At 40.7% G+C, this 144,179-nt stretch overlaps 6 protein-coding genes and 1 pseudogene across 9 annotated transcripts in view; 5 read left to right on the top strand and 2 right to left on the bottom strand.

Annotated features, from left to right (window-relative positions):
• Nucleotides 1-2,347: 2,347 nt before the first annotated feature.
• LOC117475960 lies at nucleotides 2,348-7,691 on the top strand. 2 transcript variants are annotated; one of them, XM_034122305.1, is made up of 8 exons: nucleotides 2,348-2,714; nucleotides 3,700-3,823; nucleotides 3,949-4,192; nucleotides 6,118-6,391; nucleotides 6,542-6,719; nucleotides 6,824-6,900; nucleotides 7,018-7,093; nucleotides 7,189-7,691. In XM_034122305.1, exons 1-8 carry the CDS (start codon nucleotides 2,439-2,441, stop codon nucleotides 7,365-7,367), a joined length of 1,428 nt encoding a protein of 475 aa, XP_033978196.1. In that variant the 5' UTR covers nucleotides 2,348-2,438; the 3' UTR covers nucleotides 7,368-7,691. The 2 variants fall into 2 exon arrangements, with proteins under 2 accessions (XP_033978196.1, XP_033978197.1); XM_034122306.1 differs by lacking the exon at nucleotides 3,700-3,823.
• A 12,136-nt stretch (nucleotides 7,692-19,827) lies between these two features.
• LOC117476062 (phosphatidylinositol 4-phosphate 5-kinase type-1 beta-like) lies at nucleotides 19,828-55,600 on the top strand. The gene is given in 16 exon segments (XM_034122422.1): nucleotides 19,828-20,009; nucleotides 30,583-30,680; nucleotides 30,782-30,850; nucleotides 32,340-32,470; nucleotides 35,533-35,650; nucleotides 38,521-38,673; nucleotides 40,660-40,959; nucleotides 47,265-47,347; nucleotides 47,349-47,468; nucleotides 47,829-47,912; nucleotides 48,700-48,748; nucleotides 48,860-48,944; nucleotides 49,915-50,073; nucleotides 51,342-51,465; nucleotides 53,539-53,662; nucleotides 54,377-55,600. Coding segments are annotated over 14 exon segments (1,602 nt in total). The 5' UTR covers nucleotides 19,828-20,009; nucleotides 30,583-30,680; the 3' UTR covers nucleotides 54,380-55,600.
• Nucleotides 55,601-56,157: 557 nt separating this feature from the next.
• On the bottom strand, nucleotides 56,158-79,272 carry LOC117476022 (annotated as a pseudogene).
• A 1,967-nt stretch (nucleotides 79,273-81,239) lies between these two features.
• On the top strand, nucleotides 81,240-88,859 carry polk (polymerase (DNA directed) kappa). Of its 2 annotated transcripts, XM_034122455.1 has the most exons (15): nucleotides 81,240-81,333; nucleotides 81,489-81,632; nucleotides 82,268-82,387; nucleotides 82,527-82,679; nucleotides 83,335-83,466; nucleotides 83,604-83,754; nucleotides 83,933-84,148; nucleotides 84,486-84,610; nucleotides 84,838-85,004; nucleotides 85,085-85,117; nucleotides 85,229-85,325; nucleotides 86,076-86,247; nucleotides 86,392-87,261; nucleotides 88,142-88,190; nucleotides 88,290-88,368. In XM_034122455.1, exons 2-15 carry the CDS (start codon nucleotides 81,504-81,506, stop codon nucleotides 88,366-88,368), a joined length of 2,493 nt encoding a protein of 830 aa, XP_033978346.1. In that variant the 5' UTR covers nucleotides 81,240-81,333; nucleotides 81,489-81,503. The 2 variants fall into 2 exon arrangements, with proteins under 2 accessions (XP_033978346.1, XP_033978345.1); XM_034122454.1 differs by lacking the exon at nucleotides 81,240-81,333 and having other exon boundaries at nucleotides 81,504-81,632; nucleotides 88,290-88,859.
• Nucleotides 88,860-89,259: 400 nt separating this feature from the next.
• On the top strand, nucleotides 89,260-95,104 carry ankdd1b (ankyrin repeat and death domain containing 1B). Of its 2 annotated transcripts, XM_034122460.1 has the most exons (16): nucleotides 89,260-89,450; nucleotides 89,581-89,777; nucleotides 90,144-90,244; nucleotides 90,353-90,451; nucleotides 90,555-90,653; nucleotides 90,915-91,019; nucleotides 91,129-91,230; nucleotides 91,363-91,461; nucleotides 91,928-92,026; nucleotides 92,534-92,632; nucleotides 92,819-92,917; nucleotides 93,003-93,101; nucleotides 93,327-93,422; nucleotides 93,831-94,032; nucleotides 94,796-94,927; nucleotides 95,010-95,104. In XM_034122460.1, exons 2-16 carry the CDS (start codon nucleotides 89,603-89,605, stop codon nucleotides 95,063-95,065), a joined length of 1,662 nt encoding a protein of 553 aa, XP_033978351.1. In that variant the 5' UTR covers nucleotides 89,260-89,450; nucleotides 89,581-89,602; the 3' UTR covers nucleotides 95,066-95,104. The 2 variants fall into 2 exon arrangements, with proteins under 2 accessions (XP_033978351.1, XP_033978350.1); XM_034122459.1 differs by lacking the exon at nucleotides 89,260-89,450 and having other exon boundaries at nucleotides 89,520-89,777.
• A 29-nt stretch (nucleotides 95,105-95,133) lies between these two features.
• On the bottom strand, nucleotides 95,134-106,262 carry poc5 (POC5 centriolar protein homolog (Chlamydomonas)). The gene is made up of 13 exons (XM_034122458.1): nucleotides 106,184-106,262; nucleotides 105,122-105,205; nucleotides 104,736-104,889; nucleotides 103,963-104,070; nucleotides 103,615-103,814; nucleotides 102,294-102,470; nucleotides 101,768-101,872; nucleotides 100,909-101,088; nucleotides 99,089-99,269; nucleotides 96,592-96,725; nucleotides 96,218-96,319; nucleotides 95,837-96,007; nucleotides 95,134-95,748 (listed from the first exon to the last, which is right to left on the bottom strand). The coding sequence occupies exons 2-13, from the start codon at nucleotides 105,203-105,205 to the stop codon at nucleotides 95,614-95,616; spliced, it is 1,731 nt and encodes a 576-aa protein (XP_033978349.1). The 5' UTR covers nucleotides 106,184-106,262; the 3' UTR covers nucleotides 95,134-95,613.
• A 6,145-nt stretch (nucleotides 106,263-112,407) lies between these two features.
• Nucleotides 112,408-144,179, top strand: part of sv2ca (synaptic vesicle glycoprotein 2Ca) — a 32,266-nt gene continuing 494 nt past the window's right edge. The window contains exons 1-12 of the mRNA XM_034122343.1: nucleotides 112,408-112,546; nucleotides 119,151-119,956; nucleotides 131,641-131,821; nucleotides 132,856-133,007; nucleotides 141,117-141,250; nucleotides 141,737-141,826; nucleotides 142,246-142,356; nucleotides 142,435-142,523; nucleotides 143,109-143,273; nucleotides 143,361-143,494; nucleotides 143,687-143,893; nucleotides 144,130-144,179. The exon at nucleotides 144,130-144,179 is cut by the window's right edge and continues 110 nt beyond it. Coding sequence (XP_033978234.1) covers nucleotides 119,365-119,956; nucleotides 131,641-131,821; nucleotides 132,856-133,007; nucleotides 141,117-141,250; nucleotides 141,737-141,826; nucleotides 142,246-142,356; nucleotides 142,435-142,523; nucleotides 143,109-143,273; nucleotides 143,361-143,494; nucleotides 143,687-143,893; nucleotides 144,130-144,179 — 1,905 coding nt within the window. The 5' untranslated portion in view covers nucleotides 112,408-112,546; nucleotides 119,151-119,364. The remainder of the gene's footprint in view (nucleotides 112,547-119,150; nucleotides 119,957-131,640; nucleotides 131,822-132,855; nucleotides 133,008-141,116; nucleotides 141,251-141,736; nucleotides 141,827-142,245; nucleotides 142,357-142,434; nucleotides 142,524-143,108; nucleotides 143,274-143,360; nucleotides 143,495-143,686; nucleotides 143,894-144,129) is intronic.

The raw sequence follows: 144,179 nt of genomic DNA on the forward strand, positions 1-144,179 counted from the left end.
CTCTATGTGGAGGGATGGGTTACTGATCAAATTGAGTAGAATGGGTATTGGAGGGAGAATGTACAATTGGGTAAGGGCCTTTTTAACAGACAGGACATTTAGAGTAAAGGTTGGAGCAGATATTTCCAACTATTTTGAAATAGAAAATGGTATTCCCCAAGGGAGTGCAGTCAGTCCAATATTATTTAACATCATGATCAATGATATATTTACATGCTTAGACACATGCATCCAATCGGCTCTATACACAGATGATGGGGCTATTTGGATGAGGGGAAGAAATGCCCCATACGTAATGGAGAATATAGCTAGAGCGATTAAAAAAGTGGGGAGGTGATCATATAACTGGGGATTCAAAATGTCAGAAAGCAAGTCATGCTACATGGTATTTACAAACAAACGCAAGATTGATGGCCAACAGCTAACACTATATGATCGTCCAATGACAAAGGTGAATGAGTTCAAATACCTAGGACTGTGGTCTGATAGCAAATATACATGGAAAATGCATATTAATCAAGTGGAAACAAAATGCAAAAAAGTATTAAATTTATAGCGAGCTGTAGCTGGATGCAACTGGGGCGCAGACAAACAAGCATTAATAGACATTTACAGATCAATTATGAGGTCCACAATAGACTATGGTTGTATAGTGTATGGAGCAGCAGCAAAAACATCGCTTTTAAAAATGAATAGAATACAATATAAAGCATTGCGGCTGCGTATTGGAGCGATAAAGTCATCCCCTATCAATGCAGTTCTGATAGAAGCAGGAGAGACACCTCTGGAGATCAGAAGAGAGAAACTTGCTCTGTCATACTGGGTCAGGGTACAAGGAAGTGGAGAAGAAAATATTACAAACAGAATATTACAGGATTGCTGGGAATATGCAAAATTCCAGGGACGTGGGTTTGGCTGGACGAGTAAGGAAAGAACGAGGGCATATGGAGTGGAGACTATCACGTTTGCCAAAGCAACCCCATTTAGTAGTGTTCCCCCATGGCTTTTCCCAGAAGCTAAAATAGATATGAGTATTGTAGAAAGGAAAAAAGAGTGGCAAATAAATGAAGTGGGAATTAAAACAAGTATGTATCTGAACGAAAAGTGCTACAATTACCTAAAAATGTACACAGATGGTTCTAAGAACAAGGAAGAGTGTGTTGGAGTTGGTATATACATCCCAGACTTTAAAATATCTATTTCAAAAAGAGCGTCTGATCAATTATCAGTGTACACAGCAGAAATGCTTGCTGTAATAATAGGACTACAGTGGGTTGAAGAGGTCAGACCAGATAGGGTGGTGATATGCACATTCATTGTCCATATTACAAAGCATACAAAAAAAAATGTATATATGCTGACAGTTATTTTACTCTTATTTTTACTCATCTCCTATTTCATAGTCTTTTACTATTATTATCATTATTATTTAATTTTTTCTTTTCTTGATTTTCTTTTTGATTTTATTAATCTGTGTGAATCTTTGCTGTCCTGTTTTTTCACGCTTACACGGTTGCTGCTTTGTACAACTGAATTTCCCCACGGGGATTAATAAAGGTCCATCTTATCTTATCTTATCTTTCTGCTGGGTGCCTGCACATGAGGGGGTGAAAGGGAACGAGTGTGCTGATAAATTAGCAAAAAGTGCACGACAAAAGGAAATAACATTACCAGTTCAACTTGGTAAAGGAGAAGGAAAAGCAGTAATTAAGAAAAAAGGGATGGAGATCTGGCAGAAAAGGTGGGAGAAAGACCAGAAAGGCAAAGAGTATCACAAAGTACAAAAGACAATTACAATTAATATTTATAAAGAAAGAAACAGAAGGGAGGAAATCACGATAGCTAGACTCAGAATAAATCACACGGCTTTGAATGGTACGCTGTATATCATGGGGAAAAGTGACAGTGACAAGTGTGGGAACTGTGGAGTAAAAGAAGATGTAGAACATATCTTGTTACATTGTGACATCTATAAAGCTGAAAGAGAAAAACTAAAGGCTAAAGTTTTAGAGGCAGAGAGGGAATGGAGTGTGGTTGGTGTTTTGGGAACAAAAGGAGAGGGAGTAAGAGCTACCAGAAAGGCACTTTTACATTCTTGAGTGAAACTGGGGTAGGAAAAAGAATTTAACATTAGGTCAGGAAAGAACATAGATTTTTATTTTAGTTTTATTTATTTCATGTTTTTGTTGATTTATTTATTTATTTAGATTAGATCATAGGTTAAAGAGTTGGAATGATATGATGATTCATACTCATGTACAGTAGGTGGCGGTATGCACCTTTTAAGTTGTTTGCAATCCGCCAAAAACGAGAGAAGAAGAAGTCTCTTTTCCTAACTGTTCCTTAACCCCGTGACGTTTCACACACAGGTCAAGGAATAGTAGATAGGAATAGACGATAGAAGCAGATTTTTGGACAATTCGACTGCAACCCCAGTCATGCCAACTAGAAAAGGCTGTGTCCTGAAATGTGAGGGGAAATCTTGTATGTTTGCCTTACCGAAGGCAGAACCACGAAGAAGTCAGTGGTTGAAATTTATTTTTAACAATGTTCCTTCAACGGTTCGAAATACTGTACTGTGTGCCCGGCATTTCTCGGACGACAGCTTCACAAACCTTGCACAGGTTGAAGCCAGATATGCAATGCGTCTAGTACTAAAGGGCGATGCTGTTCCTACTTTGTCTGGACCAGCGGGAGATTCGGTGACACAACCTGTAAGTATGCATTGTTATTTGTGTATTTGTGATGTTTAAAACAAACAAAGTATCTACCACGACTGTTTAAACGTGTAAACGTTTTTCGGGCTGCTAAGCCATTGACACAGTGCTAACTGGGCTAACTAAGTTGCTAGCGTTGTGTTAGGGTTAGGAAGGATGGCCAAAAGATGGGACTTTAAGACAATAGTGTGCTGGATATGTATAACGTTGTGTTCATGTTGCTTTTGTGAAACGTAATGTTGTTTGGCATGTGTTAGAAGCTTCAGAGCCAGCAGATGTAAGTTGCCTTCACAAGATACATGGAGGGCAGCTTCAGTAAAGTTACTGGATGTAATAATACTGTTGATGTGGCACGCCCGCGAGAAAGATACGATGTTCATGCTATACTTTATTTCAGAATCAACGCTGGATATATGCATATTTGGATATGACTTGGCACAGTGTGGCTTTTGTTTACGCATCGCTAACACTCAGACCATATGTTCTATGGGAGGGACTTTGAGTTTAGTTTGTATACATTATGGCATTGTTTTTGTTGTAAACACTGAAGAGACAAGTTATGTGCTGTATCAGAAACAATGCGCCACCTGTTTTGGCTGTAGTATGGCGTTTATTTACATTAGCAAGTATCCCTTACACTCAGAGCTAACACTACACTGTACTGGAGAGAATATGCTTAAAGTAGCCGGATACATTGTAGTATTGCTACCTTTACATAGATAATAAGTTGTAGATCATTTGAGTACTTCCACCTCTGCTCAGACATAACACTGTACAGGCGATCCAATACAATAGTTATGATTCAGTGACAACGTTATAACTCTCCTATGTAATAACCAACAACACAGATTTTCAGATAAATATCAGTTTTTGCATCTATCTTGTGAAACATTTTGGGACGTCAGAATATAAGTGATTTTCACATTGCAGTTACTAATCATGAATACAAAATTAAGATGATGTTGTTGTTTCCTTGTAACAGGTCAGCCAATTTCAAAAGTTACCTAGAAGGAGGGATGCTGCTTGTCAGACCGACATTCTACACAAACGTACAGTTCGCACACAGTTGTCTTTGCGTACCTTTAGTAATCCATATCGAAGTTCTGGTTAGTAGCTGTCTTATATGCATGTTTTGGTTAAGTTTGGTGTTGCTGCCTTGAGTTGTTGTGCTTGCAATTACAATGATTGTTTTATTATTATTTATTAATTGTAAAATGCAATTATCTTACAGCTGTCCAGACTATAGATTCCAGCAACTTTGATGTATGGACATCAAATCTTCTCGAGGCAGCACCCTCTTTTATATCCACCCCTACAGAGAGACCATCAAAGAGACGTCGTGTGGACCCTGAGGAAGAAGAAGAAGAAGAGGAGGAGGAGGATGGCAGCTTCTCCGTGGTGGCTTCAGACGGGCTGGATGATACCTATGACCCAGCAGAGTCTGTCACAAATGATACAGAAAAAACAGACATGTTGTGAGTTTAAAAAATATCATCTTATCTTTAGCGATGTCTTTGACAAACACTAAAAAAATGTCTTTCTTTGTTCAGTAATTACAACCATATTTTAAGAATGTAATGTTTAGTACTTTTAAAAGCTTTTTTAAAGATAGTTTGTGGTATTGATCATAGGTATTTGTAGGAATGTGTTGGTGGCATGCACAGGCTGCACTGCTGCATGATTCAGCTTTACACTGGCAGTTAATTCTGCGTGTAGTCCATGGCAATGCTGTCGCAGAGGGTAGGGAAACTAACATAAACACCTCGTTGTGTGATGACATGGGCCCTTTCTCATTTCTCTAAGGGATCAGGATACAGCCGTTCTGTATTTTATTATGTGAAGCACTAAATGGTTTTAGACAAATATCGACTCTTTGTAGATATCTACTAAACTAAAGCATACAAATAAAGAGAGTAATGTAGGCCTGTTATACTGAGTGATATATATTTTACACACTGCTCTGCTTTCTGCACGGACCTCACAGCTGTTCTCACTGTAAACATCGCGTCGCGATGAAAGCAGTTAATAAAATAATATCCCGAGCTGCAGAGCATGCATGCAGAGCTGTCATTGGCTGAGATAAGTCCGGCCGTGCGTCACGTCTCTTTTAAACATCTCTGTTGCCGGAAATACATCCGCGGACTGGCGCGGAGGACCCATCAGTGTATCCTCGATTATAGCTCCTCCAGAGAGCCTCCTCGATCCTCGGTCCTCGAAGTGCATTTAGAGAAATGAGATGTCCTTCAACATGGCGCGCTGAAATCCATTTCCAGGTCACTACCGGAGGACCGAGGATTCGAGGAGGGGAAATTAGTGAAATGAGAAAGGGCCATGCAGTTTTAACAACACCACAAACCAGTGAAGAAGGAAATGTATTACCTTAATGAATATGAAGTATCATTTGAAGTATCATCACATACTTTTAGACTAGATAAAGACACACACACAGCATCGTAGATCCGTCTACATACTCAGCCGCTCTCTCAGGATACTTCGTCAGTAAAAAGAAGGAGAGGCGTTTGTGTTTGTTTGCTTTCACAGAAAACAACAAAAGCATTTGCATAAGGTAAAGAAAAATAGAGGCAATCTTGATATTAGATCACACCACCCACACTACTTCTGGCACCTTTGCTCACACCACACCCATCTTCGAACTCTGCCTTTACTTTGATCATGCAACCTCTTTAAAGTCAACTTTCATTTTGACACAATTTAAACCTAAGGTTTTGTGACTGCATCTTTCACGGTTGGGGCGTTATAACAGTGACTGCTCACAGCCAATCAGATATAGAGACATGTGGTTAATTCCTGAAAACCTCTTCTGTGGTAGTTCCCGCTACAGGAGGTGTCTCATTTGCAATTATGACACACACACACACACACACACACACACACACACACACACACACACACACACACACACACACACACACACACACACACTAGGGCTGCTCGATTATGGCAAAAATCATAATCTCGATTATTTGGGTCAATAATTGATATCACGATTATTAAAAACGATTATCCATTTACTTTGAAAACATCCATTTATTGAAAAGAAAAATGTGAACAGTATGTTTTTAACAGTTGATTACCCTGAACTTTAAGTATAATTCAACTGAAAAAACAATAAAAATAAAAAGTAAAATAAAATAAATAATCGTTTTATTTCGATTATGTTGTTTTCATAATCGTTGCAAGCCAAACTCGTAATTGCAATTAAAATACGAATAATTGAGCAGCCCTAACACACACACACACACACACACACACACACACACACACACACACACACACACACACACACACACACACACACACACACACACACACATGCAAGAGGAAGTAAGGTGCATTGCTGTGTGATGGGGCATAACATCTCTCTTTTTTTTTTTTACAGTGGTAAAGAACACATTCCCTATAACATCAAGACATACATAGTGTATGAGACCTGCATCATGGAGCTTTTCGAAATGTGTCCTGTGTGCCAGCGAGTGTGTGATGTTCAAACCCGAAGGATGGGTACATTTCTATCAGTGGAGCAGCTGTGCCCTCATTGTCAGTTTTCCAGACTGTGGAATAGCCAGCCTATTGTACGGAGTACTCCAGCTGGGAACCTACAGCTTTCCACTTCAGTGTACGTCAATGGAGAGTCTTTCTTCAAACTTGAAAAGGTAAATAAACAACAGGTATACGGTTTTTATAAATTGTTAAATATGTCAAATAATGTTGTTGAATTATGTAAAGACTTGTTTCTATGAAAATCCATGGACTGCTTTTGCAGAAACATTTATTTCCATCAATTTTTTTTTAACCTCCTTTAGGTCTTGAAAGCAATAAACCTACAGCTTTTCGAGTACGACACCTTCCTAAGGCATGCCAAAATGTTCATCGAGCCAGCTATCGTGTCAAACTTTAAGACATCACAGGAAATGATGCTTCGGCAGCTCAGTGAAGAGGACAAGATTATACCTGGTGGTGACTTGAGGGCAGACTCTCCTGGTAATTATATTCTAAACATTGGAAAGGTCAAATGCCCCACACTTCAATCAGAAATAGTATTCATCATACAGAGTAATGTAAAGATTGTACAATTATTTTCACAGGCCACTCTGAAAGGTCAGGCAGCCACACCACGATGGACCTCAAGACCAACAATGTTGTTGACATCCCGTTGTTTAAGGTGAGTGGAAAATTAAATATAAACCTTTTTTTAAGTTTAGTTTCACACGGTTTGCACATGTCATGCATTTCAATAAAATGTCTTTTATTTATGTATATTGCATATGTTTTCTGACAGAGCGATGAGGTTGGTGGAAGCTGTCGGATGGAAAAAGAAGGTCTGGAAAGGGGTCTGGCGTTGTTGCAGGAGCATGGTGTGACTCTGGTTTGCATTATCAATCACCGTTGACCCTTAATACAGAAATTCAATGTGTAAACGAAACATTCCTTTTTTTTAACGTTTGCACAGGTTGCCTTGATGACTTGATGGCCCTCATCTTTGATGAAAACTTTGTGGACCCGGCACCATTCAAAGAGGAGATTTTGAAGGTCACCATCACAGAGGACCTGTGTGCTCAGGACGAACGGCCTGTCAAGGAGGAGGTCATTGAAAGCTTTGTCACCCAAGTCAAGACAGAGGCTTTCTGAATCCTGCATAAAGGTTTTGGGGCAGGCACATACTACACGGGCAGGAATGATGACTCTGATCCTGCGTCTCAGGAAGCCCTATAGCACCAGCTCACAAAACCCTTTAAGGCTGGATACTGGTTACGCCTGCAAGAATTGCTCGGTCAAAAGATCACTAAAACATCTATCTTTGATGTGTTTAAAGCTACATGTATTCTTTTATGGGTTAAGTGAACCTTTTTTTGTAGATGACCGAGACAAGTTGAAAGTGGGACAAAAAAGGTAAAACACTTTGCAGTTTTAACTTCCATTTGGAGTTATGACAATAAAGGCTTTACAGTTTCTATAAAATGTGTCATGATTATTTATGTTTCATAGATTCAGCAGCTGCAGATTAAATGATGCGATGTGAAATATAATCAACATTTAAAAAGACTTTAGTCACACCTGGAGTAAACTCACAAGCTGCCCTGCAGCATGCAAAGTCATTAAAACTACCTGCACCTTTACCAGCTTTGAAAAACACAATAATTATAATCAAAACATATAATATATTATTCTGAAATGGGCCAGTTTGCATATATGAGTACTTTTACTTTTGGTACTTTAAGTATATTTAGATGCTTATACTTTTACTTGAGTAACATTTTTAATGCAGTAGCCTATTTTACACTCTGGATCCTTTACTGTTACTTACTACAACAGGGGTGTCCAAACTACGGCCCGGGGGTAAAATGCGGCCCGACGAGCCATTTATAATTGGCCCTCATCAAATTCAAAAAGTATAATGAAATATGGCCCACAAATGAAACTTGTGCTCGTCATATATTGTACTTCTTAAATGTAATATATATAAACATATATTACTCCGTAGTAGGCTACTCATGTGTTAATAAGCCAATTTTTCTAATAAATTCAGTCAATTAAAGTTTAAAACAATTTCTAACAAATCTAAGTTGATAAGAAAAAAGCCCAATAACTTATTTGTATAACAAACTTGAAATAGACCCTTCATATTTCCTCTTATTAAGCAATCTGAGGCTCCTGTTTTAAGGAATGAGCTGCCAACTAAACAAATGAAACCCTATTGAGAGCTGTGATGGAGGCTGTTTTCTTAAAGCATATTCAAGTAACAAGCATCATTTACCTACATTTGATTGATTTAACTTACTTATAACAATGACTGTAAATTCCACATTGTTGGTAAAATAATATTTTACATCTTTGTAGTGTGTGTGTGCTCGCGCTTTTGTGCGTGCTCTATAATGCGTGTGTGTGTGTGTGTGTGTGTGTGTGTGTGTGTGTGTGTGTGTGTGTGTGTGTGTGTGTGTGTGTGTGTGTGTGTGTGTGTGTGTGTGTGTGTGTGTGTGTGTGTGTGTGTGTGTGTGTGTGTGTGTGTGTGTGTGTGTGTGTGTGTGTGCGTGTGCGTGTGCGTGTGCGTGTGCGTGTGCGTGTGCGTGCGTGCTCGGTGCCCCCCCCCCGTGCGTAATTAGCACATCGGACAGCACCTCAGCACCCCCACTCAAAATACCTTCCCGCGCCTCTGTATAACTTCATTTATGAGGCAAGTATTGAGTGGGAGTATCTGCGCCTTCAAAGTTGGCATACCCCTTGCACGACCTGCCGGCTGCGCGCTTCCTGTGTCAACACCCCTCAGCCCGATGCTGTCACCATCTCGTAGTGATGGGAATTCCGGCTCTTCTTGGTGAGCCGGATCATTTGGCTCGGCTCACCAAGAAGAGCCGGCTCTTTCGGCTCCCAAACGGCTCTTCAGTTTACCACATATTATACCTTTTATAATTCAATCAAATGTAGCCTTGTTTTGACTAATGATTTATATGTGTACACATATCACTTAAATTATTCAATACATCCTTTGTACTGAAGTATTCAAAAGTAAAAATTACATGTTTAATATCAATTATTTGCTGTGGCCAATTGTTTTCATTGCATTTACAGACCCTTGTATCTCTCTGATACCACCCAATGAATGCACTGACTTGTTTGTAGAACCACGCTACACAAAGCAGATAGCAACACCTATAACAAAACCCGAGGTGACAGGGCTTTCAGTGTTGCAGCTCCTAGACTGTGGAACAGCCTCCCAGTACATATCCGGACTGCTGAGTCTATTGAACTTTTTAAATCTCAGCTAAAAACTCACCTCTTTGCACTGGCTTTTAATACTAGTTGAACATTACATTTTTACATTTGTATGTGTTTTTTTTTAAATATTTTTCTAGTTATTGTGCTTTTTATCATGTTTTTAATTATTGTTTTATTATTGTACTCCCATTGTGTTATTTAATATGTATTGCCTGTACAGCACTTTGGTCAACTGAAGGTTGTTTTAAATGTGCTATATAAATAAATAAAGATTGAGATTGAGATAAAAACTTAAGCATAGACATTTTAAAAAAAGGGCTACTGTATCGACATTTTAAAATTATATTTAAAGAAAAGGCCCTGACAAAACAGCAGGGCTCTATTTCAGTAGTAACTATAGAAAAAGAGACAGCAACAGCTGACATCAAATCTTTGCTGAGCCCAAGGATAATCATAAATAAATAACATAGTGAAAATAAATATATTGCAATGCTCAGTACAGCAGCATCCAACAGTCTCTAATCATAAAAAAACATAATAAAAATAAATGTATTGCAATGCTCAAAACAGCAGCATCCGGCAGTCTCTAATCCTTGGATATTACATGTCACTGCATGCATGCACGGAGCAGCTCTAGCGCGGAGATCATCATATCATTCTGTCTTGTATTACTTAACAACAAAATAACAAAAAAAAAACGGCTCGTTCGCGGGCGCGAGCCGGCTCCCGTCGTTCACTTAAAAGAGCCGGCTCTTTCGCGACCGACACATCACTACCATCTCGTGCTCGGACACGGCAGGAGTAGGAGACGGTAACACCACGACTGTGAGAAAATAAGTATGTATGGTGCTGATGTTTGAAAACTTGGTTCGGTTTTCCTTAACGGTGTGGGGGGCCATATACGTGTTTGGTGTGTGTATTTGTGTATTTGAGTGTGTGTTTGTGAAACGGGGATGAGAGGTGTCACGTCGCCTCCCGCTTAACGTGGGAGTCTTTTTTTTAATATCATGGCTGAGGTTAGTGAGGTGGTGGAGAAAGGTGTCGTTGCCTTTATTTAACGAACGTAATAACATTGTCGTTGTTTTGTTTCCGTATTTACGAATACCTAAGTACGGCAGCAGCAACATGGGATCGTGCGTTCGAGTTTTGGGCTTGATGAGTGTAGCTGTCCAGTAAAGTTTGTTCAAAGATCATTATGGATATATTAAATCGTAATACATCTCATAACCTGTGACTTCAACGTTTAACCTTCAGGTTATAGAGATGTCCATTCAGATGTAGCGTGATTCAATGAAGGTATAGGGCTACTAGGCTACATTCCATTCATTCTAGCTAGGCGCGCACATGCCGACTAGACTGGAAACATTAGAGCAGAAGTGCACCATTTTTATACATTCAGATACATCGATATTCATTTACTACAGTAGGCTATCATTAATAACTAACTCTTTCCCTTCTGATAGAAATGCAATTCTTCCCTTATGTTTTTAAATGTCTCAAAGAAGTAATTTCACAAGCCTTTGTGGAAGAAACAAGAGTTACTTCCACAAATGCCACTGTTACAGGGGTGTATCAAGGGAGACTGCAATGTTGTGTTCAAGTGCAAGTGAATCACTGCTGGGGAGTAAGGAGAAAACATAAGTAGCATGGATAATAATAGTTAGGAATGCTGTATGAATCATGTCTCTGATGGGAAACTACTGTATATCTCCAACAGGAAGTGAACTGAACATTAAATTGATGATCAACATTGAACCAGGTTTTAGTTATTATCTCAGCACTGATCTCCAACATGAAAGGTAGGTCTCTGACAATGTACCAACTTTAAACTGTGTCCAACTTCAACCTTTTTTGTCAGTTATTTCGTATTTAATTCTTGACAGAGCTCATCCTTATGCTGTTTTGGGCTGGACTCATGCAGTGCTTTCCAGCCACAGCAAGTCAAGGTATTCTTCTATTGTGCACCTTCTTATATGATAAAAGGAAAGTGTATGTGACATAATTCATACTTTATGATGTTACAGGTGGAATCAGTTTGGCACAGCTGTTTTTCTGCATGGACCCAGGATGTGCCAAAAACGTGATTACCATTTTTTGTGACGAGAAGTCGGTGTCATTTCCCCACATCGCAGATTGTAGGCCTGCAGGACCTCCACCGCCCCAAACTGTCTGCCAGCATGACGGTCGGGCATTCGTTTTCACCAATACAAGCCGTCGATGTGAATTTGAAGAGGAAAGCAGAGATCTTAAGACTGGAAATTGCAACGGTATTACACTTACTCTCTAAAGCCCATAATATAGGCTTATATTATGATTATCTTGAAATCATTTAGTCATGCAAAAGTCAATGCTGCCGACTTTTATTAACATGTATTCTTATTTAAATTTGACCAATCAATAAGTGGGATTATATGCTGCTGTACTCTCAGTTGATATATATGTCAGGACTCATCACTTCAGCTGAGGAGGCAGTTGTTTGACAGCCCTTGATTCCCCCACTTACATTTTAGCTTTTGAATCTTTCTCCTCTCTTCTTTTTACTGACCTTTGATCATTGCACTCTTTACAAAAATCTGCACAAAATGGCCAAACAAGATTCTTTATTTATATGTATTCTCATTAAAATGTTTCCGTTCGAATCAAATTGTACAATTATGGAATGACCATGTTTGCACACAATACATTTTCTGAAGTCCTGATCTAAGAACACTTGGTAATACTTTTCTGTTTTCTCAACTAGACCACAGCGACATTTGCACTTTTTTCAATGGTAAGTTATTTCCTTCAGATTGTCTTTATACCATGTTACTCACATTATTGATTGACCATTGACTGGAGTTTTTCCTTTTTCCTCTACTAGGAAAGAGTGATGGTGTAGCTACTACACCCTCACCAGTCCCCACAGAGGTTCCGCGAAACGATCCTGCAAAACGTGGACACATTGGAGTTGGTAAATTCTGAACACTAGTTCATCTGAATAATGTATTTGTTAACAACTTGTTATGTCTGCTTCTGCACAAGAAACTTCTAACAGCAGCTAGTCGTTAAAATATTGTTCACTTTTCACATTTCCCATGTACGCCATGATTTGTAATTAAGAACAAATAATGCAACTAATCTTACTTGCTTCCGCTCTCCTTTTTTCTGTCTTTGTTCTTTTGCTCACGGCTTAAATGTTTCTCTTTGAAAAGCTGAGAATCAGGTGAGATCAAAGTGTTAAGATGTGTTGCATTCATTGTTTATTGATACAATATCCCTGAATATCCATCTTTTGATTCCACAGTTTGTTCAGTACTACTACTAGGAGTTTCATGTCTGTTGCATATGTGCATTTGTGTGCAACAAAGAAAGAGAGAGAGGAATCAACAAACAAGGTAACTGAAATATATTTGTGTTATTCACAAAATCCCCATATTCAAATGCAAAGCTTTTATGATGCCTGTTGCCTCACACACTGTGTTGTATGCTGACTTTTTATTATAATGTTCACTAACCTAATTTGTAGGGTCCCTGTGATAAACACATGTGTTTATCTCAGGGACCCTACAAATTAGGTTAGTGAACATTATAATAAAAAGTCAGCATACAACACAGTGTGTGCAAATGTAGATTAAATATACTCATTCTGACTTTTGACCCCTTCAGGGATACTCGTGGTGACCCTTAATTGGAGGATGTCAGCTCTCTACCTCAACATCACCTTGGCACTTAAACTTCTGCAGCCTCATTAGGGACCGAGTATGAAGGCGCCAGTGGCGTCGTTCTCTCTCACCTAAGCACTTTGAATTGCCCTGTGTTTTTTTTTAATTTATTTAAAGGGCCCATGTCATGGCCATTTCCACTGATCATAATTACATTGTTGGGGTATACTAAAATAGATTTATACTGTGCAATTTTCCAAACTCACATTGGTTTCGCATACAGCATCTCTGTCAAGCATGTGTATTCAGCAGTATTCACTCTCTCCACTAAACGACTCGTTGGAGCTCTTGCCCCCCCCCTCCCTGTGAGCCTAGTGTGCTCCGATTGGTCAGCTCGGCCACTCTGTTCTGATTAGTCAACCACCAGAGAGGCTCCGTCCGCTTTTTTCGGGGAACATCAGTGTTATAATGGCGTCGGTACAGCCGTATATTTTATACGCTAACTAACCGAACTGTACCTACAACTGTTGTTATAGAAGAGTGTGACGGCCCCAGGGCCTTTGTGCAGGTGTGTTGCAGGTCCTACGGTGGGGTGGAGCAGAAGAGGCTAATCAGCGCGATCACGGACACCTCCGTAGCCGAGGTGCTATTAATCCCAGCGGCCCAGCGGCTCTCTCCCCTCGACCACCTATCTCTGCATTTACCACAATAAATGTGCCGTGGTTTTGTAAACTCGTGTATGTCTCCTTGTCTTTCCGTTGTGGCCTACGAGCCGGTCATAACAAAGAGTAAGTTATTTTTACCTGTAATAAACTACTACTGTTTGATGAGAAATCAAATCATGGTTTGCTATATATGAATGATATGTTATAGGAGCAAATAATTCAGGGAAGAAAGGATAGGCCTACTAAGTATTTCCATTAAACTTTATTTTTAGAAATGTACAAAATGAACATAAATATACATATATACACACGGTATATCATCCATTCCTCCCCGCATCTTGCCTGGGCGCAGCCGGTGCCTTTTAGCACGAGGCCTCAGTAGTAGTAGTCCCGTCCCCGTCATGTATTGTCCGCCAGGATCTGGCTGGACGAAATCAAATGCAAATCACAAAATATTAGAGAAACTTAGTTGTTTTAGATTCGTTAGTAGCAGTGGCGAGTCGTGAGCTTTATACCTAGGCCCTCTGACCCCCACCAATTCCCTCGAAAAAAAGAAAAAAAAAGAGTTATTACGTCACAGCGTATACTTCAGCGGAATATCAAAACAACGGCCCAGGGTGCAAAACGCATCAATGACAGCGACCCTCTACCACACAAAACAACACCTGTGAACCCAATTTGTGTTCTTTGACATTGAAAATGATATTGCATTGTGTTTGTTACTTTCGTTGCAGTTGTATGTCTTCAGTGTAATTTGGCATGCTTTTATTTTGAAGACGAGTTCACGCTGTTGACAGGAAGTTGTTGTTGCTATGGAAACAAGAAAAGTTTCACAGCGGGCGGAACTTGTCATAAAGTCCGCGATAATAAAACCCACCCATTTAGAGGGAAGATATGATTGGTCAATTGTACTGTCATTTGACATTACTCTCTCGTTCAGTTACTATAGAGTGGTGAAGTCCCTCCCCTTCCGGTGGACCTCCATGGGACCTTATTTCGGAAAAATTATGTATTGAAGTCAATGGAGAGAGAAAGATTATCTTTCGATCCCGTTTGAATTGTGCCACGAATTACACATGATGTTTGTCAATTTAAAAGATAATTTTGCAAGTCAAAAAAAAAAAAATGTGTCGTAAAACTGAAGTAACACATTTGTTTGTGTGAAACGCTAAATGAACTACATCTCTGGTCAACAACACACGTCACCAAGATGGCCGTCACTACTGTCAACAAAACGATTTACTACCCTCACTATCACCACAATGAAACACGTCCTGAAGAATGTCATGCAAAGCTGCCTGCCTGCCTTCCTTTGATTCTCTCTGAACTGCCTGGTCGTTTTAATGTTTAATGTCAACCATTTGTGCAGATAGCATGAAGTAGAGAAGATCGCTAGCGTTAGCGTTAGCATTTCTCCCCCGGGCTTAAATTGTGTATTATAGAATGATCACACCGGTGACAGTACTATTCAAAGGGTTCACGAAATATGACTACTACTCTTACTGTTTAACATGTTGGGTTACTTCATGTTAAGGCTAATAAAAATGACACGGCTGTAATGCTAACTAACGTGCTAGCTACTAGCTAGCTTGATCCAGACACTCCTAGTCCTTTCATCAGACGGGAAGCGAAAGAATGAGCAAGACCCATTGCTGGTATGATAACAACCTGGTACTAAGCACACAGGCATCTTGTTAAAGTTATCTTATCTTAGCCAGCGCCATATAGATAGATTATATCTATATGGCGCTGATCTTAGCTAAAACAATTGTGACATCACTTACGCGACTCTGGGATTTGTAGTCTTTCTAGTTGCGTATTTTTCATAGTCTTATATTTCAACAGTTTTACGACAAACTGTGACTTTTTTTACATGGAAATTATTTTTTAAGATTGACAAACATCATATGTGTAATTCATGGCACAATTCAAACGGGATCGAAAGATAAGTTTTCTCTCTCCATTGACTTCAATACATTATTTTTCCGAAATAAGGTCCCATGGGGCGGAAGTAGATGGGCGTGACTTCGCCACTCTATAGCGGGCCCTCTGAATCGCAGAGAGGGCCAGACGAGCTTTTTTCATGTAACCCTTCACATTCAACAGAGACTGAACAGGCAGATTCGAAGGATTTATTTATTTGGAAATGTTATTTTAAATACAATTAAATCAAGTTTTTTTTCCGGTAAAACTAATGAACAATATAACAAAAATAATATTAAAAAAATATATATTTAAAAAAAATATATATTTTTTAAATGTTTTTAAATATTATTTTTTAGAATATCTTAGGCCCTCACAGAGGGCCTAGAGGGCCCTGACGGCTCGCCACTGGTTAGTAGTAGTTGTGGTAGGAGTGTGGATCTATCTAATGAATAGCTTGCCAGCTAATATGCTAACCTAGCTTTATTGTTTACTTTGGTAGCTAACACGATATGTACGCTAGCTCGGAGGAACGGCAACTATAATGTAGTGTAATAAAACTACTATGAACAAAAGCTAGTGGTTCATATTAGGCTAGCAATAACGTGTTTATAATTGCAATCTTATACGGGTATTCTGCTACGTTCGGTCATACATTGTAACTTGCATGAATACATTGTTTTGCGCTAGCATACAGCTAGCCTCGTTAGCTATACATGCAGTATCATACCTGCCAACCCTACCGATTTGGGCGGTAGTCTACCGCTTTTGACATGTTTCTACCGCCTTCCGACTTAGCTGACTCTCCCTACCGATTTTCAATCTTCCCAAACTATAACAAATAAAAATGACACTACATAGACACTGGACTCGACTTTTGGCGGACACCGTTTGCAGCGTGTCTGTGATCCCATCATACAAACAGTCCTCTGTGTTTCAGTCGATCGCGAGATGTGTCTAAAAATAGAACGACAATATTCTGTTTTATCGTTAATGTCCTATAACATAATCTTCCTGTGCCAGAATAATGCACTTGAACGCATCAAAGCTTTGTGATTTATCGGGGCGTAGGCAGTGGGCACTAGTTTGCTGTGCAGTCCGCACACACAAGACCACAATTATGGCAGAAGCAAAAGAGCCCAAAATATATAATTTTCACTCCGAGTGGGGAGGATGATTATTTTTGTATCTATTCCAATTCAAAGTCCATCTGTCTCATCTGCAATGCGAGCGTGGCTTTATCGAAGAAGGGTAATTTAGGAGCGGCATTTCAAAACAGTGCACAAACGCTACGAGACGGAATTCCCTCCTAATTCTGTCCTACGCTCCCAAAAGGTGAGGGACCTGAAAGGACAGCTAAATGCACAGCAGTCAATTTTCACCAGGCCCAACAACAAGAGCAAGGCTGCTACCATAGCATCTTATCGTGTCAGTCACGTTCTTGCAAAACACATGAAGTCTTTCAAAGACGGCGAAGTTGTGAAAGAAGCATTCCTGGAGGCTGCCGACGCGCTTTTTGGGGACAGTAAAAATAACAGTAGCATTTCAACAGGTTTTTGATATAATAAAAACTCAAGTTAGATACCGTTATTAATCAGCTGTAAGTTTTAGTTTGTTTGAACTTATTCATTATAATGATTGTACAAAATGGTATAAGAATGCAAACTTTAAGATCTGTTCTGTTTAAATTGATTATAGTCTATTATCAATTCAGGTTAAGAAACTAGTGTTGCTTGCATCCTATTTTAAAGGCATTTATTTTTATACTCTACTAAAATGCAAAAAAAAGAAAAGGGTTTGATTCTATTAATTTTGTCTTTTTTATTGCACTCTGGCAGCAGCTTCCTGTGTAGCTTCAGATCTGAGTTGTCTTATTAGTAAAACTAATTTATACTTTTGTAGCAACACTATTTTTATATAATGACAAAGAAAGGGTTCAGTCTTTTCTTTTTTTCCTGTGTCATATGTGGCAGCACTGTTCAATGTTTCTTGAAAACATTACCCACTGTAGTTTGTGACGTGTGAATAAACTCCCAACTCTGTATCAACAACACTGTTGTGTAACTTCAGTTAAATACTTGTGTGTGTGTAGATTAGAAAGAGGTAAGATAAAGGATCTGCAGTATTTTATGAAGTATTAATCGTACAAAGTCAGTTTTATACAAGTAGAAGTGTGTATTTACCTGGTAGTCGGCTGTCAGTAATGGCTGTGCCTCTCTATTTGGACTGTAGATCTCGGCAGACTGGCCACTTTAAAAGTAGCTCTCGGTTCAAAAAAGGTTGGGCACCCCTGATCTACACTGTCTGTCAAGGTTCAAGGTTCAAGGTTCTTTATTGTCAAACTAACATAGCTACAGAGTAATTATGTCGTTGAAAATCTTATGTCACAGGCTTCTCCAACAATGCAACTGAAAGAGGACCAGAAACACATTCAAAATATAATAAAATGTGGAGACTTTGGGATATTTATCTCCCATTCTTTTACTTTTCGGGTATTTTACAGACCAAACATGTCGTTGATGTCACTGTTTACCAAACTACCACTTTTTCTGAAAAATGCATAAAATGATGCAATATATGTTAAATACATGGTTTATACATGTAATTACTGGGGTTCCATTTTCTTCTGATTACCTAATTTGGGTGTGCACATTTGCCGCGCGCAAACCTACCTCTTTTGGATTTGGAAAGGTTGGCATGTATGCAGTATGTACATGTACTGTCACAATGTACGGTAAATCACCCGGAGTATACTGTCAATAGGTATTTTGTGTGTGAATGCAGACATTCTCCTGCTATGAGATACATGTATGCAAGGCCATCTGCTGATATTAGAGTTGATATATGGAAACGCTAGCAACTTAGTTAGCACAGTTAGCACTGTGCCAATGGCTTAGCAGTCCAACACAGTTTACACATTTAAACAGTCTTGTTTGATAAATACACAAATAACAATGCAAACTTACAGGTTGTGTACCCGAATCTTCCCCTGCTCCAAACGGTCCAAACAAACTAGGAATAGCATCGTTCTTCAGTTTCAAATGCTGTGCATATCCGGCTTCAAACTGGGCAATGTTTTGGAAGCTTTCTTCTGTGAAATGCAGGTTCTTCGAACCTCTGAAGGAACAGTGTTAAAAATAAATTTCAACCACTGACTTCGTCGTGGTTCTTCCGTCGGTAGGACAAACAGCTCAGATTTCTCCTCACATTTCAGGAAACAGGTCCTTGGCAGTGGCATGACTGGATCGATTGTGAACTGAACCAGAGCTTCCAACAGTAAATGTTAGGCTGGCAGAGGGTGCGGCCAGCGCCGCTGGGTGTGGCCATAGCTCTTCGGGATTGGTCCATTTCGTTCCGGGTACCGCATGACATCATGGCGTACCCGGAACTAAATGGAAGACTCAAATGGGCAGTGACGTATCTCCAACGAGGCGTTTTGGGGAGGTATTTTCTGTGTTAGTTTTACTCGCTACAGGGTGTACTTTGAGGGTTTTGACTCTGCACACCGTTTACATGCATAAAAACCTTCATAACACACAAGGGGACGGGTAATAACCGGAAAAGCATGACATGGGAGCTTTAACTATTATTTAAATACAATCAGGAAAAGGCGCATAAAATATAACATTTTACATTAATTGAGAAACTGAGGGCATTATGAATATAAAACAGAAAAGAACAAAACACAAGTGTTCACGAATTAAATAGTTTAGAAATGTGTAAAATTGTTGGGCTTTTTTACTTTTGCACAATTTATTAAATGTTTTGTATAATTTCATGTCATCAGCAAAAGCAATAAATACTGGGGGAATTTTGACAAAGCGACATTTGTGTATGAAATATTTTTGCTAAAAAGAATTGCCTTGGTTGCATTTGTTATATGCCCTATTTATATTGAATTGTTGGACTAGCCTGGGGCTCAAGTTTTTCAATGCCATATCTACACTGTTGCTACTGTGCATTTGACAATACAATCTGGAATCTTGATCTTGTGTTGAAAGGTTCTATATAAATAAACGTGCCTTGGTCCTGCAGAGGGCATCCTCGAGTCGCTTTTCATCCAGTGGTGCACTGAATGGCACCGTGCATGTACAGAGGCAGCGATAAAGACACGCAGGGCTTATTGCTGCTCAGTGGAGGACTGACTTCAGTTGTGCACAGTCAGCTGGTGGGGAAAACACACCACTAACAGCGGAGATTTCCCTTATCCGCAGTTATTTATCTGCTGGGGATCGACTGCTTGAGGAAAGGTCTTTCTGTGAGGACTGCAGCACCCTGTGAGGGAAATATTATTTCTACAGGCATACGCAGAGGATCACGATTGGCTGGTAAGGTTTCTGTGAGTTTCATATCATGACCGAAATACAATTTTAACAACAGAGCATATTCTTATTACGTTTGGTGTTTGTGAATGTCTGCAGGTGTTGCGACAGGTGAAAAACTGCAGGTGCGCTTTAACACTTTCTGGTGCGATATCATTTTCTTAAATAAACATTGTAGGCTATTCATTTTAAATGGTGTATTTCGCCTAACAACTTATTTCCCCCTACTAGAAGATGTTTTGTGTTATTGGGTAGAGGTCAGGGAGTTATATTTTGTCATTTTACCAAGATTTCACGACACTATTTAATTGAAAGCATGGAATTAAATGAGGTCGTTGATGAGGGGGGTTGCTCATATGACTTTCATACTGAAACTCTGAATAAATGAAATGTTCTTGCTGTTATTGTTGGGGTTAGCCCTGTCGCACCACCAGTGTAGCTGGTTAGCTCCTCGACAGTCATTAGTGTTTGCTGTATCAACATTTACTTTTGCTGCCGTTTCTTAAAACAGGAGGAAGTCAGTTTTAATGTGTCTGCAACTCTATCTTGCACTTTTACTAAGAAACTGGAAGTCTGTCCTGTTTGGTAGGAAATGAGGCAAGCATTGTGAAGGTTGTGTAACAAATTAGGGGGCAGAGGAAGAAAGACACATTTGACATCTTCACCACAGAAAAATGGAAACCTGGAAAAACTGACCTCCGGGTGTGTATGAGTGTTGAACAAAGTTAATGTTAAGATCCCCTCATGCCTCAGTTTAACATTTTGAGAGGCAAGTTACTGAGAAACTACTACATGTGTGCAGAAATACAGCTGCTACATCTCTCAGGCACAATATGTGCAGTAAAGGCCAGTTGACAGATTTTCTGTATTTCTGATATATTATCTGTGTACGTCATTAGATTGCACTGGAGCAGCTTTTCATTTACTGCCCTGAGCCTTAGTACCTATCACATTATCACTGCTCTTTACACTGAAGTGCTACATCTCTCCCTCTGGTAGTTGGCAGCCAGGGTGAAACTGTGAAATAGCTTTCGGCAGTCGAAAGAAAAAAAGTTATATCTGGTTATCTTGTATGCTATCCTGGAGAACAAGAGATGTGAGCAAGACAGCTGTTTTAGAAAACTTAACAAATGCAGGGTCCAGTAAAACAAACTGGTCTTTCTGGGCATCATTCAACTGTTGAGCTTGTACTGAAATACAGATTTGTATAGACAAAACTGTATGTCTGATGGAGAGTTTTGCTTTGTCATAATGAAGAATTAAAATGTTCTCACCTTTATGATGTGGGTTACTTTTTTATAGCAGTCTTCTTTGTAATGGGTCAGATTTTGCCCTTTGACCCTTTTCACATTGTAGTCATGTGTCTTTGTATCGCAGAGTGGCGTATAAAGAATGATATGTTACATCACTTTGACAAGTTCCTAGGAATATTAGCCATCAACCAATATGTAATTTGGATCAAAATGTGACATCATGATGATTGTAGAAAATGAATAATCATGCAAATCTGAGCCAAGCTTTCAGACAAAGTTACACAAGATTATGAATGTGTGGTTAATGAACCTCCTGTTTCTTCCTCATTTGACTGGGAGGCAAAGGAATATGGTGAAGCTCATGCCAGGTTGGTCTGCTCGCCGCAGAGGATGTTTGAAAGGGAAAACAGCTCATGCAAATCCGCTGCTCTCTCCTTGGGACTCACACCTGCGCTCCTGGGCTGCCTGCTGCCCTGGCCCTGATATGTCACTTGTCAGAGCGAGCAGCATCTGTACATTATGTAATAATTTCCATCTGAGTAGCAGCAGAAGTGACACAGCACGGTAGAGCCAAAACTGAATGAACCCAAATCATGTTTATTCTGTGAATCTCAGCTCTTCTTGGGCTTTTACTTGAGGGGTCAGATTCTCTTTAACATTAATGATGAAATTGTAACACTGTCCGTAACATTAAGCACTAATAGCATCTTCCTCTGCAGACTTAAACCCACCTGTTACAATTGTTGAGTTTATTTTAAACTTATGCAGGATTTTTGCAGTTCGGAATATGTATCCTCATGGTTGATTGCACTTAACCTAAGTTGCTTTGGATAAAAGCGCCCGCTAAATGTAATGTTATTCATCAATAGCACTGATTGAAAGCAGGAGGGCCACATTTTTAAGCCAATATTAGTTTATCTTTTCCCTGCTGGATGAGCTTCCTGTCTAGGGGTTAATACGGTATAATTAACAGCTGTAAAGTTAAGTCTTGTGATTTTGGGTCTAAGAGCCATGGGATCCAAGTATAGGACCAAAACATCAGGCACATGAGACTCATTAACACACACACACACACACACACACACACACATACACACACACACACACACACATACACACACACACACACACACACACACCAAGATACTCTGATAAATAAATGCCTCACTATGTTGTGATAATGAAATCCGGCACCTCGTAATATTTCTGTGTGTTTAGTGTGACCTCTCTTCCCACTACACCCACTCTGATTCTCCTCTCAGAGGATCCTCTCTCGCTCCTGTCTGCAGTATTATATTCTGGGTCAAAGGAGTGCTAATGCGCTACGTCCTAGTTGCAATCTGATGAAAGCAGGACAAGAGTGTTTGTTTTCTTTGCAGAGCGCTTCATATCAGGTCATTCAGCACCATACCTCTCTTTTTTTGTGGTGCTTTTCTCTGCATTGTTGTAGCAAACTTTAATCGGGTCACTTCATAGAGAATGAATTGTGCATTTCCTTATATAGGGTTAGGTTGAGATTTGAGATAATTTCCATACAGTTTGAAGAAGGTAAAGGAAAAAAAGCGGCATCCTTCTTAGAAACACATTTGTATTAATTCCTGAAGTGGACATTAGTTGGAGCTTTTTTTTAATTCTTTAAAACATGTGGTTTGTTTTGCACTTGCTGATGGGTTAATGAGTGTTATGTGTTATGTGGCTTTGCCATTTCACCAGTAAGTCAGTGCTAGGCCTTAAGGGCTTACCACTGTTTTCCTTTCTTATTAGTTAATCTTGTACTATTTGGATTAATCAGTAACTAAACATTTTTAGTAAAAACACTGTTTTTGTCATAATTACAGCAATACATGTGTTCCTGTACTGCAAAGTCTTGTTACTTTATGGCAGACATGTACATTGATTCTGATGATAAGCTCATATCGGCCAACATATTTGCCATCTCAGACTGTTGACCAAGATCTACATTAGGAAAGCATTAAAGCGGCAATAGAGAAGTTGCTTGCTTTAACTTCATGAATCATTATGAATGTAATTGATTGCACAATGTAATGGCTAAAGTAGAGTGTCACCACTGGTATTTACATTGGTTTTGTATTAGCCTCACTTTCTCTGTGCAATCCTGTCTGCCAGGGTATGATCACCCGGACAAATGAGAGCTCAATTCAAGGCACAAAGTAAGTTTGTCTATCAATGCGTAACCAGAACAGTAAGAGCATGGCACTTTTATTTTCCTCTGGAGCAATCGGTAGCTATCCCCAGTTACCAAAGAGTATCAGTGCAAGTTATTTGCAGTTACTGTTCCTGTTCCTAAGAGTTGGTAACTTTAAGGAAAAGGGAAATCAATCAAGCTGTATTTGAGACCGTGGCGCCAACAATTTGGAATCGCTGGGATGGGGAAAATTAAAATACTGTCTCTTTCCACTTTATTGACCAGATTTGACATTTTTCGAGATAAAGGGATTCATTTCTCACAGAAACATTTGTTTACAAAAGACTAACAGAATATATGACTACAGTAATTGAGTCAGTGTTACAAGCCTCCTAAAATATTCATATCAGTATGAATCGGAGCAGTGCTGAATAAGAAGGTGTCCGGGGCAGCACAACCATACTCCATTGACCGGAAGAAGTTTAACCTCCACACCTGTTTATTTGTGTTGCACCTCTACCTAAGCACAGCGTGGGCTGCTTTCTCTCTCTGTTATCTGTTTTATTGTTCTCTTTCATAGCCCAGGGTGAACTCATGTCAGCAAAATTGCCACCAGTTCACAGTCAGGACTTCATAATTAACTGTCTTTTATTACAGGGCTGTGATCAATGTTCACCCCAGACAACATAACATCTACCCCCCCCCCCCCCGCCCATTATTTTCCACAGCAGTGTAAAGAACCTAAACTGAACGGCAATCATAACTTCAACACCTTGAAATAATCTATAGTTCATGTTCAGAGGCGTAGTATATGAAACAAAGTATCATGAGTTTCATGATTGAGTGTTGAACCCATCTTGGGGACTGGAAGCCAGGAAATATCAGCGCTTTGTGGCAGATTTAGACAACTCTATGTTTTTTTTAATTTGCAATACATAAGCTGCGTTGCTCCACTGGCTTTCCTAAATTCATGTTTCACAGAGATGTGATAATCCTGCGAAGATTTTCACAAATGCCAGTGTCAGAGTTTGTTAAGAAAGCCCCTGATTTGCAGCAGGTGAATGTGGATGAAGAATTTCCCAGTATTATCGCTTTGATCTTAATGAGCTCTGAAGGGGAGTTTCCCCCTCCCTGGCCCAGCGTTTGAGAGGATGCAGAAATCTCCCAAAGGAGGCCTGCAGCAGTAATTGGCTGATAATTGAGCTCTCCTGTTTAACGATTGGTTGGTTGGAAGGTTGCTGGCAGGACAACTTGGCAGCCCTGATGGAATTCAGATTATTCGGAGGTTGTGGTGTTTGTTGTTGTTGTTGTTTTGGCCCTGCTGAGCCCCCTATAGTACCCCTCCTACTTCCCTGCCATGGTAATAACAAGGCTTGCAGAGGCCCATTCAGGGGACCCGAGGGTACTGGAGTGAACGAGTGGGAAGGAGCGTTGACAAATGAAAGGGTTGGACTACGACATAGAAATTCCTCGTCTTTTCTTCAGCAGCCGGTGACCTTCGATCAATTAAGGCAGGGTGATGTAATCCCCTCTTACCCCCACGATTGATCACTTCTGAGAGTAATACATATAGTCACTTGTTCCCACAGCGTTATGCTTAGCTAATAAACCTGTCTGTCAACTTTGTGGCATAAAGAAGAGCAAGGGGACCTTTGGACTTCAGGGCAGGGCTGAGTTCAGCTGGGCTTGGCTATCATGCACACGTCTCTAAACATCTCCCCGTGTCATGTGATCTTGCTGAGGCTATCTCGGAGATATTACTGGTTGTGTGCGAATCAAAACACTGCTCTATATGTCCTTTTCTCAGAAATTCTCCAGCTGTAGTGTGTCGCTCCATCAGGGCTGCCTCTCCCCGCTTATGTGTCTTTAGAGAACATAGTCTCTGTTTCACTGCATATACTCATCTCTATGTTTCTCTCACCCCCCCCTCCGCTGCATTCCCTCGGTTGAATCATGTGACTCTCTGGACACAGTGGGTGACCTCCTCCTCACTGCTTTTCATGCAGAGTGGAACCATAGTGAGACGCTCTCTGAATTACAAATACAGGCCAAGAGCTCTCCTGGGTTTTTTGCATTCATGTTCTCTTAGAAAACAACATGTGTTCATTCTTTTTGCCCTATATGTTGTCCTTGTGTTTGCATCTATATAGTGGTGTTTTTCCTTTTCTGTCCTGCTGGGAAACTTGCATTGCTTTGAATAACACTTGGTGTAGTCTTGTTGAAGCACCCACCAAAATGTTTACTATCCTACTTATTGTTCACTGTTTCTGTTTCCCTCTCCCATTGTCATCCTCCTCGGTCTCTTTCACCCCCTTCTTCTGTTTCGCTCATTTTTTCTTTTCATCTCGTGTCATCGGAAAGGTCAAAGCGCTCGTCGTGCAGTCCCTCTCTCTCTCTCCCTCCCACCTAGTGTTTCGCTTTGTTTGCTGTTTACAAAAGGTCAAGCACTGTCCATAGTTAAAGTGTACATTTTGTTGGTGCTAGTTGCCTGGCAAGTGATATATCTCACATGTGCTCACTTTGTTTGATTATGATTGCCATTTATCCGACTGATCATTTCTACTTGGCGATTGGAGGGGAGCCCACACTTTAGGGACAGCAGCCATTTTCATTGTTTACAGTTTCACATTTCTGCATCATATTGTAAGATGTAGAGAATTTAATGTACACTCTTTTGGCCGGTTCATCAGTCCATTTGTACAAAACTCTCCAACTACTGGGTTGTTGTCAGTCTCATGAAAAGATGCATTTAAAACTTTGGACCACACATTCCCATTAGTCCCAGATGTACTCTGAAATCAATGCAAAATACGGGATAATGTGGATATTCTAACATGCATAACAGCAATTATTCCCCAACAAGGAACAATAGGAAAAACATTTTGACCTATTCATAGTCTTTTCATTTAGCGCTGCCCTTGGCTCAAACATTGTTTCCTTACTAATGTTGGTAATAGAAGATGTCTGCACATTGTAGATCCAACCAATCAAACGGTGCGATGGGCTGCCAGTGTGGCTACAGATTGGTTTTCTTGTTTATATATATACAGTACATATACTCACCACACACATACACACACTTCTTTGCAAGCGCTGCAGTGCTGCATAGTGCCTGATGTACGCAGGCAGATCTCTGCAGCACAGCTTGTCCCTCAGAGCGATGATAAAAAAAAACACACCTCCAGAGGATACAGAAAAATATGGAACAGAGTGCCCCAAAAACCATCCAAAATAATACCTGCCTGCTGTTTTACTGCTTCATTTAATGTGGGGACTCACCAGGGAGAAAACAACAGTGTGTGTGTGTGTGTGTGTGTGTGTGTGTGTGTGTGTGTGTGTGTGTGTGTGTGTGTGTATGTGTGTGTGTGTGTGTGTGTGTGTGTGTGTGTGTGTGTGTGTGTGTGTGTGTGTGTGTGTACAGTATAAGATGTGCAGCTTTTTATATTCAGTTTGCCTTGAGGTTATTTGCTTTTTTCTTTGGGCGGTTTGTTTGAATTGGATGGTACTAGCAGAGCAGAGCTCCTGAATGATGTGTGTATCTCTTTGACAATAACAAGCAGATATTTATTTTTTACTGAACGTTTCACAAAGACAGTGTTTGTGAGACTCTATCCCCCTCACTGTCTGTCCCACTGCCCAGCATTTTCTTCTCCTCCGCCTGTCTCACTTTTTGTCTGCTAGCAAAACACTGTAAACACAGTCATCGAAACGTTAGCCAAGGAATGAATCTGAATGTTTTTGAGGTGATGAGGACGACATATTGTTTGTTTGTGATTGCCATTTAGACGTCTGATCAATTCTGCTTGGTTTGTGGAGGGGAGCCCACACATCAGATTGGTTTCCCAGTATATGATTCATAACAGAGCATGACACATTTCACAGAAGGATCTATTTTACACGGTTGGGGTAACTAAGCCAATTATGTAATCGCACTGACACACCAAACAGTGAACAAGTGTTTACACAAGGCTTCGGAAAGATAATGAATACTGCTCTACGCCATTTAGCCATGGGAAATGTCATTTTTTTCCTATTGTTCTTTGTCTATTTCCTTATATTTTACAACAATGCAACTGAACAAGTTTTTGTGAGTGAAATGTTGCTTGGGTGGAGTTTCTTTGAGCCTTAATGAAGGATCAGAGCAGTTAAGTTAATGAAGCCGATCCCCTGCAAGCCGAGCTAAGCTGACTTCCCACATGCATCTTCTTGATTGTATCCATGCAAATCCAGATATCTGTGCTTATCCAACATCTCGCAGGCGGCAGGCGGGATTTGTGAAGGTCATGAAAGCCCAGCAGTCTGGTCCTCAGCGCTCTGCATTGATGGTCTGCTATTGATTCTCCATTATGTCTCCAATCTGCTGCAGTAATCCAATAGTATCTTGGGACTGAGGCAAAGCAGAGCAAAAATAAACCGCTATGAAGTGTCTGTGTCCTTGCGATTAAAGCTGTTGGAGCCTCCTTGTCATGATCAGATGGTTTGGAAAATGGTTGTGCTCTACTGTGGAAATTACAGTTTCACTCTTGTCAAATAAACAGGTCTCGCTATAGGAAGACATACAGGATTTTTCAGATATCTTTCTAAAGCAAGTATGGTTGGGTAAACTGCCTGGTTTCTGTCTTGATTACTATTATTATGACATTTCCTACTGAGACCAGTGAGGCGATATTTCCACAGCTTTGACGCGTTGACACTTCAGATGCATTAGATCTGCATTTGTATCATACCAGACGACCCATGTCTGCTCTCATTAACGTGTTTTCCTCGCCAGAGCAGCTTGGCTACAGAGAGACGATTTGACTTCCACAGGGCTGACTGGCGCCCTTGGCAATATCCCTGAAACCATGGAGGAGATATGGCATGAGAGCCAGTGTTTGATCTGAACTCAAGTGTGTTTGTTTGAAGGGTGGTAGAGTTTCTGACAAGGGTGTGTGGACGAGCGGGCAGAGCGTTGTTTACGTTCAGAGAGACCGAAGGAGGAAAGAGCTAACATTACTTACGGAGAATCTCCTTAAGAGCAGAAGTCACAAATTGCTTCACAAGACTGAAAGATAAAGTGGATTAAAGAAGTACTTTCTTTAAGTGTTGACCAAGTGTGGCTTTTGACAAAGGAAGAGCTGTGGTGAGTTGTCAAGGAAGTTTTGCAGTTACAACAGATTCTGTTTTACGTTTAAGTTGATTTGTCTGTTTACTGTGTATGTGTGTCATGTACAAGCTTGACAACTGTGTGAAATAGGAACTGACCCAAAGTGTAATTCTTCTCATTCCACTGAAATTATTTTCTGGTCTACATTTAGCCTTTCGATTGCAAAGTGTGTATAACCTTGCCCATTTGGTCCTCAGTCCATCCATAATCCAATAAAGGTATTGATTTGACTCAATTATGCATTTTTGTATTTGTAGCTCTCGGTAATATAATTGTGACTTGCAAAAACGTATAGTTTTACATCAACAGCATGCTCTCTTGTTTCCCTGTTATACTGCTGTTTGCTGATTATATTTGCAATGGGAGTGTGTGACAGTGGTAAAATATGGCTGATTAGGATGATCCATTTTCATTCACGTGTCAAACAATCTGTCTGCCTCTCTTTTGTTGAGAGGGGAACAACAGACCTGCTGCAGCTGCAGGCCTCTCACAGATTGTTCTAGAAACAGTCTGTTAGAGCACCGGCTGGGTTGTGGGGTCAGGTGAGAGACAGGGAGGGAGTGAAAGAGAGAGGGGGAGAGAGGTCCAAACATTCTCTTTTAACACTGACAGGCCAGGACTGAGCAGAGAGCCGGATAGGCCTGCAGGCTCATTAAAATTCCTCAGGTTCAGAGCACACAGACAGTCATACAGTGTGATGGCTCAAGTGGATCAAATCCTCATTGCACAGTAGTGAGGAGAAATATTCTGATGTATTTCTATAATAGCAGGATATTTAGGTGTTAAAAGCAACCTTTGCCTCAGTTGCACTCACACAAAGTCATTTGACAAACGTGATCCTTTTACTAAGGATGAGGTAACACGTTTTCTGTGACTATAATGTGCTTGAGCTCCTTCCAAATAGGTGAAAACAACAGACTGAGTGTTTTTTAGATGGAGAAGGATTGAATGATGCAAAAACAAATATATGGGAGGTGCGCCTCAAGCTAAAATGCATCCGTGTTGTCCCTTTGTTTATAGCAACAGAAGAGCCGGTGCGCAGATAATGACCCGGCCTGTAGATAAGGGTTTGGTGTCTACTACATTCTTTTAATATCTGCGTCTGTTTGTGTGTCAACATGTTATTGCGTAAAAACACACTGCTGCTTTTTGAAGACTATTTTTAAACATGGTTACAACATATTCTGATAAGCAATATACCCTGCACTGCAGCATTTTTTAAAGGTAGTTATAGACTTTCAAAGTGTGTATATTCTCTGTGCGACCACAGCAAAAAGACAGTGTACTCTGAGAGCTGCAGGTGCATTTATATGCAGGTGGGGCTGCGACTGCAGGCTTGACTGAGCTTATCAGACAAAGTCCAAAATTTGCCGGTGTTTCTATTACGCCTCTACTCCTTGTCTGTGTCCCTGTTTTTCCTCCCTCACTAGAGGACACAATCTTGTCACAGTTTCATTGATTTGTGTCACTCTGCCTTATTTCTCTGGAATGTAAGGGAGTGAAACAGGAGAACACTAGAAAATAGTTAGGAGGGCAGAATAGAAAGGGTACATTACAATCATTCACATATGAGGATATGAGACTGAGGCAGATGAGGCAGATGAGGCAGATTGTTGGGTCTCAGTTAGGTTTTGATTGTGCTGTAAACTGTAAAGTGCCCCGGGCTACAGCTCATTCATACACCCTTCTTTATGAGGTGTTATTTATCACACACACACACACACACACACACACACACACACACACACACACACACACACACACACACACACACACACACACACAGGACGATCAGGATTGTTGTTTTTTGACTGTCAAACGCAGAGATATCTTGCTGGAGGTCAGTTCAACAGTGAGAGTTTTGCTAAACTGCCTCTCCAATCAGGCAGAGATTAACAGGAGAGTGGTGGCATGAAAGTGGTCTCAAACGCATTGCTGTTAATCAAGGACTCTTTGCTGATTGACATCCCGCCCTCGGTCACATCTTTTTCAACCCTGCATTTTTTTATACTTTGTGTGTCTGTTACCTTGCAGAGGGTCCTCTCACGGATCCAGACATCCTGATGTTCGCTGACAATCAGGAGATGTCGCCCTGATTGCTGTTTGTCTGTAACAGCTTCTCATTAGGCAAGGTACGTTGACTTTTTTCAGTCACCACATTCATCATGGAACAATTTTAAGTTGTAAAAGTAGTCCAAGTCATTTCCTTAACACTGTTTTATGTCTCTTTCAGATGTCAACTACAACAGAGAATGGGATGGGAGGGCCTTGGAACACAAGCAGAGAGAAAACCTACAAAAAGGTAAAAACTATTCACACAAAGCTCAACTGTGTTTGGTTTTATTTGCCTCTTAAAACTAATGTCATCCTGCTTCCACAACATTTATTTTGAAATGCCACTGTATAGAGCCAACAAGTCCACAAGGTCTGAGTCTGAGTCACATGAGTCCTTATAAATGTCCTTCTACAGCACATTGCGTCCTGACCCCTGCCAAGGCCAGCTGCCAGAGATCAGTCAAGTGCCGGTCACACTTGTTTTCTTTCCTCTTTTTTGTTTTACTCGAGACGTCAGTGGTTCTTAGGATGTCACCATTACAAGGCTCTCCACAGTGGCCCCCACTGTTCAGGTTGGGACTAAAAAGGTCTTTCTGTGGTGGCCACGCAACCAAAGAACTAGGGTGTTTATGTCCCAGTCTTTTTGGGTTTTAATGTTAGTGCAATTTATACTACAACATTGTACTTAACAAAATATGAGTTGACTTTATTGCCTTGATGTATGGTCAATTGCCAATTTATTGGAATTGTAACCATGCACTGCTTTCACCATCACAGTTTTCCATTACACCTACAGATCATTTGTTAGCATCGCATTGAAAAAAAGAACATTTCAGGAGTTTTAATAAATGTATTTATTGTAAACATCTTTCTCTAACTTGTTCACTTAAAGGTGGGGTAGGTAAGTTTGAGAAACCGGCTCGAGATACACTTTTTGTTATATTCCATGGAATGCTCTTAACATCCCGATAGCAATGAATATCTTAAGTGCTTTGACAAAGAATCCATAAAAAAATGTCATCTGTCTCTGTGGAAGCCGTAGTACTGTAAAAAGCACCACCAATCATTTTAGCCGGCCCGGCTAAAATAACTGGATGGCCTACCTGCCTGTCAGCCTTCCATCTGTGCACAAACTTATATCGTGCCCTCATTGGTCATGTGCGCGTTCGTGTGTGTTGGAGGAGGGGCTCTGTAAGGAAGTGGCAGATTTTTTCCGGCTGTGTATTTTCAAATTCCAGCGCACTCGAGCTGGTTTCTCCAAAATCACCTACCCCACCTTTAAACCCTGAGTTTGCACACAGCCAGTATTATTGACCGACAGATTTTTAAGTACCTCCCATTTGCTAGCTATCTAATTCAACGCATGGCACGTTACACTGCATGTATGAAACCAATTAATGGATTTATTTGGTACATTCATTTTTGTATCTGCTTATCATATGGTAAAAAGTGTGTTTCTATCTGCATATGACATGGTAAACAGCCTAAGCAGATGATGTTTTTATTTCCCATGAATTCACATATTCTCCATAAATTCCTTTTAAATACCCTGTAAAGTTTTCACCTTAGTACTTTCTAGATTTTTCTAGATCTCTTTTTTATCACTTTTGGGCTTTTTTTTTCTAGTTTCCCTTGTTTACATTAACAACATATTTAGTATGTGATTGGTTTAGCAGTGACAGGGTGATGTAACAGCCTGACTAATGGGATGTTTTCTCTTCTATGTTCCCGTCTAGACCACGTCATCGGCCTTGAAGGGGGCCATTCAGCTCGGAATCGGCTATACAGTGGGCAACCTCACCTCCAAGCCTGACAGAGACGTGCTTATGCAAGACTTCTATGTGGTGGAGAGTGTGTTTCTGCCCAGGTCAGTGTTAAGTAGCGTCAACCCACACATGCATACGTCCATAGCTGCGCACACAGCCTCCGTACACAGGAAGACAGCTTTTATACATTTTCTGAAGAAATCGTTCGATGTGTGAGTTCATTGTGTAGCAATAGTTTGCTCAATGTCATGAAAAAAAACAGCCAGACTTTTGCATAAGCTCAAGGTTATAAGTCTACAGGAGGCAATTATTTAGAGAAGTGTTTCATAAAAACAGATTGTGTGTGGGTAGAAACAGGCGGTTCTTTGGCTGCGACTGTTTCCTGACTGCAAGGTGAATGAATGGACTACAGAGTGAGCTTTGCCAGTCAGCCTGCTCAAATATTATATGTCTGGGTCTTGTAAAAAAAGACAGTCAAAATGACAACTAATCATGCTCAGTGGAAACTGCAGGCGCTGGACCTCTTGTCCGAGGAAATTGTGCTGCTACCACAATCTCCCACAATCGCTGCTTATTTCATTTTGCTAGTCTAAATCATGATGCAGGGATAAAACTATTTTGGTGCATTATCCTGCCAAGAACTGTGAAATCGGCTTATAATGTGTCTCTTGCTGACACGGTGTAAAACATATGTCAGAGTGTGGCTGGTCATGTCCGGCTGTCCTCACAATCACATCATCAGATTAAAGAGACATTTGATATAATCCACAACAGACCCCGGAATAATTTTAAAGTGAGATATAAACATACAATACTGGTAATCAGTATATGACAATGTCGTTTACACATTCACAATGGACAATAGTGTCCAATAGTGTTTTATAGGATTTGGGTGTTGTACATTTTTTTTCCTTTTCTATTTACAAACTGCCCTTCTAAATCCTATCCTAAAAAACAAGAGCATTCAAGCTAAAATAATAAAATAGATGAAAACAAGCATGTGTTCACAAGTTGGTTTTCTATCTGTGGCCAAATGCATGAATCATCCAAGATCTTTATCTCTGAAGCTTCAGGAAGAGAACTGGATTCCTGCTAGGAAATACTTTGTTGTTTATCTTTGAGATGCTGCACCATATGCAAATCCATTCTGGTTCATGCAAACCTGGTTTTGGCACGCTGTCTGCCCTACAGTGATGAGTGTTCAAAAACCTGCTGTTGCTTTGCTCAAATAATGAATTGCATTATATCAATAGTTTAAAGCATGATCGTTATATCATCCTCAGCCAATGTCAAGCCTTTTCACATAATCGGTAAAATAAATAGAAGCTAAGTTATCTTCAAGGCCAGTTTTTCAATGAGTATGTGAACTGAAGTAAAACATCAACGTTACAGAGTTAGGGGAAAAGAAAATGACCCGAAACACAATTAGGAGGAGAGAAAACTGATGCCCTACATCTGGCATCTTACATAACCGTTTCCCTCTTTATTACTAACAGCAAGGCTGGTTACTGCTTTCACCTTGTGAGTGTGTGTGTGTGTGTGTGTGTGTGTGTGTGTGTGTGTGTGTGTGTGTGTGTGTGTGTGTGTGTGTGTGTGTGTGTGTGTGTGTGTGTGTGTGTGTGTGTGTGTGTGTGTGTGTGTGTGTGTGTGTGTGTGTGTGTGTGTGTGTGTGTGTGTGTGTGTGTGTGTGTGTGTGTGTGTGTGTGTGTGTGTGTGTGTCATAATTGCAAATGAGACACCTCCTGTAGCGGGAACTACCACAGAAGAGGTTTTCAGGAATTAACCACATGTCTCTATATCTGATTGGCTGTGAGCAGTCACTGTTATGACGCCCCAACCGTGAAATATGCAGTCACAAAACCTTATGTTTGAATAGTGTCAAAATGAAAGTTGACTTTAAAGAGGTTGCATGATCAAAGTAAAGGCAGAGTTCGAAGATGGGTGTGGTGTGAGCAAAGGTGCCAGAAGTAGTGTGGGTGGTGGGATCTAATATCAAGATTGCCTCTATTTTTCTTTACCTTATCCAAATGCTTTTGTTGTTTTCTGTGAAAGCAAACAAACACAAACGCCTCCTGAGAGAGCGGCTGAGTATGTAGACGGCTCTACGATGCTGCTCCTTCTCACTCTCTTCTTCCTCTTGGCAGTGTTGGCTGGCTGGAGGGGTCAGCGATCACTTTGACACATAAACACACACTCTGCTCTCTGATTAGGTTGAATGAAAAACGTTCAGGTGTGTTGTTGAATGGTTTCCATGCAGGCGTATGTTACGGACATGGACTGTCAGTCATTGATGATAGATCATTGTTGTTGCCCTCACCACAGAGCAGTCAGATTTCACTGCAGAGTAATCACAGGTATTGTTTTACACGACTGTGCTTGCTTGTTGCCTGTATCCTATTACTGGATATAGCACTACCAAATAACAACACAGTAGCCTTTTTACCCAGAAAACCATCTAAGTCCTCAGAATAGTAAACGGATTTAGAGGTGCTCTGGAAAGCAAAACCCTTTAGTAAACCGAATCCTTGTAGATTTCGGGTCAGTGTAATTTATTTTATGATGAAAGACTCAATGTCTGACTCATGCTAACCTTATTAGACGTGCCTGTGTTGTGGTCTTCCCCTTGGACACAGGTTATAAAACAGGGTCATTGTCAAAGGTTCCACAGTTTAATCAGATCAACAACATGTCGTTTATTTTGTCCCTTTTGTTGTTTTTCATTTTCACCTTTCCCTTTCTCCCGCTCAGAGTCAAGGCTCATCTGTTGTGTGGTATTGTTTAGACCCAGTAATCAGAGCCATCCTTAGTCTCCAGGTGAGGAACTCTATACTGGCCCGTTTGTTAGCACAATACTGGAGAATCTGGGTTCCCAGAGATGACTTACTAAAGCCTGTTCATGCATGGGTGGAGCACATTACAAGGGCCCACCGGTACACTCGCTGGGAGTCAATAGCCACACAGATTACGTATTAGGGTTCAAATTCCCCCTTGGTGCTTCCTACAGGTGATCCTTGGTGGGATGACTGTGTTAACAACACTTATATAATGTTAAAGGTTTTCTTTATTGCCCCCTTATTTGAGTTGAGTGTTGGATTAATGTATCTCATGTACCATTATTTGTTTTTGTTTCCTGCTGGTCTTTGTTATTCATCACACATCGCAGTGAGGGAAGCAACTTGACCCCCGCACATCACTATCCGGACTTTCGCTTCAAGACCTACGCTCCGCTGGCTTTCCGCTACTTCAGGGATCTGTTCGGCATCAAACCAGACGACTACCTGGTAAGACTTAAAACTGTCTGAGACATAACTGGTTATTATTTGTTCCACCTTTCTATGATAATCCATTAAAAGCTCATAATCCACTCTTCAGTTTCAGTCTTTTCTGCTTTGTTTACAATTATGCAGGTCAAATCAAATTAAGCATATACATTATAAAAAGCATTATTTACCTAATATATGTTAGTTTCCCAAAAGAAAAAGGCAGAAAAAAATTAAATAAATGTTTGCCATTATTTGAAATATGCATATTCACAGTGACATCTCACTTGATGCCATGACAGTCATTGCCAAGATGAAGTCCTGCACACAAACCCACCAAAACCACATTTCTTTTTATACTGTTTCTGCATGGGTTTCGCAAACAAAAATGTAAAAGTAGGTGACCTTTAGAGGAGCTAGTAATTATGTTGTGTTGCCTTCAGACCTGTTCCCATTTTTTATGCTAACTAAGCTAAGTAACTGCCAGCTGGCTCAAGCTTTATATTTAGTCGACAGGCATGGGAGTGATATCTTATCTTTTAACATGAAAGTGAGGAAGCGAAAATGCTTTGAGGAGTTCTATCTAACAGTATGTGTTAATAAACATATTTCCCATTGTGGAACACCTCTCTGATACAAGTATACTCTATGTTAAACAACACTCTGTTTCTGCTCAGTAGTTATTCGTCCTCATTTAAAGGGAAATCTGATTTCGTTCCATGTTTTCTGTCTGCGCCATGTCAAAAATACAATTAGGAAACCAACCATGAGACCTGCTGGTTATCTTTCTCATGAATTACTTAGCATTGATTGAACTCTAATCTTCTACGTCAGTGCGTACTTAAGTGTGACGAAATTCAACACGTATTTGATTGATAAGTGGACTTGTATTGCCACACACCACTGGCCAAGGGGAAAACTAGGAGTGGGAGGGTGACGACGAGGCAAAACACTGGGGCGGTGGAGATATTAGGGGTAATGAATGAGCTAACACAGTGCGCCCTCATTACGACAGCTTGAGCTCCCAGTGCTGAATTCAATCAGCAGATGATTCTGTGATTTCCCAGAAGACACAAACAGACTGAGAAATAGATAGAGAGAAAAAGAGAGTAATTTTGTAGGACTTTTAAACAGAATCTCTTTGGTGATTCATGTTTTTTTTGTGCTTGTTTGGCTATTGTGTGTTTCCTGGGAAAAAAGCCTCAGCCTGAAGCCTTGGATGTCTGATTACACTCACTCACCCGTGACAAAGCCTTTTATTAATGTGCAGTACATGCCATCCTGTATGTTATTCAATGTGCTGCTCATCTTGATGCCAAATTCGTGACTGCTTCATGCTCGGAACAACATTTGATTTTATCTAATGTTGTTGGGATTTGGCATGTTATGATGAAAAGACCCCACCAGCTACATTCTTGTTTTTATATGGTAAGTTTGTCTCTGCATAAGTGAAAGACAAAAGAGAGATGGAGAGGATATGTAACATCAAGGCAGTAGAGGCAGGATGGCATAAGGCGCACCAGCTTAAAGGATGTGTTCATGATTGATGTCTTTGAGGTAAAGATGAATTCATTCAGACAGAGAGAGGCCACACAGCAGAGTCTAATTAAAAGAGAAACCACACACACACACACACTGCATCCTGAATGAAAATGCACTACACTGCAGATGTGTTTGTTCTTGTAAATCAGTGTGACTGCAGACGGCCACCGGTGAAGAGTCTCCAGTGTTGCTCTTCTACTCTGAACATGTCACTCTCATGATGCACGGATAACATCCAACATTGCTCTTCAGCTGGATGCTCTCACCGTGTCTCTGGTGATTGCCACGTTAGGATGAATGCTCTCGATTTGGTCCTGCACAAGCAGTACTTGCTCCTAATAATACCAGCTTGTATTTCTCTGCATTCCTGTTAGTGCGCAGTTTAACTGTTTGTCAACAGAGAAGTTTGGCATATAGATTTGGGCTTATGTGATCAAGATGGGATTTAAACAATGAAAATAATGTAGACAGAGACCCCCTGTCATTGTCATTCTTGAAATATCCAGTATATGGCGAACAGTATGTTGACTATCAAATACGTTTGTGTACTTGTGGAGTTATTTCAACTTAAGGAAATCTCAATTCTACATCATATAAGGATAGTTTGGAGAATTGTATACTTCCAACTTTGTGGAAACAGCTTGGTATAGCTTGCACTGCATCAAATGTGCAATAACTTGACCGGCCTGCACAGATCCTTGACTTAAAACCTAAATCTCACACGGCTAGGCCTTATGTCTCTTACGCCATTGATCTAAATTGTGTGGGAAGCCTTCCCTGATGTTAAGCTATCACATTTCATTTCATTGTGATGTCCGAGTATACTCTTACTTTTTTTTTGGTTGGCTACATACTTTTTTTATCCACATGAATAAAGCCACTAAAACAAAAACATGTATTTAATAGTTTGTATCACAAGAGTTACTGTAAGTGATGATGTGCAAGGCTTTTCTCTGCACTTAATAAAAAACTGCCTGGGGTGTAGCATCTTTATTACCTCCGACAAGGGGGTTATGTTTTTGGATGGTTTGTTTGTTTGTCACCAGGAAAACCGAAAATAACTAGTGGCTCAGGGTGAAGCAATAATCCAGGAAGAACTCATAAAGTTCTGGAGCGGATCTGTATCACGGGATGGTTACACCCATTATATTTCGCTTTTATAAACATTGCAAATAGCGCACAGCTTGGCGGAGGTCTGAACTCTCCCAGTGCCCTTCTAGTTTAATACTTTTTCCATGTAAACTTCAGTCTGTTCTGTATAAGAGCTGTTTCGTGTCTGGATATGTTCCAAGTGTGACCTCTGTTTCACTTGAAATGTTAAACTGGTTTGTTTATGTTTCCTTCCTCAGTACTCCCTCGTAAATGAGCCTCTGATCGAGCTGACCAACCCGGGAGCTAGCGGCTCTCTCTTCTACCTGACCAGCGATGACGAGTTCATCATTAAAACCGTCCAGCACAAAGAGGCCAAATTTCTCCAGAGATTACTACCTGGATACTACATGGTGAGACACTATAAGTTGCTCTATGGGTTCTCAAGTACCTGGTTACAGTAGGTGGCAAAACTCCACTCTGAGTTTTAGGCCCCGGCTCCACGAGGACAAATACGGCAAAACGCATTGGAGTAACGCAAATGCAACCGCAAAAAACCTTCCGTCCCCACGCAATATACACCGGATTGTGTCAAGCTCCACGAGACGGCTCCGTTTACATCCAAACGCTGGAAAAGCTGCAGTACATATGCCGAACCTGTACGTGGCGCTGTAACTTCCTCCACAAAAGCAGCAACTTCCTCCACAAAAGCAGCGAAGAAGAATGGTTGTCATGGCTGCACTTCTGTGTATTCTCCGCGGTGGGGGCCGACAGAACCGGGCAGAGTTTTTCGCCGGTCAGCGTGTGTTAAAGTTTAAATCTTCCGGACAAAATTATAAAAGTGCCGGTCAAAGGTCTTCATTGTTATTTATTGAGCTTTAAAACAAATGAATAACGACGATATAATGATATATAATCATCAAATACACGGAGCCTGTCTCTTTTTCCTCTCTTCTGACAGCGTCAGTGTCTGTCTCATGCAGCAGCTGATCCTGTAATGAGTGACCCGACAGTAAAAATGAACATATTTATAACTAGTTTAGGTAGTTTGAGAGGTAATTAAAATAGCTAAGGGTGATGATCTGACTTGAAGTGTGTGTTTTGCTCCCGCTGCATCACAGCGGCAGGAGCTGCGTGTCTCCGTCCTGTCAGATTAGACTTCACTCGCGTTTATGTCCATATCGAGATAAAGATAAATAATCTGAATTCAAGGAGGAGCTCCTGTAGATGTTGCACAAAGAACTGTAGCATGGTCAGTAGCGACTGGAGCACGATAGCAACCCTGCGGGGGAGAGGCGGGGCTATGAAAACGAATGACCGTATAGGCGACTCCACGGCCCCGTTGGACCCCCCAGAGCGCTCCGTTCCCAGATCTATCCACCTTTGGACCCGTTGTCGTTTGCGGGGTCTGTTTCTACGTTTCCCTTACGGCGTCGTCGAGCTTAGAGGGCTATACGCATGAGAATATGCGGATTCAACCCGTTTTCGTCCTCGTGGAGCCGGGGCCTTAAATGGGTGTCAGAAACCCTCCTAGTGTTGAGTATTAACAGATCACTCATCAGATGCTTAAGTGGCACAAATGAGATGCAGCGAGCGTCCTCATTAGCTCCAGCTGTAGGGCACCATCACACACTATTACATCTCTGTCAGGGAGAGGGAGACACACTGGATGTATGCACATGATTAAAAAACGTGATAATTGTGTCCACTTAATTTATATTTGTAATCTAAAAATATTTTTGAAAAGTGAGTAAAGGAAAATAACAAAAACAGCTACAATAGGCATGTAAGTTCAGAAAATGACATCCATGCACTGTGATGCAGCATTAAAGGTCCCATGACATGGCCATTTCTACTGATCATAATTTCATTGTTGAGGTCTACTAGAATAGATTTACAATTTTCCATAATCACATTGGTTTCTCATACAGCATCTCTGTATAGCATGTGTATTCACTCTCTGTCCTACACACCTTGTTGGAGCTCCTGCCCCCCCTCCCTATGAGCCCACTCCATTTGGTCGGCGTTACGTCACTATGACCCGGAAGAAAAAAATGGAAAAATAAAAATCTCCAACGAGGCGTTCTGGGGCAGCATAGACAGGACTTTTCTGTGTTAGTGTTTTACCCGCTACAGGGTGTACTTTGAGGGTTTGTGACTTTGCAGACTGTTTACATGCATAAAAAACTACATAACACACAAGGGGACGGGTAATCATGGGACCTTTAAAAAAGACACTGAGACATATTGTGATCCAAAATGTAAGACGTTACTTGTCTCATATCCCGATATCTAAATAATTATGATGCATCTAATATTGGCTTTACCTTCACAGTTATGTAATGAGTAAAACAAATGCAGTTAAACATGATTGTAATACAAACTTATTTCCTTTGCAGAACTTGAACCAGAATCCGCGCACGCTGCTGCCCAAGTTCTACGGACTGTACTGCATCCAGTCTGGAGGCATAAACATCCGGCTGGTGGTGATGAATAACATGCTGCCGCGCTCCGTCAAAATGCACTATAAATACGACCTGAAGGGCTCCACCTACAAGAGGCGAGCGTCCAGGAAAGAGAGAGAGAAGTCCTGTCCGACCTACAAAGACCTGGACTTCCAGGACATGCACGAAGAAGGGCTTTACTTTGACCCAGAGACCTACAACAACCTGATGAAGACCCTGCAGAGAGACTGTCGGGTAGGAGAGTTTCTGCTCATTACTGTCTCTCTGTGTTTATTAGACCTGCTTTAAAATAGCAAAGTCATACCAAAACAGGAAGGTCCCTATTTTTCCATAAAAGACAAAACAAGAAAGTCCAAGATCAGATCATTTAATTATCTGAATACTTTCATTCAAAAGGTCTTTCCTGTTAGGCAAGGCAAGGCAAGGCAAGTTTATTTATATAGCACCTTTCAGCACGCGACAATTCAAAGTGCTTTACAAAATAAATTAAAAGACATTTTAAGAATAAATACAGTAAAAACACATTATATAATGGCATAACACATTATATAATGGCATTTTAGGGTTGTATATTTTCATTACTTTACTAAAACACTTTGACCTGTGTGGACATTGAGTCTGATATGAGTCATATCAGATGTAGTTTAGAGAGGCTAAGTTGTAATTTGGGTATTTAATTGACTTTATTACATGGCTTAGTTGAATACTCGATTCTGATTGGTCAATTCAGAACACGTGACACGTTGTTAATCCAGAACAGACAGACCGATGTCAAGGATTTATGACCGTTGTTAAGGACGCTCAAATCTGCAGAAAGAAGTCCGGTCGATTGAACTGTATACAGTTTGGCCGAAAAGCAAACTGCATGCAGATCTAGATCCCTCCGCTTCGCGTCGGGCTCCTGATCAGCCTGTCGGTGTTCTTTTCCCATAATGACCGCGTCGCTGCACATTATCCCTTACGTAGTGGAGCCACATAGCTGTTAAAGGGATGTTATTGACCTCTCATTCTTGGAACAGATTATGGAAGCTTAAACACGAGCAGCTCTTTAAATGTATTACATTGTATACTAGTTGAGGACAGTGTGTGTGTGGCTTGGATGGGACAAAATGTTTTGAAAATAAGAATTTTCCATGTGTTTTTCAGAGGGACTGCAGTGTGTTTCCACTGTGTGTTCAGTCTAAGCTCTCTTTGCCCTGGGCTCTGTTCTGCCGTCTCTGCTCTGCGATGTTTCACTACATGACAGCTCTCCAAACACTGAATGTGATTAAGACATGATCCTGGTAGCGTGAGAGACTCGGAGCTCTATCCAAAGATAGTCCTCCAATCTAAAGGCTTGCATTTTTGCCAGATTTTAACGCAGAGGCCAGGAACATGTATGCTGGTGAAGAATAGCTGGAGTTTAACAGGAGACGTGGTGTGTGTGATTTGCATTCAGAAGCCTGAAAATAGAGAGCATACAAAATGTGTTGCCAAGACTTCATTTTTTGTCCATTGCATCAGTGTAAGATTAATTGCATGTGAAAACAACCTAGTAGTGAAGACTATAGGACCATGTTTAATGTATTTCATATTTTTGCTGATTGTTTGCAACCACAATTGTAGGCAAAAGAAAAAAGAACCACAACAGAAGAGCTGAATTGCTGATTTGATTGTCCTCTGCCTCTTGAATAACAACAATGATACGCTTTTGCTCCTAAACCAATGTTGTGCTATCATTTAAAAGAAATCCACACATGGATTGATTAACATACGGCCTTGGCTTGTCAAACTGTCATTTTTTAGGATGGCTTCCTCAGAGAACTAAATTACTTAAGGTGGCTGGTCTCTTGGGATAGCTTTATTGGTGATGACAGTGTGACTTCCAGACACTGATTTAATGTTTTTTTACCATCATAGTGATGGGTTAATGATGGGGTTTAAGGCCCCCCTTGTTGTAATCCCATTTGTTCTGCTTGACATACAGTAACTGCAATTACTTCCATTATAACAGCCTCATCTCAAAAGTTAAAATGTTAAGTGTATAGGACAGGCATATGGTTTTATCGCTGAACAGTGATTGATGTCACATGGAACAAAGTTAGCGGTAATGAACAGTGAGATGCAGCGGGTATATTTAGTTTAGCTTGTTAGTCAACAGAGCACTCTTCTCTTCTCTTTCCTCTTCTGTGTGTAACCGAGAAGAGAATGTATCACTGCTCATGTAAAGACATGACTTTCATTAGAAGGACATTTTCTGGTTCTGCGTGTGGTTTGTGGTTTAGAGTTTCTCTTTCGGGAAAAGAAAGTATCCTTCCAGGAAAGGTGTGTGAACAGGTGCATACAACTGTTGCTTTCCCACCCTTTAAGTCAAACAGTATCTCGGTCACAAGCAGGTCTTGTGATTTCGGGTGCCCTCCTCAGGTTATGGTCCTTCCCATCATCATTAACCAACATGCTGACTTTGTGGATGTCCTCTATTTTCTTTTAAATGTTTTCTTTAGGACATTGCAGCCAGAATGACATCCTCCCTTATTGCTAAGTCAGTGCTTCCTTAACCTTACAGCACACTCACATTCAAACTTAGTCCAATCCTACCCCGGGGGTGCACCGTCTACCACTATGTTTGCATGTACAGGCCATATTGCTTGTGTATTTGTAAGTATATGTTGAGCTGTGTATGTCTGTATGTATGTAAGCGAGACTGTGAAGCAGCAGCTGTACAGTTTATTATTGTCATGGCTTCCTGCGCTCGCCTCCTAAGCGGGAAGCAAAGTGCCCTCTAAGCAGAATCGCTTTTTCCATTTCCATGAGTAAGCAGCTGACCCCGTCACCCCAGGAGAGGCTGCGGACCTCAACGCAGGAGGGGGGGGCAGAGGCTGAGAACAGGGGGGGGGGGGGGGGGGAATGAGGAAGTGATAGGGGATTGTTGTCCGATAAAAGTTAATGTGGTGAAGCCTCCGAAAAACACATTTTAGCTATTTTCCCAGCGCTCAGGGTTGGGATTTCTCTTCCATAGGAACGTGGGAGGTCAGAGTTGAGTTGAAGCAGAAAGCGATGTGACAAAGAGGAGGATGAGCATGTTGTGTTTGAAGGAATATAATATTTCTGCAATATGGTACACTGCTACGGAAACACAGGGTACATTTTTTTTCCTTTTAAAATCTACTCTCTCCATTACCCTGCAGCTCCCCTGATACTCTCCAAATGCCAAAACAATTGTGTGTGTGTGTGTGTGTGTGTGTGTGTGTGTGTGTGTGTGTGTGTGTGTGTGTGTGTGTGTGTGTGTGTGTGTGTGTGTGTGTACACTGTTGTCGTGCAGGCTGTGCGTGTGTGATTTGCCGAGACAGACATAAGGATGAAAGTGATGCTATGAAAATGTCAAGCTGTTGAGACCTCGTCATGTTGGGGACAACGCAAAAAAGAGATCCATGTACCTTTTAAATTCTGTTTGATCATTTGTGAAATAAGAGCTATAGATACATGCATGAACAAGTGCAGAACTAATGATCAGACAATGAAAGCATGCATTCTTGGACAATAATGAGTTGCATAGCAGCAAGTGCAGCCAATCATAAACAACCGTTTACTGTATGGCTCGCCCTCTGCTCCCCCATGGGATCCTGTGACAACAATAGCTTCTTTCACTCTCAGCTGCGGAGAAACCAAGGCCATGACCTTGCACTCAGAAGTCAGGGAGGCTTCAACAGGATCCTTAACCACATTTATACACATGGAAAACTCCTGGTAAATACACAGGTCTTCAACTAGTAGTTATTGTCATTATGGATGAATGTTACTGATTGTTTTGCCTGTTGGTGAAACTATTTATTGGGCTATAAAATCTGCCAATAGTGAAAAACTGCATAGATGAATTCCCAGTGACCATGGTTATGTGTTCACATTTCTTGTTTTTTTTCACGGATAGTTAAAAGTTGATTATTTTCATTTTGCTGTCAGAGAAGAGTAAGAAAAACCTAAAGATATTTACAAGTCAAAACCAGGGGAATATCATGTTTACTGAGAGCACAATATGGAGATGTTATCATCGATTGTTATCATTCCAGTAAATACAACATGTCCGTAATCTAATATGATGTGTCACTGGTAGCAGGTTGTTTTAATTAATAGTAGATGCATACAGTATAATGGCAGGAACATTCGTGTGATTGTAACTGGATTCACAAAAGGAGTAATAACGGCTCTGTGTTTTGTCTTTCCAGCAGTCACACTCAGATTTGGGAGAGCTTGCTGTGAATTAGTGTCGTTGCAAAGTGGGGCACATGAGTAAGCTCTACTACCACAGAGATATATGGGTGGAGAAGTGCTTCGGGGTGGAATATACTGAGAAAACATCCGAGATATGTTGAAGATCAGGGGATGCTTTGACAAAGTGAGGATTAGCCTTTCCAATTAACTGTGAGAAGCTGTGGAGGAGAGCAGAGGGCAGACTTGGCCTCTAAGAAGCAGAAGTGTTACTCCACCAACTTACTGCTGACGTTTTCCCCGTGCCTGTAGATATAAGCAGAATATCCGTAGAAAATCTTTTGCACAAACAACCACAGAAATGCAGCTGTTTTCTTTCAGCTGTGACGATTTGATTGTTTGCCTGGGAAAGCCGGGGCCAGGACGCAGCGATGGCCTTCTGTAGGCAGCATGGTGTGTGTGGCTCTATTCAAAATGGATGCAGTTTGAATAGGCCGGGGGAGTTTGAGTGAAAGGATGCAAATTGTTGATATGGTAAATGCAAAGCTCAGACAAAAGCCCCAGTGTTTGTTTGACTCGGTCATTAAGTCTATTTTGTGTCTGTGTATTTGAGTATGAATGTCCGTGACTATGACTTTTATACAGCAGCATGTGTGACAGATAAAAACTGGGTTAAAAACTACAACTAATAATATCTACCAGGCATTGGAGATGGATTATCTAGGGGAGGACAAGAGGCAGTTGTAGGTCAACTTCAAAACACTATTGATCTCATGCTCATCAAAAGAAATGGGCCAGTTTTCTCCAACTTCTGGGTCACAGCTTCCTTGATATATCACAAGTTTTATAGCTTCTAATCTTATTAGGCTTAAGAATGTGCTATTATGGATAGGCATGATTTGTTTCACAATTAATTGATTAGTTGTTTGGTCTATAAAATATCAGAAAATAGCGAAACTGTCTTGAATCAGTTTCATCCTCACAAGTCTTGTTTTGTCCACAAGTCATTGGTATTCAGTTTACACATAGAGGACATTTAAGGAGCTGGAATCTGACAATTCAGACTTTGTCTCTTGAAAAACACACAGACCAATTATCAAAATAGTTGGCAATGATACTTCCTTAGTCACTATACTGTAATGTTGGCAGATTCTTAACAAGCCTAGCCTTCCCTAACCCCTCTACTCTCTGTGGCTTTGCATCACATAAACAAACCCACATTAAGCTGTTGAGACAGACTGATTTCTGATAATGAATTCTATTGATTAGAAAGTGTATTCTCTAAAGTAAATACCTTTCACGTCTCTCTCTCTGATAACTCATTTTCTCTTTCGCCACATAAACCAGTAGAATAACTTTTTCTAACATAAGCCTGGCTACTTGGCAGTCTCTTATCCTTTTCCCAGATCAAACTCTTGCTTCTCTCTCTCTCTCCTTGACTGCTTCCCTCGAGCTCTAGGAGACATGAAGTCACAGACTCTCTGGGAAACTGGGGGAAAGGCTCCTGAAGGTCAATGTGTAACACTTGGCTCGCTGTGGAGAAACACCTTGTTTATTCAGCTCAAAACTGGTTCAAACTGAGATTTCCTTCTGCTAGCTCACAGCCTTTGAGGCACTGAAGTGTGTGGGGGTTATAAAAGTGTTTTGGTAGTTGATAGAAAGTGTCAAATATCTCGTTATTACAATCCGGCTTGTGCCATTCATTATCCAAGGACACTTTTTGTAACAACTCCATGTCTTGTTACGTGCTCTAGGTCAGGGGTGTCAAACAGGGATGAGTTTGTAAAGTGTACAAATGACAGAGAAGACATAAACTGCAATTTTCACAACTTGTATGTATTTTGTATACATTTTATACATTTACAAGGCAGGGGGATAACTTAACTTTCCTTAATAGTTCCCACTTTAGTTTGTTGGTGGTGTGTCAGTTCAGGTGGTCAGGATTACTTCACATAATGTGGAAATGAATGTAAAATAATTTCTAAATCTTGACCGTTGGTTTTGATCATAAAGTAAAATAATATATTGTTCAGTTCCAGATACCGGTGACTACATTTTTTGTGTCTTTGTAGATACACTGTGATTTGTAAGATGTGTAAATGATAAACTGAGGCATAATATTGTTCAAATTGCACTTCAAAATATCAGGTTGTTCATAATGTTTTGCAAAAAGATAGTTCATTAAATGTGAACATTCTAGAATGTACTTTTTGCACTAAAACAAAGAGAACAATCTGGAGTTGTCGTTATTTATAGGGTTTTTATGCTATGATTTTACTGGTCCGGCCCACTTTTTGCCCATTTGGCTTTATGTGGCCCCTGAACTAAAAATGAGTTTGACGCCCCTGCTGTAGGTACTGGAGAGCTTTAAGATCATGGACTACAGTCTGCTGCTGGGGGTGCACGTCCTGGACCAGAGCCAGAGGGAGGGGGGGGAGCCGGGCCAGGCGGGGGGGAGACGGGAGGAGGCCTGTGGGTCAGAGGGTGCTCTACTCCACCGCCATGGAGTCCATCCAGGGAGACGGCAAGGCTGCTGAAGCCCTCACCACAGACGACACGTGAGTGGACTCAGCTGGGGAAAACACACACACACATTTTACACACATATCTGGGCGTACACACTCTGTCTCTCTTTTAATCTCCACCTTTTTTCTCATAGAGTGAGTTATACAACCGTGCTCATACCTTGCAAAGGGCACTCAGACAGTGAACACACAGTCAGCCTCTCATATAACCATAGCTACACAAATACAAACACAGCCACTGTTCTGCGTATTTACAGCGATACACACAAATGTAAATACTGTAAAGTGTCTCTCTTCTACAAACATTTGTGCAGTAGTTCAAGCACTGACGAAGAAGAGGAAGAAGAGCAGTAGCTGTTATCTGACTGCGGGTGTGTTTGTTCTCTGTTTTAGGATGGGTGGCATCCCTGCCAAAACACACAAAGAAGAAAAATTGTTCATCTTCCTGGGCATCATAGATATTCTGCAGTCATACAGGTAATGATCGTTATGAGGTTAGGTTGTCTTTGGTTCCCAATACTAGTGCTTTTAATGATTTTGACATTTAATCCATTTAGATCTGACTAATCTGCAGACATATTTGTCTTATGTTAAGACAAATGTCTTAACAATAGCCAATACAGATGGGACAATTAATGGGAATGGGCATGAATAGTTAAAGACTGACTAAGGAGTATGTCAGCATGGCATCACCCTCAGAGTAACTGCTTCGATTGCCCTACTACCAGACCTCTTAATAGTGAATTATTACCCTGCATTGATGGATAGCCACTTTACCGCACTCCTAAAAGGACCTTTTCTCTATCCGACACGATTGAAATGGACACAGCGGTCTATAAGTCTTCTTTATTTACACATTGATTTTCTTTTTCCTTCCTGAGAGCAAAAGCCTCGAGTGACCCAGGAGGAAGCTTTATGGCTCATCGGCTTCTCAAACTTGCGGGCATTTGAAAGCATCAAATAAATCTACGACTGCCTGGTTGGTCGAGGCATTAAATGCACACTGAGTGGGCGGGGTGACGCCGGGTCAGGGAGGAAAGATGAATAGACCCAATTTGTCTCCTCTGGAAGCCTGTTTCAGAGACAACGTTACATAAGTTCAAACTTTGATGTATTTTCTGCTTTAACGCTAAATAAAATGACCTGAGTTTGCATTGTGCCAAGGGGGAATAGACTCAGGTTTGATCAAGCATAAAGAGGAAGTTGTTGGGTAAGCGGATACATTTTTTGTGACAAGGCTTGTTCTTGTTTTGTTTCTCCCCAGGTTCATTAAAAAGTTGGAGCACTCGTGGAAAGCCCTGGTGTACGATGGCGTAAGTCGATATGCTCAAATCTGACTCCAGTGCTTTCATGAATGAGCCTTTTATTTGGTCACATACTACTCCCGGCCTTCTGATGAAAGCTTTTTCTCTGCCTGTCCTCAGGACTCCGTCTCGGTGCACCGGCCCGGGTTTTATGCCAGCCGCTTCCTCAAGTTCATGAGCACACGGGTCTTCAGGAAGACTCAGCGTAAGTCTGCAGGTTCATCGTCGTCACACATGGGAGGGAAAGCAGCCCGCATGTAAAAACAAACAAACAAGGAGAAGGGGCAGCAGTGGGAAGTAGGACATCCTGGCCTGATAAGAAGAGTCAATATGAAGCCAGTTTTTATTGTCTATTGCTGAGCAGTTGTGTTACTATTACATCATTAGATTAGTGGAAATTCACTTCAGGTAATTAGTGAGTAGTGTTTCCTTGTATTGTCCGCCTGATCAGACAGAGGATTTTCTTTTCTTTCCTGTTATTGTGTTTCTATAGTTAGCTTTTGTACAAGCATTTGAGGCCTAATATGTGTAGAAATGTCAGCTTTGATTTCATTAGAGAATAACTTCATTTTATTAGGAACATCATGTTGGTTCTGTGTTGGCAAACATGCCACTAGGAGATTAAAAACAGATTGAGTTTGTTGTCTGGCATTTACAAAGGTTACAAAACCCAATGAGGTGGATACAAAAAGGTCAATTATCTTCTTGAGTCCATGAAGTTAATTCCCTGAGTACTGGGCATGGCTGTAGGTAGAGCCAGGATGTAGTTGTGGAACTTCACATCAACAGCTAATATAATATCAATGTTATGCAACCCTGCGAGACCCCCCTGTGTGAATGAACATGGCTGAGGCAAAGATTTGGGGATTTAGCCGTGCTATTAAGCGCCGCCAAGTCCCGTCAGAGGGAGATGACAGGAAAGGATTTAATTTCATGCTCTTCTTGTTGAATAAGGATGGCTAAGGGGGACACATCACTCATTTTTTGCATTTAATAACTGGACTGCTTATTTAGGAGGCATGGCATTGGAGTTTCATTGTGTTTGAACATTGCTTCAATCGGTATAATCGTCCTAGTCTCCTCCAATTAATCCTCTCCTTTTTCTGCTTCTCTGAACCTTCATCGCTCTCTTTTTTCTTCTCTTTCCACTCACTTACTACGTTTGTGCTCTGCAGCGCTTCGATTCTCCCCATCAAAGAGGACTCGTACGTCCATCCCGGCTCTGAAGTCGTCCTCGCAGGAGATCCTTTCATCGCAGGCAGATGAGAGGAACGAGGAGGACAGGAGGGAGCGGCTGGGGGGGGCCTGCAGCCTGGCCAGTCTGGACGGACAAGGTACACAAAACACAACAAGGACCACCTCACTCTGGCTGTGACAACTTATACTAGTATACTGTATCTGAGAACATTTAGGGATGATAAAAAGAAAGCCTGAATTATCAAGGAGCTCGTTTGAAACTCAGAACGATTGAAGGCCTGTGCAATTTGATCGTTATCTTCAACATGTCCCTCTCTTATCTGCCTCCTGATCTGCCATTTAAACGTGAGTCATTTTCTAGTTTTTATGGCTTATTAGAGCACCTCACATGAGGCCATAAACAGCCACTTGAATTCGGCCATAAAAATGTTGTCCTCTCAGCGCTGTCCCAGTGGGCAGCCATCACTGTTTGATATAGTGTGTGGCATTAATGGAAAGGAAACAGAGGCAGGCCAAATGCAGCCAATCAGATACAGAATTGTGTGTGTCTTTAGAAATGAAAAGAGTTCCTTACCCCCCAGTTAGAAAATATATAGAAATCAGATGTTGGAGAAAAAGTGTGGCAGCGACATCGTCTGACCTTTGTGTTTGTTATGATGTGGGAGTGTTATCATACACAACAAGGGTGTGGAGCGGAAAGTGGAGCCACCGGGTCACGAGCCGTTCCTCTTTACAACCGAGCGCTCCCCCTCCAATGACTCCACCTGTGACGCAACATACTATAAAAGTTATATATTTTACACTTCCTGACTCTCTCTTTTTACGGTTACCAAATCAGTCTCAAAAGAGGGCAGAGATAATCTGTTTTACTGGAGCATGAGGTTGTTTTTAGCAATATATGTCAGTTTTATTGGAACCATTTAATCAATTAACTTAAATCAGATCCTCATGTGCTGCGTTGTCTCCGTCATTAGGCTAAACTCTCTACAATGGAAAGCACAAAGGACATACAAGAATTGCCTCTGGTAGATGTCAACAACTATAAAACGCTGTATTGATCATACTGATTGTTTAATGGGGCGTTTTTGGAAACATGTAAAAATCTATGGCAGTGGATGTCGGTTGGTCTATGTGTGTATACTCAAAATAAGGAGAAGTAGACATATTTACAAAGAAAAGTTCAGTTTACTCGTCATCATGGATAGAGAGCTTTCAAAAGTCAGTCTTAGTCTCTTTTCAGCTGAGTTTGGAGACCAAAAGAAGCTTAAGGAAATCTAAAATGGAGGGATGGAGTATAAAAGATGTTGACGAGGCATTAGGGGTCAAACTCAAATACAGGGATGTAAAATGTAGGTATGTGTGCACTTTTGTTACCCTAATGAAATCAATGTGTTTTTCTTCTCAGCTGTGTTTGGCTCGTACCTGCGCCCCGATCTGGTCCCCGCCAACCCGTCCTTCTACGAGGGCTCCTCCATGGGAACCATCTCCACCTCCTCCATCTTTGTCAGCGTGGACAACAAGACAGAGAGGTACAGTGTCCACTTTGCTTTCATGAAGACACTCTGTGTTGATTTATGGGTGGAGCGTGTCGTTTATCACCCTTAAAACATTGATGCAAGGTTACCTTAAAGGCCAGAAGCAAGGCAAGTACATCTGCCACGCCTTACACACACACACATTCACACACTCCTACGTTATTGCCACCTTTGCACTTACATCACATGTGCGTCATGGAGTAGGTGACTCAGCTGGCCTGGTGACATGCATCCACACACACACACACACACACACCACACACACACACACACACACACACACACCACACACACACACACACACACACACACACACACACACACACACACACACCACACACACACACACACACACACATACACATACACATACACATACACACACACAGCCTACATACTCAGTCAAAGGATATTAGGTGTGATGGTGGGTACTGTTACATTTACAAGACAGAAAAAAGGGAATATTCATAAAGCACAACATTCCTTTTTCCATTGAACGGCTTATCTGTTTTTTTCTTCAAGGCCTGAAAGCCTTCACTGGCTTATTTATCAGCCAGAAGTTCTCACAGCAATTTCTAGTAGTATTCATTCAATGTATCATACTATATTACAATCTAATAAAAGATTAGATTGTAATACAACTACACCACATTTATTTTGTTACACTCTATCATCAGGGTGGCTAGGATTCATTCAAATGTCGTCCTCCACCCTTTATGTGTTTCCCGTCTTTCCCCTGTCCTTTTGTCCTTCTGTCCAGCAGTGTCAGGTTCAGCTCGCTCTCTGAGGCTTCATCAGTCACCTGCTGCTGCGCTGACATTGTTCTGCCAACTGTTTTCATAAATATGTAAACGGGGGCTTTGACGTGGCCTTACTTTGTGCCATTATGCTGCAGAAACACTGGGACAAAGGAGGACAATGTTGTGGCGTGGCGAATGTATATATGCACCAACAATCATCCCTGTCTTACAGCCGGTGTCCCAGTTACAGGGCTAACACCTCGGGGTGTGATGTGTCAGGGTGGGATTGAACTCCTCTCCACCTGGCTTTCATTTTGAATTTCTCACAAGTCATAAAAGTGTACAAATTCTTTATCAGGGAGTCACCTGATGTAAATACCTGGGAAACCGCTCTCAAGTGGCTGACATGTAGAAAAAGAACAATGCTCTCTCCTAAAGGTCAAGCTACACCTAGTCACGTGACTCATGTGTTGATGCAGTCTCTTGTGCTCTCATTGTTGAAGTCCTTGTATTTGCTGGTGGCAAGTTTTAAGTTAAGAGGTTTTGTGTCTTTTACATTTCTTTGAGCTCTTACAGAAGGTGATGCCTCTGTAGGTTTTACTCTCTGATACATTTGTGAATTATTTTGTAAAGCCATTTTCTATTTCCAAATGTATTTTTCATGTTCTAGTTTTTGTTAATATCGAGTGGTGGGAAAAGTATTCAGATTCTTTGAGATAAAAGTACTAATACCACTCTGTAAATATAGTTAAAAGCACTGTATCAAGAATGGTACTTAAGTAAAAGTATTAAAGTAGGATTAAAAAAATGAACTTAATTGGTGCCAATTAATGATCTGTTAACCCACTCAGGGTTTTAGTTACTTAAATATGTCGGATGGTTTCATAGGTCATTCAAATCCTCATATATTTTAAGTTTTTCCTAAGTATTAAAATCAGAATTTCAAATCAAAGTAAAGGTTGTGCAATTTTCTACAACTATTACATTCTTAGGTTTGTACCATCACAGCAAGGCTTGCATTATGTCACTGTGTTCAAATCTGGCCAATCTTAAGGAGATTTTGTTCATTTCCTGTGAGACATTTCTGAGACTGTAAGCCTCTCACTGAGGCCGGCAGCAGACAGGTTTCCCGTCATGCTCGCAGTCGGTACATCTCTCTGTCTCTTTGATGTCAGACTCTCTGCAATAGTATGTGATTTGTTTGTGGAGGCTGTGTTTTCTCATCACTTTCTAAGCGCTGTTTGGACAGCTGCCTCTGACCCAGACTATAAACACCAAGTGGTGTCTCCTACGTAGGTTAATATGAAGAATTATTGCTCCTTTTCAGAGATGACGCTGCCTCCAGCTCCACGTTCACCCTGGAGGACAGCGCTATCTGCCTCACTTCGGAGCAGAGCACCATGGATGTGGACCTAGACCGCGATGACGGCTCGGTTCTGGATGTGTACTTGGTGAGTGTTCCTCCATTCAGGTCCCTGTGGGGTCAATTAGGTTTTGTCTTTATAAAAGGTGTTGGTTCTAGATCAGGGGTACGGCCCGGGGGCCAAATGCGACCGACGAGCCATTTTTAATCGGCCCTCAGCAGATTGTAAAAGTATAATGGAATATGGCCCACAAATGAAACTTGTGCTTGTCTTGGATTGTACTTCTGAAATATATATGTAAACATATATTACTCAGTAGTGTATTCATGTGTTAATAAGTCCACTTTTCAAATAAATTAAGTCAATTCAAGTTTAAAACTATTTCTAACAAATCTAAGTTGATAAGAAAAAAGCCCAATAACCTATTTGTATAACAAGCTTGAAATAGACCCTTCATATTTCCCCTTATTATAAGCAATCAGACGCTTCTGTTTTAAGGGATGAGCTGTTAACAAAATAAATGAAACCCTATGGAGATCTGTGATGTAGGCGGGTTTTTTCTTAAAGCACATTCAAGTACCAAGCATAATTTAACTACATTTGATTGATTTTGCTAACTTATAACTTAATTTATGAGGCAATATACCTCACCTCTAGTGAGTGGCCCAGCCCTTCGTATATTTTTCTGTATGTGGCCCTCAGTGAAAAAAGTTTGAGCACCCCTGTTCTAGATGTTCAGCTTGGTTACCTTCAGGCCTTTTCCACATTGATGATCGCCCTTTTCTCTCTTGTCCCTGACAGTGAAAAGAGCAGCGTTAAAACCTCCATTTCCTCCTGCCAATCATCAGACAATCACCGCACTCCATTTAACCAACCAGGCTGGCCTTTGACTTCCTGTGCTGCTAGATCCATGTTGCCACTCGTATTGCCAACACATAAAAAGACAGAGATCCTCCCACCGGTTGATGGACTAAAAGAAGACACGACGGACATGCGATGGACATCTGCAGGAACAATGTGACAAATGTAATGTGATGAACACCAGGCTGTGTCGCTTTTTAGAGCATGCATCAACGCAGTGCCATTAAGTTTTATACATGTATTCTGTTTCCATGGCCTACACAAAGATCGAGATATTTACTATATCTTAATACATATGAGGAGAGGGTAGATACATTTCTTTGACCGTGTTTCTCTGCTGACCAGACCTTTTTAAAGTTTGCAATGTTGCTGATCAGAAGAGAAATGTTTACAGTGAATTTATGACGTCGTCTTTGTCCCTGATGAACGAGGATGTGACACAAGCCAGCAAGGAGGAGAAAAGACTCTCATGAACAAACATGATGGATTCTGTAAGCTCCGGAGGCCAAACAAAGACTGTGACGTGGTTAAAGCAGCAACCTTTTTCCCTTACTGGGCTGTTGTTCACGCTGCCTTGACGATAACCTGAAGAGAGGAAGGACAGTACTGGATCTTTGATGAAGCACAGAGCCGAGGGACGGTGCACTCGCTCGTGATCAAAAAGGCACTTTGGACATCGTTATGATTACTGTAAGAAATATTTTTCTCTGAAGAAGTTGCTTTAGTGGGTGGGCTACCTGACATAAGCACACATTGGATATGTGAATATGCACTTTTATTTCCTCTTTTACAAATGCACACCTCTGTAAGTCCTTGATACTACATGTACAGAGACAGTGAAGGAACATCGTAGATCATTTTGATGTGGAGCTAATAGTTTGTGAGGTGACTTTAACTCAGGATATCCTTTGATACTGAAAAAGTGGGTCCTCTTCAAGAAGTTATGGAACATGCAGCCTACAATTAGAAGCTGTCCGATGCCATCATCAAGACCATATCCGACTATAAATGTTGAATTCCACGATCACACGTCGGTTGAGACCATAATTTATTATGTAAATCTCAATATTTTACCATTTGCTGAAAAATACTATAAATCGCTGAATGTAAAGACAATGCATATTTATATTTAGAGACTCGTATAAATAAATGGCTAAAATGTCAGGGTCTTCTGTTGAGCTTATGATGCTTCTGAAAAAGTCTTTGTTTTGGGATTTTAAAGGGGCCTTATTATGCAGAATTTCAGATTCAATTTATATGCTGTGCCTCTACTGTGACATGTTTCCATGCTTTAACGTTCAAAAAGCTCTTTATTTTTCGCATACTGCCTGTACTGCAGCACCTCTTTTCACCCTCTGTCTGAAACCAGAGCACAGTCTGCTCTGATTGGTTAGCTGGCCACCTCTGTTGTGATTTGTCAACTACTAAGAGATGTCCCACCCCTTGCCTATGAGTATCGCATGTAATGTGTTGGGAGTGCTAGCCAATATAACCACGAGTGTTACATAGTAAAGTCACTATGTTACGGAAGTAAACAAAGAATTACAATCGAGGCATTTCAGTGTGTGGGAGAGAAAATCCCTCTGGAATGAATTTGGGGATTTTAGCCTTTGCAGACCATTTACATGCACAAAAACCTATAACATACTACAGGAAAGGGATAAACACAAAAAGCACAATAGGCCCACTTTAAGAAATGACCCTCACTTTCACAGCAGTACTACTAAACTTAAACAGTGCTATTGCTTCTGTTGTGTAACAATTTTAATTTACAGAACATTGTCAAATTGCATTACATTTAGTGCAAATAATAACACTTCTGATGTACAACTTAGAAATATACAAAGTGTGTAGATTACTGACAAAATATCAAAATTAAAAACGCTAAACGCATTCTTCGGCTGACATTGCTCGTGGATCTAGCTCTTGTAATCATCAGCAAAACAATAATCCAGATCCTTCCTTAATTCTGACCCCTTAGACCGAAAATCTGATTTCTTTGTGATTGCAAAACTCCCAACTTCGATGTCATCAAATACAATCTAAAGTCAATTTAAATCTTGAGGTAAGATGATGTGAAATGCTGACCCTCCCCCCCCCCCCCCCCCACCCCGCTTCATTTCAGTGTTGATAAATGCACATCTGGTGGCTGTACAGTAAATATAACCTGGATTTCCATCCTGGTGTCCAAGGCATTCTGCGGGTAGTTTATCAGTCAAAGGGCAAGAGGCCACTGCACTGTAGTGTGGCGTGTGAAATGTAATGTGAGAGTATGACTAAGAGTCTGGGGGGTGTAGATGATATCCTACTCAACATATTACAAAGTTACCTTATCTTGCTCAATAGCAGCGGGACTAATTTACAAACCTGACACTCATGAATGACATTTTCTTTGCTAAAAATCCACCTGGGGGTTTATAAAACGTATCCACTCATCTCTCAATAAAAGAGAGGAAACTTTACATGAGACACTTTGGCTGGCCTTTTGCAAAACAACTGTCAAAACCTGTGTTATGTGGGGCTTAACGACAAATACACACTGACAGTAGGCCGCAAATAAGCATCTATAGACCACAGTCAACTACACTTATATCCAATTATTGATTATCACTTCAACCGTGTCAAAAATATTGTCCAACATGACTTAATCTGCTGCTTCAAGTGTCCTTGGCCCATGCATGTAATCAAATTCAAGCATTTAACAGTCAATTCACATTTCTCACATTGGTAAACTAACTGAAAACATATTTTCTCTGTACAATACATTGTGTCCCTGGTGCTTTCTGACAGCTAGTTTCATTACAATCTAGAAATATAAAGATTTCAAAGCTTTCGGCTCTGCCCCCCCCCCCCCCCTATCAAACCGCGAAGAGAGTCATCACCAGAGGGACAGGAGAAGGCAGGAGGAAGAGACGCTGCACCACACCTCATCAATGCTTTCTTATCAAAATCTACTCCCCTCTCTCATGGTAGTTACTTTAGCAGCAGCAAAACAAGTAGCTGTAATACTAGTGATTAAAGCAAACCCAAAAAAAAAGTCAAGAAATAGGTAATCATAAGAAAATGTACAAAACAATTTACAAAAAAAAAGCAAATAATTGGTAACAACAATTCAAAAACCACTTAGGCAATTCTTGAATTGACATACAAGTGTACCCATGACCAACAACATGGTGGCCGGGACGACAACTACTGATGGGTTAAAGCCGTAAAACCAGTCTCTTCTACAAGCAGGAGTCCAGCAGGACGTCCTCGGTGATAAAGGGTCCTGCGAGTAGTAGTTTAACACATTCTTATTCACATGGAGAATGGGTCAAGTAGTCTTTGAGCGCCGGTTCAACACTGAACAATGTAGTCTTTCCACTGGGCGAACGTGGCCCTCCGCAAGCCTGAAACAAAAGATTTAAAAAATCAATATCCAAGAAAAGCTGAACTATTTTGTATGGCAAGTTTATTTATAGAGCACCTTTTCAACACAAGGCGATTCAAAGTGCTTTATAAAAATGAAAGACATTAAGAAACATATTATAAAAAGGCATTTCAAAACACTCATTTAAAAGCAAAGATAATAAAACAAAAAGGTACATTGAATTAAAGTTACAGTGGCAGTGTGAGATACACACATCTGAAATGTTTAGGTCTGCATTGCTAACGTTTTTGGCAGAAATAGTTTTCTATGACCTCACTTTCTTTTTTAACTTATCCTTTAGTTATTTCAAGTGTTTCATGCTAAACGAACCCCCCTTACATTTAAATACAGATAAAGCACCATGTCTTGAGTGTAATGAGTGTTCGACTGCCCCTGGTTACCTCATTGCGTTCAGAAGAGGATGGGCTTCCCAGCAGTTTTCTCCTGGACGTAGGAGGTGAAGCGTTTGAGGAACTTGGGATACTCTCTCTTGGCCACGGCTCTGAGGACGGAGGCCGGCGCCCCAGCCTCCTGGGTTTACTGCAGACACACAGAGGAAATCATCAGGAAACTGTGTGTGCTTACTGACAAGAACACCATTAATCTAACTTAAACCCACAGTGTGCGTAAACTGTACACAAACAGGTCTAGGCTGCCCTCTAGTGGCATTGTCTTATTCAACTCCCCTGACCTGTCCTGCTTCACAAACAATAAACTGGCTCTGGATACTTTCTCCAGCGCCGCTTCATGTCACAATAAACCCGCCTACAGGAAGTCAGGGGAAGTAAAAGTCTGGAATAATACTTGAAAGACGGAAGCACGCACACTCTTGGTAGAGTGAAACACTGGCTCGTATGAGGTTGTTCTGAATCTTTTGAGGAAAGGGTGTCAAACACAAACTAATAGCAACTCAGTAACATCATTAATAATAATAATAATAATAGGATTGAACATAAAACAAAAAAATAGTAAGAAGCAAGCTACAGGCACTTGTTTTCTTTGAGGCACTTCTGTGACTGGCAGCTACTTCTCAGTAGTCAACAAAACAAACATCCCCCCAGATAACCTCTCATGTGCTCACTCAAGCTGTATTTATTTAGGCTGATGTGATATTTGAGCTCCTACTGGCCTGAGGCTATTATTCACGAAAATGGTTTTTACCGGCTTGCCAGTGAATTAGCATAAATGTCAGATAGTCTCTGACATTATTCATGCTTCCCTCCATCTCTCCTTTGTAGTTTAGATAACTTGTGGGATTTTAGTTGAATCAATCAATCACATTTCAATCTTAAAGCCCAATTTGATAAATAACTAATTTGCCTCAGGGGGTTTTTCTAATCTATATGACATACAACATCATCTGTCCTAAAAACTCCCACAAATGAAACCCATCGAACGGGCAGACGTGCAATAGATGTCGTGTGTACAGTTTAAACGACATACTACAGTAACATCAATCTTCACCCAAGACATGTAATTTTGACCCAAATGTATTGGGAGTCAGGCCTCAGCTAAAACCCTTCCTTCTGGTACTCACAGTAGTTTGTAGTTAATCTTGAGGCGCTTGTAGGTACATTATTAGATTGATGATGATGATGGAGGGTGCTTTGTTCTGTAGGCTGCAGATCTATAAACACAGATCTATACCTTAATGGGCTGGAGAGACACTCACCATTGGCAACGTAGGTGATCTTACAAAGGATGTTGTCTCTGCTGATCTCTTTATCCCCCTCTGGTGGGCTGACCAGCGTTTGGCAGATCATAGCAACATTGATTTTGGCACGAACGCACCGGTTTGTGGGCTGGAAGTAAAACAAAAATGTAAATGAAAACAAACTCCAAGCTGCCACAAGTCTCACTCTAGCTATCTGACAGAGGGCCTGGGGGTTAAGAGATCTCAAATATTCGTTACACAATTATCTGTTTGACTAAAGGTTATTGTAATGATATGCTTAAATGAACCAAACGTATAATTATTCTCTATTCAAAGCACTTGGAAGCCTGACACATCGCCCTCGCTCCACTGCATGATATTGACTGGTGTTGATGAGGTAATCTGACCTGGGCATCGTTGTGGTCCACAGAGAAGTTGCACACCAGCCACGTGTCGGGGTCGTTCTCATTGGTTGACAGGATCTTCCTGATGGCTGACAGATAGAGCACGTCTCTCTGAGAGGCCGGCCACACTCTCTGAAACACAACATAGGCATTCAGTCAGAGCTACAGAACATCACTGATGGCAACATGTTTCAAAACCACCAGGAATTTACCTTGTGCGTCTGGTAACAATGACAGGCGTTATCAGAGAGCGTTCCACAACGTTGAAGTTTTCAATAGTGGCTGAAGGAAGTAGAGATCGTCAGTTGTTGTTGATTAAAAACAGAGAAAGTCAAACGGTTGTGATATGAAGGTGACTTCTGAGTGAACTTACTCTGCCCAGTCCATTCGGACCGCCGTGTCCCCAGAAGTAGTGGCAGACCTCGTGTCCCGTCACGCCCTTCACTGAATGCGTGGCTTTGAGAGGATCCAGCACGATACCGTTCTCCTCCACTTCCTCCTGTACACCTGTGACAGAAAACAATACAATTATTATATTAATTAAGACAAATAAATTCATCCATATGACCCTTTTTTTTGCAACCTCACTGCTAAAAGTTTTACCATTGAGGGATAACTGAATTTATATATATTAGGTTCTTGTAGTGATTTAAGGAAACACATTTTGACTTAAAGTGTGACACTAGATGCCAATATAACAACACTGAGCAATATTAGAAAGAAATACCTCTTTGTGAATTGTTTCATGGCTCCTACAGTACTTAGTTCTTATTGTATGGATTTATTGGATTATCTGTTGTGGCATGTATATTTTATTTTAGAGCTCATTTTGAGATTCATATTTGTATTTTGTGGCCTCTACTCTGACATGTTTATATGCTTTATACGTTCAAAAAGCTCTTTATTTTCCTCATACTGCCTGTAAACCTATGCAACACACTACAGGAAAGGAAAAACCCCAAAAGCCCATTTAAATATTTGAGTATATCTTCTTCCTCTCCTAGCTTCTACGGGTGTTCTCGGTTTCCCCTTGCAACCACAGTGACTAGTCTAAAAAGTGACTAGTCTCAATATTCACAGCGAGAAATAAAAGGGAAATGATTGATGAGCAGCTTCTGTGTTATGGACTCACCTTCATCTCTCCTTCTTCTATTACCAGCTGCCAGTTGGCATCTCCACCCATATCCTGAAGAGAGTAGGTCATGTGATTCTGCACATTCTCCTCCACCTAAGAGACAGAAACAGGCATTGATTAAAGGATTATGTGAGTAAGTGTTTTATCTTTCTTTACCTGCCTGTTTGAGGACATGCTGTGAATACATTGCATTAGGGATGCTAAGATCAGTTGATTCTATTCTACATGAATGATTGATAGGTTTGAGCAATGAACACTCACAGCGACTGTGCTGGTATTTTATCACAGAGGTTTCATAACATCACAGTATTGTCAAACTAGTATTTTCCTATTCAGAATCTTAGGAATAACCTTAGCAAATAGATTAACCACTGAGCTGTAAGCGAATAAATATACAACACTTGATTCCTGCTAGGGGTTTTTTTATTGAAGGATTAATGCGTGCTCATGCTGTGAAGGACAGAGCGTTGTGAGAGAGGAGGAGGCAGGAATGAAGAGTGTGAATAGATTCCAGTCATGCAGCGTTAACATAACAGTTTTTCTTATCAACCTGTCAGTCACTCCAGGAACTTTGTCTGGTCAGGCTTCTTGTTTTACGTAATAAATGCGTTAGGGCTGCACCATATTGGAAAAAAACTAATATTGCGATATTTTTTCCCCCCTGCGATATATATTGCGATATGAAAAAATACAGGAATTGAAGAAAAGACAGTTTTTTTTTGTCCACAAACCATCCTTTCTTGAACTTTAATGCTATAACAATTGGTATTTTTTTTAACTATATTTAACCGGATGAAGGATTTTAGTCACGCACTTCTGGATCTTAAGTTATCAGAGCAACAAGCTGAGCTAGCTCAGTTATCCTGCTGTGATCTGATCAAGAATGATTGTGATTGTGGTTTGCTGTGCATGCAGAGCCTGCACGTCACTCACTCAAGTACCCCTGACATGAGAGCCACGCGAGTTTTCTTTTGTAGCAAGCAGCAAAAGAATTGTAACATGACGTGTTTGAGTTCATTTGCCTACTTAATATCGCACGTCCTAAAAAATAAATACAAATGTGAATATCGCGCATGCGCATAACGCGGGTTATCGTCACGACACGATATATCGTGCAGCCCTAACATGCGTCACATGACGGATACAAGTTTGAGTGTAAAAACCTCCTATAACATGCAACTTAAAGCACAGGATACGTTAGTTAAATCCTGGAGTGACTGTGTTAGTAGGCATTCTCATACTATCTGTTTATGCTCTGACAGCAGATAGGGGTGCTCTCTGTTGACCAAATACAGTACCTGAGCGCTGAATCTGTGAATGTCATCGGAGGCACTGACTAGCTCAACGGAGGAGAGGGAAGAGGAGTGGCTATGGGGCTGTCCAGCAGAGAGGGAAATGGAAACAGGAAAGAATAAGAAACAAAAAAGAAAGCGGCGCCAGTGCAGAGATCAAAATCACAACCTGTTCAAGAAGCTCTTCATATGAACAGCTTATGATTAGCAGCTCAAATGATTACAATAAGCACAAACTGATTCTCAGTGAGGATACATTACGGTGAAGCATGGACACATTATGAGAAGCACAGAGCTTTAAAGACTTCAGACAGGAGTGATGAGACCCGAGTAGCATCAGGTAGCCCAAGCAGAACGGAAACAAGATGTACAATGATAAGACCAATAAGAAATGTGATGAGCACCTTGATGGCGTATCGATGTGTACCGATGGTGGAGTAGGGCGTCACCCGGAGGAACGGGGCTTAGTCGAGGTATCCTGACCTTCTCTGAGTGGCACTGAGGGACAAAGAGAGAGAAGATTAGGAAGATACAACAGAAAAAGGCAACACGCCCTCTCAGCACCATGTGTCATTTTTCATTGTTTAAATGTGTTGATAGGGAAGAGAGGAGCAGGAGATTCAGGCCCCGGCTCCACGGGAACGCATACGGCAAAACGCATCGGAGTAACGCAAACGCAAACGCAAACGCCAAAAAGCTTCCGCCCACACGCAATATACAACCGGATTGTGTCAAGCTACACGAGACGGCTCCGTTAACATCCAACCGCTGGAAAAGCTGCAGTACATATGCCGAGCCTGTACGTGGCGCTGTAACTTCCTCACAAAAGCAGCGAAGAAGAATGGTTGTCATGGCTGCACTTCTGTTTATTCTCCTTGGTGGGGGGCCGAGGGATCCGGGCAGAGTTTTTCGGCCGGTCAGCGTGTGTTAAAGTTAAATCTTCCGGACAAAATTATAAAAGTGCCGGTCAAAGGTCTTCATTGTTATTTATTGAGCTTTTAAAACAAATGAATAACGACGATATAATCATATATAATCATAAAATACACGGAGCCTGTCTCTTTTTCCTCTCTTCTGACAGCGTCAGTGTCTGTCTCATGCAGCAGCTGATCCAGTAATGATGACCCGACAGTAAAAATAAACATATTTATAACTAGTTTAGGTAGTTTGAGAGGTAATTAAAATAGCTAAGGGTGATGATCTGACTTGAAGTGTGTGTTTTGCTGCCGCTGCATCACAGCGGCAGGAGCTGCGTGTCTCCGTCCTGTCAGATTAGACTTCACTCGCGTTTATGTCCATATCGAGATAAAGATAAATAATCTGAATTCAGTGTGCAGTGTACTTTTGCGGGGTGAGCAGCAGAGGTGGGGAGAGGCGGGGCTATTGCGTCGTCATTATCAGAAACGGATTGACCGTATAGGCGACCACACAGCCCCGTTGGACCCCCCAGAGCGCTCCGTTCCCAGATCTATCCACCTTTGGACCCGTTGTCGTTTGCAGGGTCTGTTTCTACCGTTCCGTTACGGCGTCGTCTAGCTTAAAGGGCTATACGCAAGAGAAATATGCGGATTCAACCCGTTTTCGTTCCCGTGGAGCCTAGGTATCAATGTGCCTTCTAGACTAAAAGGTGTTATTGTCACATGCATCAAAACAGGACAGGACATTGAGTTTAAATCTTCATCACACCTGCTCCTCTATCTTGTCCTGTCTGTCCAGAGCAGCTTTCCAGTCACCGCATCGAAGAACTCTTCCTCATTGATCAGACTGTTGGGGCCCCTCCTGTGGAAAGCAAACGTTGTCAGCAACCGAGCAGGAAGATGAGAGTGCACACGTGATGTTGTTTATCTAGTCGTTTCTAATTCATTTATGGTTTCTTATTTCATCTTGCCTCGTAGTCGGGTCCTCCGTAGTGGGACTTTTTCTTCAAGCTCATTCACCGCAGACTTGTAGGCATCTTCTACCCTCTTCCTCTTCTCCAGCTCCTGAACCACACCGAGAGTGTTGTTATTGCAACTATATTAAACAATAAACAACAGAATGTGAAATAGAAAAATGTTCATTTAAACATCTGTGCTGCATTGAAATGGAGAGCTGTTTAACCTTTGACAACAATCAACAGGAATTCATGTCGCAGAGTCAGATAACATGTTCACTCGGGGACAAAGCCTCTTTTATCAGATCACAGGAGATAAAGAGTAACAAAAAGAAAAAGTGGAAGGATAGATAGGGCAGCATGTCGCCAACAATTGGTTGAACCCACTACGTGCATCATTCAGCTGTGTGCGCTGAAAACAGGTTTTACTTAATGTGTCATTACCTGCCAGAGGCTCACACAATCAACCAAGTGAAGTAAAAACAACAGGCTATCGCTTTAAAATCAAGAACTAGAGATATCATATTACTATTAACACCTTCTAATACTTTAAAGCACTGAAACATTACAAACCAGTGTATGAATTTGGTTTCTCTGCCAGTGGAAATTATTCAAAACAAGCGTATTTAATGTGTAACTGAAACCATTGAGGAAACCAGACATAATGCAAAAAGAGAAAGATAGCTAATTGTGGCTTAACATAGCAAAAAACAATAGCGGATATTAAACCAAACACAGTAAGCAGAAGGGTGTGGACGTATACCACATAAAGAACAAGAGGTGAACCTGTTGTCAGCTGTGTCACCACGAGACTGACTGAGAGACCTACTTTAAAGAAAAGGCTGCAGGTCTGTAGAGGTATCCATCCCTGTGTCTGGTACTTCAGCTGCTCTGCCCTCTTTTGTAGCGAAGGTTTCCACAAACTGCCCCATGAAGTCTTGGCAGTCATTTTTTTTTTTTTTAAATCCCCTCTTGGTGTGAGTCTTGTTTCTTCGAGAGCTTGTTCTGAACTGTTTCTATTTCCCTACTGCGGCGGCTCAGCGTCACACACATAACCAAACACAGATAAGATTGAGGTAGTTTCACTCGAGCAGTCAAACCAACTGAAAGCACTTTCCGGCTTTTGTAGGTTTTAGGGTTGGGCCAAACGCATTAACACATTGGAAGAAAAAAAACTGGTTTGACAACATAAGCTGAGCTGAGAAGGATGTAAGCATGAGGAGCGCCTTTAAAGACACAGACCGCTCTCTAGATAAAGCTGAAGAGATGAAAACAAAGGCACAACTCCAAATAACAATAGAGTTAAAGCTCATTGTAAGAACAGGTGTATTTATGCTTCTGGTGGGCTATTTTGAAACTGATCTAACGGGACCTAAATGATGTCAGATATAGTTGTTTTTCAGTAACAACCTGTAAAGAAGCTTTATAAAAAAAATTGTTTCGGTGATCTACAGTAGAATTTGACGACACCTTGCCAAACCTTTTTTAAACACTAATTAAGCAAATGCTTATTTAACACTATCTTGCTTTACAATTGCAAACTTGGCAGCTGAACAGGGAACTGTATTGCACAATATCTTGCTAAATTACCACCCTTTAGAGCAGCTTAACATGTTCCACAAATTAGCCTCATCATCAAACCACAACTTCATCTAAAAGGGCAACAGTACTAAACTCTTGGTCATAATAACCAACTCCCTAAAGATGATGGAAGGCAGCGATTAGCTTTCTTTAAACCTCCCTCACAGCACAGACTGCTGCCACGCCCACTGAGGAAACATGACATTTAGCACACCGAGTGATCTTAATCTCTGTGTGTGTGTGTGTGTGTGTGTGTGTGTGTGTGTGTGTGTGTGTGTGTGTGTGTGTGTGTGTGTGTGTGTGTGTGTGTGTGTGTGTGTTGTGTGTGTGTGTGTGTGTGTGTGTGTGTGTGTGTGTGTGTGGTGGTGTGTGTAGTGTGTGTGTTGTGTGTGTGTGTGTGTGTGTGTGGGTGTGTGTGTGTGTGGTGTGTGTGTGGTGTGTGTGTGTGTGTGTGTGTGTGTGTGTGTGTGTGTAGAGTGTGTAGAGTGCGAGGCCGTACCCTGTCCACCTCTCTTCTGCCAGCTGTCCTCTCTTCTTCATCATCAGCTCGATGCAGTGGGACAGAGTGGAGAGGATGCCTGCCGTGGTGGCCTTGAAGGTGATGGCCTCCCCCCTTGAAGTCTATTCCATTCATACCTTTGGGACTGGCAGGTGGAAACACTAGCACGGAGAGAAACTAATAAATAACCGAGCGCGACAGCTTCCTCGTGACTTGATCTGACACACAGACTGTCTAGCATTTCACAATCAAATGATTTAGTTTTTTATAAATATATATTTTTTCCCCCACAGAGATTATGAAATGAACTGCAGTTCAACTCACATTTCTCTTTGCTGCCATTGTTGTTGTGATTACATTCACCATCAGTTCTTGTAGTGTTGGGAAATTCCTCTTCATCCTCTTCTTCTTCTTCTTCTACAGGTAAGAGAGAAACAGCGATCTTAGATACATCTATCTGTCCAGTTAAGCACATTTTAAGATGGCAGAAATACCTCAACCTGGCCATATTCAACAGGTGTCTTTACATCTCCACAGTTGCTAATTGCTTTCGTAATAGAGTGCCACAGTGACGCGTCCTAAAACCCGGAAGTAAGTTAGCATTTTACCACTTCCGGTTCCTTCGACAAAAACCCTACTTTTATAATTTATAAAGGGTAGACATGTGGGTATTATCCGGCTGAACAAAACGTGATCCGTCTCTTCAATGTGTGTCAACCACAGACCTTATTTCGAGCTATTTTCCAAAATCCTATGGAGAAATTGCATTGGTTTTTGTCGAAGGAACCGGAAGGAGTTTACTTCCGGGTTTTAGGACGCGTCACTGTGGCACTCTATTGGTCAATTGTTGAAGACAAAACGGTTCATTTCTAGCAAAAGCATCTTTCAGATTGAAATAGATATTTGTTAAACTGACATATGAGAGTTGTTTCAATATGAAAGTGATTTTGAAGTATACAGAAATCCTTTGCCTCAGGGATTAAACAACCCACAAAGTGCCCTTAAAGTGGATATCGATTTTTATTTCCGTATCAAGCACTCTCCTTTAACTCTCAAACTGCATGAAGCCTGCAAAGCTACCTCTATAAAGTCTTTCCTTGGCTAGTAAACATCAACACTGATTCCTCTTTGCCATGTCCACACTGCTCTAAATATGTGTATATATGTATAATATAATATATCTTACCCTACTTATAACTCATTTAAAACCTATTTTTAAATACATATCTCAAACTATACAGGCTTTATGCCACAGGTTACCTCTATCTCTCTGAAATTCATCTTTGGAGACAACGTCAGCACAGGAGTCAAAGTATTTCTGCAGCGTGTCCACTTGTCTGCACAGAATGTCCCGGAAGGTTTCCATTTCAGCGAGCTTCTCACGCAACCTGTGCCCCTTCTGAGCGGAGACAAACAGAAGTAAGAAGTGTGAGCTGTCAGGGGAAAGATTCATTTCCGTTCTATTGTTTAAACACAAGGCAAGGTCAGCATAAAAAAAGTCCAAATTCTTTCAGCTGACAAAGGAAGTAACAACAGATCTAGCCTTTAGCTGGTAGTTTCAGAAGAGGACTTTGTACATGTGGCCACAGTTAAAATCTCTATTGATGGAACTACTTCAGAGGGACTCAAAACATTTACTGTAGCATCTACAGTCTGGTGATCATTGTGACACCTTAAGCAAATATTTATATTTGAGAAAAGTCGTTTGTTTTGGCATGACAGATGGCATATTATTTGAATATCATTTAAACTTGTACCACTGTTTTTGTAAACGTTTGTATATTGGACTATGTTATGGTTATATTTCATTCTCTTTGGGAGTTTGTCCTTGACCGATGAGAGGGTCTAAAGGACAGAGGGTGTTGTATTCTCTACAAACTGTTAAGGTCCCTAAGACAAATTGGATTTATTGATTGATAGTGCAGCATTCAGTATGGTTTGTCCAAAAGAGTTTAACTACTTAACACCAGTAAGATGCTCGAAGTGTTGATCAAAACAAGTTTGTGTTAAAGTGTACTCAAATGCAGTTTTATAGCATATGGCATACTTTTCAATCATCAAGTTGGTAGGGTTGTGTCGCTGTAACTTACTTTCAATTAATGTTCTTTTAGGTTAAAGAGTACATCGGGTCTTCACAAAATGTTTGGTATTTCATGGAACTTGATTCAGGACTAAGATATGCTCGCAGACTAAGTGGCCTAGAAACCTGGTGCATTGGATAAACAGCCACTATAGTCGTGTTTTTACCTTGAAGGAGGATGTGGACGTGGCGGACAGGGCACTGGCTGCTGAGGTGAGAGACAACATGGACCCATGACGCCTGAGACTGGTTTCTGAACCGTAACCTGACTCGGCCTGGATTGAGGGAGATAACAGACAGAATGAGGAAGGGAGAGAGAAGGATGTGAATAATAAGAATAGAGGAAAACAAAGTGAACAAAAGATCAGTATGTGCACAAAACATATTTAACAACCTGCAATATAGAAGGAAAGTTAAAGACAGACATAGAGAGGGGGAGATCAATTCTAGCCGTCTGCGGCAGCACTGAGTAATGCTGATCCAGACCAGAGCAGGGCCTCCACCTACACACACCTACACACACCTACACACACACCTACACACACCTACACACACACCTACACACACCCCGTCTGCTGACAAATGCCCACTTGCATCAAGACAGCCAGTATAGCTGATACTAAGTGCTTAAGAAACACTGAGTGGACAGATCTAGCATTGATTGAAGGAAATAATGTTGTTTCTATCAGCACACACATTGTACTGTCTCACATAGCGTTATTATACAGATCCACATTATGGCCTGGCTTTAGAGAGGGAGGGAGGGAGTGGCAGTGATTTCATCTGTTCCATTAAACAGAAAACTTATGACGGGGCGATGCCTGGGACTGCCAACTCTGCAGCTTTTTATAATACACAGAGCAAAGCCAATATATTCTTGTGTCTCCATCATGCAGCTGTTAGCAGTTATCTACTCATTTAGAGAGGGAGACAGCAAATTAATGACCCAACATTATGATCCTAAAGTTAAATTCACACATTTCTCCAACCAGTAGACACAGTAATGTGGAGCTAAGGCGACAGGCTAAGGTCGGAAATGGTTCTACGTATAAATCAGGATACTAACATCAGTGTTAGTATACATCGATTCAATTAAATATCGACCGCCGGTCCGCCACAAATAGATTTTTTTGTTTTTGTAAATTGTACATTATATTTTTGGGAGAATAAACCCCACAGATCCTCAACTCCAGTGTGTCTCACTCATTGACAACGCAACACAGAGCAACAAGGGGCCTTTGGCTTTTCTTGAAGAAGTGCTGCTCAACCAGATAAAGTGTTACATCACCTGGCTTAAGCAAACACTAAACTGTTGACACCTGCAGTGCAATATGGATTTCATTTCGTAATGCAATTGCACAATGATTCCTTTGCTAAACTATACCATCCTCATTGGTACATAACCATGCTACAACATGTCAAGTACTTAAAAAAGACAACCTACATTTCAACAGCAGAGAATCACAGTTGGGGCGGTTACACGGGTAAAATAACATTTGACAGAAAGTTCAAACGAGCAAAACTTTGTCTAACAGCACTGTCTCTACATTAACCTAATTCCTTCAGTTTTTTTATCTACTACATTTACATAATGCATGGATTACTGAAATATAACAACAGCATATCCTGGTTTGGGCGTGTACCAAGAGCTAAAGCAATAGACTAATGAAACATTATTATCTTTTATCCGACACAAGGTTTGTGGTAACACATCCAAACAAAACTACTTGGTAAGGTTTAGGCGACAATTTGACTTGGATACGTTTAGTTCAATATAATGGTTTGGCTTTGAATAAGTACAATTATATTATTAAAGTTACAGACTTCAATTAAAACAAGGGAACTTTGACTTTTGGTTCCACACAGGACATAAACAGCGACCTCCTGGGTGAAAGTATTTTTGCTTTTTTGAACCATCCATCTAACCCAGGCGTAGGCAATGATTTTGTGATAGGTGAAAACCAAATGTAGTGGGGGGGGGGGGGGGGGGGGGGGGGGGGGGGAAATAAGTCTTCCTCTAAACATAACATACAGTAAAGTAGAGTTTTGTTATGAGAATGCAATTTAAGATATCCAGCATTAACATGAAGAATATTGTGTGATAACACCAGAGAGTGACATCTCTCAGCACCTGCTCAGCTGCGTGACACAGCCGTGCAAATCAACACCCACTCGACACAACACATGAGATGGCATCCTACGCCCACAGCTTTGTGATGGTAATGAGAGGAGAGTACAGTAAGTGACCATAGCAACCACTGGGCACTTCTTCACATCTGAACACATTGCTGTTTGATAAATCACCTGTCGGAAAAATGCTAGCACACAACCATGCAAGACAAAAAAGTGATTTATTTCAATGACTCTCATGAAGTTTAATTCTCACGCTAGCCCATTAAAGCTACTTTTGTGAAAAGCAGCATGCATGCAAATAATAAGTTGTACGGAGGAATCCATGGATCGTTCATGTTTACCATTCATATCACAACACTTGCATACCACTAAAAGACTTCAGTGATGAGTGATAGCAGCATGCCAACATGCTATAAGCCCACCATTCGGCCATTGAAACAGCCAAGGCAGAGCAGGACACTGCTGCAGTCCCCACGGTGTGCCGACCCCCACATGGCTCAGACGCTCCCTCAACACTCCCACAATTCAGAGGCTTAAATCCAGTATTCCCCTGTCTCTGGACACACCTCACTGAGGAACAAAAGGGAAGAGGAAGAGGAGGAGGAGAGGAAAAGCCACAGCTAATAGCTCATCAAGTAAAAGAAGAAAGCAGCTACAAGAGAGGGTAAGGAGGAAGAGCAAAAGTCATTTTCTCCATAGCAGTCGAGGGCGTGGCAGACACTCGCTGCTCCGTGAAGCAGAAGAGACGGGAAGAGGACGAGTCTTGAGATTCCCCCGCAGAGTGAAGCAGGTCTGCTCTCAGTAAGCTCTCCTCAGGCACACACATGGACCCAAAGACGCACACGTACATGCACTCCACTCCTGCTGCGAAACTAAATCAACGGACCACGCACCCGGATATGTGAAACCTTTTTATGTTGTCCATCTTTTTGTCTGGCATCCATCTCTGAGCTAGCAAGCATGACTGTGTGTTTGCATGTAAGAGATGGAGTGAGAGAGGGAGAAAAATGAACGGTGCGTGCATATATGTATGAGAGAGAGAGAGAGAGAGAGAGAAGGGATAAAGGATAAACCACTAAACTATCAAATAGGTTTGTGAGTGAAGCAGCTTGAGAGAGAGGAGAAAACAACATTTATCTGCTTTATTTCAATCTACCTGACCCCCCCTTTATCTTTTTTCTACTAACTAATATTCCATTGTAAAGCTTGATCTGGGTCAATAGTGTTCAGACTGTGCCAACAACCGGCCTGAAGAAGTGGTGGAAACACTATGAATAAATACAGGGTTTTTTCCCCATTGCCTCCCATATCACCCCTCTGAATCCGACAGAATGGAACAGTCTTCTCGGTATGATCGAGTGTTTTATATGTCCCTCTTGATTTTAGTTGCTGTGAGAACAGGCGATAAAATGAATTATTCATCAAGAGCTGCACTTAAGTCCCTACACTTACCACCAACACAAACACACCCACGCATTAAAACACAAATGGACATGAACAAAAACTGTTTTTCCCCTTGTACAATAACAGCCTAATTGTGCCTTTGTGAAATGGCTTTATGAGGGTATTAAAAAGCTGTAATCATGTTACAACAGTTTGACTCATATTCAAGCACAATTATTGTTAGATATTCACATAATTGGTAGATACAAAAGTAACCCTCAATAAGTAGCTTTAGAAAGTGTTATACAATATGCATTTTAAGTCACTTCCCAGAGCTCCACGACAATATGCTGACATTAAGGTGAATGCTAGAGGCAGATATAGATTAAAAGGAAGAAACAGGGATTACAATTGAAAATATAATATTGTGTAACAGATGTGTCAAATTTGTCTCAGTGTGTGTTTGTATGTGTTCTACTTTTACAGTATTTGTGATAATTTAATTATTGTCAGTTCTATGAAAATGAAAACTACAAATATAATGTCATTTTCCGAACAAAATGTGATTATGTCACAGTAAAAGAGGGCGTATTCTAACGGTAGGCTGAATGATTTCATGCCACAAATAAAACCAGAATACAATTGGTGCAGGTCCCTCTCTCTCCAGCTGGGAGCAGTGCAGACACACTCACCTATACTAATGCTGCAGGTAGTGCTGCATTAAGCTCACTGAGGTTACTGTAGGTCACAACCCGTGAATACTCTCACACTGTCACTAATGGACCAGAGACCTGCAGTTACTCACACTCTATTGCCACACCCAGGTCGCACTTAAAAACATCCACAGGGCTCGTGGAGAAGCTGGCCTGAGTGGGTGCTACATTTACACTAGTACCTCAACTTTAGTTGTTTAATGCTGCCAACACAAGCAAGAACAACAACATGATTACATAAAGTATTTTAAATTCATACTGGTAATATAAATGTGTCTCCTATTCACAAATGTTTTACAAAAAGACATGAAAACACACAAAGAATTGAAATGTCCCAGTACAAACACATTAATATTAATCAAGTGTAAGTACCAGAGGTTGCGCTAGACTTTTTCGCTGCCCGTCATTTTGACGGACAGGATCGTAACATTTCCAAAATCCAGTATAACCCGTCGGCCTTTACACAACTCTGGGGGGGGGGGGGGGCACGCTCGTTAACTGTCAACGGGGGAGCTCGTGAACTGTTAGCGCCGTGTTATGCATGCCCACTGCACCTTGCGGGAGCGCGCACAGCGTAAAGTAAAAACTCGCAGACATTTCAATGATTTGTACGGCAAAGTTAGGTTTGGAAACAGTATCATTTCCTTTTTAGCGGGCATGCATAACGGCATAACACCGGAGCCTCGCTGCGGGGAAGCTTTGGCGCTGTTCCGAGTTTGATCTAATCTGTCAAAATGACGGACTGCTTTCAGATTTTTCCGTCATTGTTAAAAAACAATCCGTCTATTCTATAACCGAAAATATTCGGTTAACGCGACCTCTGGTAAGTACTGTGTGTAGAGAAGAAAACCTCAATAGCAAATCAATCAAGAAAAACCCTAGTTTTGGACAGATCCCGGCCCTATACTGTATGTTGCACAGCACTTCTTAAATAAGCATTGACTGCATGTATTATGTGCTCAACGCACTTTGTTTACAGTAACTTGATGTTTTGCTGAGTGAGCAGCTGCCTGGTATCTGATAACAGGAGAGACCCCCACCTCAACACCTCACTATAGATTCTTCACATTCCCAGGGTGAAGGGCTGTTTTGTGTGTGTGTGTTTGTGGGGGTGTGTGTGTCCGAACCCCTGTCCTGCCACACCCAGGTCACCAAACAAAATAGATAACTTCCCGTCAGTTCTGAATAACAACCCGACCCAGAGTTTAACCTAAATACCGGGAAAAAGTAGATAACGCGGCAAGCAATATTTCCGGTGGGTTATAAGGAAAACCAAAAAATTATACAGTTTTTATTGTAGCCTGAGGAACTGACAAAGTTTTGCATATAAACATTTTAGGGCTGTCAGTCATTTCAAATATTCAATCGTGATTAATCGCATGATGTCCATAATTAATCGCGATTAATCGCAAATTAATCGCACATTTTTTATCTGTTCTAAGTGTACCTTAGAGGAATATTTTTCAAGTTTTTAATACTCTTATCAACATATGAGTGGACAAATATGCTTTATGCAAATGTTTGTTTATTATCATTGGAACAATGACAAATATTCTCAATTCAACATTCTGGAACCTCTCCCTCTCTTCTCTCTCTCTCTCTCTCACACTCTCTCCCAACCCTGTCTACTTATTTGCACTGAGCCAGTTGCTCAAACAGACAAGCCTGTTTACAGTTGTCTGCGAAATGCCGCTCCTCTGTCTTCATAGCAGTCAAAGCATGAGACTGAAGTTCCCACTGTGGGTCAAAATAATGCGCTGTGATGTGCAGTCGACACGTTGGATGCGATCCGAATTATCTCACACAGTCCCTCGTCCTCCACAATGTTAATTGTCCTGCAAGCTGTAGCCACCGCCACCCATTTAGCTATCGCTGTTGAAAGATTGCTGCTCGTAGACGCCGTGTCCAGGCGTCTCCCCGGCAAACTTTCAAGCGTGTTCTGCCGCAAGCGAGCGGCAAGAGCGGGGCTGTCAGCATCAGCTGTGTGCTTGGCTTGATGTTTAAAACACCTTTTTTTGTATCCATATCTCTCGCTAGAATCTGCCACCATCCAACTAACAACAACAACAACAACAACGACGTCAAGCCTTTGGGCTCTGAAACTCCGGGGTGGGCCGAGGACAAATACACATGCGTTAATCGCACGTTAAAATAATTAGTGGCGTTAAAAAACAAATTGCGTTAACTTGACAGCCATAAAACATTTGTTTTGTTTGTTGAAGCAAAGTGGACATTTGTTTAAATCCCTACAACACAACAAGGACTGGATTCAGGTAGCGTGCCATCTGTAGCATTAATCTATCATGCATCTCAAAGCAAAACTCCCATAACAACTCTATCACAAGACGGACTGAATGACATACAAACCAGGGTGTAAAGAAAAGCCAGAGATACGGTCAAGAAACTCTATGGAAAAAGAGGAACCTGCTCCACTCACCTTGTGCAGCTCTATGGACTCGATCCACTGCAGTCTGTGCTCGGGATCCTCAGCCCGGAGGTACCACACACTGTCGTTCACGCTCATGTCAAAACGACACTCGTCAAACTCATGAGGCTGCAAAGAGAGAGGAGAGGGCTCTTAAATAGTTATTATTAAATCATCACATCATGCAAACAATATCTTTTAATATTGTAAATCCTGCATGTCCCTTTGCACATTTCTGCTCTACCTCTTTTTAAATCTACACAGCTCTCCACTTTGAATGTATGTATTTGCAATATTTTACTGTACTCACTTTCTCACATATTTATATTTTGTGTAAACATTTTCTTCATTTTGTTACAATAGTCTTATAATGATCCCTATTTTTTGCCTCGATTCTTCTTTCTGTGTCTTTGTATGCCATCATTTATTCCAAAGCAAATTCCTCGTATGTGTAAACCTCACTTGGCAATACAACACCGATTCTGATTAGGCAGAGCACATGTGTCATGTGACCAACACCAGATGCCTGTGTTTGAATAAAAACTCAAAGTATCATTTTCCTGTAGTTCAATAAAATCAATCAGAGCAGAAATCCCACTTTGTGTCTGTGTACGACACTGACTGAGTGCGATGAGACATTCTGGACACACATGGATTCCATCACAGAAAGCCCCTGCCTCACAATAAAAAGGAATTTTAATGAGAAACTGATGTCTCATGTCGGCAGACGCAACCCTAAACGACCGCAGCAGAGCAGAGCAGGAAAACAGATATTCTTTCAGCACGTCTTCCCCCTGAACCTGGGTCATCATAACTTTTCCATTCCACTATTAGGGCCAAATCTTTCAACTATTTCCCTCCCCCGTTCTACAATGCACCCCACCCTGCCTTAGGCGCCCAAAACACGTGAACTAAAGAATTCCCGTTTCCTCTGAGATTGGAATGTGACCGCTGCACTCAACTGAGGAGAGATCTGTTTTGCAAAGGTTCCTTGTGATAAATTAGACAAAGTTCACTTGAATCGTTCCCTTTTTCCCCTCCTTGGTAGGAGCCTGACTACAGCTGCTCTGTCAGCTGACAAGAACCTCACGTCGCCCAAAATGTAATTAGATTTGCTGAATGATGCTCATGTGCTGGTTTATTTGCTTCTACCGACAACAGCAACTCCAACTCTGAACGGGGCTTGGATAACTTTGTCTTTAACACTAATATTACATTTCACAAGTTGCGTGTCTGGGATGTTGACAGGGGTGTGTGGTTTTCTCTGACCTTTTGATGCTTTCTATTACTGTCACATTCAACCTAAAGGCTCAAATGTTCCCTCAGGGTCAGGTGTAACGTCAAAAATCCCCATAGTTTTCTAAGTTTCTCAATAAGGATGGGAAAGCAATGGTAAGCCCAAGTGCATCCAGCCGTGATGCCATTACTGGTCAGAGAAATCCAGTTTATCTTACTGTGCTGTATCAGACACGGCCCATAAACCTCTGCTTTACAGCCCGGTTTATACCTCTCTCATTCCGCCTGGGACAATCTCTGCTGCATTGGCTCTTTTCTGCATTGCATCTTCAGTGTTGGGAAAGAGAAGGTTATCAGTCGAACCCTTCTAACCTTTTCCCAGGAGAGAAACCTAAGCTTTTTCTCATATGAACTGCCTTTACACTAGTGTTTGTGCAAACATGCTTGAAATGTAATCCAAACAAAATGTAACACTATACATACAAATATATATATTGGTTTATACGAGTTTGTCTGCACAAACATGTATAACTGGAAGGCAAACACCAATGAACTGACAAGAGCTTGAACTGGTTTGAGCTTCTTGGCTGACAATAGGAATTTAGATTTCATTTTCACTGTGACATTTCCAGCACATTTTGCTTCCCTATGAAGACAATCTGGCGTGTCTGCGCGCACGCACACACTGCGTGTAACAAACTGATATTAGGCAAGAAGAGAGGCAGAGGCTTGTTCCTGCATTCCTGAGTCCTCATACCACCGTCTCCGTAGACAGCACAGGCTTTATACCGGAGGAAGGGAGAGGCAGTGAGAAGTGACTGTGTGTGTCATACTACTCCAATAATAAGTGAGCATGTGTAATCAAACTGTGTACACTCTTGGTTAGCCTACTATAACACAATTACAAAGCACAAACATGCCTTGTTGAGCTCCATTCAGGTCTGCACAAACACAGGAATTGGTATTTTGCTCCCACTTACTGGAGAAGGAAACTAACTGTATAATTTCAAGTTGTAGTCCTATTGCAGAGAAAAACTATTTGTTTGGCCTCTGTACACGGTGGCGGTATGCTCAGAGAACCCACCCAGTGAATATTTAACCACGGTGTGGGATTTAAACTTATCTCACCAACACAGGGGCCTCATTGGGAGAATACCGGTCTGATCTGTGCAGTATGTGGTCAAAGCTTACATTTTAACCCATAAAAAACATCAATTTTAAGTAGTTTGTGCCAAAACTGCCATGGAGGAAGACGCCTGAGTGTGTTCTGAAATGACTGTTTGAGCAGGAATGCATCTCTTGGGTAAAATACAGGTCTTTACCCTATCTTTGTAATCTTAAAAACAGCCTCATTACTTGTTAATGTTTACCCTTTCTATCTTTCAGGAGCGTTGATTTAAGGAATTAAAGTTCAACTCTATCCATGCTAATGACAGGGAGCATGAGCGTCAAACAATGAGACCTGCGGGAGAGGTAACCCTACTCCGAAAGCACTGGAGCAGAAAATCCGGCCTTTCATGGTCGCCCTGGTTATGAGCTCTTATTCCCTGGAAAGTCGGACAGGTGCTAAGATCATTCTGCTTTCTGTTGTTGCAGAGACAGCAGCAGTGTTGTTCCTTTCTCATACCGAGGTACATACTTACTGCGATAAAAGCCTTGCTGAGGCACAGAGACCCCCTGCAGCCGTACTCCCGCTCGTCCTCTGACTTGTAGTAGCTCAGGGTGTTGTTCTTCAACACAACCCATCGGTCCTGCCATCCGTGTATGTAATTTGTCCACTGTAAACACACAAGAGGCACGACACAAACAGTTAGCTGAACCAACAGTCAACACATCCTCTATGCAGGATTCTAGAGACGGGTACTCAGATATTGTACTTGAGTAAAAGTAAAAGAGTGTAGGAATACTCTGTTACAAATAAAAGTCCTGTATTCAAAATGTCACTCAGGTAAAAGTACAAAAGTAAAAGCACCAAAACATAACATTGTACCAACGTTTTAAGTACTTATTATGCATATTGGCCCATTTCAGAATAATATATGATGTGTTTTTATTATAGTTATTGATGCATTAATGTGTTATCAAAGCGGGGGAAAGTGCAGCTAGTTTTAATGACTTTGTATACTGCAGGGTAGCTTGTGAATTTAACTCACAGTAATCACATCATTAATCCAAATGTGCAAAGTAACCAAAGACACTAAATATATGTAGTGGAGTAAAAGTACACTTTTTACTTCTGAATTGTAGTGGGGTAGAAGTACAAAGTAGCAACACATTTGACTACTCAAGTAAAGTACAAGTCTCACAAAAATTTATTTTAGTACAGTACTTGAGTAAATCTACTTAGTTACTTAACACCACTGCAGCTGAATTATACGATATAACATTTAAAGTGGTTCACCTTGCTTAAGACACCTCCGACGTCCACATGCTGGGCGGCCTCCGGGTCCACATCCTCATCCGAACCGGACGATGAACTCTTTTCGGACATTTAAATCCAAGTTTTAAGGAAATCTGATGTATATCGAGAGAACCGCGTAGCTGCTGGATGAGATCAAACTCGCTACAACCAAAAACCTGCTGACAGTTTCTCTAACGAAGTAGCCTTAATTAAACATTAACTGAGTGTATTAAACATGATCTGAAAAGCGTCATGTATCTTTATCGGTTTACAAACTTAGACTCAGTTTAGTCTCCAGCTTCTCTGCAGGTGACAGCTGACTCTCAACTTCTCCGTTTTGCGGGCTTTGTTTTGAAACTGACGTTGAATACCAAACAGACTAGCTAGTTAGCGTTAGCTGTCAAACGACGTTAACTTAACTAGCCACTTGTGACTCGTTAGCTATTTTAGCTGCGGTGGATAATCTGCTGCAAAGAGTGATCGATGAAGAAGGCCTTCGTGTTCAAGCTGTACCTTAAACTTCAGGCTACAAATGACGGTGTGTGTCGCTGCTGTAGTTCCGCAGTTTGGTTAGCAGTAGCGGAGGAGCTTGTCTTCATTCAGGTCGGGGGGGAGGAGCTGCAGCCACGCTTTACTGTGTACTGAAGAGAGCGGGTGTTAAAACGGTTAAAACACAACGGCATGATCACCGGAAGTCGCACACACTCCCCTTCAAGATAAAAATCTAACATGTTGCCAAGCGAAGTTTACTCAAATAGCACCTTTTAACAAGTGGTGTAAAGTAACCAAGTAAGCACGAGTCAAATGTTGAGGTCCTTGTACTTCACTTAAGTAATGTTGTACTGCTTTGTACTTCTACTCCACTACAATTCAGAGGTTAATCATTTACTTTTACTCCATACTTTGCAGATTTTGAATAATAGTGTGAACAATTAAAAACACCTTAATACGACTTTAGTTACATCTGGAATAACGTTCACAAGCTACAATGCATTATACAAAGTTATTAAACATATAATATATATTATTCTGAAATGGGCCAATCTGTATAATGAGTACTTTTACTTTTTGTATTTTAAGTATATTTAGATGCCAATACTTTTGTACTTGTACTTGATTGATTGATTGAGTTGATTGCAGGACTTATACTTGTTAAGTTATAACAGAGTATTTCTACACTCTGGTACTCCTTTATTAAGTACAAGATCTGAGTACTTCTCCCACCTCTGCTTTTATCACAAGGCCATTCAAAGTGTTTTACAAAAATAATATTAAACATTAATAATTATATGTTAATAATAATAATAACAATAAGCTTTATTGGTACCACTTTACAATAAGACTACCCTTATAAAGGATTCATAAAGGGTTTATAATTAGGTTATGAATTAGGTTGTAAACACTTTATTAATCATTAAGAACCATTTATAAACCAGTTCTAACATATATAGACATTTATTTATTGGGATACCAATACCAATACCAAGGATGCTGGCTGATGAAGAAGACGAGTTAAGCTAAGTAGCCAATATAAGGCTTAGCAGTACAGATAAATGTGGGCTCACTATTTGGCAAGCAACCGGTCACAGTTGCCCTGTTTATCTCATGTCTTGTAAAAGCTTATTAATGATTTATTAAGTGTTCACAACCTAATTAATAAATGAATTACAAACTATTCGTAAACCCTTTATAAGGGTAGTCTTATTGTAAAGAGGTACCGCTTTATTTGTATAGCACTTCGTATAAGAATTGCAGTCCAAAGTGCTTCACAGTAGAGAATTGACATCTCATAAATTAGTCAAAGGAAATTCACATAGTTAGCGTTAAATAGAGCAAGAATACAAAAAATGTTGTTCTTATCATATTGTTGCATGTACAATATAGACTTCTCACACACACAATGTTGCAAAAAGAAAGCCCTATAAAAGTAAAACATCAAGGAATTTAGTCAAGCAAAACAATACTTTATGATCAGTGCATTATGACACATTTAGCCACACTGATCTCTTTTCTGTGATGCAAGTTATAGATTTTTATGTTGACAATCCTTAAACTATACATTATTGTTATTGGTGTAGTGTTTTATCTTCTGAGGACAACTTTATAGTATTCCGTGTACTTTGGACACAATGAAAACGCCCAGTCTAAGGTTCATGTGGTAAAATTATGTCATGCCATAAACTCAAAAAGGAAACGTTCTGATGTATATCCTAAGATAATTATAAATGTCATTACCTGCAGCTTTCAAGAAACTTCTGATGTAAGTGGCATGTTTTGTTTTAAAAAGACCATTATCAAATAAATGTAATGTTCTAATAAAAATGTTATGTTGTCTATCTATTGTTTATTTAAGTGTATTTTATAGCTTTTGTTTCATGTATGTTTCAAATTGTGGGTTTCTGGGATTAATCTTTCAAAAATTATCTATAGACAATGTTACACCATAGTCTTTGAAAGGGGTAAAAGGTGATCTCGTAAAGCTCAATGTGCTCTAGTGAGGATCTCTTTTATTTTTTAAAAGGTAAACAGGACAAGCCCCGCCCTATCCGGCGATGACGCATGTACGCGGAAGTGCCGCCAAAACCGTCAAACCAGTTTTCAAAACATACAGGGATGAAAGTTTAACAGCTGATTAAATATAATTCAGTGTGACTGACTGATACTCTTCACAGGTGAAAGGTACGTTTATGAATATGTGTTTGTTATCTGTTAATGCTTTATAAGGCATACATGTAATGAGATACATTCGACATCCTTCAGGGTTATCAACTCACTTTGGAACAGAGTTGTTAGGGATTACACTGCTGAAAATAAACACTTGTTTCCTTACAAAGGATCCATTCTTCAGGATGGAGAAGGGGGTTGCATCCTCTAAAGGAGAGGGCTTCCTCTCCAGGATGGCCCTCAATGACAACAAGGCTGGTATGGAGGGTCTTGACAGGGACAGGATCAACAAGATCATAATGACGTCGTCAAAGGTAAACACTAACAACTCAGTTACACTGGTTCTGCTGTAGGCCCTATACAAATACATATCATCAGGGTTGGGAGGGTTACTTTAAAAATGTAATCAGTTACAATTACTAGTTACCTGTAAACAAATGTAATCAGTAACCTAATCTTAGTATCAAAATATAAAAGTAATGTAATCTGATTACTTTCCCTTACTTTTGGATTACCTTAATATCAAATATTACAACATAATATGCTATTTGTTAGTGTTTGACTAACATTGATTACCTGCTTGTAGTCCCAAGTTATTAGAAATGTAACAGTAATTTGATGACCTCTTTTTATATGTATCTTTAAGGGAATACATGTACCTTTTTTTGGTATCCTGATAACGTAATCCTGTTACATGTAATCTGTTACTCCCTAAACCTGCATATAATGTTCTATACATTTAAAACAAAGATAAATAATTTGTTAGAAAGGACAAAGCTCTTTAGTGAGCTGTGAATCATATTAAATATGGGTACAGTTGTAATGCCTGTGTCCAGCCGTGTATGAAAGCTCCATATCTCTAGTTTAGTGACACACAGTCCTAAAAATAAATGTGCTATTATCGTTTTTTCATTATAGCTGTGTTACAGAATCTGTCGTTTCTCTGCAGGGGTCTAGGTTTTATGAGAACGAGTTGAAGAGAGAGCAGCAGGTGAACCAGCGCATTGAGAAAATGATGCTACAAAAAGCACAGATCACAGAACAACAGTTAAATAAAGCACAGGCTCAGGTAAGCAATGTTATGGATGTATCTGGCATTTGGTCACTCAAATACGAATAACCAGACAAACTTAAAGAACTATTAATGACAAAGCTACATAATAAATATCACACCACTTAAGTGTTTTACATCAAAGCTATCTTTATAGGTTGAACAGATGGTTGCAGAGCTAGAGAGAAGTCGTGATCTCAGCCATCTGATTGTACATGTGGATATGGATGCTTTCTACGCTGCTGTGGAGATGAGGGACTGTCCTGAGCTGAAGGACAAGCCCATGGCTGTAGGGTCCATGAGCATGCTGGTGGGTTAGAATATGTTCTCGGAAAATGTATACGATTATAATGGTTATTCATAAGATGATTGAATTAAAAAGTGGATGCTATGCCCTGATAACACAGGGTAGAAATACAAGACAAGTAAAAGAAAAAAACTATATGTGTTACATCACTGGTCAAAGTACAACTTTCTGTTATACTATTTATCACAAGGGATTTGCAAGCTATCAAAAAATTTACAGAAAGTTTTAAATATAAATCACATATTAATCAGAATCCCTTTATTAGTTCAGTAGCGGGGAAATTGACAGCGTTACAGAAAAAGTGACATAGCAGATAAAAGGAAAGCAATAAAAAAGTAGCTAACATGTTCAATACAGAGAAAAAAAACACACATTAGTAATAACCAAAGTAAAAATAAATGGCTTAAAAAATGTGTTGCAGAATTTAAATAGCTAAGTGGTCATATTTCTCACGGTATAATATTATGCAGTGATAGCCCTTTTTCACAAACAACAGGAATAAGTCTTCAAAGTCCTATTTTATATATTACTATAACATCACTGCACTCTGTATACTGTTATACTATGAATAGTGATTTTAAACCAAGGCTAATGTTTTATGAATGACTCCAAGACAAATGTAAAGTTTTATATTCAGATCCCATCTTCTCTCTTTCAGTCAACATCGAACTACCATGCCAGGAAGTTCGGGGTCCGAGCCGCCATGCCTGGCTTCATTGCAAAGAAACTCTGCCCCAACTTAATTATTGTTCCAACCAACTTTGACAAATACAGAGCTGTGAGTGAAGAGGTGAGAGTGATGATTAATCATACACACACAAAGAGATAACTGCATCTAGAAGTTGCATGATAACACATTTTGTGCAGTCATTTTGTGGCTTCCTGCTTAAACAAACAGGTGCTCATGAATTTGTGTCTCTCTGTTAGATCCGTGAGATTTTTGCAGACTATGACCCTCAGTTCCAGCCGATGAGCCTGGATGAAGCCTATCTGGATTTCGCAGAGCACCTGGAACAGAGGCAGAGCTGGCCTGAATCCTCACGAACACATCGCTTCCGCACCAGCAGCATCACTAAAGGCAGGACTTAATTATGCAGCAATGTAGAATGATTAGATGGTGTGGTGTGTTGTTTTTATGCATCTACAACATTATTCAAATTGACTCTAGACCTGAGAATATAGCAGAAAATAAGTCTGTTACATGATCAAGTTTCATTCATCTGCTTATTGTATGAAGTATTTTATTTTCCCTATAGGTGAAGATCAGATGGATGTTTCCCTGGAGCCAGAGCAGAGGGACCTCTCTCCGGTCCTGTTTGAGGACAGCCCGAGCTCCTCGCCCTGCTCCCCGGGCTCTGAAGCTGACGGTGCTTCTGGTGGTGCGTTTGAGGTGTTTGGGACATCTATTGAGGAAGCTGTGAGAGAGATGCGCTTCAGAATTGAGCAGAAGACCACGCTGACCGCCAGTGCAGGTGAGTTTAAAACCACTGACCTGATTAAGAAAACACTTCTGTGTCTGCAGAGTGTCTTTCTGTTGCTACCACTTTTGATTTATCGCACATACTAAATGCAAGTTAGCTGTTTACAACTTCTGTCAACTTAAAAACGAAATAAAAAAAAACAGTATGATTTTAAGAAACTCTACTTATAATAAGTACAATTCATTTTTTGCAATAACAAACTGCTCCACAACAATAATAACTGTCTATCCTGCACATTTTCTTCAGAATTATTATCAAAATGATGTGCATGTTTTACCAGCTGTTCATTTACAAATTCAATAGTCAATTATGATATTCACTCTTCTAGGAATTGCTCCAAACACGATGATTGCCAAGGTGTGCAGTGACAAGAACAAGCCAAACGGCCAATACAGACTCCCCTCCACCAGAGAGGCAGTCATGGACTTCATCCAGCGTCTCCCAGTTCGCAAAGTACGGTACACATTGCTCAAACTAAAACATAAACACAGAGCTTTGTGGTAGTAGTTTGTTAATCATTTTGGAAAAACACGTCAGTAAGTAATCATGTGTTTCTGTTTTAGAAAAGGCAGACAGATGACGAGTAAAGTGATAAATGATGTGCTGCAAGTAGGGAAACACTGGTGTAAAGAAAATGTAATTTAATGATGGTAAAACATTTGTTTGTGCATCCTTTTCAGGTTTCTGGCATAGGAAAGGTGAGTGAGAAGATGCTGAACGCTCTGGGCGTCAGCAGCTGTTCTCATCTGGGCCAGCAGATGGCGTTGCTGTCGATGTTGTTCTCGGAGACGGCCTGGCATCATCTATTGGAGGTTTCCCTGGGTCTGGGCTCTACACATATACAGAGGTACTTTACTGTCTGTGAAGCAAAACACAAAAGGGGGGTCCAGTTCAGAGAAGATAATACCTGTCTTTGCTTTTATACAGGCAAGAAGAAAGAAAAAGCATGAGCACAGAAAGGTAGGGTTTTATTGAAGCATACATAAAAACAGACATTTTAAAGTGTCCATTCTCTAAACTCTTCCTCATTTCCTCTCTGTTTCATTCTTTTCACACACGTCTTATTTACAGGACATTTAAGGAACTTAGTAAAGCCGAGGAGCAGTTTTCTTTATGCAAAGAGCTCTGTGAAGACTTAGCAGGAGACATGAAGAAAGAAGGTCTAAAGGTGGTGGAGGTTGCTTTCTTTATTTTGGAACATGAACAAACCTCTGTATTTATCTTATGAATTAGTAAGCTGTGTTGAACACACATGTGTCTACTTCTCTTAGGTTATATTAACCACACACAGAGCTATACTGCATGATCATAGCTTTCATTTTAAAACTGCTGACATGTTGCTTATCACCTGTTTTCAGACTGAGCAAAGAGAAGTAGAACAAAGCAAGCATATTTGAACAGAAATGGACATCACAAAAATGGATTGAGATAAAAGGGTTGTTTTTGGTAAAAAAATAAGTAAAACAGCGTGTTATATTTGTCCTCCCTGGAATCAACCCCAACAGAATCTCATACAATTACCTCAACCTGTTCACTCCTGTTCAAATCGATAGAGAAAGGACTGCATGGCTTGGCACGACCATCACCCCCCTGCCGGGGCCCCGATGTGGCCTTGATAGCTGCAGGAAATGGAGGGCCATTAAGGAGACAGCGGGGGCTACTATCAGCCGTGGAAATGTCTCCCTGGGAGATGATCACATTACTATGAAAGCGCTTTTTGCTGCGTTACTCACAAAGTGCATTCTGACAAATCAATCTCTGCTATGACAGATCATACGGATTTCCATCTCTTGTCTTTTTATAACACTTACACACAGTATCATCGATTATGCTTTTAATTAAGAGGTTGCTAGACGGCACACAGAAACAACCTTTACTGTTTCCCCTAAATTAACTTTCATTTTATATTTCCCTGAAGGGTAAAACAGTCACACTGAAGCTGAAGAATGTCAACTTTGAGGTGAAATCCCGGGCCCTCACTCTGTCGTACGGTGTGTCTACAGTGGATGAGATCTTTGCTGCTGCTAAGGACCTCCTGAAAACAGAAATCGACAATGAGGGACCCCAGCCGCTCCGCTTGAGGCTCATGGGTAATTAGATGTATTACTTGAATGTCAATTAATACCATCTTGTAATAGATTTAAATGATCCATGACACACTGCATGTGGAAATAATAACACAGTTAGCTGTTATTTTGATGTTTTCTCACGAACATTTGTTTTTGTGCTCGTAGGTGTGAGAATCTCCGCCTTTGTCAGTTCGGATGATAAAAATCCGCTGCAGAGAAGCATCATTGGCTTTCTTCAGCAAGGCAAGACAGACTCTTCCCAAGGAATGCATCAGAGACAAGAGGGAGTTACCTGGGGGAGGGGCTTAGAGACCGGTGAGGAACCCAAACAGTCTTTCTTCCAAAGGGCTCAGGCCAAGAGACTGCGACTCCAGGAAGAAAATGCAAGTACTCAAGAGGAAGGACATGGGGAAAATGCTTCTGTGATTACTTCCATAGGCACTGATGCTGAAGAGGGTGTAGGATCATCAACAAAAGCACACAACAGTCCCTGTACAGCCTCAGATCTCCAGGAGAAAGACCTGGTCCCTCTCGTAGAGGCTTCCACATCAGGCTGTGGCCTTACAGTGTCCGAGAGCCTCACCTGTCCCGTGTGTTTCGGGCAAGTGGAGACCACGGATTTGAATGTTTTCAACAAACATATAGACCAGTGTCTCAGCGGTGCCTCTAGAAAGCCAAACCACTATACAATCTCTGACACAGAGTCAGAGTTGGACCTAGAGAGTGACCACAAGGAATGTGAAGTGATGCAGTCGAACAGAGATGATCTTCAGGAACACAGCTTGGATTCTCTTCAAACGGTTTTGTTGATCAGTGATGACAACGAAACGCTGACCTCAGGACAGCCTCAGTCATGTGACGATAACGGCCCCGTCCTCATCTGCCCAGTGTGTCAGCTGACTCAGGATAGTGATGACCTCACTGTCTTTAACCGCCACGTTGACCTTTGCCTGAACCAGGAGGTCCTACACGAGCTTCGGGGGCACACATCATCTCCCATAAATCCACCCTCAGCTATAAATAGCAAGGCCATAGGTGAGTGTGTATTAAATGAGGTTGTTCCACACTACCACACTAAAGAGGAACCACATACTGTGCAAATAATCTGTCATCATTAACCATTTTTAAGTTGATATGGCAGCTAACATCCAGCAGCTAACATCCAGCATAACAGCATGTATTTTAGTTTGGAGTATGATGACTCACTGTCTTTTAGCTCCACTCGGTTTTAGGTCGTGCACAGTGGGATTTTAGAGATTTTCTGAAAACAGCTGCAGGCTGCAGCCTTGAACACATCATGAGTGTCGATGGTGAACCAAATATCTGACATTTTCTTTTAAGCTCCGTTAAGTCAAAGGGAGCTGCACATTCTGGTGATCATTTTCTATAGAGAGAGAGAGAGAATATTTTCAAATAGTTTTCTCATTTTTATTTCTGAAATTGTCTCCATGAAAATGATTAATTAAAGCCATTTTATTATTTCAGTGTATCCTGCATGGAGTGTATCTATTTCTTTTGATGACAGATAGATCCTGTTAGCAACGCCTATAAAATGTGGCTGTGATGCATCTTTGGAGCTAACAAAAGGAATGTCTGTTTGGCAGGGTGTCATTGGCCTGTGACCTTGTTATTTACTGACAGTGACACGGTGTGACACGATTGTATCGATTCCTACAGAGAAAAGACATCTCATTTCAGCCCATGGGGCTTCCTTTGCTCTGGTCTTGGAAATGGCTAAATCACTTTCTCCCCTGTTCATTCCCTACAATGAACTGCACCGCGGCTTCCTCTTAAACAGGCCTGCCTCAGAAATTGCTCTCTTTATATCTCTGAAGAGGTGCCTTAGTGGGTCTCCACTGGGTGTCATCTTTTTGATAGAGAAGACTTTTTTTTTTTAATGTGTTTCTCTTCGCAGACCGAGCCCGTCTCCTGTCAACACAAGCAAGTAAAGGCAAAACCAAAAGGTGAGACTACATTGTTGCTGTACAAAATATTGACTCTCTTCATATTCCATGTACTTGAGATAAAGTGGTAACCATGGATGTTTTCTAAATTACATTTAGACGGGACTCGCCGTCTTCCCCTCCTTCTAAAAAGGCTAAAAGACTCGGCCCTCACACCATCGACAAGTTCTTCAGGTGATGCATGGTGTCCAAGTTTTCTTCAGGAAATGAAAAGCCTGTTCCACAGGGAAGGTTTCCATTGAACACAAAGCCATATTCAATGTTTAAAAAGAGAACTGTAAATCTATGGGATGAATGAAGCTAAGCATTTGCACTGATATGCCTTATTTGCTTTTTATAAGCCATAACTAGACAAGAATGTAAAGATGACAAGAGACAAATGTTTTAAGTCTTGAACATTAATATAAATATATATGCACAATTCATTGTCTATTCTTGTTACCACTGAAGATAAGTGTAATGTTTTTGCAAAGTGGATCATGAAGTTATTTATTACATGCTGAGGGGACAGTTAGTTTTTATTTTATATTCAGAAACTTATCTTATTCATATATTTTCATTTCCAATTGTATTTATTTCATTTTCCAATGATCATACATGTTTAAAAATGAAGATAAGAGAATCCTTCTATCATGTTTATTGAAATAAACTACTCTTCTGATGAAATGTCACTTTGGCTGATGGCATTTTTGTACATTTAATTACCACACACTCAACATTAATATGACTAACCAAATAAGGGTTGGCCTTCTGAAGAAAGGCCCCAAATGAGGCTGTTTTAAGTTGTATCAAAGTGTATGACTTAAGTGTTATTTAAGTCCTGAATCGAATAAGAGAAACTCACGCTCCGGGTCCTCAGAGGCCGGCAGCAGCAGCAGAATGTGTTGCCTCAGGTTGTGTGAATATGACACATCGTTCTGCAGTGCATGTGAAGCTAGTCAAACTTCCCTTGACAAACAAGTTAAACTGCTATTAGAGCCTTATGTTAATCTTTTGTAAACAGTGCACTGTGTTCTCAGAAATTAAAGTTAAAAACACTTTGTATAACATATATAACTCAAGGTAAGAAGCCGTAGTCATGCCATATTCTAGTCATGTAAGACAGGTGGAGTGTGACTGTTAACCATGTTATGTTACTATTCGCATTCACTTAAGGGTGTGAGTAAAGTAAACAGGGACCAGCCCTCCAACATTAAGGAGTACGCTTCCACTTCAAGACTCGCTGTGGACTATTTCAAGACGGGAACGGCACGAAACTGGGTAAAATAGGATTTTCTCATCTTCTGTAGGCTCTTTTTTTGCCTTCAGTTCAAATATTGGACTGTTTATTACATTACACACTTGGTCCCACATTATTACATTACACCAAGCCCACCTTGGTCCCACATAGAGGTATTTTAAAAAGCTTCACAATGGATAGAAGAGCTTTGACTTTGAAGGCGATGATCCAGAAGCATCGCCTTAAGACGGAGAATTTGGACCCTCGTAAGTGGATGAGACAGGAGACAGTAGACGCGTTTGCTGACTTCATACTGAACAAGCACTCTGACAGAGAGACAGACAACAGCTTTGACAACCAGGAGATGTGTGAGTATGTGCAACACAACTAGAACAAGGTGGAAAATAAATAAATGTAATGTGGTCTTACAGAATAATTCACTCTTGTTCAGGACTGAGCCCTCAAGTTCATATTGTTTGAGCTGGAGTTAAGCCTTAGGTAATCATTGTGGTGGAAGGACTGTATGCCCCATTTCTTTACAAGAAAACGAATATTTACACAAGGCTGAAGCTATGGCATTCTCTACCACAACACATGAAACAGATACTCGCTCGTCTCAGTTGACCTTACTGTTTGTTCCTTGCTGTTATTGTAAGCTCCTCACACATCATTTGGCCCGGTACATGCAGTTCTGTATAAAATAATATATGTAAAACGCCATATGTGTTGTGCAGTGCTTGATGCAGAGAAGCAGTTTATGGAAGCTGCCAAGAGAAATGACGTGGCGACCATGAAGACTCTAGCAAGAGGGCTGAACGCCAATGCGAGGAATGTGGTGGGTAATGAGACAAACAGTCTATCTGCATCTCAGTATCACACAAACAGACTGAAAGGCTGGTCTTTTGTAAAAGCTTTTGTAAAACACTGATGAAGTTGTTTGCAGGATAATAGGACGGCACTTCACTATGCAGTAGCTGGCAAAAACAAGGAGGCTGTGCAGCTTCTTCTGCAACGGAGGGTCAAGGTGGACCAAAAGGACAAGGTGGGAGGAAATACCTGCATCTGAAAACTTAGGTTGCTAACAATAGCTTATGTAGTATTTTGAAGATATCACAACTTACCATTTCATATTCTGCATCTTATAGTACGGAGTGGCACCCATTCATCTGGCTGCCTGGTTTGGCAGTTTGGAGATCTTGAAGTTATTAGTGCAGGCTGGGGCCGAGCAGAAAGTTGAGAACGAGGTAACAAAATCCAGACTTTTGTTTTATGGTTTATCAGTTACCAACGGAAAATCATATGATACATTTGTGGCATTTTTTGAAACATTTAAAAAACGAAATAAAGAGTCAATTCAATTGTATTATGCTTGATTTTGAACCTAACATTTGTGTGCCTGTTTCATTATTATCATGAACCCAGAGGCTCCTGTTACTTCTGTTATATCATTGTGTTCCAGTTGCAACACTGCTTCATAAAAACACTGACTTTTTGTTCCACCTCAGGAAGGACTGAACATCATGCACTGTGCTGCTATCAATAACCAAACTGAAATCATAGAGTATATAATGAATGACCTGCAGATGAAAGAACTGGACAAAGAAGACCAGGTATCTACATCACTCATTTTCATATATCAACTTCATAATTCACTGTCTGAGCGATATCAAAGGTATTGCAGTACATGTGGTTGTTTGTACCTCAATTATTGTATTTCAGTCAGGTCACCGGGCATTTGCATTGGCAGCAGAGCATGGGTGTGTTGAAATGTTGGAAATGCTGATGGTGCCATATGACATGGGAACCATGAAGCCCAACAAGGTGTGTGTTGACTTGTTTATCTGTTGTTGGTTATTTATGCCAACACGTGTCTGAGTGCACATTTGTGTGTCACCCCTGCGATGAAGCTCAGCCCTCTTTGATGCCAGGTGTTTCCCTCCCTCCCTTCTGCAGCGTGGGGACACGCCCCTGCACTTAGCTGCCAGGAACGGCCACCTGGCCACCGTCCAATCGCTGCTGCAGAGCTTTGATACTCGGGATGAAGTCAATATGGTAGACAATCAGTGTAAACATCCTCTCTATCACAGTTTGGTTTGTGACAGTGTGTGCTCACTGGCTTATCCACTGCTGGACAGTGGCTCCATTTAGGATTAATTAAGATGTATCAAACATGTACAGGCTACTATAATATAAGAAAGGCAAACTGTGTTAGGGCTTTAACTCCAGCTCTGTTTGGTAAACTTACTGAATTGAAATGACAGTCGTTACCTGTTAACGAATAATTTTTAAATAGCAGACTAGCAGAAAGCAATATTCAATATTTTTGGAATATGAATGGTAATACCTGTTCAGTGTACGAATGCCATTGGAATTCTGATTTCTAGTTGGTCTGAAACGTTTAAGTGTTGTGATAATAATCATTTTAAAATTGTTTTCCACCTGAGAATAATTTTCTGATTCTGTTATGGTTATTGCACCACTCCTATAAAGAAATGTATTCATGGTTTGCATGTGGCAGGAAGGTGAGACAGCTCTGTACCAGGCTGCAGAACACGGTGAGGAAGAGTGTGCTCTGCTCCTATTGGAGGCTGGCTGCGACCCCAACATCCTCACAAAGGTACAAAGGGCCACTATACTGACAATAAATGTTACACTTACCCTTCATATTTGGTAATGTACGTACATATCTATATGCAACCCAACCTATGGTCCCTACCGTCAATTTATGTTTATCCTGTGTTTATGATCCATACTAAATTAACCTACATTTGGCATTGTATATATATTTTGGATTTGCACCTTATTTTTAGCTTAGATATTTTATATTTGCAATGCAATGTAATGTAATGTAATATTTACGCTTTTCTTACTTTGCATTGCTAATGCTGCTAAGCAATTTCACTTGGCAAAAATACTAACTTAAATATTAGGTTTAAGTCTAACTCAAATATTAACTCAACATTTAAAATGCGCGACTGAGGGGTCGTAAAGACTGGATACAGCGCTATATAGGTACAGTCCATTCACCAAATCACTGACCTGGTGCCTTGCGGTCAATAATGGATTGCTCTCGAATGATTATATTTTGTAGGTAGGCATACAGCTAAACTTCTCTCTCTTTCAGGCCAATTGCAGTGCTCTCCATCCAGTTTCAGAAAAAGGAGACACATCTGTTGTCCAGCTCCTCTTAGATTACAAAACCCATACAGACTTCCAGAATCAGGTGAGCTAACACAAGCTAGGTGGCAGCAGTACACTCTCTCTTGAGTTTTTGGTAACACAGATCACACACACGCTGTGCAGCTGACATTCTGCCTGGATGCACCATTATAGTTTTACATATTTTTCTCCTACGCTAACATTTCATTTTTTGGGCTCATGTTGTATAATAGGATATTTTTGTTCTCAGAACCTAGAGGCTCCTCTCCACCTGGCAGTGAAGAACAGTCACATCCCTGTCATCCATTGTCTACTAAAGGCTGGTTGCAACGTCAATGTTACTGATAAGGTATGATCTTTTTGGTAACAGTAAATAAGATGTCAGTCGTATCTGAAAATAAACAAATATGTGCTGCATTGTCCCGTCCTATCAGAGGTCCCAGACTGCCATGCATCTCGCTGCAGAGCTGGCCAGAACAGAAGTGGTGGAAATGCTTCTTAAATCAGGGCTGGATCCGACACTCAGGGACAGGGTAAGACTTCTCACAAACAGACTTTCTAAAGCTAACATAGTTAAGTTACCATTTATGTTACTCTTGTATATGTGCACACTTTTATCAGGTCTTAATCTTGGCCAAAATCGTATGGTTGAGCCATCCAAAAGGCACACAAATATATAATTCAAAGCAAAACAGCATGCATGCTTCATTGAAACTGAAAGTGTATTCATCTTGTTGTACATGTTGGATTGGGAGTAGCAGAACAAGACGGCCCTGGGTGTGGCAGCCAGAGCAGACGAGGTGATAATCGTTGACATGATCATCAAAGCAGAAAGATACTACGCCTGGAGGAAGGTGAAATCATACAAAAATGCATACTTTTTATGGTTTTCATGTGTGCCATTATCCATTCGCGAGGCCTTGAAATCAATGACTACATTCATCACAAATGATTGATTTCCTAACGTCAAATTCTAGATTGGTTGAATCCCCTCTAATACTATTAAAGCATCCACAGTGACAAATGACTCGCAATCCAGAAGCATTTGACAGCAAATGTACCATCAATTGAATTAAGGTCACGCCTGATTCCTTCCCCTTCTTGATTTAAAAAGTGTTTGACTCTGGTATTCATATTGCTAATTGTGTGTGTGTGTGTGTGCGTGTGTGTGTGTGTGTGTGTCTTTCCAATAATCTCTTTCCATGACCTATGCGCTCTCTGGCCTTTATCAATCTGCTGTCATCATTTAATTTCTCTTTCAGGCCAACCCAGAACTTAATGAGAGCATTCACAGCGAGTATCCGCTAAGGTTTAAACTCGACCACCGCTTTGAGACCAAGCAGCTCCGCTCCATGGCCTGGCGCCTGGCGTACGAGCTCCTGAAACCTGGAGACTGGAAAAGACTCGCTGAAAACTGGGGCTTCACTAAAGAGCAAGTCTCGGCCATCGAGGAGCAGTGGACAGGTGCCATAACTCACACCGACTGGACACACTTTGCTGTCGACTGTGCATTCTCTGAACTAGTATAACATATAGTTTGTGTCAAAAACTAAAAAATCTAGTTTAAAATCCTGAATTTTTGGCAATGTAAAGAATATCATTATCATCATCAACATACTAGTTCATTATGTTGCTCTTTTATTTTCCGATGCATAGACACATTCCCTAACTTAGTTTAAAGGTCACCTATTATGCAAAATGCACTTTTTCATGTCTTTTATACATAAACATGTGTCCCCTCTGTGTAAAGAGATTCTGAAAGTTTCAGGAAAAAAGATTCGCTCTCTTTTTATCCTGATCCATTTATATAAAAACCTGTCTGAAAATGAGCTGATCAGATTTTGGCCACTTTATGATGTCATAACGATTTTTTGGCTTGTGTAACCATTAGCCACTAACCATCAAGGTACCCCCCCCCCCCCCCCCTCCACCTTATCACCTGAATCTCCTCCTAGAGCACCATTGTGTTCTTTTTAACCAAATATTTCTCAGAGGGGCGTGGGGAGGGGCTCCTTATTTTCATCTAAAGTAACAGACAGAGAATCAGCATGTTTGAAACAGGGCTGAAACAGAGGGGATTATGGGATGCTACAATGATCTGTTTGGTGTTTGGAGCAAAACACTTCAGAGACATGTTTTGTATATATCTGAGACCTATAATATATTGATAAACCTTTAAATTCAAAGTTGTTTTCCTGGTTCTACAGTGTTGTGTGTTTGTCCACAGGTCAGCACAGCTATAAAGAGCATGGGAACAGGATGCTGCTGATCTGGCTCCACGGGGAGGAGTTGGCTGAGAGGAGCCCTGCGAAAGAGCTCTACCAGGGCCTAATCCTCACTGGGAACAGGAAAGCTGCAGGTACATTCAGTTTACTGCAAAATCTCAGGCCTGGGGATTTGTGCTAAAAATTGTATTAAGAAAATGTTCATTTGTCTTACAGATAGGATTCGGATGGAGGCAGAGAGTTCCAGCAGTAAGAACTGCAGCATTTCATAAGAATGAGCTATGCAACATATGGACTGACATCAACGTCGTCTTAATAAAGTGTTCAATGATACAAGAAGTTAGCAGTAAAATAATTTATTTAGATCATCAAAATATGGCTTTGGTTTAGTAAAGAAAACAACCTGTGGTGTTGGACGGTCTTAATAGAAAACGTCAATAAAATAAATACTTAAAACATGCATTTTAAACATTACAGTACAGTCTCACCTGTGCATAATTTAAAAGTGTTCATAAAAATACATGTCCATTTTTCCATTCTACACTCCGTCAAGCTGGTATTTGTAAAACATGTCCATGTGCATTTCTAAACACCTGTATCTGTGTGGCTCTTTCCTGAGAGAAGATTCTATTGCTAAAGAAACACATTCATGAGAGGAAGCTAAAAACACTACTTCAAAAAGCAACAAGGGCAAATTCACCCCAAAATAAAATGGACCGAATGTATGCCATGGCAACTATTTCTAGGTTTGTTGCATAGGATGTGTAACCATTTAAAATGTCACTAGGTGAAGAACACTGTCCGTGCGATATGTGTGTGGTTAGTCAACCACTTTGATGGAGTGTACTTGGCACGTGTTGTTGTGTGTTCTGGAGGAGCTCCTGCCTGCGGAGGAGCTCTGGACCTGTTTGGAGGGACGGGGGAACTTAGCAGCTGTGGCCTGACCAATGGTGAGCTGGAAGAGAAGCAACAGGAAATGATCATCATTGGGTGAACACACAACATAACACAGGATTACAGCAGTGATGCACACTGTCCCGTACCTGAGTGACAGGATGATGGCGTTCAACGATCACAGAGCTCATGGGCGGAGCCACACCCATCACCTGGAGGTTGCTGCGTGCGGCCTTCAAGACGTCAGAGCGCGCAGTGATGCGAGCCGTTACCGTCTTTAAAGGTTTCTGTTGACTGGCTGTGATGACACGACCACCCCCCTGAAAAAAATAAACATTATAGCGTCATGTATAAATGTGATTACTGTAGTTAGACTTGCTCTAAACTTAATTCTGTGTCATTGTTCACCATTTTGATAACCATTTATTTGAAGCGTCATAGTTTCACATAGCTGTTGTGAAAGGTTTGACACTGTCATTACCTGAAACAAGTTGTACCAGAGTCAATAGATCAGTTTGTGTAATGCTAACCTGTTTGTGGGGACTGGGAGCGCCCCCTAGTGGCAGGGAGCTGTGCACTACTGTAGTGGGAGGGATCATTTCTGCCCGGGACGTGGGGGCACCAGAACCCATCTGAGAAACATTAATAAGGGAAAACAGGAACACTATTTATTTAAACAATACTGTAAGAACATTTCTGTTTTAGTGGCATCTTCATGAGTACAGTTCAGTGCGATGCCAGAATTTGTAGCAACAAACAAAAACGATAAGTTATCCCAACTCAAAGAGTTTTTACATTTTATACAAGTGGATTCCCTGATCAAATTAAATATTTGATAAGAAATTGAAAAGCGTTATAGGGGAACTACGGTTTGTCAAAGAGTTTTCATTGGAAACTGTCTCACCATATCCTCTGCTTCACTGTGGGAAGGGTCCGGGCGGTCAAAGTGGACTGGGCTGAACCGGGAGGTAGGGATGGGAAATGTTGGCAGATGAGCCAATGGAGCAGAGCCAGGCTCATCCTGGGGAGGCGGAAAATCTACAGAAACAAACAAATAATTGCGTTAAGATATTGGCACAAGTTTGTTACAAGAAAATATTCCAATTCAACTGGTTTGGTTAACCTGAGAATTAAAAACCTCCCCATATATTATTATTTTTACATTTGGTGGAGCAATTTCCCTGTCTAGCTCTCATCTCTGTTTGAACAAGTGTTAACATTAACAATTCTGTGGGTTTTTTCTCCGGAAGTTTTTCCTTGTACGATGTGAGGGTCTAAAGGACAGAGAGTGTGGTTTTTCTCATACTGATATTCTGCACAAACTGTGCTGTTGTATTTTCTGTAAAGTGTCCTTACTGTAAGGTAATTATTATATGTACAGCACTTTGGCTCGACCAAAAATCGTTTTAAAAATATGCTATATAAATAAAACTTGATTTGAACTTGAATTCAAACAAAAAATGTAGCAGAGAAGTCAGTGCCAACCAACACTCTCATGCTTTGGCAGATTTAGCAGGTGGCTGATCATTAACCCTTATGTTGTGTTCGGGTCTCCCGTGACCCGTTTCAAGTTAAAATTATATAATAACTACGCTCTAGTTTTTTTATATCGGAACAAGGCATCATGATATCCTCCACAACAGCTATATTAACACTACAAAACAGATTTTGACACATTTTGCCAAGTCTGAAGGTCTCTAAAAGAAAAAGTGTATAATTTGGTGTTGGTGTTTGGGGAGACCCAGCAGAATTGTTGTGGGTGACAAGGTCGAGGTCAAATTTGGCCGAATCAAGATTCATCTTTGACTTTAGACACCCCACCCTCACCCCCTTCATCCACTGTAACAATAATTGTTCGCAACATGCACCTGGTCTCCCCTCCCTCTGCCCCCCTCCCCCCACGGGAACTCGACCTTTCTCAAAGAATATGTACACTAACACTTGAACCTGAACACACATATGCACGTGTGCCATATGTTGTATAATGTGTTTTGGGCCATAACATTAAATTACAACAGGATTGTACGGTTATGAATGCATAATAAGTTAGTTATGATGTAGTTAAAACAATATTGGATGATAGTCATTTTATTTGTGTGTTTTGGACTGAGATAAATCATGGGTCAAAATTGACCCGCGAACACCATGAACGGTAACAGCTTTTTAACACAACACAAGGGTTGATTATGCATAACTCTTATAATATATCTGCTCTATATCAACGTGTTTTGTAGAGGTCTGGTTGGCAAAGAAGAGGATGAGTAAGAGAAAGAAAAAGAGAATTAAATTAACGTCGCAGTTTGACACATCACATAATGAAATGCGTTTTAGGTTGCAAGACTCATTAAACCTGAAAGCAGATGGATGAACAGAAGACCATGCTAGAGTTCATTTGCACAAGCTAAAAACAGTGAGATCCATCTTCCGCAGCCATGTGCTAACCAGAAATAGCTCCAGAACAGCAGAACAGAACCGTGGCCTGATCCTGACTTTTGTTGCACGCTGATCGCAGGGTTTAAATCTAGTGCTGAAGGCATGAAACCTTAGATCTGTCCTTACTGGTGTTAATGGGACTGTGTGCAGGTGATGGTGTCACACTGAGTGAGCTTTCAGTGCAAGTACTGAGCTTATTAGTACTTTGTTGTTTAAATGCCTTGTGAACATTAGCAGTTTTGACCTGTTGCATTTCAATTTGGCTACAGATGAAAGTGCCATTGTCCGCTCCAAGGTTTATGATTGTGTCAAAACGCCAAAAAGAGAAACAGGATAGTCAAAAGTCAAGAGGAGAAGAAACGATTTTCCTGTGATCCACTTTTGAAATAATCCTGTCAGGACATTGGAGAAAAACACATTTTCTCATTTTTGAATGTTGACAGAGATATCCATATATCTTATATTTCCTTTCTATTAATAATTGCTTTGGACCTTCATGTGAGTCTAAAATAAATTGAATTCCAATGTCCTGTATTGTCCCAAGCCCTTAACCCTATATCCACAACACTAACATACCCCTAAAGAGCAGCGATTACATGATTCAATAAATGTTGCAAAATGCTATTTCACTTTTCCAGCCAATCTTTCAGTGTCACATCAAGGTTGTAACCTGTTCAAAGTACGCCTTAGTTAGCACTCAGCACATCCATTGACTCACTCTTCCATTACATGAGTCAGTGAATGACTTTTAAGAAAAGAAGAAAGACCACCCTCCACTCATTCATTCATAAATCTACACAATTGCCAATAGCACGCGGCAGCACTCTATTGGAGAAATGTCGTTTCTTTCTGTCTTGATAGCTGAGCTGAATCAATGCAGCACAGACGCAATGCCTTTATGCTTTGTTGAATAGAGCTGGGGTCTATTTATGTAGTTACTGGGCTTGTGATGTCATTCAATTACCGACCGTGCTGATCATGAGCCGGTTGCTCCAGTCGTCCCTCTGTAGTTTGAAACATGCCGAGAGCCTCCATGTTGAGAGCACACACGCCCCTCATGAAGGCTTTCTTCATAGACTCTTCATAGCGCTCTCGCTCCAGTCGCAGTCTCTGAATCTCAGCCTGAGCCCTCTCTACAGCCTCGCAGTGCTGCGAGACAGGTGGCAGAGGAGGGAAACAATCAATCATTCATCAGATCATTCATCACAGAATATATCACTGCCTAAAACACCTGTTCATTTCATTGCTTTCATTATTATGCTTTTGTTTTGCACCCATATGCTACAACACTAATAACAACATTTCCCCTAATTAACCGCAATCTATAAATCAAGATACGTGTGGCTGGGATTCTTACAATTAAGTCACATATCATTTCAGCAATGCAGCGACACTATACTGTTTTGTATCGGGCACTACTGTTTCAGGCCATAAGACTATTAAAACACCTGAACTTTTTAAAGAACATCCATAAACATTCATCCGTTTGCATTTTGCTCATTATTTATCTAATACAGTACATCATTCCATTAACTTGCAGGGGTAGACATTAAGGGTAAAATTCTACTGGCCCGTAACCACTGGCCCCACCATTGTAACCACTGGCCCCACCATTGTAACCACTGGCCCCACCATTGTAACCACTGGCCCCACCATTGTAACCACTGGCCCCACCATTGTAACCACTGGCCCCACCATTGTAACCACTGGCCCCACCATTGTAACCACTGGCCCCACCATTGTAACCACTGGCCCCACCATTGTAACCACTGGCCCAAGAGCATTCGTCCAAAAAAAATCAACTAATAATGAAGAAAATTAACACATTTGTTGCAATAGTAATTTATGCACAAACTACATTACTACTTGTACACAATCATCAGTTCTTCCTCATTTCCCTCAATTGTTCATATTTGGTTTATCAAAATAATTATATTGTGGTCATTGTTAAAAAATGTCTGCTATTATCATTATTATGAGTATATTATTATTTGTATAATGCGCTTTCTGCCTTCCTGTCATTAGGAGTTAGATGTAATGGCTATGTAATAGATTAGAACCTTCATTATCCTAAACTTCTAACTCCCTATAGCCAATATACCTTTATATTTTCTACTCTTCACTCACTTGTCAGCATAGGTCGGCATCGATGTACAGAGCCGACATTGTTTATATCATCATATAGAAGCCAACTCCATCGATCAAGCCAGTGTGGCTGAAACTTCCTCTCCCTCTTCTTCTCATACTCCCCGTCACTCTCCTTTAACTCTTCCGGTGACATTCTTTTATTTGAAGATTGTTTTATGCCCGGCGCTTGGCCGGTTACCGCTGGTATTAAAAACATTTTGGCGAATGGTTAGGTGGCGAGAAAGTCTGTCGTGAACGAGCACGCTCCCACACGGGACAACCGCCTCACGAAACGCTATGTTGTAGCGTTAATAAACTAAACAATTAAAAAAATTGCTTGTCAAAATACCAATACCACAGGACAATTCTTTTTTTTTTTAAAGCAATATTTTTAGTGGCCGGAGGGGGCAAGTGGAAAGTACGTTATGCTGGCCCGGGGGGGCTAAATAGTGCTTCCGGGCCCTGACTTGTATATAGACTCTTCTTGCACTATTTTTTTTAATTTGTATTCACATCTCAAAACATTCTCTTGCACTATTTTATCTGTTCTATATATAATGTTGCACTGTTGAAGGAGCCTGTGACCTAAGTTCCTCATTGCCATATCTACAATGTAGCTAATGTGCAAATGACGATAAAACCTTGAAACTCGCTTAGTTACCTCTGCCAGCTTGGCCTCGTACTCTGCAGACAGGCGGGTGCACACCTCTTCTGCCCGCGCGCGACAGGCCCGCTCCACCTTGACCTTCCAGTGTTTCTGGATCAGGGTCTGCCAGCCGAACCACACCTTCTTCTTCAGCTGCAGATTGTAGTGCTGCTGCGCTACCCGAGCAGCGTGAGCCTAGCAGGGAACCACAACACCATGAAAATATTCACACGGAAATAATTACACCCATAATTCCTTCTTGTGCAGGTGTGGTACATTCTCTCTTGTGGCGCTTCTGGGCAATGGTTTGGACCAAAATGATGTCCTCCAGTATATTTAGCTTTTTAAATAAATGGCATAAACAGCTATTTTGTAAATGTAGAAAATGTAACGCCTTTGTTAGTTTGATAACATTATGGTGTGAGAGGGAACATCTTGTTCATCAGTGCATGTACAGAATATCACATGTGTACATTTTGTGAGAGGGAATATTAGTGAAAAATATGGCATATGCATGTTAACTGTGCGGTGACATAGTGATGCATGGGTCGGTAACTCAAGCAGAGAGTTATCATTAGCATAAACCATTAAACTGCACTAACAGTAATCTAGCAATTTTAAGATACATTCATTTTACATGTATTTCCCTAAAAAAACATGTATAAAAAGACACAACGAAAGAAATAGTTTTTTAACTTTGTGATTAAACCTGACTAACACCACAGATCATATCCTAAAGTGAGGATTTTAATCAGGCTTCATAGACGATCATAAGATGTTGAGATATTACATGTGATGCTCATCTGAACACACACACGTTACTTTAATGTTGTACTAAAAGCCTGTAGGAAGCATCACAAGGCCATCAGTTTACCTCCTCTTTGGCCTCAGTGAGCTTCAGTCTCCAGTGGGTGAAGGCCCTCATTTTTTCATGCTTTTCTTTTTGTCTCTCCAGCACCTGGCTCAGGTTCGCAATCACCTGAGGGAGGAAAAACAAGGACAAAGTTGTCATCATAATTTCAGTAAAAAATAAAAAATGTGACCAGTATGTTTTTAACAGTTGATTACCCTGAACTTTAAGTATAATTCAACTGAAAAAACAATTAAAAAAATAATTTAAAAATAAAACAATTACATTTTTTAAATAAAATTAATAATCGTTTTATTTCGATTACGTTGTTTTCGTAATCGTTGCAAACCAAAATCGTAATTGAGATTAAAATACGATTAATTGCACAGCCCTAACATGATGTGCAATAACAAAGAGATATGGGGCTGATGGTTTAGACATGGAATAAGCTCACCCAGTCCTGCAAGCAGAAGGTAACATCTTAGTCTGATACTGAATCCATATTCAACCCACCAGCACATTATCTACAGGAGAAAGAAAATAAAGTCACCTCGTCTTTCCTCTGGTTGGAGGTCTCGTAGGTGTGTAGCAGTCCCTTCTGGCCGTCTATCTCTGATCTCAGGCCAGCTGACTGGGCTTCATACCTCTCCTTCTCCTTCCTTATCTCCAGCTTGTGTTTCTCCATGAAGGCCAGCTTCCACTTCCTGAGCTCCGTCAGCACATTTGACTAATTAGGAAATAAAGGGTGGGACAGTCACAACGTGTTCATTACCCAGATTTAGTCAATATGGACATGGCATGTCTTAAATCCTTTTCAAATTAGATTGACAGGTGTGCCTTACAGAGGTCTAGAACAGGCTACTACATGCTAAAACACCATAAAACAGAAATATAATGTACATTTGGCTCTAGAAGCAAATCATTTGACCTAAGCTAAATATCTACATGCTTAAACACTTTATCATGTTGCCTTTAGTGCACACATAAGTCTAGTAAGGGAGAGATATTGTTATGACATGCAACAAAGATCTCATGTTTGAAATTAAACCGGGGATGTTTAAGTTATGTAGCATGAGCAGTTAACACTTGTCTATTAATGTCTACAGGGTCAAACATAATCAACATCCACAAATGTCAAGATGTGTGCACCCACCACGCCCAGGAATTCACCTCCTCCATAAAAAGGTCACTGGTCCCATGAACAGAAGAGCTGTTATCGTATTCAGTAAGCCTTTTTGGGACTTTACATTCCCTTTATAATCTCTGACCTCCTCCTCACCATCACTTACGTAAATTGCCCACAGTATTACTGACATGTAATCTATCTCAGTCAAACTGTCTCATTGCACGAGTGTGGGAAATATCAATATAAGCTGAATACATGCATGCAGATTTCAGTTGCTCAAACCAGTACATTATTTATCATTAGATATACTCTGAAACTAACTGTGTTGGTGACAAATAAACAAAATCAAAGCGTTTGAGCAATTTCCAGCATTACATATTTTAGGTTGTGTAAATGAACCTCTGTTAAACTAAAACATCTATGTCACAAACTGCATAAAAGCAAACTGCTTCTAGATTGCTCTGATAAAAGTTTAAATAATACTCTGTTGTACCATAGATTTTTATATTATGCATAACTTGAATTCTCATTTCAGTATATCAAGAATAAACCTGCCAGCTTGCGTCGACTCTGCTGTAAACTGCTAAAACACACTGTCGCAATTATTATTATTCAGCATTGTGAGAGCCCTATATATAGCCCTGCGCCGTTATCTATGGTCCGCTCTCAAGCAGTCAGCCAATGAGGGCCATTACATTGATTGAGTGTGTAGGGACAGTGCTACAGTATGAGAGAGCACACTAACCTTCAGGTTGTTGCTCCACGTATCAAGAATGTTCTCCATCTTGCTTATGTTTTCCTCCGAGATAAACATTTCTGTCACAGCAGACTCGAGGGGGTCTGGGCTGTTTGACCCGGACCCCTCAGACACCGTCGGTCCCCTCTCTGAGGCAGCGTTAGAGGGCACCGACGCCCTGCTAGACGACCGTCCTGCCGTCTCCTCAGCTGGAAGGCAAAAGAAACGCAGAAAAAAAAGGATATTATTCGAAATATTGCAACTGTGTGACCTTTGAATTTAAAAAAACGTATGTTATATCAAGATAAATGAATATAAAATCGGGCCCAACCGTTTTGGTTATTTTATTAAATTTACCCTGAGAGGCTCTTGAGTGTGTGGAGGGTTCAACAATTAAGGGGGAGACCTGTGTTGACCTCACACTCCTGCTCGAATGCCTTCCATCTGTAGCTTGAGTCGCAGTATCTGACAACAGACAAGGAAGAGAGAGGAAGGTCCAATGGTAAATACTTAAAGAGGGAATGTTGCTTGACTACATTTTTAACCTGGAAAAAGTGAGTGAAATTCAAAGTTAAAATGTGAAAGCCAGAAAGACGGTTCAAGAACAAAAAAGGTGATGGTGAGAATGCTGAATAAGATGAGCATGGCTCCTCGTCCAGGAATGCATTTAAGTCAATATCTTAATTAAATCCTGCAGGGGGAAGAGAAAGCCTGCACTCTAAAGAGCAGTGCGGGCAGAGAGCCAGGAGATCATTACCAATCGGCCGTCTCCTCTCTACATCCCAGTGCACTACTCCATGACAGTTAAAGCACTAAACCTCCAATGAGAGCTGCAGCTGGAGCTGGGGAGGGGGGGGTGATGGACTGTTTAAGATGTGGGTATCGTAGGGGAAACAGATAGGGGGTAAAATCTGACTGACTGCTATCTTATGCATCTTGGGTTACATTCTGAAAATACAAGGCTGATAAACACAACCTATTCCATGTTGCGATGCCAAATCCTTTTTTGACTGCTGATCATTTGATGGGGGTAGTGTCGTGAAGAGCTTGAGTTGTGTTTCTGTCAGAGAGGCTTAGTAAAATGTGTGTGTGTGTGTGTCTGCCCCACATACAAGGGGAACCCAAGATACCTGCTGGGCGCGTTGATTTGGTGTCATCTTTTCTCTGGGAACACCGACCCTCTGCAGATAGATGGGAGGTGCCTAACCGCTGCACGTGAGAACTGGTGGGTCTGTCAGGCCTAGTGGTGACCACAGCATAGCGGAGGAGCTCCTCATACTCATCCTGTTGATCCATAAACAATTGATAAAGAAAAAGTGAGCTCAAGTGTCCATAAATGACTATATCTATCTATAAATACAGGGATTTACAGTCTGTATCTTATTTTCATAGCAATTGTTCCTATTGGTTATAAGTACATTATTATATTCAAGTCATCATCAACAATTTGGGGATTTATTTCCCAGATCTGAGAGATGTGATAAAGGCACATTCATTTTTGTTTTTCTTTATCCACCTGAAGCTCAGAGGAGACAGAGCTCCCTCGATCAGAGTCCTTTGGCAGAACAGGACTGGTCGGTTCCTCTTCGTCTGAGGACATCTAGACACAAACATGTTTACAAATGTAAAAAGATGGAATGTGTAAGTTTAAGGACACAACTACAGCACAAACTATCAATGGCGTGCACACCGAGTCACAATAAATAGCTGTATATTATATTAAATTAATTTGATTCTGAATACTTTACAAATATATGTTGTTGTATAGGTTTTGTTCTTTTAAATCATAGGGGAAATGATCATGTTTATTAAGAAGAAGCACTACAACCCAATAAAAAGAGGTGGGTCCTGTTTTTCCGTTGTAGTAATACGATGATGAAGCACTGATATGTGAGTCACTGGATCAGATGTGATGGAAGAAACTGATATGATACAACTATATTTGTGTGTGTTTTTAATAAAATGGGTGCCACATAAGGCACATTTATTATAATTATTTTAGCATTATTTACACTAATGTTGGCGAGTTTGCACGGAGGTATTGAAAGAAACATTGGTTTAACATTGTAATTCAAACGATAATGTATTGATGGTCCCTAAGTGGGAGGAAGGGTTTGGTTGCAAGCTAACCCTCTTTTACAGACTGTTTGAAGCTGAGGAGGAAGACGCTGCTGGATCACGTGGTTGTTTGGTAGGCAACATGTAAACTCTCACCTGTAATGTCAACTAAACACACTTTGCCATATCTTAAATCAGCCTACAAAACAGGACTTACATGTGCTAGTGCAACTTCCTCTACAGTTACTGCAAGTTACGATATGTCTTGCTTACTGACCTTTAAAGTCTATGTTACTGACACATCAATGATTTGTTAGCTACGTAGTTGGTTAAGAAAATGTAAAGCAAACGTCACATATTTAAAAAACGTGCTTTCGATACACACTTCATGGAGCAATTGAGTTAGCATTATCGCTGATACAAAGTATAACTATAGTAAATACTATTTACTAAATAGTACCCTAACGTTACCCAGCAAATAGGTGTACATTTACGCTACTTTCGGAAATGTTTAAGTTACCTTTTTTATATGTATTTGCAGTCTACCACACTTCTCCGTTTCCCAAGTTAGTCCGTCAGTTAGAAAACGCTTGCTTTGCCATTTCAAACCAAGTGACTCTTAAACAACAGACTCTATGATTGGCTACTGTTCCCACAGCACCCTGCTACATCGACTCTCATTGGGTACAATGTTTCCGTGGTAACGGTAAGCGGAACAACGCTGAGTCCTCCAGCTGTAACCACTACAGTACAAACAAAAAGGTCCACTTCAGCTTTTTTCTGTGATTTTGACAATAAAGTGCATTTGGTTAACGATTAGTGTGACATCCAGTACCAGCACCAGCTTAAGTGAGTAATATGGTACTTGTTGTGTCTTATATTAGGAGGATTCGTAGCCTATTGCCAACAGACACACACCCACACACACAACTAGGATCTAGAATTTCACAACAATGAAAAAAAAATAATGGTAAAGGTATAGTACCTCTTTATACATTGTTGTGTAAAACTAGGATTGTCATTCATTCTTTTATTATTCACAATCCAATAAGGGTGTTTGAAACACATGTTAGGCATCTTCAAATCAGTGCCCATTGATATATCACATATGGGAGCAAGCATTGTTTCCAATCTGTGTATCATCACAGTAGCTTGGCGTGCTGAACAAAGATTAACTGATTAAATTACCACAAGGAAGCAAGCTTACCTCTCCAAAGAGGGTTTAAGTTTTCGAGGGAATACCACCCTGTGAAACTATCAGTTGCCATTTCTCTGTTATTAACAAAGACAAACACAGAGTAAACAATGGTTCAAAAACTGAATAACAGCAATGTCTCAACCCCCTGAAGACCCAGTGCTTGACAGTATTAAGGCACATATGTGGGATAGGACTCACGGCTTGGCAGTCCTGCGCTAGGACGGACTCTCTGGAGAGAATAGACATATGGTCGCTCTCAGCCGTGGCAGAGCTGCAAACAGTACTGTTGGGCGGGAGCCTCCTCACCACCTGGCTCTGAGTACTTCACTCTCCAAAGGTGTCCTGTTAGCATTGTCATGAGACCTGCAGGCTGACGTTGGAAAGGGGGAACGTGTGGTTGTGACATTGGTGACAGTGCAGTAATTCCCCCTTTAAGAAACAGCAGTTTCAACGTGAAAAGGACTCAAACAGAAACATTCCATATCAAATATTTATTATAAATAAACAGAATGATCATATTTTGCAAGCACCGCCTGGCAAAGACACCCACACACATTTCATTATACCTGTCTTGACTGTTGACGCAGGCTGTGAATTTGAACCAGAAGCGTGAGGCACAGAGGATAATCCTGCTGCTCTGTGGGGAGTGGAAGTTTCCTGTTGAATGACAGGAAGCTGTAGCTCTCACAGATTACTTATTTCCATTTTCGAGCAGATGATTCACATTTTTTGAAAGGTTTTGGTGATGTTTTCATCACAGTTTCTCTTTTAGGGTGACTATTTTGTCATCCAAACCAACTTGGCTTTAGGTGCTCTGGTTTTTCATCGTGCCGTTGATGTTAAACTGCACATTTTTCTATGCTTGCCTGCCTTTATTCAGTCATTACAACAACATCTGGTTAGACACAGACAACTGCAATGGAAGGCTTTGTTTTTGTCTTACTTCAAAAGAACAATACATAAAAGCCAACTGTTGGTCTGGTTTACTTAACCTCTTTTTTTGTGTTTGTTCGTTTTTAATGTTTTGTACCATTAATCACATCTTTTTTTTGCCTCATGTGAAAAGAAATACATTTACAGTCTATCAAATTATCCATAAAATAATATGCTTATTTAAAATGAATAATATTAAATGATCAAGTAAAAAATCCACTGTTATGATTAGTACAAATCACATACAGTCCGTGAACTCATCAGCAGGTCTTTTGAACCACATTTAGACATCCATTGATGAAATAATACACAATTTTGATCCAGACAAAGGTAATAAGCTGTTGATATTGGTTGGATTAAAGCAAGTATTATTGCCTGAAACCCTTCTTTAGATCCCTTTTTGTAGATTTCACCTCCCTCCCTTTCAGCAACAGAAAAACACAAGGCTTGTGTGTGAAATGGGATTCAGCTCACACTCTTCTCTCGTAGCCCGTTCAATCTGTTCCAGGACAATAATCATAATCCATTTGACTTTCTTCCCCCTGGTATTATAGCTCAGGTACGTTAGACTATTCAGGACCTCGCAATGGTAGACAGAACAGAAATGAGGAAATAATTGTCTGTACCTGTACAAATTGACTTTGTGAGGGAACTTTTCTTACAGTACTTTTTGCCTGTATTTTTCACTGCATTTTTGTATTTAACTGATCCCCCCAAAAGGTATAACGTCCTGTATATTGTTTTGTGTTTGTGTAATTGTATTTTATGCGTTCCAGTTGTGAAACTAGATTATAGACTTGGTGTAAAATTGTTTCTGCCCTTGATCGATTTTCAGTCAGACGTGTTTACAGACAGCCATAACTCCTGAAGACAACAACTAATGTGCTATCATCAATCGTAATGTTATCAACCCATTTTTCTCACATATGAGACAATGATGACCTCTCACTGAACACAATGTTACCAATTCATAGCTGCCTGCTGTTTTCAAATTAGTTTTCATTACATTTTGATGGACCAGGACTTCCCCCTTGGGCCTCTCTAATCCATCACATCTCTCTATCAGTGACACCAGTGTCCTTTTGTTTTGCTTTAGGAATGCTTGTGTACTGAATTTGCCCACAATTGTAAATGCATCATGGCTGCATTGTTCCCACAAATATAGTATCAAACACCAGGTAAGAGACAACAAGGATGCATATATTTTGTCTTTATTCTATAGTTTGAGAAATGCTGACTCCATCATAAAGTGGTCAGCCATGTTAGTGCGGAGGAGCAGTGGAGGAGCAGTGGAGGCTAAGAGGAAAGACGGAGACTAAATCAGTTAGCCCCGAGCCTCTATCTTCACAGGGCAGAAACAATTACCATCAGTGTCCACATCCGTTTCTTATAATCTGGATGACGATAAGCAGCATGCAGTCGCTCCAGTCTACCTCCACCTGTTATCATTTCTTAAGGAAAGCTGGCACCACAGGTACTATATTTACACGTCTCAGCAGAAGAGTACATATTAAAAAAAGGAGATTAAAAAAAAACTAAATCCAGTAGGGGACACACTTGCATTGCATTGTATAAATAGTATATATTTTGTAATACATGCAGCAAAGATGCGATAGATTGTCGGGCATAGAAAAGGTGTAAGTTGTTCGGCCAGCCGAGCTTTATGGGATTCCAACATGGTTACTTTTGTTATTACATACCACCAATATACATTTACTGTGGCATGTAAATTCATGACCTCAACAGCTATTCTTCTTACATGTCAGTATCCATCCTGCAGGCTTGACATGCATATAAAACGTATTGTGCTTTTTACGATGATAAAAAGACACTTAAATTCATGATCATCTTTCTTGCTTGTGTGCATGTTTATATGACAAAGAGTCCTGCAACAAAAGAGAGGGAGAACATTTTGGCATGCGCAATGTGTGTGTGCTTGTGTGTGTGTGTGAGGGTCATTCTACTGTCCCGTACATTAAGCTAAGTGCTCCTCAGCTCTCCAGCAGTAGTAAATGGAGTCTTATGGCTTGAGGGGTGTTAGTCTCCCAACTCTGAATCAAAAGCAAAGAGTGTCCCAAGCCCTAGGTCACTGCTATGTGAATCATCAAATTCAGAGGATAAAGATAGATGCCTTTCCTTTTATTTACTTGCATGTGTGTGTGTGTGTGTGTGTGTGTGTGTGTGTGTGTGTGTGTGTGTGTGTGTGTGTGTGTGTGTGTGTGTGTGTGTGTATGTGTGCCCTTGCACGCTTTTGTATTGTCTTTGTCTTTGTGTACACTATATGCATCATTTACAATCCTATTTAGTATCCTTTGTTGTGAGTATGATGTACAACCAGTGTCAAAGCCATGTTTCAGTGTTTATACTCGGTAAGCAAATGCACAACCAGGCTGCACTGTTTACTGTATGTCCTACATGTTAAGCATTTTCACATGAAGTGCTCGAGATCTAGTTTTCATTTTAAAATTGAGAATAAGGGAGCAGAATAGATGCAGTGTAATACATCAAAGAGCTTGCTGGTGGTTATATCTCCAGCGGACCGAGACTCACTGGTTGCGCCGGTGCAGTTTGCAGGCTTTAATGATGTGAATACTGAAAGGCTGAATGTCCCAGTGCTTGCATCAGACCGCCATCTCCTTTTTTTCGCGCCCTCTCTTCGAACACTCACAGGTTTCAGAAGCGTTAGGGTTTGACAGAGCAGGCACACAGGCAGTAACCGTCAAACACTTCATCTAAAGAGCCTACTTATCTCTTAGAGCCTGTGTTTGGTTATGCAATTATTGTTACAGGATTGTATAATATTTGTGTGGTGTTTCTCAAGAGTATAACTCAATATTTTTGGGCATAAAAAGAGTGTTTTGCTGTGTTAAAAATGAAAAACAAGGACTTTACTTTCTTTAGAGGCTATTTTATGATGTGAAATTATGCAATGGAGTAAAACACAAAATACTTTATATGAATTCAGAATATTGCAAGGGTGGCACACTAATTCAAATAATTGTACATGTATACAGGAGTCATACCAACAAATTCACCTGTGGCCTGTGATGATAGAAGGTCTCGGTACCACTTTACAATAAGACTACCCTTATAAAGGATTCATAAAGGGGTTTTAATTAGGTTATGAATTAGGTTGTAAACACTTTATTAATCATTAAGAGCCATTTATAAACCAGTTCTAACATAGTTTTCTTTTGGCAAGATGACTAAGCCTTATATTGGCTACTTAGTGAGAATCAACTCAGTGAACAACAGATACCAAGGATGCTGGCTGATGAGGAACACGAAGTAAACTAATTAGCCAATATAAGGCTTATCAGTACAGATAAATGTGGGCTCACTATTTGGCAAGCAACCGGTCACAGTTGCCCTGTTTATCTTATGTCTTATAAAAGCTCATTAATGATTTATAAAGTGTTCACAACCTAATTAATAAATAAATGACAAACTATTCGTAAACCCTTTATAAGGGTAGTCTTATTGTAAAGTGGTACCAAGGTCTCTAACCACTGTATATATAAAAGGTATTTCTAAAGATAATGTTTTTTGAACACATTTTTTTATTGAAGGGTCTGAATTCAGGCTCATGGCTTAAGGTTTCTTATTATTGTTCGTCCTCTGGTTTATGGCAAGACTTGCTACATACTACTAATACAAAGCTTTACTCTGTGTTTATATAGTCTTAGTAGGATGCCTCAAATCAGTCTCAAGGTTTTTATTTTATACCATTAAATGACCTTGTTTTTATTTTATGCCATTAAAACAAGGTCATGTTGGCTATGCACATATTTGTGACAATACATAAAACAGTCCTTATTTTAAGGGCAGACAATTTATGTTTGAATTACATTTAGGGTAATCTGGAAGGACTTTGATTTAAATATGCACCTGTTTTTCGTTTTTTTACAGAACTGGCGAATGTGCACGACAAGTGTAACATTACAGGTTCATTACATGTTCACAGGCATCAGCTACCAAACCTGGCGCGATGAGAGGTTCAGGTGCCGGTCAGCACCACAGACAGAACCTGGACAGAACCAGTGGTTGAGATGCAACGTTCTGCGTCTCCAGACTCTGCAAAGCATGGTGAGGTCTCAAACAGCTCCACTTATTTAAGAGCAGGTATGACCAGCTAATAAAACTAAAGATTAAATACACTAAATTGCAAAAAAATTCTAATGAAACCTACGGTGCGAAAACTTTTCGACGACACAGCAGTTTTTGCCTAGAATAACAACTTTTTCCCTGAAGCAAAATGTAGCGTATTATAACACTTCCCCTACACTCATTCTCGTTGTTCCCATCCCAACCCTATATTAAGTGTTGTTTCCTCCATGTAGAATGGACGAAAAACTGCCTGTTTAATTACAGAAATGTCCTATCTGTTTTAGCATTCATGTGTTGCAGTGTTCCACGTCATTCAGTCACCTAACTAGATTGTTCCATCAGACGGAATTACCCGCATCACTCAATGAAGTACAATCATTGATTACACCCCCCCTCTCCCTCTCTCCATCCCTCCCTCCCTCTCTCCCTCGCACCTTCTCCCTCTCTCGCTCTCTCCTTTCCTGAAGTACTGCAGCGAGGGAGGACTGCATCGCGAAAAAAAACCTCACTGTCGTGCGCTGGCAATTGCCTCTCATCCTATTTTACAGTAACAAAAAAAGAGATTTTCTTTCCTATAAAACGAAAGCGGAGTCTGATGCAATGGGTAACTACCTGCCCAGTTCTCTCTTCTCGCCATAAATTACGGTAAGAAATTACTACTTTTCCCCTTAAAAAAGATGCTGACTGTGTTTCCGAGTTAAATCGAGTATTTTCAATAAAATAGTTTTATGATCAGCTTTATTAGGACTTAAGTCGTTTTTTTAGGTTGTTGGCTTATTTCTTATGATATCTATAACTAACATCTAAACTGGGACTACGCCTCATTATTTATTTATAAGTTTGTGAATATTTTGTTAAAAGTTGGCATGGTTTCCAGGCATGTGTTGTTTTTTTCTCAGAGGGAGCACTAAACTGAGTCTATATGCCTCCTGCAAAAGTAGAGAAATTGGCATCATTAGGAAAGCAGGCAACAACCAAGCAAGAAAAAAACTGCCCCATATACATTAGGGATGTACTGTAGTGGAGTTTAAATTCCAGTTTCTGTACCCTTTTAATTGTAAAATGTAGCATTAAGGGTGACACAAATTCTTTAAAATATCAGCTACAATAATTTTGTCTGTAAGTTAATTTCCTATTTGAAATGTTGTTTGTAACCTTCAGGTGGCAATTTGGTCTAGTATAATCACTGAATGGAGCTCATGGTGTACCCATTTTTTTTTTATCAACCAGCATGTTTATAGTGAAATCCTTGCCACAAGCAGAGTGTTGAGTTGTTGGCTGTTGACTGTGCATGCTGTAGTGCCATCCAGCCACCAGCCCTGGGGCAGTTAAAGCACTCTGCACTGCCGCCAAGAAGAGGAAAGGATGCGGGAGCAGGCAACTGACTCATCCGTGAATTGCACCTCAAGAGGCAGTGAGCGATTGATAGGCACACAACCGTTGAACTGGAAATCCGTGGCAAAGTGCTTTGTTTGCACTCTGAAGGCTGCTGTAGTAGTCCTGCTGGGTTAACACTGACAGGGGCCATCAATGAAAAGTGTAAGCAGTGATTGCAGGTTGCAGAATTCATTCCTGGGGCCCACTTCTTATCGTCGTTTTTTTGCCACGATAACCAAGAATCTCATTGTAATTCAAAATGCTCCTCATCTGCATTCAATAACATCTCCATCTCAAGCGCCCACATTTGTTAGTTCTCCTAAAGTTTAGGCAGCACAGGCTTTTTTAAGAGGAGGACATTTTCTCTCCCAGTGATTCACAGTTGACAGGAAGAAAGGACTCAATGTACGCTGAGCCAGTGACAATGTAGCAGATATGAGAGCTTTACCAAACTGTCTGCATATTTTAGTGTTGTTATTTAAGTGTGCAGGCATAATGAGAAATACCAGATAATAGTCATTATTTTAGGGGCAAGCTAAACCCAAAAACATAGTTTACATCACACCAAAAAACCCTTGCCATCCTCATGTCTGCTAGAATTTGTGAGGTGTACATTTACTGGTGATTTCTTAGCATTTGGTCAAACCGTTTTATGTGATGCACACTAGTTGTGTCAGAGTTCCCGTTAGAATATTTTTTTGCCGGTCAACATGTCCGTTAAAGTTGAAATCTTCCGGACAAAATTAGATAAGTGCCGGTTAAAGGTCTTCTTTGTTATTTATTGAGCTTTAAAACAAATTGATATGATTCGACATTAAACAAACTAATTATAGTAGATTAACTACATTATTCAAAAGTGTACAGTAATTTACAAAAACGCGGGAATAATAAACGGAGCGCTCTCTCCTTCTCCTGACAGCCCGTCAGTATCATGCAGCTCGCGGATCCAGTAATGAGTGACCCGACAGTAAAACTAAACATATCTATAACTAGTTTAGGTAGTTTGAGAGGTAATTAAAATAGCTACGTGTGATTTTCTAACCTGAAGTGTGTTTTGCTCTGCTCGCCGCTGCAGGGGATCATGCAGAGCTGCGTGTCGACTCGTCAGCAGCAGCCGATCTCTCTCTCCTGTCAGATTAGACTTTACTCGCATTTATGTCCATATCGATCAGATCTAGCTAGTTCTAGCTAATGATATGACTACCTGCTTGTTAAAAGACACCTAAACAATAAGCGTCGCTATGCAACCGGATGAGGCCACAAAGTATAGCGCAGCATTATGCATTTGTTTACATGCCCACCGGAACCCCGAGGCATTACCAACAGATCAACGCACAATCAACCCATACAGGACATCTCTTTCTCCACATTAAGTGTTAGACATTAGAATTGACAATTTTTGTCTGTCACATACTCTTTTGTCTGTCACATACTATTCTTGTCTGTCACATAAGTGGCGCAACTGATGCGGTATTGCGCTAAGGGAAAATTATTTTGACCGGACATTTTGACCGGAGAGATTTAGATTTGCCGGACTTCAGCATATTTTACCGGTCATTGTCCGGTAATTACCGGCTAACGGGAACTCTGAGTTGTGTATATTTGTGCATCACATAAAACGTTTTGACCAAATGCTAAGAAATCACCGGTAAATGTGCTGCATCTTGCATGCCTGGCCGGCCTCATCGTGTTATTGCGTCACTGCGACCCCAAGTGTAAGATCTGCACCAGACTGTGGTGGTGGCACATTATGTTTTTTATCTGCTATGTAAGCACTATATTGTGTCAGCAGTGAGGTCTGTCAAGGCAGGGAGACCATATGTTTACCAAGAAGATCAGCCTGATGCTAAAAAAAAAAGCAGAAGAGACGGCACAATTTTCTCTTTATGAATCTTGAGGGTGGGATGGGACGTGTTTTCACCAAAATGTGTTTTCTTTCAGTCTGTGCAAATCTACAGATGTACACTTTAAATAGATACAGTGCTTTGTATCCAGAGTATATGTACTTTATTATTTTCATTTAAGTATTGAGACAAAATTAATACAAACATAGGGGAAATCCTCTCTCATTGGCTAGGATGGGCACATAAGTGATTGAAGCCAATACTAGCTTGGTAAGAGAGGCAGCCATCATCTTCCTGCAGCTGATTTGTGAATCTGTATGATGTAACATTAGCATAACTTGCAATCAGCTCTGCTTTTGAATTCTATCGTGGGGGGGCCAGCACTGACTCTTGGTGAGAGGTGAAAGGTTTAGGTTCTTTGAAAATATATATTTTCTAATCATTTTATTCCGTCCATTTGCGGAAACAACCATTTTATTCCTCTTTAGACGTTCTTTTGCCAAGCCTCCATGTATTCCCTCATTAATACTTTTCATACCCCCTCCACCTCTCCCTCGTCCTCCCCCCCCCCACTCAGTCAGTAATGGCATCAGTGCTTGATGAAATCTCCTAACCGAAGATGTCCCAGGCTGGCTGTGCCTCTGCCTTCCAGATGAGGTCATGGGCTCACCGTTTTGATTGGATTACATGCGGCTCTGCCCACTTAGAGATTGGACCTGCTCCTTCTGATGCTAATAGAACAAACCGGCCACCAAGACACTGTGCCAGGCATGTCTTTGAAAGGGCAGGACACTGACAAGTCAAACCTGACGGAGATGGAAAGTGTTTGAGGTTCCGAGCTAAGAAACTCTAAAATGGGTTCAATGTACATGACATTTAAAAATTGGCATAGGGAAGAAAATTGCCATTTTATTGCACAAGTAATAATTGTAAAAAAAAATAAAAATAGGAAGCCCTCAGCTGTGCTCATTGTTTTTTATTATATCTTTTTTTGGTACTGTGAAAGGGCCAATGTCTGGACTGGTGGATTGCACCCAGCCAGAAAGGCACTATGGATTATCCATTTCTTACAACAACAAAAAATGTGTTTCTGGTCAAGCAACCTTAAATTACATGACCTGAATTAATTGTGTACTTATTATTCCAACAACCAGCCCATACCCTTCTCATTGATGACTGTTGGACTCGAGGTAAATCAGCACCAACAATGACATCCATCCTTTTGACAAATCTATTGCCTTAGGGATGCCCTTTCTGCATCATGAAAATCTTATGTAGTGTGATTATTCAAAACGTTTCTTTCAAAATGCTCATTAGCAGCTTCATTACTGTGCCAAATGTTGGCTAATGAGTTATGATAAGCAATGAAGAGGTGTGTTAAAATGTACTGAGTTGGTCAAGCACACACTATACATTTTAAACATTTCTCAAATGTACTTGCCTTTACTTGGATGGTGCAAAACTCTTTTGTAACTCTAATCCCTTTAGTGGACTTTTTGTTCATGCATGGGGAAATTTGGGGCCAAGTGATACTTGACCTAGTGTTTTTTTAGTATTCTAAAGAGGTTGAAGGAAAGTAAGGCCGCTATCCATCATGCAGACAGGGGTGTTACCAGAGCAAGGCCTATTTTCAGCCATCCTCCCGTGGTTCACAGCAACATACACACACTTTATCAAATCCTTTTATTCTCTGCCCTGCAGGACAATGTATGGCTGCAGCTTCTTTGTGTTACAATACATATTCCACATCAACATGTTGGTTTTTTTATCAATAGAAACATAAAATCAAATGTTAGGAGAGTTTGGTTACTTTGAAGGGCAGTATTGATCGTGTAAATTGGACATAGGTAATGACTTAAAGATTATATAGCTACAACTATGAATTTACAACTAGATGTTTTGTCACTATTGGGGAGTAGACAGTAAGTTGGAAAGGAGTGCTTTTGCAAATGAACAGATGATGTTAAATGTAAAAATGAACATTTCCTGACAAACAGGCATCAATATAAACACTAGATTCTGAAGAGAAGCAAACATTAAAGGAGATGCAAGAGGAAATAAATGGTTCAGAGACAGCAACACAGAGATTAGTCTGTTTGGGAGAGTTTACCCACTTTGATTGTGATTGCTCACGTTGCCTTCGCTGTCTGCGCTGTCGGGGTCTTGTCAGCTGCGGTCAGGTGCAGGTTGGACGCTGTGTGCCCGGGTGTCGTCTGAGCTTCATCACCAGTGACAGCCGGCTCACTATACACTCCATTGATTATCTGACAGACAGGATGTATCCCCTTTTTGCCGGTGTGTGTAAGCCCACTTGCTAGTTTTAGATGAAAATGATGTGTGATAGCCAACGTGACCTGATCCCAAAATGATAAATAGCCTAATTTCAGTTACATCCTTTAACTCATGTCTACGTAGGCATTGAAATAAATGTTATTTGAAGATGCAGTCAATAGAAAATAATTGTTTTGAGAATTGTTGTTATTGTATGACTCATGCAGGATATCAATCGACTGCACTGGATATTATTATACAGGGAAAAAACAAACCTCTATCATATTTTAACCCTTTGTAATTTGTGGTAATGAATCATCTTAAGGACAATGTCTGAGGCAGCACAGGTGTCAACGGAGGTATTAAAAATTACCAGTCAATGTGTAAAGGAGTGCGCGCTCAGAAGCACATAAGTCATCCAATAAGCCAAAAAGGATTAGGAGAGTCACCTTGAATCAGCAGTGTCATTTTACCCAGTAAAATTGCATTATGGGAGCTGGAGCTGGCTCTGTGATTTGTGTCCTCCTGACAAGGCTTCACTGTTCATTATGGCGGTGGTGAGCAGCTCCTAGACACACGGGAACCCACACACACACACACACACACACACACACACACACACACACACACACACACACACACACACACACACACACACACACACACACACACACACACACACACACACACACACACACACACACACACACACACACACTGGACAGCTCGGACCATCACCACCCTTCTCCTAAGTATGCACTCTTATCTTGAGATGTTAAATAAAACATGAGTCATTTAAGAGTTCTATCATTTAAATGACTAAATCATGTTTGTTTTAATAATGGCTGTGCCTTTGAGTCGTGACATGTTATAGAATAACTCTCCCAAGTGAGCCTGTGGAGGCAAGTGATGATGAATTGTGAATCACAGTTTGAACACTGACATGAAATCATGTTACATCATTCACACTCTTATGCTGGGGTCTCCCTCCCATCGGCACTGGCCTGGTTTGATGGGAAAGGGCTTCCCCATCGTGCACACATACTGTTTGTGAATCGCATGGGTGTTTTCTAACGTGTCCTTTTTGCAAGTAAGCATTACCTATTTTATGTGTTATAGAAACCTGACTTTACAAAAACAGGGGCCTTAGAGAATAGCTGTGTGTGTACAATGTGCCTGTGTCTGATTGTGCATTTACCTACAGTACGTATCCACTCACGACCATTTCTCCTTTCTTTGAACGGATTAAATATGACAGTGCCGTTCTGGTTGGATCGCCACTCTCATTATAATAGACCAGCTCTTTATTGGGGGAAAATTGATTTCTGGCACAGCCTTGTTTATTAGCCTCTGTTTCTCAGAGCTGATCATGAGTCAGCAGATTCAGCATCTCTGTTTAAAATGCTCATCCCTTTAAGTCCAACTTGTAAAATATAGAAAAGAGAGAGCGCCCCTGGAAATGTAATATTCATTTTGAATAAATCTGAAGGCTCTTCAGCCAATGCTTTTTTTCCACACATCACTCGCAATGATTAAACGGCCTGGGAGAATGGTGAGGGACTGATTAAAGAGGGGAGTGCTGTCTGTGGGGTGTCACCTGTTAGACTGGAATAGTTATGAAAGTACAGAGGGAGACATGAGTTACAAGCACTATCTGATAAACATCTCCCTCTTTTCTCTCTGCTCTCTCCTCTGTCCTTCCTCCTGTTTGCTTTCTCTATTTTTTATCTGTCTGTCTCTTGCCCCATCTCTCTCAGCCTGGCCGATGACTGCCACAGCCATTGTGGGTTATCTCCTGTGGTGACTGCGGACTCAAGACTTTTCTTCCCGGCTGCATCTCAACACCCACTGATCTCACCGTTCCAGCAAATCCCCCCGCCAGCGTAAACTCACCCCTCTTGCCCCTCTTCCCTCTTTCTTCTACTTCTAAGTATCCCCTGAACCCCGTGCAGACCTGCGGGTGGAGCCAGAATGGAGGAAACTTACAATAACAGGACTTCCCTGTCTAAGGGGGCCAAGGACATTGTCAAGGAGGCCAAGCGGCATGCAAAAAAGAAAGTCAACAAGGTGGTGGACCGCGCCACAGACGGGTACTCGTCCCACCACAACTACAGCCGATTCGAGGACGACGAGGACGAAGATGAGGATTTCTACCGGAACCCGCCGAGGCAGGGCGGAGAGGGCAACCATGACAACGAGGAGGGCTCCAGCGATGCTACAGAGGGCCACGATGACGAGGATGAGATCTACGAGGGCGAGTACCAGGGGATCCCCTCGGACAGGAAGCAGAAGGAGGGCCAGGTGGCACTGGGACAACCCATGTCTGACGCCTCAAGGGACCGCAAGGGTCTGGAGGAGGAGAGGCAGGCGGATGAGGAGGAGCTGGCCCAACAATACGAGCTGATCATCCAGGAGTGTGGCCACGGGAGGTTCCAGTGGCAGCTGTTCCTGGTGCTCGGGCTGGCGCTCATGTCAGACGGGGTGGAGGTGTTCGTGGTGGGCTTTGTGCTGCCCAGCGCAGAGACAGACATGTGTGTGCCCAACTCCAGCTCGGGATGGCTAGGTAAGGGACCCTGTGTGTGTGTGTGAGTATTAGTGAATGTGCATACATGTACTTGTGCTAACACACTGAAAAAACTGAAACGTTAACTTTAATTTAATGTGTTATGTCAACAGATTTCACATAACTTTATAATCCAATCGAATCCAACTTTATCTATATAGCACATTTAAAAACAACAGAGTTGACCAAAGTGCTGTACATCAATACATATATAAAAAGCAGCATAAATACATTTAGACAAAACCGATGGGACAAAAAAACAAATGTAAAAGCACGAGACAATAAAACCATACTTATAGCCATAGACTGATAAACTCTCAATATTACAATTATAAGGTTAGTTGAAAGCAATAATAATAAGTAAAAGAAAATTAGGTTCAACTTAATATTATTGCTTTAAACTAACCTCATACAGTAATGTGAAATTTGTAGACATAATACATTTAATTAAAGACGACTTATCAGTTTTTCCAGTGGCGGACATGTTACTTTAATATCAATCTTAGATAGAAGGATACTATCTGTATAAATGTTTGCATTTTGCTGCTGGCCTGGTGTGTTTTCTGTGTTTCAGTGCTGAACAGCATGCTGGGTTTGCTATCCGTTGCTCCCCACAGTATTAACTGTTAGACTCTTGTGCCAAATTTATTACAGAAAATTGTTACTAACTGGAATTTAACTTGTCCGGGAAGTGTATTATGTAAAGACACTGTCCAGTCGTATTATAATTAATGTAGAATGATTAATTTTGCCACTTTATTCCCTATAAGTCACATATTTTATGCACTTACTTTAACTTTCAGCTTAGTGAAACACAGACTGAATCAATATAGTACACCTTTAAGTAATCAATAGTCCCCATGCTCTTAAGAGTGTCACATGATTTTAAGTGCTTGGTTCGAATCAATTCATCTCAAAGAAACAACGAGTAAGTGGACATTTTCTAAGAGAGTGGCAACACAAACTAACATACATCAATGTATAATATATGTTTTCGAAGAGGAGTTCCTTGTTGTGGTGGTCTGGCCTCCTCCAATTGGCTTTAAATGGCTCCTTACACAATAAACACATTAAAATCATGGCTTGAATTTGGGTAATGTGTGCGACTTGGACTAATGGAAGGATCCCACTACTTTCTGTGGAATATTGCTTATCCTAAAACATAAGATACTTATGCGTGTTCACTCTTTAAATTGTGTTTCACATGGATGAGGAGAATCGGTCCACTGGTCTCCATGTCCGGATTAGGAGGGGAGCGAGTATTTCCTGTGTGTTGAGCACAAGTCCCAGCAGTCCCATATGGCTGCAGGTGTGTAATCCATCACCACAGAGCTGTGTGCAGGGGCTGACTCACGGTGTCAGTACCAGAGTGGCGAGGACATTAATTCAGGCACAAAGCCCTTAGATAGTAACTGCCACAGTGAGACATGACAATATATCAACGGCACCGCAACATCTGATGCCCAGCTGATACGACAGGGCCTTTTTCAGGAGGAGGTTGTAGCTGAAGGTTTGATGAATGTATTTTACAGGTGGTGAATGTCCAAAATTGGAACACCATGTGATACGTAGACTATGCTATTATGAATACTTTATATATTCATACATTTCACATTCATAGACAATAAATGTCTGTCTCCCTGAAACATCCTTACAAGATCTACAATGCACCTTCATTTTTATTTCTTTTCAAGTATCCATGTAAACTCTTTTCTGTTTCTTTATCTGAGCAAAGTCCTGAGGCATTCATGCTGTACGCTCTGCTTCTCCTTGTGCGTGACTTCAACCCTCACCCTCGGTCCCTCCCTCTCACCCTCCTTTCTCTATGTCTCTCTTTTCTTTTCATATCCTCCCCCATTCTCCTCTCCTTTCTCCCACTGATTGCCCCGAGGCTCCTCCCCGTTGAGGTGAACATGATTGGTGTGTGTGTGTGTGTGTGTGTGTGTGTGTGTATGTGTGTGTGTGTGTGTGTGTGTGTGTGTGTGTGTGTGTGTGTGTGTGTGTGTGTGTGTGTGTGTGTGTGTGTGTGTGTGTGTGTGTGTTCTAAGCATAACCTACATGATTACTATGACCTTGTTGCCATCCATTTGTTTTCAAGAGTAATTACACTTAGTTAGGTTAAATAATGGTCTTTGGGTTTAAGAGAAACCTGATTTTTTAAAAAGGTTGATTATATAGAAAATGCTGATTTCTATGCCATGTACAGTCTAAACTGTTTTTTATATGTGGGCAGGTGCAAGTACTGTAATGATGTGGACCAGTGGGGAAAGAAGGACACATCAACACATGTTTTTCCTTTTTGTTAAAAAAACAATTCCATCCAAAGTAGAACGGAAAATAACTAAAAGAATCTTCTAGTAGTCTATCTATGAAAAAATACAATGTAAAGCTTATTTATGTTATGAGGAAAGGGTGTGCACTTTCATTTTATCACTATTACAGTTAAAGCATAATGGATACAAGATAAGGTCAAATACATCTGGCTGTCATGTATAGATTTACAGGAATAAATGCATGTGACCTCGACCTGATTTTGTGTACATTTATGGAAATGTCCTTGGCTATTTGCAACAATAAGTTAGCTGTAAATAAAGTTGAAGGATTAACAGGCCAAACATTTACCCAAACCCCCAAACTAATAGTTTATTATAATTTGTTTCCTAACGTACTGGACCACATATTAAGAGATTATATGTCTCCTTAGAGTTTTTAATTCACAGTCTTTGACATAGATTTGAATAGAGAGAAGAGATTATACCTGCAAACTGTTGTTTACTTTCAATACAAAATATTTGTAATACAGCATCTGATCCCTAGACCTTCATCTGGATATCACCAGAGCACCAGGTGAAGTTCCAAGGACTGAAATGTCATGAATGCATTTTATTGCAAGTAAGGGATGCACACGTTCAGTTTCTTGTATCAGGTGTGGAGGAGGAAAAGTCAGAAGAAGAGTGTATTACCACACACTCTTCTTCTGACTTTTCCTCCTACACACCTGATACAAGAAACTGAACGTGTGCATCAGCATTCAAATGAAAACAGCCATTTTATGTTTTGTTAGATCCACCTGAGCTGAACTCCCATCAGAGTTAGACTGTTCAGCTCCATTAACCAAATAGCAGGCAGAGACAGAGGCAAGCTGCACGGCCTGAGCTCAGTGTAATGGGATAATGAAGTATAGGAAAAGCCAAGGCCTGAACTGGATGGATGACTTAAATTCTGATTAAATTACAGAATTCAGTCCCACTATTATCCTAATCCTACAGGAATCTTTAATACTACTGGGGAAAGGATGGAGAGTTGGGATAGGAGGGGTTGAAAAAGAGTGGACGCTGTGGGAAGGAAGCATGAAGGGAAAACCGGCGCTGTGAGATGCAATATGTGTGATGAGCAGGGGTTAGGAGAGGAGGAGGGACAGATTTGAAGCAGAGAGATTGGAGTGTGGGTGGATGGGAGCAGAGGGGTGGGAGATTGGTGGTATTCTGTAAGCTACACCAACTCTGTGAGGGAGAGACTCAGCTATCTTCTCAGACACAACAGACAATGGGAACACATCACCCTATCATTACTTATTTGTTCTCTTGGGTTGTCTTGTCGCTGCTGAAACTCCCCTCATTTCAACTTGGCTCCTCTTTTTTTCATTTTACATCCTGCTATCCGTCTCTGCCATCGATACTTTCCCTTCATCCTTGCTTCCCCCTCTTTTAAAGGGGACCTATCATACAAAATGCACTTTTTGATGTCTTTTATACATCAACATGTGTCCCCTCTGTGTAAAGAGATTCTGGAAGTTTCAGGAACAAAGATTCGCTCACTTTTTGTCCTGATCCATTTATATAAAGATCTGTCTGAAAATGATCTGATGAGATTTTGGCCACTTTTATGAATTCATAACGATTTCTTGGCTTGTGTAACCATTAGCCAATAACCAACCAAGGTAACCCCCCCCCCTCCTTATCACCTGAATCTCCTCCTAGAGCACCATTGTGTTATTTTTAACCAAATCTCTCTCAGAGGGGCGTGGGGAGGGGCTCCTTATTTTCATTTAAAGTAAAAGACAGAGAATCAGCACTTTTGAAACAGGGCTGAAACAGAGGGGATTATGGGATGCTGCAATGATCTGTTTGGTATTTCAAGCCAAACACTTCAGAGACATGTTTGTATATATCTGAGACCTGTAATATATTGATGAAAAACAGTATAATAGGGGACCTTTAATCTCATGTACCTTTTTATTTCTTGGGCTTCTTTATGTCCCAGCTTTACTCTCGGTCTCCTTTCAGGAGTCTACCTCTTTGTCTCTTTTCTTTTCCTGTCGTCCCCCCTCTTTGGCCCTGTCTGTGTAAACCAGCTGACAGGCTGTGGTGGGCTCTGTGGTCCAGGGGCAGCTGAGCATGGCTAAACTGCAGTAAGATCGCATGCGTCACTGCGGAGATTACACTACTTGAGAAGTGCAGCTCCACATTGTGTTGAAGAATGTGTGTGTGGAACAGAAACGGGGAACGTATGTGACAGGACTGTGTGTGTGTGTGTGTGTGTGTGTGTGTGTGTGTGTGTGTGTGTGTGTGTGTGTGTGTGTGTGTGTGTGTGTGTGGTGTGTGTGTGTGTGTGTGTGTGTGTGTGTGTGTGTGTGTGTGTGTGTGTGTGTGTGTGTGTGTGTGTGTGTGTGTGTGTGTGACGAAGGTAACATATGGACCAAACCTGCTGCCACCAGCAATATCAGGCAGTAGTCAACCATGTCTAACTGGTCGCTCTTATCAGGGGTTCATAGCACCACTGTATTTCATGTGAATTATCCACAGTCTTTAATATAATGAAGGTTGTATCATTACTGATGCTGAGTGAGTCCTTTTAAACCCTGCGCTCTAAGCCCTACAATAGGTTACTTTCATATAGGTTTCATTGAAAATCCTGCCCCCACTGATATGACTTAAATGTGACAAAAAGCTTCAATCTCTTTTTCTGCGGAGGAGGCAGAAGACGGAGGCATGAATCCGATCAAACTGACACGATGTAGTACAAATGTGATTACACGCTGCTCAGTGTAAAGCAGCTGATGACAGTGAGGCAAAGAGGAAACTTCAAGCAAATAAATGAGTGGGAAGCACACAGGAGAAGAGAGGAATGGGAGAGGAGATGGGAGAAAAGGAGGAGAAATTATGAGGGGAAATGAGAAGTGAGCCAAGAAATTGGAAAAGCAATAGGAGAGGACACAAGCTGAGAAAAAGAGAAATGGAGGAAAGGTTGGGAAGAGAGGCACAAAAGGGACAAGGAGAGGGGATACAATAAGATCAAAGTAGCAAAGAAGCGATTGAGTGAAACAAAGAGAAGATGTAGGAAAAGATCTAGTACGATAGCGACACCGTAGCATACCCCACGCACGCTGCTGTATCATAGTATCATCATTATGAATAAAACAGGACGGGTGTTTTGTGTGATGCTGAAGCAGTTTGCAGCGCTAAGAGTGAAGAGCATCAAAGCATGAAATCAGAGAAGAGGTCGTGATGCAGCTCAGCGCTCCCACGGCTCTCAGGGGGCTCCTCAGATGTGACAGGACAGAAAACACTGCACCAGGGCCTTCCCCTTCCTCCCCCTCTTCCCTCACATCCTCTCACCCTATCTTGCAATTACTCAACTCTCCTCCTTCATTACCTTTTTCTCTATTTTATAACCCCCCTCTAACATCCCTCATTTATTTATCTCCTTGCGTTTGTGATGTATAAATATTCATTTTTGATCTCCCATTAGTTCCCCAGTGGCTGCTTTAGCTACACCAAAAAGAGATTAAATGTATTTGTTATATTTTAATCTGGGAATTAGATTTAGCTCCTGGTCCGGTGTGTGTGTGTTCGTGTATGATTGTGGCAGTGTTTTACTCCATGTCTTATTCCTTGGAATTTGTCTTGCGTTTATAGAGAGCTTGTGACTGCTGAATATTAACCATTCCTGGAGATGTGTTTTGACATCTCAGCGGAGTGTCATGGGGCAAAACCTTTTGCTTCTGCCTGAGATGTCTCCTGACACCCTGTCATTCTCTGATGGTGCTCAGAGTCTATATGGGTCATCAAGTCAAAACTCAGCTGGATTTCACACTCGTACGGTGACAAGTCTGCACCGGTTGGCATCCATTCAAGTTTTTGTTTTACTTCTGACGCATCTTATCAGTGCATTAAACAGTGTACATTCCTCCTGTTTAAAGATGACCATTAACACTGAACAAAATGTTGAGCTCAAGTCTATTGATTCACTCCTTCTATGTAGTCTGCAGGCTTCAGAAAAGACCTACATTTACAGTATAGCCCCACTAAATCAATGACATGGCAGTAATGGGTGATAGCACTCAGGAAAGGGGTTTAATTAAATACAATATTCTGGTTGAAGCTTTTGTGGTCCAACCTTATCATTTCCAATTGGCGCAGTATTGACCGATGGACTGTAGCCTGAGCATTAGTCTGATGAAAGGTTCAAACAGAAATGGTTTATGGTAACCATCCACTAGAAAAGGGGCGGGAACCTTTTTCCTCTCAAGGGCCATTTACATTTTTACAACATCCTCTGAGGGCCGTAAAAATGATTGAACTCAACCTCTGCTTAAAAAAACTAAGATCACAGCCCATTCATTTCGCCTTTCTTTCATGTTGTGCAAAGAAAAAGCAACTTCTTAATCCAGATATATTTGACTCGCGCATGCATTCAAGTGCACGGTTGTGGCATGATCACCAAAACAGAATTATATATGGACACAAGATGTGTGCAAATGTATTTAGTATCCTATCCATGTGAACATGATTTAAGTAGGGGGTGGACCTCACCTCCTCGAGGGGGGTCCGGGGGCATGCTCCCCCGGGAAGAATTTTTAAGTTAAAAGCATCAATCTGTTGCACTTTGAGAGCAAAATTAAGAGATCTATGGATACATCTCTCAACATCCAGATTTTCTCTTTCTTTATGGATATTTTACAAATCACTCCCCTTTTAAAATATATTCTTGTTTATTAATAACAACTTTTTTTTACTATCATATAGTATTTTATACCTGTTTACTTTATTCTCAATTTTTTTTATAACTATAATGATCATATAAAGATGTGCCTTCTACTGGTTGTAGAAAAAGCTTCTTATATTCGTTAGCATAGCTAGCTAACCAGATGCTAATAACAACAAAGTTATTGACTGTATGATCAGTATGACAGATGAACAGATCGCCACTGGGCTTTCAACTAAAGACACAGCCACACAAAAACTGCGGCATGTGTACGGCTCCTTATGCGTATTGCAATTTTTTAAGTGCCGGAGCGACGTTCTGGTGCTCTCCGGCAGAACTACACCCCTGTCAGACGAGAAATGACACGTTTGGCTCGTGTTGTGTTGTGTTGAAGGACCCTGACCTTGAAGTTCAAGGTCAGGGTCATATAGGTTGAAAATGAAACCTATCATATAGGTTTCATTGAAAATGAAACCTATATGAAAGTAAACAGGCACTCGCTTGTTTAATTCTTTTGCGGTCTAGATTTCTTTATTTTATTTTTTTTGCGTGTGTTTATAAATTACCTCGAGAGCCGCATCAAATGGTCTCGTGGACCGTATACGGCCCGGAGGCCAGAGGTTCCCCACCCCTGCACTAGAAGCACAGAGGAAAAAATGACACCACATGCACACTTTTTGTTACAGTGGTGATGTATAGTGAAAATATTATGGCAAAGACACGTATAACTTAATAACACCCCAGCACATTTTATTGATAGAAGAAAAAAAAACATAACTGCTTATCAATAATCCTAACCTTGAAAGGCACATGAGTTTAAGTCTGAACTCAGGGTTGTCAATCCTTTGTTACCTTTATAAACACTACAAATCCAACACAGGGATCAAATTGTTAGTATAGAACTGTAAAATAAAGGTACTCCCTGGGGGTTTTCACATGTCACTCAGCCTGGGTCAAAAACAATGTCAGAAAAGATAATGATGCCTGGACGCAGTATTTATTTGCTCACCTTACTTGCTTCGGATTTCTGACAGATTTTGAGATACATTTTTTTTGCGTTGTATTTTGAAGATCTGTTTAATTTGATACTGTCCAAAGTTTACCAAAGAAAAATATTTGTGTAATCCAATGAGGAGATGCATGTGAAGAATAATGTAAGACTCTAGGGTATTATATGTAATTCCTCTATCTAAAAAAAAGGGGGAAAAATGCACAGTAGGGGAAAGAAGCTGCCTATACCTATACCTACCTATATTTTCTATGCAGTCGGATTTGTGTTGATGTGTAAAAATGCTAATACCATGATTTCTGTTTCCATTAGAGTATGAAACAAACTGCCCTGATAATGCTAACGGGGCTAGTATTTTTACTTACAGCAAAACCTAGCTGCTAATAATAATAATAGGTTTGTGTAGAATGTCTCATCATCAGTGTGCGTCCATTTCATCAGTGTGACTTTGAAGGGCTTTTTAACCTCAGGTTTTGCTGCAGTGTAGTGACTGCTTGGTTCCAGTCCAAAAGCTTCATAAAATGTGACGGCATCATTCTGACATCACACTGAAGGTGAACTGTGACTCATTATCACATGACAAAGAAATTCCTCTTGGGGAAAAAGACACAAGGTTGCTATGAAACATGTACCATAACTTTATGACATGACAGCTTAATGCCACACAAACTACCTTTTGGTGTTTTGGTGATGAGACTGACCTCATAAGTCTGTGCTATTTTGGGATTTTATCACACTTTTGTTCATTACTTTCCTCTCTGCTGGTGCGGGCACTGCTGACGTCATGTGCAGCAAGTCTGACAGAACAACGCCAATAAATTCATTACGTAATGGACCGTCCTGTGAGGGATGTAGTTAACTGTTTTATTGCTCTGTTTGTTAAGGGTATTAAAGACACAGAAATCTGACGTTCTTTTTGTTCTGTCTGTTGTGCTAGTTTCTCTGTGACACAAACCAAAAAAACTTTTTATTGTTTTGTATGGAAAGTTGAGTGCTGAAACTAAATAAAAAAGCCTCTGGATGTTTGGATGCATGACAATTAAATGGGTGGCCAGTGGGTGTTTCCCTCTGCCCTGTGTATCTATCCTCTTCTTAATGAAGCAGAAGTGAACTGTGCATAGACTGAAGACTTCCGTTAAATTTAGAATTGAATTTATGGTACCTTCGGGCAAGTATCTAGATGGCTGCCAAATGTGACAGATAGCCGGGTTTTGACCCCTGAAGCGAGAGAGTCAAACAGATATCTGCTCACAGCAGAGGAGCAGAGACCTGACTGCAGACATTACAGAAAGGAAATGCATCTCGCTATTAAGATTATTGTAATGGGATGAACAAAGTGTCCCTACGGCTGAGGCATATCACTAAATATATGACTGCAACTTTTACATTCTCTTCTTTGTGTTGGGAACTATGAATACAAATATCCTCTCTTAACCAGGTGTCTGTATTTGTCTGATATGGATGAAGACAAAACATTGCTTTAATATTATCAAGGAACAGCAACTTCAAAACATACATTTCTGTAACATTTTTATATTCCATTTTGTTTTGCAATGCTCATAGTGTTATACTCATCCTATAGTTATAATACATTATATTGTGATTATAAGTTACTTTGTTTGCTTTAAGTGAAGTGCAACAAATTATATTTACATCTATGCAAGAACAACACGAAACAACTTAATTTTTCCTTCACTACCATTTAGACTACTAAGAGTATCTTAAAGGTAGGTAAGTTTGAGAAACCGGCTCGAGATCGCTAGAATTTGAAAATACACAACAGGAGAAAATCTGCCACTTCCTTACAGAGCCCCTCCTCCAACACACACGAACGCGCACATGACCAATGAGGGCACGAGATAAGTTTGTGCACAGATGGAAGGCTGACAGGCAGGTAGGCCATCCAGTTATTTTAGCCGGGCCGGCTAAAATGATTGGTCGTGCTTTTTACAGTATTACGGCTTCCACAGATGACATTTTTTTATGGATTTTTTGTCAAAGCACTTAAGATATTCATTGCTATCGGGATGTTAAGAGCATTCCATGGAATATAACAAAAAGTGTATGAGCCGGTTTCTCAAACCTACCTACCCTACCTTTAATATAACAATGCAGTGCATTTAAATACGGATTGTAATGCAATACAATGTATTACAACAATGGACAATTTAAAACACTATCATTATTGCAAAAAAGCAATTATGTAGTATTCAATTCATTGACCTTAATTCATAATAAAGTGTTTTATATAAATCATTAAGTATATTGTGTTTTTACAACTATAATTATACTGTGCTGTAAGTAGATTAAAGTGTGTTAAAGGCATATCTATAATGCATTGAAGACATGGGTGTTATAGAAAGTGTTAAGCAGACGATGCATGTCCATGAAGGATGCTCACCACCACGCAGTGCCACACAGACTAAAGCAGTAATGATGGGCTGCTCTCCACAGAGCACAATCATGATGATCAGTAAGAGAAATCAATGTTGTTTTGTTGGAGCATTGATCCCATTTGTGATGAGAGAAATTAAAAGAGACCCGAGTGCCCCTTTGTGAAGTCAGCCTGCATTATCGTTCACATTTGTCTCCCCATTGATCAGAGCCTGTTTTACACACTGTATTTACTTGTCAACGTGAGAGAGTGTTACCGGGGCCCTAGGGTTTTCAAACAGGGTATCAGGTTCATTGTCTATAGTCCGTGGCAGTGCTCCAATTGGTAGCATCTACTGTAGCAGGACCCCTAATATTCATTTAGAAATGGTACAGTAATCTAATTACCGCAGATGTATAGGTCTATGTATCTTTGGGAATGTGTGTGTTTAAATGATTTAGACTGATATAGCAATTACATCTAAGAGCAGTCTATTTCTCCCTTTTTTAAATGGCATCCCCATCTATAAGTGTATCATAACATCCCATATGTCATTTAACTAACTGCCTGGTTAAAATTCAGCGGCGCAAACTTAATGTTGCTCCATTTTTTAGTTTGACACTTCACCGTTTGCCAGCAGTGGCACATTTAGAGGACACATTTCCTGAAATAGTTATTGGCTAAGAGTCAGTACTACTTACACTTTACTACTTAGAGTGAAACATTAACGTTTTATTCCTATTCACTTAAATGAGAATCATATTTTTGGTGAATGGTGATATAATACAAGTTTAAAAAGGTAAAGATATTAGCTGCAGCAGAGAACTTTCTGAGCCATGTTAAAGAATTTATAATCAACATTTGACATAACTGTAACAAAGAGACATATTGGGCATATGTGAGGTGGCCAGTAACATGACTCCAAAATAATATTTATGATGCTCGATATATAGATAATCAGATGTTTGCTATGTTTTTCATGGTAATAATATATCAGTGCTGTGTTCACAGTTTGTTTGTCTTGCTCCCTGTTGGCCAAACAAATATCATGTATTGCAGAATGAATGATGTCCCCAAAGAGCTTTGTTAAGATAATCTAGCAAATCACACAGAAAAGTGCAGGAGGTGATTCAGATAAATCCTAATGAGAAGACTGGCACTCAGATAATCCTCATTAAGTGACTAATAAGAGACTTCCTAAACATTGGCAATACCAAAACATACAACCTCATAAACATATGCACAAGAAGACATGTGAGGTATTGTATTTCAAGGCAAATAAAAACCATATCCTTCTCCCCTCCTATTTTCCAGGCAGTGTGGTTTACCTGGGGATGATGGTTGGAGCGTTCTTCTGGGGAGGAATGTCTGACAAAGTGGGCCGCAGACAATGCCTCCTCATCTGCATGTCCACCAACGGCTTCTTCGCCTTCCTGTCCTCTTTTGTCCAGGGATACGGCTTGTTCCTTGTTTGTCGTATCTTTGCAGGCTTCGGGTAAGTTTCTGGAAAAAGTCCAGGTCATTCTTGGGTTGATGAGGACGGCAAGTTTAATTCATTTCTGAAATATCAGGTCAAATATTTACACTAAGGCAGCTCAAAAAATCTCCTTCTGTGGGAACGCTATGTTTGCATTATCTGAATATCTACAGCATACTGTATGTTCAAATGTGCATCAGGGCTAAAGCAGTGATTGGACAGAAACTAGGAGTGTTTATATAGGCCTGTCTATCTATTTTTCCTTATACTGCCAAGACTTCGTAGTTTCTGACTTTTCTTTTTCTGTAGAGGGTTCACTATAGATCTGTCTGTCTTTCACAATGTACATTTATCATTCCTGCAGAGCAGAGCAGTAAAGGCTATAACAAGCTAAAGTGTAAGATGTCATAGCCAGAGACAAGACATTTCAATATACAGTTTTTCAATCTTCGTAAAATCTGTTAAATAACCAGATTGTGTCTGAGTGTGTAATGATGAAAACTCCACCAGAGACAGACTGTGTGTCCTCTTACTACATTGAAACATGGTGGAGATGGTGATTTATCATATCCTCTTCTTTGACAGAGTAACTGTCCCTTTAAGAGCTAATTCAGTAATTGCATCTGTGCCGTTCCCTAGAGACCTCCAGAGTAATTGAAAAGGTTGTTCAAACTGCCAATACGACCTGCGCCTCTGAATCATGAGAAACTGGCTCTGAGGATGTTATTTGTATTAAGTTCGAGGAGAGAAATATGCTTAGTCGTGCTTAAATGTTGCTGACTTGGTCTCCTTTGATGATTTAGCAATGAAGCCTCTGTTTTTTCTATTAAAATGGAAAACAATCCAGAAAACACTTTAAAGGCTGAATAACAATTTTTACATTTAATCCAATTACAATATTTGTTTGGCAGTGTTTGATTTGTTATGCTTGACCAAAAATAGGTCACAATCATGAATGCAAAAGGGAATAAATAAATACTAATAAAGTTAACTTTCTGTCCTGGTTTCTGCCTTACTCCCACTAATGTTCCCATTTTCTCTGGTTCTTGCAGGATAGGAGGTGCTGTGCCCATCGTTTTCTCCTTCTTTTCAGAGGTGTTGTCCAGGGAGAAAAGAGGAGAGCACCTCAGCTGGTTGTGTATGTTCTGGATGATCGGAGAGATATATGCCTCCGCTATGGCCTGGGCCATCATACCACACTATGGTGAGTGTATCGGTCAGAAAATATAGTAATACTGCAGCTTTCAAGGCTTGTGCTTTCTACAGAAAAGGAAAACAGGGCAATCATGAGTTGTATACAAGTTGTATCAAGTAAAGGCCGTAACAGGATTAAGTTTGGCATATAACAAGCTTGGCAATGTGACTTTATGCGAAGCTCCTGACTACAGGTTAGACAACTGTAAGGCTTCCCTGTTACTGTGGGTTGAGGTGCTAGTTTTCTCTGCTATGGGAATCAATCATCTAATGGCTGTGAGTGGCTGCAGGCTGTGAGAAGCAGAGGTTAACCTCTTAAGCACGGCGGTCCCCCCATTGGACCCCTCCCACCGTTTTTTTTTCGAGATAATGTCTCAGGGCTTCTTAACATTTATGAAACTATTAATGTGTAGCACCAGATTAACGGGAAGAATCTCAGCTAACTGAAGATATTAACCATTTTTGCCAAAACAAAACACAAGTCTCATAAGAAGCGTCTAAATGACCCCTGAGCGAAAAAATTCTAACGCACTGCGGCACACAATTCAAGATAAAAATACCCTTATTACTTATCGTAGCTGCACATACAATATAGCCGATTAAAGCTGAGACTCCACTGATTATTTAGGTATAGTATCATCACTGAGCGATCCGAACTTGCGACAGGGGAAGCAAACACAGACATCACAACACGTACCTTTACGGAGCTTTTACGGCAGATCGTCTCACCGTAGCTGTCAATTAGGTCAAAAGACGTGTTCAATGGCATTAAAACGGAAAAAAAAAATGCTACAACTGTTGATCCATAGGTCGATAATGTACCTGTGCCTTTGAAAAAATTATTTATAATCCATAATTCCATTTTTTATGTAAAAATCGGAGCGGAAAAGTTAGCTGCTAATGGTAGCCACCAGAGTGTATGCAGCTTCCGGTTTTGGTAACGCATCACTCTCACTCCTTATAGAGTGGTGAAGTCACGCCCATCTACTTCCGGTCCATGGGACCTTATTTCGGAAAAATAATGTATTGAAGTCAATGGAGAGAGAAAACGTATTTTTCGATCCCGTTTGAATTGTGTCATGAATTACACATATGATGTTTGTCAATCTTAAAAAATCATTTCCATGTCAAAAAAGTCACAGTTTGTCGTAAAACTGTTGAAATATAAGACTATGAAAAATACGCAACTAGAAAGACTACAAATCCCAGAGTCGCGTAAGTGATGTCACAATTGTTTTCCTCCACTAAAATAGAGATAGCTAAGGCCCCGGCTCCACGAGGACAAATACGGCAAAACGCATCGGAGTAACGCAAATGCAACCGCAAAAAACCTTCCGTCCCCACGCAATATACACCGGATTGTGTCAAGCTCCACGAGACGGCTCCGTTTACATCCAAACGCTGGAAAAGCTGCAGTACATATGCCGAACCTGTACGTGGCGCTGTAACTTCCTCCACAAAAGCAGCAACTTCCTCCACAAAAGCAGCGAAGAAGAATGGTTGTCATGGCTGCACTTCTGTGTATTCTCCGCGGTGGGGGCCGACAGAACCGGGCAGAGTTTTTCGCCGGTCAGCGTGTGTTAAAGTTTAAATCTTCCGGACAAAATTATAAAAGTGCCGGTCAAAGGTCTTCATTGTTATTTATTGAGCTTTAAAACAAATGAATAACGACGATATATAATGATATATAATCATCAAATACACGGAGCCTGTCTCTTTTTCCTCTCTTCTGACAGCGTCAGTGTCTGTCTCATGCAGCAGCTGATCCTGTAATGAGTGACCCGACAGTAAAAATGAACATATTTATAACTAGTTTAGGTAGTTTGAGAGGTAATTAAAATAGCTAAGGGTGATGATCTGACTTGAAGTGTGTGTTTTGCTCCCGCTGCATCACAGCGGCAGGAGCTGCGTGTCTCCGTCCTGTCAGATTAGACTTCACTCGCGTTTATGTCCATATCGAGATAAAGATAAATAATCTGAATTCAAGGAGGAGCTCCTGTAGATGTTGCACAAAGAACTGTAGCATGGTCAGTAGCGACTGGAGCACGATAGCAACCCTGCGGGGGAGAGGCGGGGCTATGAAAACGAATGACCGTATAGGCGACTCCACGGCCCCGTTGGACCCCCCAGAGCGCTCCGTTCCCAGATCTATCCACCTTTGGACCCGTTGTCGTTTGCGGGGTCTGTTTCTACGTTTCCCTTACGGCGTTGTCGAGCTTAGAGGGCTATACGCATGAGAAATATGCGGATTCAACCCGTTTTCGTCCTCGTGGAGCCGGGGCCTCAGATAAGATAACGCCATATAGATAGAATCTATCTATATGGCGCTGGCTAAGATAAGATAACTTTAACAAGATGCCTGTGTGCTTAGTACCAGGTTGTTATCATACCAGCAATGGGTCTTGCTCGTTCTTTCGCTTCCCGTCTGATGAAAGGACCAGGAGTGGCTTGATCAAGTTAGCTACCTAGCTAGTAGCTAGCACGTTAGTTAGCATTACAGCCTTGTCATTTTTATTAGCCTTAACATGAAGTAACATTAAGTAACCCAAAATGTTAAACAGTAAGAGTAGTAGTCATATTTCGTGAACCCTTTGAAGAGTACTGTCACCGGTGTGATCATTCTATAATACACAATTTAAGCCCGGGGGAGAAATGCTAACGCTAACGCTAGCGATCTTTTCTACTTCATGCTATCTGCACAAATGGTTGACATTAAACATGAAAACGACCAGGCAGTTCAGAGAGAATCAAAGGAAGGCAGGCAGGCAGCTTTGCATGACATTCTTCTGGACGTGTTTCATTGTGGTGATAGTGAGGGTAGTCAATCGTTTTGTTGACAAGACAGTAGTGACGGCCATCTTGGTGACGTGTGTTGTTGACCAGAGATGTAGTTCATTGAGCGTTTCACACAAACAAATGTGTTACTTCACAGTTTTACGACACATTTTTTTTTTTTTTACTTGCAAAATTATCTTTTAAATTGACAAACATCATATGTGTAATTCGTGGCACAATTCAAACGGGATCGAAAGATAATCTTTCTCTCTCCATTGACTTCAATACATAATTTTTCCGAAATAAGGTCCCATGGAGGTCCACCGGAAGGGGAGGGAATTCGCCTCTCTATTTGTTAACGTTTTGGTGTGTATATAACTTTCCCTCGATCCCTCGATCCCAGAAGTGGGTGTTTTTGGCTAAATCTCTCTAAAAAGGTCAAATTTCACTTGTTTTGCATCAATCTTGATACAGGGTACTTATATGTTGTACTTTGGATTCTTAAAGCTTTTAGTCTACTAACCCATCATCCAAGGGTAGTTTTCACTATAAGTAAAAAAGAATTTTTTGACGGACACTATCATTTACAGTTTCTTACTATGTAAAATCTGAATATTCTTTAAAATAAAAAACATCTATATTGATTCTGACTTTTCTACATCCAACTCACAGGTTTATCATTACTTTGAGAATAAAGATTATTAATTTAACCCTTTTAGAAGGGAAGATATGGTCATTTGTTCTGGGAATGTCATTTTCGAGCCTGAGACCTGAAAAACAGGCTCAGGGCTTAACAGGTTAAGGGATTAACATACGCATGGATACCACAGAGCAGATGCATGGGTCAGGGTGTGCCTGTGGGGGAGAGAGAGCTGTGATTTATGACAATACCGCATCAGCTGCACTCGTCATGAAAAGAAACATAAAGAAGGGAATTAGATTTCGTCCTCTCCTTTTCTCCTACCCTTATTCCTTAAACTTCTTTCCTGTTATTTTTAACCTGCTGTCCCTTCCTTTTACTGCCCCCCTCTCATCCTGGATTGTACTCATCTCATCTCTCTGACTAACTCTGTCCTTCCTTTTATTACCTCTCCTCTCTCGCAGCTCTCTGTCTCGGCAGTGTTCTTCTTGATCAAGCATAATTAGGTTTTTCTCCTTGCTCTAATAGGACAAAGCTACAGCTAGCGGTGATTTATGACCAGACCATGCTTTAGCCAAGCTGTGACGTCATTGGGAGAGAGACAATGTGTGTGTGTGTGTGTGTGTGTGTGTGTGTGTGTGTGTGTGTGTGTGTGTGTGTGTGTGTGTGTGTGTGTGTGTGTGTGTGTGTGTGTGTGTGTGTGTGTGTGTGTGTGTGTGGGGGGGGGTGCTATTGATGATGACAGGTCTTCTTCAAGGGAAATTGAAGGCAATAACATCTGACATTGTAAGAGGTCCTCTGAGTTAACACACACAAACTGGCACAAGGGACCAAGCGAAAGGTTAATCATGGAGTTTCCCATTAAGGACTTCTCAGTTACTTAAATAGATGCATACACACATGCACTAATGCACACACAGCTGTATATCTGCTCACATGGCTGAAGGACTCAAATAACCCTCTGAAACCAGAACGAGTCTTCACGAGGAAACTCTGCTGTCAGATCTGGTGATATTGTATTGAAGGGATGGTAGTGGCCTTACTTTGCTCTTATTCTCTCTGACACTCACTAACACTCTGCCTCTCTTTCTCTCAGTGGGAACTACGTGTCTCGCATACATACTCCAGCGCTCACCAGTGGTTTTTATGTTTTCCCTAAAGTGCTGCAGTGCCTGCCACCAACAGCACTACAGTGTGTGGGCCCAAATGCCTCCTGCAGAGATACCTTTATGTCTTTGCGGGAAGACATAAAGGTATCAGTGATGGGTTATGATACGAGTGCCTCAACACTGGTGTTTAATACACCATTACGGCTCTCATTTATCCACCTAATGTCTTCTAAAAAAACCCTGTCAGACTCACAGCTGGGGTCCTGAAGGAGGTCTGCTCAGCACAGATCCCCATCACACTGCAGAGAGAGTTTGAGTAGTTTCATCGCTGCCAAGAAAGCCCACCACGATAGCAACCCCATTACACAGTGCTGAGATCTACAGATCAAAGATTAAATACCCCCCGGAGGACTTCACATCGTGGTCAATTAAATGGTACTCCTCTGCTAGTACTACATAATGCCTTTCAAGCAGACTAAGGAATGATATCTTTATATATACTTTCTGCAAACCATGATAGCACTTTTACATGTGTAAAAAGGTATGCATCTGAAGCCAAAAGCATGTTAGCTTAGCTTATAGCATAAACACATAACAGGTGGAAACAGCAAAATGTCAAAGTTCTATTTTAACTTAAACTAAATATGCCTTTTCTGGCATATATCTATCTATCTATCTATCTATCTATCCATCTATCCATCTATCCATCCATCCATCTATCCATCCATCCATCCATCCATCCATCCATCCATCCATCTATCTATCTATCTATCTATCTATCTATCTATCTATCTATCTATCTATCTATCTATCTATCTATCTATCTATCTATCTATCTATCTATCTATCTATCTATCTATCTATCTATCTATCTATCTATCTCTCTCTCTCTCTCTACAGTATCAAGGCATGGGTGAGTGTAGCACTGCTGAGTCAGTCATCCATAGATCTAGTCAATTATATACATAATCCCTGTAATGAGATTTCCAATGGTATGGGTGAAACAGTAACCCTGAGGGGCAGGAAGCCGTGCTACATTTCTGTAGAAAAGGCAATCACTGCTGAACAACGCCTTCCCTCCTTTTTCTCTGTTACTCTGCCTCTTCCTCTCTCACTTTATTCTACATTTGCACTTCCTACTCTGAATCACTCCAGACACACTCAAACACAGACACAGAGAAGAGCAGGGGGATAAATAAAAGTGACTCAGAGAAATCGGGAATACACACAGGCTCCAAGTTATGACTCCTACTGTCAAGGGAAAGACACCTTGAAAGTGAAACCCAATCACATGGAGACATTTCCATCCCTCTTCTGGGATGCGTTTCTGACACTTATCGACTTACAGACGCCCACTTCCTATGGCAATAGTTGTTTTTAGCAGTTGATATGCATTGCTTTCAAAGCCGGATTTTTAATATGCTGTGAGATTAATTCCAAGCAGCCTTTTCCTGGCATAACCATTAGCGTTAACCCCCTCCCACCCCCTGACTCCCCTCCTACGCTTGTTGATAGATAATGGTGCTATTCCCTTTGGAGCGGCATCGCATGAAGCACGATCTGTTGAGAAACGTGGGAGGTCACGACTGACACAGCAACCCCTTTCCAAAAAATCCCCAAATGAAGTCAATGAGAGCATAAAACACAGAGCTACACATACATTGTACATTAGGGATAGCATTTCCTGCCATCACTGTATTTAAATACTTAAAGGGGACCTATCATGCAAAATGCACTTTCGTACGTCTTTTATACATGAATATGTGTCCCCGGTGTTCCAGGGAACTCACCAAGTGTCAGAAAACACAACCCTCTCTCTTTTCCTCCATACCCAAATCTCTAAAAACGGGGCTGCAACGGATCTGATACAGACTGATCCAGATTTGAACATTTCTCTGATGTCAGGAGGACGGAGGAGCTGACCTATCAGGGGAATGAGAGGTTGCCGTGGCATGGTAACAGCATGGTAACACGACGCTCGTAACTCGGCCCCCTCCTTTGCAGGGGGGCGTGGTCAGCTGCAGCGCATGCAAAGACAGGGTGGAGGAGAGCAAAATAGAGCAAAATGAGGCATGGCTAAAATGCATGATCTGTTTGGTATTTTGAAAAAGAAAACATATAAATATACCTTATATAGGTATTGCCCTACAATATATTATTCAAATATAGCATGATAGGTCCAGTTTTCCTCTGATTTAAAGAATTTCTTTATGACACGAAAATAAACCCTATCTTTAAATATTCTCCCACAAATTAAAATTGCAGCAATACTTTATTTTTTGTAATATTTCTTTAGGGATTTAAAGTCATATAAGGCGCTATTTTCTTTTAGGTATGTGGAAAATGCTTAAGTTTAATAACAAATGTAGTTAAGCAGGCAACCATGCATTAGGTTGTTTTGGGGGAAATGCTTTAAAGTAATTTTGCATAAGGAAAAGGATGATTTCAGAATGTGTAATTGTGTATGTGTATTTGTGTTTTTATCATTTATCCTATATGTGTGGGTGGGATTTGTCGGTATGGCATTATGTTAGTCGTGACAATGTAATCTGCATATGGTAATTTAAATCATGAATTGATGTGGTTCACTCCATCAATGCAAGTATTTTTGAGAATGTGCATTTGTGTGCATCGTGTGTGTGTTTACGTGTATGTATGTGTGTATGTATGTGTGTGTTAGAGAGAGTGTGTGTGTTTGTGTGCACGTTACAATGATTAATGAGTCTGGGAGATTGCCTGCGGGCTGAGATCAGGTGCAACAAGATTTAACTTAGCAGAAAACACTCAATTCGTTTCCTACACATTCAATTAACCCGTCCCTGTGCACTTCTCTCAGCTCCCTCAGCAGAGCCATGCATCTCCGAGCTTACACATCACTCTGCTCCGGCTGCTGCTCTCGTTTAAAAGCCATCTTTTATTTGCAGCCCTTTTGTGTTCCCAGTACGATTTCTGCTCATATCATTTCAGCACACATACAAATCAGCCTACCAAGTGGCCCAGATCCCCCTCTGATAGGGATATACAGTATTTACATTACACTCAATATTTTTTAGTCACTGCTTCGTCAAAACGTATATTATGTAACAATATATGCTTTGATTATTCCCTGTGAGTTTGGGACTGGCTACAGAAATACTTGAAGGTTTTGCATTAGAGTAAAGCACCAACATATCAGCAAAATAAAAACATGGCTCAAATAATGCAAACATAAATAGGGCTTTAACCCTTAATATTAAATAATCCAAACATTTAAAAAGTACCATAGCATGTTAATTACAAATTAGCAGCATTTGTTAGATAAAGAAAAGTCTTATAGCACTTTGATGTGCCAATATTTTGATTAACATGAGACAATTATCTGTGCTTCAAACATGCAAAATACTTAATTATAACAATATGGCAAATCTGATTAGCCACATCATCAAAAAAGCCTCCATTCAATAAGATTACATCAGACATATGCAGCACATTATATTAACATTGAACACAATACTATTGCAGCAGCGTTTGCAAGAAAACATATTTTAAAATGTTCACTTTCTTCCCTCCCATGTCATCGATCTGATTGTAATTCTTGTTGTGTACCATGGTACAGGTTGGAGTTTCAGCATGGGTTCGGCGTACCAGTTTCACAGCTGGCGGGTGTTTGTGGTCGTCTGTGCTCTGCCCTGTGTGTGTGCGGTGGTCGCTCTTACCTTCATGCCCGAAAGTCCCAGGTTCTACCTTGAGGTAATGTAATTTCCCCTATCTATTACCGGTTAAAAGATAGTTCTCTTTTATCTCTCATGAATCTGCTGCAATAGCTGTATCTTCAATAGTGCAGCCTCATGGTGCTGTGTCATTGTCCCCTAATGTCCGCGCTCATTCCTTTCTGAATCTCCTAGATAATACATCAGTCTTAAGTGTTCTTGGACATTTCCCATCCAATGTTAAATGAGATCAAAAGTGTGAGTGATAAAACTCTGGGAGCAGGTCTTACTGTATGTGTCTTAAAAAAAAGATCTGTGACAGTACTGCTGCTGCATAATAAAACTCTTTGAAGTAAAACGAGTCACCGTTGTCGTGACTTTGATAATTTTGGCCCATCTTGGAGAAATCAAAGGAATAATACTCTTGTACAGTCATATATATGATTGCGGATGTGTCGCTGTCCATGACTAAGCGAGACCATTTCCTGATCCCATGAATGTATCCTCTCTCTTTCCCTCCTGTCAGGTGGGGAAGCATGATGAAGCCTGGATGATCCTCAAACAGATCCACGACACCAACATGAGAGCGCGTGGGCAACCGGAGAAAGTCTTCACTGTGAGTGTTTGCTTCTGCTGTGCGCTGTCTTGGCTGGGTTTCCTGATGCTTAAGGAAAAGCAAAGAGGCTTATGTTCTGCCACCGCTGGGACAGGTTTTAACGCTTTCACTGTGCAGGATCATATCTGAATTATGAAGGTTCTGAAAGCTGTTTTGTGTCGTTCAGGCTTATTTGCGTCGTGAGCTGCATTTTGGGAAAGCCTCTTAGTCAACACGTGTTTCTCCAATTAATCATGTACTGTTTACAATGATTTTTATTACAGTTATGTGCTCTCAATCTAGTTTGAACTAAAGAAAATAAAAAAACGACTCAAGTAACATCCTTCAAAATGTTCCAAATCATCAAAGATGTCAATAAATGAATGTCGAATGCACTTAATGTATTCGTATATCTTTTTCTCTTTTAATTGCTTCCTCAGGTAAACAGGATCAAAATACCCAAACAGCTGGATGAATTGGTGGAAATGGAGTCAGAGTCTCGCAACCGAGTTTCCAAGTTTTTCTTTAGGATAAAGGCTGAAATACACGGGGTAAGTTAATTTTCACTCACTGCCCCTAAACCAAATGTATTTTTTTAAACACATGAAGTCTAATCTGTCTCTCTTTAGATCTATCTGAATCTCATGAAGTGCTTCAACTACCCTATGAAAGAAAACATGACGCGACTGGCCATAGTGTGGTTCACGCTGTCATTCGGGTGAGCTTCCTGTTGATGTCATTAGTGTCTGAGAAAAATCAGTCAAGTCTAATTTCCCTGCCTGGTCTGATATTAGCACTAGCGGCCACATTGTATTTCTGTCATCTTGATCCCTGTGCTGTGCAGAAGTCGCATGGTCTCGAAATCAATCAAAGTCTGTGGATCAATACTGTTCCATTGGTGTCTCAGAGGGAAGAAAAAGGAAGAGGGAGTAAAAGCAGCTAGAGATTAAAAAACATCCACAAAACACTCTCTGAAATCAAAAGAGTCTATTGTTTTTTTCTACTGCGTCTGAAAGCAGTGTTTGAACCTTAGATCAAGATTACATTACATGTTACTTGTTAGACGCTTTTATCCAAAGCGACTTACATACTCAATACTGTGGGCAATACCCACAGGAACAATTTGAGGTGAAGTGTCTTGCCCAGGGACACAACGACATGCTGACTGCAGTGGGGTTTGAACCTGTGACCCCCTGATCTGAACACCAAGGCTCTATCCACTGCGCCACACGCCTCCTTCTTCAGGAGATTCTTCAACATTTATCCAAAGATTTATAACGTCCTGTATATGTTGTGGTTGCAGGTATTATGGTCTGTCAGTCTGGTTCCCTGATGTCATCAAACACCTTCAGGCAGATGATTATGCCTCCAAAGTGAAGATACACAGTGATGAACGTATTGAAGACTTCACCTTCAACTTCACTCTGGAGAACCAGATACACAAAAACGGACTCTTTATCAACGACCGGTAGGACAAGTCAACTTGTGGATATATGGACTGTTTTACAGTGAAAGTACGTACAAACAGGATGTAAATGTGTTTTTTTTATTTCAGATTCATCAATATGAAGCTGAAGTCCGTCACATTCATTGACTCTACCTTTCGTAACTGCTACTTTGATGATGTGAAATCTGTGGGCTCCTTCTTCCGTAACTGCACTTTCATTGATGCTTTCTTCTACAACACTGGTGAGATATAAGTATTAAATATTCCTAACTTTTCTAAATCGACATGACTATACAGTTGAGGAGGATTTATTTTCCTGATTCTCATATTCATCAGGTTAAATTGTGTCTTGGTGAAACAAGATGACAATATACTGCGTTGTGATTGGCTGTGTTTTATTATTTCCAAATGTCTTTTTTTGTATTCTTTGTCAGACATTGATGAAAGCAAGTTGATAGATGGCACAGAGGTAGTCAACAGCACGTTCACTCACAACAAGAAAGGATGCCAGATGACATTTGATGATGACTACAGTGCCTACTGGGTTTACTTCATCAACTTCCTCGGGACGCTAGCTGTTCTGCCCGGCAACATTGTGTCCGCGCTTCTCATGGACAAAATTGGCCGTCTGTCCATGTTAGGTAAGAACGGAGCGAAGAGGGAGGTTCATGTTTCATGTGTGCACTTGAGTAATTGGGTTTCACATTGACTGCGGGATGTTGGAATGATTTATGGTATGGATGTGGCATCCATCATTGCGTATGAGAGGCAATTTTGATTAGGCCTATAATTCAGTTGAACATTGTTCAAACGAATGTCGCTTGCACTAACTCTTGCTCCTTCACTCTTGCTTTGTGTGTGTTTTTTTGTCTCTCAGGTGGCTCCATGGTGCTTTCGGGTATCAGCTGTTTCTTTTTGTGGTTCGGC

Source organism: Trematomus bernacchii, unplaced genomic scaffold (assembly GCF_902827165.1).
Source record: "Trematomus bernacchii unplaced genomic scaffold, fTreBer1.1, whole genome shotgun sequence".
NCBI lineage: Eukaryota > Metazoa > Chordata > Actinopteri > Perciformes > Nototheniidae > Trematomus > Trematomus bernacchii.

Coding starts and splice junctions, on each gene's coding strand:
- poc5 (XM_034122458.1), bottom strand. CDS start 105,205: ATGTCCTCAGACGAAGAGGAACCGACCAGTCCTGTTCTGCCAAAGGAC. Junction 104,071..104,735: donor CAAATCAACGCGCCCAGCAG/GTATCTTGGGTT, acceptor GTCTGTTGTCAG/ATACTGCGACTCAAGCTACA. Junction 95,749..95,836: donor GCCATCATCCTGTCACTCAG/GTACGGGACAGT, acceptor CTTCTCTTCCAG/CTCACCATTGGTCAGGCCAC.
- polk (XM_034122455.1), top strand. CDS start 81,504: ATGGAGAAGGGGGTTGCATCCTCTAAAGGAGAGGGCTTCCTCTCCAGG. Junction 84,149..84,485: donor CACGCTGACCGCCAGTGCAG/GTGAGTTTAAAA, acceptor TCACTCTTCTAG/GAATTGCTCCAAACACGATG. Junction 85,118..85,228: donor AAAAGCATGAGCACAGAAAG/GTAGGGTTTTAT, acceptor TCTTATTTACAG/GACATTTAAGGAACTTAGTA.
- ankdd1b (XM_034122460.1), top strand. CDS start 89,603: ATGGATAGAAGAGCTTTGACTTTGAAGGCGATGATCCAGAAGCATCGC. Junction 89,778..90,143: donor CTTTGACAACCAGGAGATGT/GTGAGTATGTGC, acceptor TGTGTTGTGCAG/TGCTTGATGCAGAGAAGCAG. Junction 90,452..90,554: donor AGGTGGACCAAAAGGACAAG/GTGGGAGGAAAT, acceptor TGCATCTTATAG/TACGGAGTGGCACCCATTCA.
- LOC117475960 (XM_034122305.1), top strand. CDS start 2,439: ATGCCAACTAGAAAAGGCTGTGTCCTGAAATGTGAGGGGAAATCTTGT. Junction 3,824..3,948: donor TAATCCATATCGAAGTTCTG/GTTAGTAGCTGT, acceptor ATTATCTTACAG/CTGTCCAGACTATAGATTCC. Junction 7,094..7,188: donor GGCGTTGTTGCAGGAGCATG/GTGTGACTCTGG, acceptor ACGTTTGCACAG/GTTGCCTTGATGACTTGATG.